A 144,179-nucleotide genomic window follows, 5' to 3' on the forward strand; every position below is an offset into this window, starting at 1 on the left:
ATGTACATGGCAAGACTATTCTTGGTCTTGATAAGAACACCTCTCTTTTCCAGTGGTGTGAGTCACTTGGACTTTACAAGGTCAGTGTGATCTCCCAAAAGATCTCCAGTTCCACTGCAGCAATCAGCTCTCATGCCTGGTCAGAACACGATGCCTCCATCAGTCCAATTTCTTGTCCTCCTCAAGGGCTGACCCCGACCCTGCAAAAAGTAAAAAAGAAGGGGCAAAGTCCCAGCTTCCCAACTGAATGAATGAAATCTGGTTTGAAGTTTCTGATTCAGTCTTTTTAGCAGAATCTGTCATTATTTTGAATTATTTCCAATCTCCCAGCAGTTTCAAAAGGTGTCACAGGCATGCAGTGCAAAGCTACTGCTGTGGAACTCCATGTACAATATAACATATCTGAGAGAAATATAGATTTTTCACAGAACACAAAAAACCCAGAAAAATAGCAAAACATTTCAGCATGACCTTGGCCTTCTGCATGAATAGCCTAATGTTCATATCTTGTCTTATACTTGTCTGGAGGCCTTTGTGGAGCTTTCCTAAAGGCCATAACAGCAGCTGCAATATGGAAGTATTTAGCAGTTCTCTGTAGATTTAGGTTTGTCATTCATTTTTACCCTGTGTGAATTGAGGTGCATTCTGGGGCATTGTGGGATAGTTTAGCCATCTGAAACTAACTTTAACATCACAAAATCAAATGTTTATCTCCCACTTGTGTACTGTTTGTTTTGACATCCTACTTAGGGACTTCTGGGCAAGAAGAGAGAAAAGACTGAAGGAAACAAATCTAATGAGACTGAGTAGTAAAGTGTTTGAGCCTTCACTGGGTTCCTCAGGCTGCATGTTTGTGATGGATTTAAAATAATCTAAGTGGGCACTTGTAGTCCTACCCTGTTCTCAGTTTTAAACCTCATGGAAGCCGTGGCAACAAAATTTGGGTTTGGGCTACAGGGAAGCCTTCCATACAACTTCCTAAAGCTGACATGAGAAACAGAAGGTCTCTGGTCAGTTCAGAGATCTGAATTATGACTGCAGAGAACTGGAGAACTGGCTGCTTAATTTTTTTTTTCTTTGTTAGTATGAAGAATAAGTCCATGTCATATTCTTTATATCTAATGTAGCATCAACACTAGTAAAAAATCTTCAGTTGCATTATTTCCAAACATGGTTTTCATAAATTCGCCTTCTAAACTCATAAATGGAAATGTAATCAAGGGGCTATTGTGCTTTTTGGAACAGCAAGGCAGCCATAAATGCCATTAGAGTTCATGATGCTCATGAGTCCTGAAGACAGTTCATTACCAAATGTCATTTATGTTCATGTCCCCACTGACATAAACAAAAAGTTGTCGTTATGATGGGTGAAATGCGCAATTCAGACCTTTGTGCTGTAGTGCTCCCAGTACCCGGGGTGAGGTGCTGTAGCCAGAGACCAGGACCCCACAAACATCCTCTAATAATGCAGAAAGGGAGGCAGAGGGTCCTGAGAGCAGAACTGCTGTGGGTGCTGAGACAGAGTCTGATCTCTGCCTGATCCAGGCACCACTCAGCATCTGTTCTCCCCATGCCACTGGGACTGCGGCATAAAATACTATTGTGGCATGTAAAGGAATGAAACCTTTTCTAAAATTGGATAAGGTGAACTTTAACACCAAGTTCTGGGACACTTCATTGATCTTTCAACATGGAATTAAAAGGGAATATATTTCTTCTTGTAGGCTTGTCTCTGGAGAGTATGGTTGTGGAAGACTAGTTAAATTAATGGAGGACAGGATATAAATCCAGTGATTAATTCTTTTTAGATGCTAAATCAATAACTCTGGTTGTGCAGATTAAATTCTTTGCTTCACTTAAGGCTTTATTTTATAGCATAAAAGGAACGTAAATAAAGAAATGAAAATTAAAAAATGAAGCTTCTTGCAAAAGTTTCAAAAGGAAATGTGTGTGTTTTCAAAGTTGGTTGTGAAGTACAGGAAATTTATAAATTTATAAAGATGGAAAGATGGATATAATGAAGTTTTAAATCTGTTGATACCATTTTATCAACCAGCATAGGTTCTGCAATTAAACCAATGTCACCGCCTGAACTAAACAGAAACATCAGAAAGAAATGTGAGAGAGTAGAGGATGGAAAAAACACCTGATTTTTTTTTTAATTTAGTGCTGAAACCAGCATTATTAATGGGAGGAAATAACAACCTTCTCCACCCTTTCTGGCTTTCTTGCAAGCGTTTGAGACCACAGCCTCCACCAAAGTTATCAGGCAGCCTTTGGTCAAGGTTTTACTGAAGGTTGGAGAAATAAAGTGTGCCATGAAAAAAAATTAATCTTCCACCTGGAACATTATTTATTTTCCCACTACTTCTATATCTGAATATGTACTCTTTCTCTTCTTGACTCTGTTTCCTTTCTTCCTTCTTTGCATTTTACTAAAGAAAAGGATCTACTGTGAGGAAGGGTGTCTGGCTGTGTTTCTCTGAGCCTGTGACCAGGAAGGCAGCTCTGTCTGAAACAACCTGTAAGAGATGTGTGTTTGTCCAGGCAGCTCTAGGGATGTTTACCAACCCTGGTTTCTCTTACAGAGACACTTCATGCCATGGTCTGCAGAATCAGAAGCAGAACATTTATCTTTTTCTTTCTTCCTCACTCTCTGGTCTTATTTTGTCTCCAAGAAAACATATTCACACTCATAAGAGAAATAACAGAATCTTCTGTTAGCTCATTTTGAGTAACAATGACTTGCAAGAGGGCAATTAAGGCCACCTCCACTGCCAACAGAGAGACACTCCAGGAGGCAGCATCACAAAAAAATTTCTCTGTACCTAAATAGAAAAAAGAGCTAGTGTTAAAGTTAAAACTTTCCTTATTTGTTTAATTTTAAAATGTTTTAACTGTCTGGGGTTTTCTTAGTTTGCCAGGGATGCCTTTTTCTGTTGCTTAAATTCTGTTGTTAGTAAAAAACCATTTCCCACAGACCTAAACTGACCAAGGTTTCAACTCACTGTTCAGCCTTACTTAAAGGAAGAAATATTTTATTCAGTCTGGATTCTCTCAATTTTTGGGTTTTTTTTGTTCTACTAAAAGTAGTGCATTAATTGACTCTGCTGGATCACAGTGGGAGTTTAGGGGTTTAACCTTGATTAAGGTGGTTTTGTAGTTTCAGTAAGATGCCTGTGGTTTGGAGCATTCCCTAACTGTAAAGCAGAATGTTACCTTCAAAAGAGTAAATTTGCTCTGGTAACTACTGGCACTATGTTAAAGTAGCTCTAAAGAAGGAATCTGGATGTCCTCAGCAGTTGAAGGTTGGGGTTTAAGCCAGCTGATAACTGAACACCACACAACTGCTCACTCCACCTCCTCCAGCCTTCCTGGGACAGGGAGGGAACCAGAAAAATAAAAGTAAGAAAGCTCCAGGGTTGAGATAAGAACAGCTTAATAATTGAATAATAATAATAACCAAACTGATAATTAAGAAGAAAAATCAGCAAGAGGGTGAAATAAAATTCAAGAAAAACAAGTGATGCAAATGCAAAACAATTGCTCATTGCCAACCAGCTGATACCCAGTCAGTTCTTGAGCATCCACCCCCAGCCAGCTTTTCCCCATGCTGAGCAGGGTGCCACATGGTCTGGAATATCCCTCAGGCAGTTGCGGCCAGCTGTCCTGAGTGTCCCCCCCAGCCTCCTCACTGGCAGGGCAGAGAATCTGACAAGTCCTGTGAGCGCTGCTCAGCAACAACCAAAACATCCCTGGCTTATCAACATCCTTCTCAAAGCCAGTCCAAAACACAGCCCTGGACCAGCTACCAGGAAGAAAATTAACTCTATCCCAGCTGAATCCAGGACACTGTGTAATTTCTTTTTGCCTAAAATTATCCTCAAGTCAAGAAAATTTAAAGAGCAAAGCAGTCATACTGCTGAGCTATATGGTGCTATTAGCCAAAAACCCTCTTTATCACCAGTCTGATAAAATACCAGCAGAGTCTAAAAGATGTATTGCAAAAGGACATCATCTGGTCCCTGAAATTTGAATAAAACGTTAACAGGCCTAGATTTTTTAAATCTTCCCAATAAATCCCAGGATTAAAAATCTGTTCCAGACATCGTCGCCATCCATGGGAAATTGTCAATGAGCTTCGCCTTGAGGTGCTATAAATAAAAATCATTAACCTTTCGCTAACATAAAAATCACAAGTTTAAGAATTATTGTAACTTCTGAGAGTTGAAGATAAAAGACGTGAAATGAAAAAGCTTTTTTGCTGATTTTTTCCATTAACACATTAACACTGCAGCTTTGACATGCTCTTGATAGTCCCTGAATGCTTTCCTTGCCTGTCTCCTTCCTTTGTATTTTGACTTGTTCTCTCATCAAAAATAACTACCCTGTAATGATTTCAACTCTATTTCTTCTTTCATTGAACATGTCAGGTTGTGACAGATGTGTGTGTTTCTAACCTGAGCCTTGAGGATGTGGAAATAAGGGCAAATGCCCTTAATTACATGCAGCACATTTGAATATCAAACTCCTTGGCAAAGCAATGTTCTCCCAGCCCATTTTTGCCACAGAGGCTTTCAGACTGGGAGAAATCATACCTTTTATCTGTGCCCACCTGTGCTGCAGACACTAAATGGCCACTGGATTCTGAGGTAGCTCTCTTTGTTCTGAAGACAGTTCATTATAACTCTATTTTGGCTGTATGTGTCCCCCTATTCCTTCTGCATAAAATGCACAAGTTTCATGCATGTCTCAGCTTCACAGTGGTTCTGATGGAAATGGTGTCACTCCTTCATGTTAGCAAAACCAGCTTTTTGGTCAGGATGTTGTATGTGGAAAGACCACCCAGCACGCAAGGAGTCAGAGGTTTCATGGCTACCAGATTCTCATGCCTGATTGTATTTTTTCATGCACTAAGCTCAGCCCTGGTGCTTCCTGACAAGTGATTACTTCTTCCATAGAAACGGAGCCATTTTTTCTTATTGTGAATTTTGTCGTGGGTTCTTCTCAAGATTGGGAATGAACATGAGAAAAATACCATATGAGTTAATCCTTTTCATGGTGGTTTGGTCTGCACCTACCAGATGGATCTTGTTTTTCCAGAGCACAGAGCTAAAATTTGGGAATCTGATTGAGTGAATCAGACAAGCTTGGCGCAAAGAGCCAAGAAATGTAGAATCAAAACACCTTAGTATGTTTTGCTTGAAAAAAGAAGTGTTTAAATTTCCACCAATAATTTTTCATTGAAAGCTCAGAATAATATTTTGGAATTTAGGAGATTTTGTTGTTTTGTTGGGGTTTTTTTTCTGGTAAAGTACCATTTTCTAATTGTCTATAATGAATGTCTATAAAGTACTTTCATATTTTAATTATTCAAGTATGATATGTTATTGCCAAGTACTTTCAGACCCATCTATGGTACTATGTCTTCTTGAGGAAGAAGTGTGCTTTTGAAGCAAATTCCACTTATCATGCTTTGGTTCATACAGCAGAGGAATGTTGGGAGATGCAAATGGTTTGGGACCCTGTCTGATGTAAATCTGACATCAAAAAATGACGTAAATGACATAAAAACCCAAACAAGCCCAGTGATATTTGACCCTCAGCACCAGCCATTTTGCTTTACAGATTCATTGCCAGTGGCATGAATACAAGCACAGACACTATTCAGACCAATTAGATTAATATTTTACATCCAAACTACACCAATAATCACCACTGTGAAGTTTTGACCAGGCTGCCCTCATCTTTCAAGTTCACCAAACCTGTCCAGCAGTTTCACAGCACTCTTTCTCATGAGATTTCCCATGCCTGGGTTCTCAGACAGGAATTCCTTCAGAGTTGCAGTGCCTCATCTTTGGTTCTGATTCTGGATGGAGCCCAGAAATTCATAAGGAATATGAAATGAGGAGGAAAGCTCCGTCAGGATGAAACCATTAATGGAGGTTACAGCCATTCACACACAGGACTGTGTCCTTGCAGATTCCTTTAAAATTACTTGAAGGAGAATTAGGCATAGGTCTGGAATGTCTGTCTTTGCTACCTTCTTTGTTAATTAGAGCTGTAAGTTGTGCAGGCTTTTCTTGCTATTAACAGGCACTGCCCATCTCATCTTTGACTCTGCATGTCTGTGCTCTATCCCACAGCTTAGAATAAGCAATGAATGTTTTTGCTGGATTTTTTAATGCTCTTTGTAAACTCTTTGTGTTTTAAAGAACAGAACAATGCAGCAGAACCAGTCCAGGGTACACACATGAAGAATATCACAAAAGGACTGAGAAGTGTTTACAATTGTAGCACCTTGGCTTGTTTTCTCTTGCCTTAGTGTTTCTGTTTCTCCTTTCAATTGCTTATGTTCTCATTTAGTTCAGTCCCAGAGGAGAGTGCTTGTGTGCCATCACATGTTCAGCCTCTCACAGCACAGACAGATGCTTTCAATCCCTGACTGCACCCAGCAGATCACAAAATTTTACACTCAGATCTGACGTATTAAACTGCTATGGTGCAGTTCCTCCAGGACATGATGAGAAACACTCACTGCCACCTCTGCAGCAGATGCTCTGCCCTGCTGTCTGGAGCAGCTCCTCCTGCTATATCAACTAAATTGGGCATCCTGGGACACAAGTCACCCAAGTCCAGTGCTAATATGTGGCTGAATGTCTGCCTCTTATGTATCTTGTTAGTGGTTCTGGGCACAGAGGAAGCATTTTCTGAAGATGTATCATTAGTTCATTGCCCATTAATGGCCTGCCTTATGTGTAAATGTCTCTGGACAGTCCCATGTGTTTAATCTGCTTCCTTTATCATTCAAAGATATTATCTCTGGCCCAGGCTTCACTTTGCTGTGGTTACACTCAAGCATAAGAGTTTTTCCCATGACCCCTGTTTTGGATTTAAGGCATTGGAAAGACCTCAGCATTTCTAAAATGTTGTTACCAAATCAAGTCAGAAAAGCAACCAGAACTATAGATTGGAGGTTGCAGAATAATAGTCCGTGTTAGCCAAGCAAACAGGAAACCCTGAAATACACATACAGTATTATCAAAATCAGATTAGATGTGATGAATTTTCATGTAGGAGACTCATGTTCTCTGTAGATTAAGTAGATTTGCATAGGTGTCATAAAAAATTTGAACTAATGTATTAGTGTGCTGACAAGTTTAATTAATTTTTCAAAAGCCAAGAAATTCCTTGTTAAGGCCTGCAGAGGACTTTAGATCTCTGATGTAGAGAGATGCACGGAAGATGTTTTGTTACAGCTACAGCTGTGAGAACAAATGATCTCTAAAATGAAATTATGGGTGTCATGACTTGTCATGATTTGAATCAGCAAGGAAACCAATGGTCTTGTTCTGCTTTAGTTATGTTTTTGCTAAAGGTACTTATGCTACTTTTATGCTGATTTTATTCAAGTCCATTGATCTTTTAGTGGTGCTGTAGGTCTGACTTCTTTCATGCTGCAGATGCCCTAACAAATATTTACATTATATTTTAAAAGCCAGAATCTTTTAAGACAGAGGGAAGATCAAGAAAATCACATCAGTTCTGTAGTGATAAATTTGGTGCTCTCATGTTGTTGAAGAAAAAACCAGAAATACAAGATTTCTCTTACTGACACTATCAGCTTTTTAAGGCCGAGTCTTTTCAAGTAAAGGACTTCAGCAATGGGCCAGCCATCTGTGCAGACAAATCAGAAGAACCTCCCTGTTGCCAAAAAATGAAGGTGGTTAATATACTTCCAAAATCTAGATAAGCAAATAAAATTATCACTTAAAAAAAAAAATCATGGTCAACTAGGAACAGCAAGATCAACAAGATTAATTCACCTTTTCCTTGTGTATTAGCCGGATAATGGAAGGAATATAGCCAGCTCTTGCCTTTCAGTCGTGTGTTTATAATTCCCAGATGTCAGGTGCTAATTCCCTAAAATGTGTCAGTTTCATCACTTGAAGCTGTCTGGAATTTGCTGACCATCTTCCGCTGCAGCTGAGAACCTGGAAGATTTAGTCCCTTCTTGCTTTTCTGATTGTCACTTGCTGTACCAAATAAATTTTGAAATGTCATGGCAGCTAGGGCTGTCTCCCACAAAACTGCCCATTGAGCTGCAGGAAGAACTTGCTTACCTCTTTAGTTTGGTATTTCTTCCTTTATGACAGAATTTGGCGAGCTGTCCAAACTTGAATTTGTCCCTGGACACTACAAATGCCCCCTGGATGTTTGTGGAAATGTTGAAAGCGTTGTGGCTCCTTGCACATCTCCATCACCATGATCCCTCTGCCCTGCCAGCTGGTGCCTCTGGAGCTCCTCAGAGGAGCCATTCCCCTGGTGCTGTGCATCTCCAATGTTCCTTCTGGCTTTGTTTGCAGAATCGTCCAGTTTTTGCATGTTCAAATATCAATCCAAATGCTTGTTGGCGCAGATGGGCTGTTTACCTCCTCCTTCTGAGGCTCAGTCCCTCCAGGCTGATGGAGAAGCAGCAGAGCCTGGCTGTGTCAGGCCATGAGTGATGCTTGCACAGGGACAGGCTCACATCTCCATGGGCTCTTGGTGTTTTTCCACATCCCAAGGCAAGATCTAAGGCTTCTCCCAGAGCAGGGTCACATTTGTCTTCAGGCTACACTAATGCAAACAAGGAGTCTTTTGAGGAGACAGGAAGGTGCATTCCAGAAGAGCAAAAAAGTCCACTTCAAAATGAAGACAAGCAAAAATCTTCCTGCAAGAACTTTTGAAAAAAAAAAAAAACCAAAACATTTATTCCTACCTGAACTCCTGATCTCAACAGGCAGCAATGCTTTAGAAGCATCTTTGCTACACTGTTTAAAGGAAATAATTCAGCAGGAAAATTTTGGCAAAGTGAGACATTGTCTGAAAGAGAACATTTTCAGTACAAAATATTAATGGAAAAAATCACAACTCCAGCATTTTCAATAGTAAAGTTGCATTATGTTTGTCAGGAAAACTACAGTAGTCTCTTTTTCTGTCTCTATCCATTTTTTGAAGGCACATGAAAATGTCTTTCTAGATCAGATTATTTTCACTCTTTTTGTTTCCTTTCAGACAAAAAAATGTTCTCTCTGATGTTTTCATGTTTCTTCAGAGAACAACACTAATTGGCTTCCATTGCAAGAAAATAACTCTCTAGAAGAAAAAACACTGTCTGTTGTTCCTTTACATCAATTTTATGTTTCTTAGTTGCGTCAGCACAGAGGATGACTGATTCTGTTTCTTGAGAAAGGGTATGGTTCCTGCCAAATTTTTATTTATTCATTACTACTGAAGGTAGATATGAAATAAATAGAGGGACTTAAAAATATTTTAGTTAGGGACTGTACTCCTTTTTATTTGCTTTGCTCTGAAATAAATTGGGTTTATAATCTCTTTTTGTCTCCTTCAGGCTTAGTTTACTACACTAGTCACAAAAAGGGAACAGGAAGGAGACTGAATGGGCCCCACATGTAGACAACAGGAAAATGGAAGTTCAAGTGTCTTCATAGCAAGATACTTTTTTAAACCTTTGCCTTGAACACTTCAGTGCTGTTTGCAGAGCAAATGCCACCTAAAAACAGTAGTTGAGAAGGATAATAACCTACCATTTTGGTTGTGAAACCTCAAATTACTCTTAGAGGAGTTTGTCTTCCCATTTGTGATAGGGGCTTCATCTACCCTACAAAGTGCAGTGTTAAAATGCTGCTACAGACCCAGAGAGCTCCTGAGCTGTGCCAGCTCAGCCCAGACTCCGCCTAGACTGAGTAATTTTAAATAGGTACCAGAGGATACAATTTTGGCATTCCCAAGAACTAGAACTTTTTCTATAACCAGTTTACTAGTTGGATAGCAAGAGAATAATATTTTTTCTACATAGTTCTTGGTATATATTTTCTGTTTAAACCCCAGGTGGCCAAATAATGGTTTATGGGCTTGGATCCCCCAGGTCAGCTGTGGCTCTGTTTTAGGATTATAGCACCCAAAAGGCTGTAAGAGATTCCTTCAGCTATGCAGGGCTGTCACAGTGGTGTGGGGACAGCAAGTGCCAACTCTGTAGCACAGTCTGATCCTTCAGACTTGCATTACTTTAATTGTTTAGGACACACTGAAGTCAATGTGGGTGTATTTCTTACTTAACCTTTTGTGGGTCTCTCTAGGCATTCTCAAAGCTCCATGTTTTAGAGCTGATTCTTATTCTCAGATTTTTGATACCACACTCCAAGGACTTTTGGAGAATATCTCTAAACCCAGGCACTCAAATAGTACCAGCCTTTCAGAAAAATGGGCAAAGAGTACTAACTTTGGATGCTTTTCCAGATGCTATGGATGCTTTTGTGCCTCTCTGCATTCTGCATTAGTCAGCAAATAAATGGGACTCGACATGCAAGCAAGGAAAGGACCTGCTTTATCCATCCATCAGTTCAGGGTCAAAACTTCAGGTGTCATAAACTGGAGTGGTTCTGACAAATTCACCTGCCTTTTCACATTAGTGAATGTCTTTTGCTTTGCATGTGGTGAATATTTGGCCGAACTTCTGTAGAACTGCCAGCTCCAGAGGAACTCAAAGATTCCCCAGTTTTTTGCATTTCCAAGAGCACACCTGAAAGGAGGTGATAAAAGAGATCAAGGTACTTCTAAAATGCCCACATATCTACATCCCACACAAGCTGATGACTTATTTGGCCATGTACTGATGAATTATGAAATTTGGGTCCCATTTTATTTAGCAAACTGATACAGATGTGTCCTTGCAGCCGAGATTTGTCACCAGGCTTTTCTCCATGCAGGACCAACCTGCAATCAGCTCTGCTGGGACACAGGAATGTCAAGTCTGTCAAAACAAGGGAATTTCTAAACCACAAGATAGCACTGGTTCATTTAATGTCTGAGAATGATGAAGGAATTTTCAGCAAAGAAAGATGAAAAATTGCAGCCATGTCACTGACTATTCCAATCAGTCACCATTTGTGCTCTAGGGTAGACGTTCAGAGGAAGGACTTAATCCTGAACTAAACTGGTGTTCACTTCATACCCTACAGCAAAAAATTAGATAAAACTTTTAATTTTATCCCAGGTATTATAACTGCCCCTATCCAATCCTTTTATCTCTGCTATGACATTTTCATATCTCATTTTTCTACCAGTAACCTCAGATTAACACAGATGATTTTTGTGTTCCAGGTGTAAGGTCATACAGAAGCCTTGTGACCAGCTGAATTATTAGACAGCACACCACAAAAAGCTTTTTCATCATCTCTCTAGAGGAAGAAATTTGCTTTATGACAAAGGTAATGATTAGATTTTTTCTTCAGTTCAGTAAAGTACCAGAAATACCATGAAGTGCATTTGTGGCTCTGCTATTCTTAACATTTTATGTAGGGTGAATAAAAGGACAAAGCTCCAAGCAAACCAGAGTTTTGTAATTACATACACACAAATTACCAACATCCTTGAGCATCAGAAGCATTAATGCAGTGAGAAGTTCTCAGCATAATTTCCTTTAAAAACAAAACCTGTATTGAACCTTTGTAATTTTGAGGACAATAGTGAAAATGAAGAGAGATGTAAATCAAATAAGTATCATATGGAACATCCTTGGGAAATCATCTTAATCACTTGGAATAAATCCTCAGGCACACACTGTATGCTGGGTGATTAAGATGGGCAGGAACAATTACTGTTGAAGAAGTGGATCAGAAAATTGTTGTTTCATAGGTCAGTCTGAAAAGACCAAAAAAGTAGCTGAAAAAAGCACCCTGTTTTTGCTTGTTACAGAACAGAAAAATAGTATCACTTGCTTTAGTACAAAGTTTTGGCAAATTCAATTCAGCTTAAATGAACAACAGACTACATGAGAGGGAGTTAAATTGGAGGGAGTTAAAACAAAACCAACTAAGCAAACAAACAAAAACCCAAATACAAAACACAAGCCAAAAAACCCAGGCCAACTCTGTAATTGTTCCTGATACCACAGCATTTAACATCAAAGTATCTTCCTCAGGCTACTGAGAATAGCAGTATCAGCTGGATATTTTATAATGAGCCTAGACAAAGAAGAATAATTAATAGATACTAAAAGGCTAAATGACCTGCATAACTACAAGCAAAATAACCTTTTTATATTCTTTTTTCTCATCTGAATTGACTACTTTATTGAGGGGAAAAACATTGTTCCTGTTTGGGAAAAAATACATTATTTCTCCTGGTTTGCAGAAAGGTTTTGAACACAGTGTTGTAAATTCTTTAAAAGCCCAGTCAAGGCAGTGGAATATCTGGTGGAGAAAGCCATGTGATCTCAGTGATCTCCTTTGTGGTGTCCCTCATCCATCTTCCCCGGTGCTTCTGTTTCTGTGGAGCTCTGCCAAAGCGCACAAACTGGGTTTTTCTCTGTGCAAAGCACTGAGAGTTCCTTGGATAATTCATCTCTATATGCGTAGGGAAGGTCTAAATGATTCAGGAGGTTCAGTCTCACCAGACCTCTCAAGTCCTCTGACACCTTTGCAATATCCTGTTTTCTCTGTGTTCAGTTCCTGCCAGAAGATTTGATTGCTAGCAGAGCTTGCAAGGCTGATTTCTGCTTTGACAGAATATGTTGCCTTTGTTGTCAAGGAGTAGCTGAAGGGCTCAGGCTGCCCAAACTTGCCTGAGGAGCCTTGTGTGGCTGAGCAGACATCATATTATATGGAATATCCCTTTGGTCAGTTTGGATCAGCTGTCCTGGCTGTGTCCCCTCCCACCATGGGGGGAATGCTGGAGAGACAATGATGATGCTGATGCTGTGCCAGCCCTGCTCAGCAGTAGCTAAAGCACTGCTGTGTTATCAACACCTTTCCATCTACTGGTACAAAAGCACAGCTCCAAGGCTGCCTTGGGAAGATCAGCTCATCTCAGTCAGGCCCAATACCCCTGTGATGGGGAGCTGACAGCAAACAGACAAATTGGAAGCATGGAAAAAACCTGAGTGCAGAATTGGGCCAGGATGCCAAGGAAGAAAACTGCAAAAGAAGCACTATTTGCCAGAGAGAGATCCTCAGCAGGAGTAAATGAGAGAAGGGACTGTATTATCAGTGCTTAACAATAACCTGATATATGGCATGGAACTAGCTTATTCAGAGTATTCAGTTTTTGAGACCATTTACATGACATTTCTACAGCCATACCTAAGCTGTTAAGAGGAGTAGAAATACATGTTCTACCTCACAGTGCTACATGAGCTGGATCTGTCAAGTGAACATTTATATTTTTTAACCTTTCTGCCTCCTTCTTTAATGTTCTCTCTGTTCACATAACTTGTTTTTTTTCTGAATTGCAGGAACAGCAAGGTTATCAGCTGAGGTCACTACCCTAATATACAACGTGCTGCACAGGAGAAGAACATTGCTAGAAATCATCTCCTAGCCACACAAAGGTGAACAAAAGACAAAAAGCTTGGCCCTGCTCATAGTCTGGCAAGGTCACCACCAAAATCAAGTTCGACTGAACTCACTTTTACAAAGAAACTTGACACAATCAAAGGTCAGCCTCTGAGATCCCAGAAATCTCACTCCTGAGTATGCCCAAGCTCTATGCACAAGGTTGGAATGGGGAGTATTTTAGGTTCCCCACTGTCAGTGTCACTTTGTGTCATTTTTATTGCACACTGGTAATGTAGATCTTCACTTTATGTGTGAGTCAAGCTTTCCAGCCATTTTTTTATTTCACCAGGCTTCCTTAGGAGGAGGACACATTACCCTTGGAGCAAGAGAAAACATATACTGAAGTGAAAGCATGTCAAAGAAGCCTGTGGCTGAAGAGGGAGTGAGGAGGAGAAGGTGATAAATTGAGCTGGACAGCAGCTGGCCTTTGAGAAGGTAGAAAGTACATAATCTCTGGTATTTTCTTCATTTGCAATGCTGAATATTCTGTTGCATTAATCAGTGGCTACTTGAGCAGCAGTAGCAGCAGAAAAAAAATAGAATTAAAAAAAAAATATCTAGACCACCACTGTGAAGAATTAATCCATCTTTGAAGCATAGTAATGAATTAATTTGCTGCAAAAAATATTAAATAATAGAAAAATGTTCCCTCATCTCTTTACCCCAGAAGGGTTCTAATATGTGAGTTCTCATTAGTATTCATTTTTGTCAAATAGAAGGGTTATGCACCTTTATTGGATAATGTTTAAATGTCAAAAATGTTTGCATTTCTGTCTTAAATTAGTGATTCTTTTTGCAGTCATCTAATCCATTCGTATGTAGTGCACAGATGTAGTTTGAAATTGAGGCTATAACAAAATGGGAAATTCCCAAATTCTAGGCTAACACAGTAATAGTCTCTCTCCAAGCCTTTGGATCATTCTCATTTCTCACTTGAGGAATTAGACATGGACACATGTTAATTAATATCTCTCTTCCCCATTCAAATGCTGGTATGGCAGAGGCTTTAAGGAGAAACTAGGAAGGGTCCACAGAGGGAAATGAGTTTAATCATTAGCATCTGCAGATGTAGCCATATATCCCTGACTGCTGAAAAATGCAGCCTCACATAGATTTGGGGTAGTTGCTTTCCCAGAGGTAATCTTGATACCTGGTTAAATTTCTAAAGGAAATTCAGTTCTGGTTCTGCCGTAAAATATTGGATTGAATGTGGAGGTGATTGCATAATATTCTACAGCCTGTGTTGAGAGGAGGTTAAACAAAATCAGAAGTGTCCCTCTGTCCTTTAAAAATATGCCTTTCTCTCAGCATTTTTATCTGTCTGTTCAATGTCAAGTAGTGTTTTCATTTTTATAATTTATAATGTGGTAGCACACTAAGTTTGTGGAGGACTTGCTCTGTTTTAACCTCCAGGAAAGTAGACAGCAAGATCTCTGCTCCAGTGCTCTTCTATTCTACACCATTACTTGGAAAGAAAAGACAAAGCAATATCTGTATGACAGAGAAGAACAGGCAAAGGGAGAAAAAGTGGGAGGAAGAGAATCAGAGTCAAAAATTGAGTCAAGCAATTGAGTCAAAAACACTTCAGGAGCCAGGAAAATAATCAGATCAGTCAAAGGAGCTTTCAGGAAGGGGTTAAAGTGATAGAGCTTTTTGGTGGTAGATGACAAGAAAAGAATAAGATTAATCATCCGTTCAGAATCTGAGTCAACCTAATGAGACTGGAGTGGATGACTTCTGAAACATCAGTCTTGACTGATTTCTCTGAACTAAAATCAGATGCCCTCTCTGGTGGGGCAGTGTGACAGCCATGAACATGCTACCACAGTTTATGACACTTGCAAAGGTGACACTTATCATGGAAGACCAGCACAAGGTACAGGCAAAAGTCTCTGCCAAGTGTTTTTCCATCCTTGGTGCTGCTAGAAGTGCCAAATGATGTTTCAGCAGATTTGCTTCAGTGTCTCTCACTCCTTTCCTCAAGAAAGACACTGTGTTGGAAATACTCCAGGCATAGGGAAACTGATCAGAAAGGAAATCAGATTTTATCACCAGAGATCAGCTGTAGCTCAGGTTGAGTGTGCTGCTATTGTAAGTGGTTTGAGATTTATGCTGGGCAAGAGTGCAAACAGCCGCTCCTTGCTATTTCAAATGACTGCTACCAGTTTTATTATTCCCAGGCAGGTAAGGAAAATGCTGTGAAAAATACCAACATTTCAAACATGGACTGCTCAGATAATGCATATTACTGCCTCAGAGTCCTCTTATTGTCTATCTTTCAAAAAGCTGGCAACAGGTCTTGGTAAGTAATATCATCTTGGTGAGTGTGAGAGCTGAGGGATCCCCAGAGGGCAGAGGAAGATTTGGTACCCAGCTCCAACACTGGCCCCTCTGGCTTTGCTATTTTCTTGCTCTCTGTCCAGCTCTTTCTTGGTGAATATAGGATAAAAATTATTTCATTCCTTAACGAGTGAATTGTGGCTGACTATAGCTGAATGACCCCTCTCCTGCCCTTTCCAGGCCCCTGTACAGGATGGGCAGCTAAGGACATGCAGTGACACCTCTTTACCTACATTTCCATTCGTTCAGTTTTAGGTTTCATCTCCTGCTGCAGAGCTTTGGTGGCAGACAGCATATGGTGCTGTAGCATCTCAGAACCCACCTGCTGTACTAGCTGCTTGGCACGACCACTGCTGCTACTCCTGTCAGACATAGTATTTTTGCCCTTTAAAGTTAGATTGTTTTAAAAAATCTGACAGCCTGTCACCCAACAGCTGGTCTTTTCTCAGGCGCCAGAAAATTAATCTCCAAAATGATACTTTCTTCCATCAAGGATTTTGTGGTAAACAACTGTTTGAAGCAAAAAGATCTGGAAGGGGAGAGGCTACAGCAGCAGCAGGGTGAGCGTGGCCATGGACAAGTGTTCTGTGCTGCCTCTGCTTTCCATCACTTCACACGTCACCGGTGACCAATGCAAAGCAAACTCATTAATCCTGCTGCTAGAAAATTAAAATCCCTGTGTTGAAATCGCATATTTACTCACATCTCAACTTGAAATAATCGCAGGGCACGACAGAACTACTGCTGATTACTTTGTCTGATCACATCCTTAATTAGTGTTACGCAAATTTAGTGAGTAATGTTGAGACTCCAGGACAAGGAAGCAGCAAACAGAGTGAAGCACAGGGCCAGTCTCCAAGGGGCTTTAGCTCTGTGCAGAAACTCACTGACCCAGGGCAAGTCAGCCACACTGCAGGCGTGTTTAAATACACTGTGGATACTTATTTACTGAGCCACAAGAAGATAATTCTGTGTATGCCCTGCTCTGAACCTTGATGAATGAGAAATCCTAGACAGAGTTATTTCAAACTCTGATAAATATTTATCTGTCAGAAAATAAAATGAGAGACTTAGACCTTCATCTTCTAACTCATAAATGACTAATGAATTTTAATGTCCACAATTTCAAGTCTCTCAGAAGTAGTGGTTAACAGAAAGTCCCAATGATCTCTCTGCTGAAAAACCCAGCCTCCCCTGTAAAAGTGAAAAGTTTCTGCCTTTTAACTTCCAGCTCATTTTCTTTTCATGTTTATGACAAGTTTCCAGGCAGAGTGGCTTTGCCTGGAAAAGCCTATCCTGTGGATAAGGTGACCAGTCAGAGGAAGACAGAAACTCCTCCTTCTCTGTCACACAAGGGCCACCTTCAATTTTACATTTTCATGGTGATGCATGAATGCCTGTGCTTTGGACCAGCTTTATCACTGTCACAGAAGGTGTCATCATCACCTACAGGAGTGACTGCTTCCCTCAGCAATGTGATGACAAAGTGTCTCAGTGATTTCCTTTGAGAATGAACTTTGAATTTTGGAAAGCAAAATCCATTTATGCTCCCATGCGTACTCCCAGATTATGAGAGCATTGTTATGAGATCACCCATAAGAGTTAGGGAACAGATCATTAGAGTCATTCACTCGATACGGTTACGCCAAAGTTAATTCACTTTTCAGCCATGTAATAAGATCCCACAGGGTCATTACTTCTTTGCTACATCATCAAAAAGAATGAGATTCATTTTTCTCAGTTTATGTGGAAATAGACACTGCCTCTTATCATCCCCAGCTGAGTGAAATTGAAAACTGCAGCAGTTCCTTTCTTGAAGTTTTCCAAGGTGAAAAACCGTTATTTAAAATGTAAGATTTAATGCATTAATACCAGAGACTTGGATTGTCTCATCCTGGCAGTGGAACCTTTTATCACTAGCAGGATGCACAGACAGATTAACAGCTATGAAAATAAGATTTTTGTATGTTATTTCTGAAAAGAAAAAAAAAAGGTATTTGTCAGGTTCATCAGTAAAAGAAAAATAGGACAAAACATGTGCTAATACAAAAATTGATTGCTTTCATATGTAGTATAAATCAGAAAGCTTTGCTTATGTGCTTGACAAGCACTGTCTTAAAACATGAAGCAAGGCACAGAGACTGTAAGTTGCTGGAAGGATCCATAACTTTAGGAAGGGCACACGTTGGGCTCTTCATAATGATGCCTGTGCAGGCAAATGTTCCTTCACCCAGGGTAACACTCGCTATTCCAGCAGCCATCCTATCACATAATAGGTGGGGTTTTAATTTTTAGATTCTTTCCAGTAATATGCACTGCTCATCTCTCTGAAGATGCCTAAATTACATTAGACCAGCTACTGCCTGATGATTTTTTAACCAGTATGGATCAGCTGATTCATTGGAAATAGAGGAACTATAAACTACTGACTTTTTCAGTTAAGAAAAATGTCTGTTAGAATTTTTTTTGTATCACAGCATCTCTTTTTATACCATTTCACACTGTGCAGGCCTGTGTTCAGGAGCCTACAATTCATCCCAGCAGTGTATAGTGTCTGACACCAATGTTTACACCCCAAGCATTGTCAGGACAGAGAGAGATGATAATAGTGTAGAAAACATAGAAAACCTTTCAGTCTACATAATCAGACATGAATGGGGAAAGGGATAAAGACAACTGGAAATACACAGAAAATATGTTTTGTTCAGCAAAGTCATAGCAAGCATGAGGACAAAGTCTTGATTTCTTGGTTTTTATTTATACTAAGTGTTGTAAGGTCCAAATATAGAGATGCTGCTGACAAAGAGGTGTCCACTGAAGGAGAATGTTATTTATAACTGAGGAAGTCAGAATTTCCTGAACAAAGAAAAGTGGTTTCACAGCAACCTAGGGGGACTGCTTGTTTCTGTGCAGGGTGCTCTTTGCAGGGACTCCATACAGACCTCATTGCCCCCCTGCCCACACAGGAAACTCAGTTCCTGGTCTGGACAGGTGCTGTGGGTCTTGCATCCACCTACCCAGTTGATGTAGTGCCAGCAGATGCTCAGGAGGCTGTTGAAAGTGTGTCCTGGTGGCTTTTCACAGTGCTGTTGTACAACCCATGGAGGGACCGAAAGTACACAGCTCCTGAGACACTTCTCTGAGCCAGAAACAGATTTATGGAGCCTCCTTCTTATCCCCTAATTCTGAAGAACAGGTGCTAAAGGTTGACTTGCTGTGACAGAAATCCAGGGAACAGCAGCAGACAGGCAGCCCCCTTGGGAAGGAGCCATCACATTTCCAAGCCCTGCCTGTCTCCGCGCAGCGCTTCCCGCACTGACGGCATTCCAGCACCCCATAAGGGCTCCTCTGTGAGCAGCAAGGAGCCCCTATGCAAATTCCACTCTTGTAGGCATCTCTGTGAGAGAGTCACTGTGCAGGAGATGGCACGTCAGGAAATCTGGCTTTGAATGGCAAGTGTCTCCCCTGTGGTAAATTAGCGAAGTCACGCTGAATTTCAGTAGGGTTGCATCAGTTTGCACTGGTTAAGGAGCTGATTGCTTCAGCTGACTTAACCTATCTTAGGCAATAGCTGAGCATAAAAATCACTCCTTGCATGTCAGCTTAATTAGAAGTGACTAATTTAATGAATGAAATGCAATTAATGTTCATTATGCCATGTAAAGATGTTATTTCAACAAGCCAGATAGATTTTTCTTTCTCTTGTAACTGTAGCAGCCTGGTTGCATTTGATCAACATAATAAAAAGTACAGCTGCAGACTGTAGGGTCAGACTATGTACTGAAGGTATGTAACTTGCAGGCCTTCACTGGGAACATGAATTGCCTACTTAGAAGCACTCAGTGCATCAGGCATGGACATTCTGAACCCTAAATTAGCTTTGATTCTATTCTAATGGAAACTAGAGTAAAGAAGGATGAGCTCTTTTCAAGACAAAGAAATTTCATTGACATAAAAATAGTAAAACCAGAAAATATCAGATCTTGTTGTCTCCCAGTATCCTACCTCAATTCAATGGATTCAGGAGCACTTCTATCAGGACTGAAAAATTAAATTACAATAAGGTGTGGAACTCCTTATTTTCAGATGCAAAGACAAATAAATTTAGGCAAAATGAAAATCATAAACCACCTCCAAAGACCAGATCACACAATGAAGTAGTTGACTGTATTAATGAATAATGTGCCTGAGCAGAACACAGTATAAAATGAATATGTAACAAGGTTATAAATATTAAATAATAAAGTCAACATAAGTTATATCTTTTGAACTAAGATGAAAAAGAAAATACTTAAACATGCATACAAATATAAATAATGTGGAAAATAAGGTTCCTCAAGCTGTATATACTATGACAGCTCAGATTCAGATAGCTCAAGTGACACTTTAATTGTATTAATTTTCAACAGTATGAAGATGTCTCCCAGCATTTAAAGACAGCTGCCTTACTGAACTTTAGTAGTGTTCTTGTTCCCACCTCCATCTCTCTAATGCTCATATTAGATATGCTCAATTTAGTCTCTCTTGATATATTACAAAGAATTTATCGTTAATATGCATAAGAAGAACTTTTCATTTTTTTATGGCACCTAATAATAATCTCCAATATCATAGTTCTCCCTGTAGAGTAAAACAAAACCCTCAGATCTTGAGAGCTGTATCAGGATTTTCAGTATTCTTGTTCTCACAATAATTTGAGGCATTTTGGTCCTTATAGTTTTCTCAAAGTAGAATCAGAACCAGAATAGCCTCCAAAAAACGCTGCCAACAGCTGCAATTCAATCATAACCATAATATTTGTTAAATAACATATTTACACTTAGTTGGCAACACTAGCAAAGTAGGCAGCCATCCACAGTGCAAAAAAACAAATTTGGTGGTAAGGAAGCTTCTTATCTCTGCATGAGCATGACATCCATTAAATTGACTTATCAATCTACTTTCCCCTGGAGATAACAGCAGAATGTGAACAGACTACAGCAGAATCAGTTTTGTCCTTTGGGGTGTGCAGACTCTTGTTATTAAAAATTATGCTGGCATGCTGAGGAAAGGACTGTGGATAGGGCACCATTCCACTGCTTGAGTCAAACCTGTTAAAGGATGTTATGAACAAAAGAGGAATCCACTAGAACGTGTACAGTCTTGTCTTAGATGGAGCCATAACTGTATTACTTGTGTTCTGATAGTCATCTTATTTTACATCTTTATTTCTCACCTAAGAGCACATACTTAATGCTACAGCTATAGCTCACTGTGTGGCAGGAATCCCATCAGAATCAAAATCTCAGTGCCAGTCACCTGCTTCATTTATTTCTTGCTGTGAGCCTAATGAGAAAACAGCCAGAGATATCCTGAGAAGCTGAGAGGAGAAATATCACTTTTCCAGAGGTGCCAAGGAATTCCAGCTGTTCTGAACATGGGAGACAGAAAGAGCAGCTGAAATATCAAGAAATTTCATTGTGAAAGGAATAACTATCTCATTCGTAGTGTGATGGATTTAGATTGTACATGTCAGAGCCAGAGGAAGGGAAAAAATGGGAATTGGGCAAAAAACTTACCCAGAGACTGAGAAATTAAAGTTTATCTAATGGCTTCAACAGAAATTCCACTGCACCAGGGTTATTTACACCTTCCCTTGTGAGCAAAGATCTCTCAGAATGCCCAACCAAAGCACATCCCCAAGATTATTTTACTAACTCCTACATGTGCAGCAGAATTGGTATTTCAGAGAATAAAAGTGCTACAGATGATCATTTTGGGAGGAATGTGTGATACGGAATATAATGGTTATGTAGGAAGATGGACATTAAGATAATGGCAAGTTTTCAGTGAGGCAAGAGAGTGAGGCAGCACTTCTCGCAGAAAAGTGGATGCCTATTCCCTTTTCTGATTATTTATTTGGTCTGCAAATCAGAAGAAACCATTGTGGTTTTCTTGAAAGGAAGAACTCCCTTTCAGGAAAGGGAGTGAAATCCTGCTGCTTCAATGAGGATCAATTTGGGCAAGCTTGGGGCCATATTCCTGCACTTCAGGACATCCCATTGGCTTTTCTGGAGTGCATGTTCCATCAGGTTTTTATTGTTTTTTTTTTTTCTTTTGAAGTTTCAGTTCTGTTTCTTTTCTGTATCATTGCTTCCCTTTCTTTCCTGATTTTAGAGATTTCAAAGGGAATAATTTGGGAAAGTTTTGGTCCTTTTATGTGTACCATATTTCATCTCAGTACAATAGGTTATAGCCACTCTATTTCAAATTTCCTGGATTTTCCAGTTTAATTTTGGATTGACCATATCACCTTTCTGGAGTCTTGTTGAATAATGTGACAACTCAAATCAGGACTTTCAGTTCTTCAGAAGAACATTAGCTGTAAGAACTCTCTGACTAGACAGCATGTTGAAGTTCAGGGATGACATTATATTTTTAATGAGCAAATAGCACAGCAAATACAAAAAGTAATTTCACTGTATTTGCCAGAAAAGTGTCTTACAATGAAAAGAGTAAGGATGGCTGTTCAGCTGAAGAAAAGCAGAAGTTTGAGCATGGGAATCCTCATGGAAACAACAGTCATCCTGGCATTGCTCCCAGGAAAAACAAGCTAAGTGGGAACTGATCAGGTGTCTAAAATAAAAAAATTATTATTCTTTGCTGTTACAAGCCTGGTGGGTGGCCAAATTCCTGTATTGCTCCTTCCCTACCTGCAGCTTCATCTCAGCTAATATAAAATATTGCCTTTTCCTGTTGTGCCCTGATCTTATGACTCTGTAACAACAGGCACTGAGCCAGGCTGGCTTCGAGCAGCCCCAGCTCCCAGATATTGTTTGCCTGGCTGTTTTCATGCTCAATTCCACTCACTTTATGGCAGATAAAGATGTCAGATCATTCTGTTCTTGCTGTGTCAGTGATCACGTACTGCAAACCCTTAGGTTTAACACCAGGACTGCAACACACAACAAACATTCCTCTTCTCTACAGAACCAGGATGGAATTAATGCATTTTTACAGACACCAGAGGCTGTGTTGTACAGGTGTGCACTTAGCCACCTATGTCCAAAGGAAAATTTATATCCTTTGCCCTTGGTAGGTTTGAGAGGTAGGAAATCACACAAAGGCTGGGAAAGGAAAAATGGAAAACCTGGCCTTAATTATTTTGACACCATTTATCATTTCTGCTCTCTATATACTGCAACTTCTAACACAGTCTAAGATGAAGAAGTACTGAGAGGCACTTGATTAGGTTAGAATAACCAAATCACAGGGATGGATACGGATTTCTAACTTTGTATCACACAGGGGGAAAAGAAACAACATTTTTATTTCACTTTCACACACGGTAGGATGTCAGACTGTGCTTCTTTTTAGGATATTCAGTGAGAGAATTGAGTGCAGAGGTAATGATACCACAGTGGGAGATGTGCCTTAGTGAAGGAGAAATAAAAACTGACTGCAGACACCAAGGTGTATGTGAGAGAGAGCCCAAATTGTAGGTGTGGATGTGCAAAAATGAGGAGGAGAAGTTTTCTCAGATGCATTTTGTGCAAATTGTCCAAGGATTCAGGCCCAGCTGTTGTCAGCAAAATCCCACTTGCAGGAGAAACAAGGATGGAATACCCAGAAGGGACACAAAGCAGCGCCTCCACTTGCATATGTGTCAAAGCCTTAAAATCTTTTCTAAAAATGAGTTTACTTCCCCCTGTACCTGGGATCATTAGAGGTATTCTGAGCACTTTTCCCAGCTTGTTTTCCTCAGCAACAACTTTTAGCAGCTCTGAACAGTACCATGGTGATTTGTTTCAGAAGAAAAGGGAGAAGTTTAAGAAAAAAAATTCATGTATATTCCAAATAAAAAAGTTTCTTGTGTCACCAGAGGTGCCCACTAGCAATGCTTGGTGTTGATGCAGCTGCCATGTGCCTGTTCCTTTGCCATCTGAAATAAATGAGGAGATTTATAAGCAGTCAAGCCAAAGGTATGCCTAGGATGGAAAATAAGTTTTCTTCTCTACCCTAAAAAGGGAAGAAGGCAGAAAATTTCTTTGTGGGGTTTGCCATGCCTTTTATTAAATATCTGCTGTCATTGGTGTATACTTTGCCCAATTTCCAGAATACCAAACCTGAAAGAATCATCAGAGCAGACCTGGCTACTTTCTTGCTGGGTATCTCAGTGCTTTTGGGATTTTCCCCACAGTCATTTTGATAGAAAGGAGATTGTACATTAGGCATCAGTGTAGCAGATTGTACATTACAAGGCATTAGTGCAGGTTAGCAGGCAGGGCCATGACAGCCAGGCTTGCAGAACAGTGTCTGCCCATTGAGTGTAGAGCCTCTAGAATTCTCCTTTCAGCACATTTCAGTTTAGCTTTGTTTTGCAGCCAGTAATTCTTCACTGCTTCCTACCATGATGACATGAGAGTCACATCCCTAGAGAGATGGTTTGGAACAATTCCTTAAAAAGAGACAGTCTCCAAGTGGACATGATGAAATTTTTGATTTGTTTTTTTTTTTTTGGCAGTCTCCACCCAGGAATATTAATAAATTTGTTAAGTTTTTCCTCAGGTACTGCAGTGCCTAAGGCAGGAGGAACTCGTGGTCCTTGGCTTCATGGTAATTGGCTTCCAGCCCAGATCTGCTGAGCGTTCCTGTGAACCTGGAATCCCACTTGGAGAAGGTCCCAGGAGGAGCAGCCTCCTCCCCACTGCCTGCTGAGAGCTTTGCTTCTTCAGCCACACACGGGAGCCCTTTCCCTGCACACTCAGCACAGTGCAGAAATTTGAGCCCAGAAATTTGATTGCAAAGGCCATCCCAGCTGCCTCTTTGCAAGAGCAATGTCTCACTGCAATTTTGAAGCCTCCAGAAAACATTGTGATAAAAAATATACAAAAAGGACTTGTTATTCCACACCTTTAGATTCATCACTAAGGATGTCTGGTTTTCCACTTTTCCATCATCTTGCTGTAGATAGATTGTAAGGAAAAAGCTTTTTTTTTTCTATAGAGGAAACAAAGAGAAAAAGAAACAGTTTAAAATGCCCTTTAAATTCTCATTTTTCAGCAAAATAGCTCATTTATCCTGCACAAGATAAAGGCATATATAAAACAATAGTATTCTGCCTTTTGAGGCATCTTGTATTTTTTTGACAGCCTTAGCCCACAGCCTTTGATTAGATAAAGGCCTTAATATTGCATTACAGCAGAATTGCCTACATTATGGCAGCTGCTTGTTGCAATTGTGTTGACATGACTGGCTTCTCATGTGAATGTATTCTGCTCTTTCTAATCTCTTTAGCATCAGCAGCAGGACATTTTATTTGCAATTGATTTTTAAATTTAGGAGTAATTGAAGTTTAAGTGCAGCTACCTTCTTGCAACAGGGACAGGTTGATACTGTTTAAATTCTAATTATGCACTGATTAAAAGTGATTGCATTGCCAAAGAAGAAAGGGCTACAATTTGTTTCATTCTTAAAGGCTCAGCATAGAGAATTAATTGTATTTCCAGGAAAACAGATCAACATAAAGAGGAAGCAATTAAGAGTTCATTGTTGAATCATAAATTTCCTAGTAATTTTTGGAAGGTGGACAAGGTAGACTTAACTTTGAAAGCAGATCTTGTTGACAACAAGGATTAGTCATTTAATGATTTTGGTACTTGATGGTAGAAGCTTTACCTACCATCACTCATACTAAGTCTTGCTAAAACAGGTAAGGCAGAAATGGGCTTGTTTTCATGTAATTCAGTCTTGTGGTGATCTGGTGTTTGGTTTGTTTTCATATTTAATAATGAAATGACAGCCTGCAAATTGTTCTCATATTACAAGTAGGATAAATAAAACCACTCACACGTTTCTTATGACCAGGAATCACTTCATAAGCACCATAAAAAAAACAAGAAAGCATGAGGGAAACAGAGCAGCAACATTTATTTAGGCAACACGTTGTGTTTGCATAGTGGGCTCTCCTGTTGCATCTGCTTTCTCATTAATGGACTACCAGCATCCCCAATGGAGTCTAAAGGCAGTACATGCCTGCACCATGGAGGCAGTTTAAAGAGGATTTTTTTTGGTGTTTCTTTCCTCTTTCCTTCTCTATAGAAAACACTGGATTTATTAATTCCTACCAGCCTGTTACTAGCAGGAAAAATTTCACTCATGGCCAAGAGAATCTGCAAACAGAATTTCCACAGTGCCCTGGCTTAACTCAGCATTACTTCAGGTGTGTCCCAGCACTGCTGGTTCCCCAGGAGACGGAACTCCATTCCTTCCATCAGGCTTTGAGAAATCTCCCAGGATTTCACTGCCAGTGCAGGGAACAGTGTCAGTGTTAGGCTTCACTAAGGCAGAATTAGTAGCAAACTGCATCAGTATTACCCAGAACTCCAGAACAGCACTCACACAGTTTATCCATCCCTTCCTCCTTCTGGGATATTGAGCTGCATAAAGTGGGTAGAAGGAGTGGTCACTGGGAGTCCACTGTGGTACAGGAACTGTGAATTCTGCACTGCTCTTCATGTCACTTCACCAAATGATGGATACAGCCAGTTCCCATTTTGGTGATTGTGGAGAAAGTTTCCAGTTCAAGTTTGTTTTTAGCCTGGCTCCTTATGAAAGCTGGGCTCACACATTACTCTGTGTGTCACTGAATTACTTTTGAACCCTTTTAGCCTACGTGTTCCCAGGGTAGCAGGGGAGATGAGTTGCCAAAATAACTTAGCTCCCATACAATTTGCAAGTTCAGTCAAAAACAGCAACCCAAATTCCATCAGCACTGTTTTTTCTGCTATAAGGAAAAAACTCAGAAAAAGAGCAGAGGAGAACTTTGATTACACAAGGATAATGTAGAAAATCTGGGTTTCTTTCATTTGTAATCCATTCACTGGGAGATACACATCCCTAATAAAGAAGACACATAGAAACCTGTACTCTCTTTATCTTAAACTTGTCAATAAGTAGTGAAATCAAACACAAGGGTTCATGTCAAAAGAAAAATTTTGGATTATAGGCTGAGGTAAGTCTTGACTCATAGTAGTAATGTGAAAAGCCACTATCAAAAAGTGTGTAGCTTCAACTGAAATGTTAGACATACCAGGATCAATGCACAGCAATTCTACTGCAATAAAAAACTGATCTAAAAGTTGAATAGTTAAATAGCATTTGACAATAGTCCTTCAGAAATCCACTGTCATTTTGGGTGACTCTGGAAGTCAGTGGATTGTCTTCAGGAATACACTGGTTGTATTGAGGAGAAACCATTGGTAATTCTGAATTCTGGTCATGAGTTTAGGTAGCAATTTCTATCTCCTTAGTGACATTCTATTGTGGTTGAAACATAAACAGTTTCAATGGCTCTACTCAATACTTGCTTACTGTCTGTAGTATGATTTTTCCCAAACCTTTCTTGAACTGTAATGATCACCTAGGGAGCTCTGAGTGCAGTCCATCCTGGGCATTGGTCCAGGATATTACAAAATAAAAACGACTTTGCTATAATTCCTTTTATGTGTATTGGTTTCTCAATTATGTGATTTATAGGAACTTTCAGGCTCAATTGCTGCATTTGAGAAGATGCAGGAAAAGGGCAGGTCTAACACAGGGTGGCGTGTAAGCCTGAATGTCTTTAGGGAATGCTGTTCCAAAGCCCAGTGAAATAAGTAGAAATGGGTAGACTTTTTTTTTTCCCCACTGCCTTCAGTGGGATTTGTGCGGTATCAGAGAACATTTACGGGTTGCAGAGTACTGAATTAGAATCATGGAAGTGTTAATGTGTAACATGTGCATAATAATAGGATGTGGATTAGAAATCAATATTGGCATTTGTCTTATGCAAAAGTCATAGAAATATGCTACTCCTGGGATTTAATGCAGAGTTAATATTAAAAAAACAAAACCCAGGGATAATGTTTTTCTGTGTTCCAAGAATTAAGATGTCTCTAAGACTAATCAAAACCTTTCACACACTCTTTTTTCCCATTGTAAATGGATAAAAAGTCTGAAAATATAATGGAAGTTGTTATGTTTGCATGAATATTTTAAAATCTATAAACAAGACCTTTACTTTGTAAGCAACTTCTGTATGGAAAAAAACCAATTTCCCATAAAGGATTCACAGAAAGAGCTGTATGTTCAAAATGTACTTTCTATTTATTTCACCTCATTTGGTTGTCTGAACAACTTCCTTTTCAGGAAGGAGGATAACTGAAAACATCTGCTTACTTATTCAATATTTTCTTTAACTTCTTGAATTTCAGTAATAAGGAGATACATTTGACTCAACCTAACCTAAGGATGGATGAAGACTTTTGATACAGTTCTTCAACTTTCCACAGCTTCAGAGCCAACAGAATGTAACAGAGATGTTTCCCACATCCCTTTCTGCATCAGATTTTTCTTCTTACTTGTGACTAAAGCTTTATGAAGGCTTCAGCAAACATGACTAAATCTATTAAAGAGAATTATCTGAGGTCATGGTACCAATATCACTTTGTGATGAAGCAGTTTCTCTTTACTGGCAGTTGTGGGCACTGACCTGGTGTCCAGAGGAGGGGTCAGCCTGGTAAACTTTTGCAATCTTCCTTCTTGTTTAACAGCCTTTATTTCTGTTTGGAGAATCTGTTTGCTGTTAAAATGTTTGGATAACCAAGTACAGCCTCCTTCAATATTGCCAGTCACCCACTAAATGCTTGCAGATCGTTTGTGGATTTCCCAAGACATTCCTGAGCTGATGGTGGTCTCCCATGATTTCCAGGAAAATGCAAACAACTGTGACAAGTCAGATACCTTGGACTTACAAGAACAGAGATCCCCAACAGTTTTGAAATATGAATAGATATTGCCAAGCTGCTTGGAAAATAAAGCCAAGCCAGCATTTTTCTTTTGATGGTTGGACGGAGCGCTCTGCTGAGCCTGTTTGATCTTTTTTTGTTATCTGAGTCCATATGGGATTAAATGAGAAAGACAGGGTCCTGTTCTAAATTTTTATCATTACACAATACTATGCCTTTTATACAGATGAATACAAATGCTTATCCCAAATGTTTCCCTGTAAGATCTCTATCTCCTCCTTCAGATTTTTCCTATCACTATACAACCAAGATGAGCATACTGTCCTAACCAATTTTTTTCAATTTTAAACTGCTCCTGACTGCATCATATGTTTTTCTTCTTTCAATTTTATTTTTATTTTTATTTAAAAAAAAAGTTTGATCCAGTCAAAATGCTGCTTAGGAATTGTTAAATCTTATAAAGACTGTTTTTCTGCTACAGGTGAATTTCATCTCCAGTCCTTCAGGTGAATTTAATCCCAAATCCAATCCCTGCTCCCTGCAACCACCTGCACAGAATTGAGCCAGTCTAGAAGTCTTGTAGTTGCTGTAATTTTTTGGTGGGATGAGTTATTTTATTTAGGTGCTGTGATTAGTGGCGAATATTTGGAGATTTATTTCTTGCGGTGGAGTAGTCTGAACAACAATCATCTTTGGTTCAGCAAGCAGAGGTGAGTGCTATGAAAAGGTTCTATAATGCACTATGAAATCAGTTGTTTAATGGAAATTTTTTTGTCAAGACTTTTGGTGGTTTACTGGATGTTCAGGAAAAGGTTTAATCCTGCATTTTTGAATGACAATGATACCAATCTACAACCTAAAGAAGCCTATGGGTGTTTTGTAGGCAGGGTACTGCTGTTTTTAAGCTGGCTTGTGACTGGTTTCTTGAAGTTAAAACTGTGTGTTCAAAGGCTGTAGTAAATAATGAATCCTGCTTTGTGCAACCAAGAGACTCAATCAGTGTCTTTGAATCAATCTTCCTTTCTGCTATATATATGTAAAAAAGAAACCCTAGATTTGGAAGTCTTGCTGTTCTTTAATTCTGGGATTGGTGTCCAGTTATCCATTTATATGCTTTCTTTCTGAAGTCAGCACAAAACCTTCCATAGCTTTTGGTTTTCATACATTCCTGACTGCTGGCATAAAGTCAAAAGAAGGAATCACGGAACAGTGTGTTACATAGCAGAACAGAGCTTGGGAAAGGAAGCTTAGATAGACACTTACTTGCTAAATCTAGCAGCAAATAAAATTTAGAATTCCACCCCTGTAATCTTGTAATTAAAACTTGGCAGACTGTTGTGGGATTTTATTATTATTTTAGCAATGCAAGAAGTAGAACATCTTAATGATCAAAATGACCTAGTACAAAAATGTCATAGGACCTGTTATTTTTAGACCAGTTTTTATTACTATGTCTACAAAAAAAGTAATGCAAATATTTTGATACATCAACCTTTAAATTAATACAGGAATAAAACCACTTGATTTTATTTCAAACCATTTATAAGGTATGGATAAGTTTAGGAATAACAGTAGTTCTGGACTTCAAACTCAGCTTCTGACACCACTCTTTGGAATGAAACTTCAGTTGAAATAGAGGCCAAAACCCTTCCTTCCTTACACCCATAAGGAAATGTGGTGCTTCTACAGAAAAAAGTCAAAGCAGTGAGTGCATGAGCTAAAATGTATTTTTCTAGACAAGATTAATTAGAGAATTAAACTGTTCTCTTTATTACTTTTTAATAGTCACCTGTAGACTCAGAGGCATGTAGTTTGAAAGGTTCTTTTGGTATATACATCTGACTGTAATGAAGCATTTTGGGCGCTGGAGATGGGTGAGATGTTTTTGTTTTTTAAAATAAGAGCAGCAGAGAGCAAGTTTGGTTCTGCAGATCCCTTTGGGGAAAGATTTAGTGTTGAACAGCACAGTCTGGGTGGCAGGAAAGGGTCAGCAACAGTGACAAATCAGTAACAAACAAAAAGAACCCCAATAATTGTTTTCAAAGAAGTTTTGAAACAGCTCTATAGTGGAGGCTTTCTTCCCTCTGCACTGCACCCTCTAAAGTAATAGCATTCCAAATGACAACTTTACAGGCAGATTTACCTTTTTTATTATTAGGACACTCCATTAAAAAAGGTACATTAACATGGGAATTTACAGAACTCTGTCTGAGTGCATCCTATCCTCCATCATAAAAAGAGACAGCTCACCTGTAAAAGTGGCAGTTGTGTTGTAAATTTATTCTGCTCTATCCTGCAAAGGTTATTATTCAGCTTATCCAAACTGTCTTCATTCATAAATCTGTGACTTGTAATATATGAAAAGTTATAACATTGACTGTGATTTTCTGTCTATTTTGTGGATTAAAAGGGCAAGTTCCTTGCTCTAGTGCTGAGTTGAGCATCAAGTGCTATTTGTTACTATTTGTGAAATGAATTAACTCTGGAGATAAAAGAACAAACATCATTCCCACCAAAACTCGCTATTAAAACTAGTGGTTTTGGTGGGGAATATGTGCAAAAGGATCAGTGATTAATTTTGCAGGAATGCCTTTGTGCTATTCTAAGTTTCCTCTCCACATGGGGCATTCTGAGCTGGTGACCTATCTGAATCCTAAAGACCTTTCACACAGCTGAAGTCACAGTGGAGCCAGTCAGTTGACACAAAAGGTCAAGAGATGCCATTAAAGCTGGAAGTGGTTAGGAATGCCTTAGTGTTCCAGGGGTTTTGTAAGAAAATGTTTTGTGTTGGTTTTGGGTTGTTTCCCAGCTTGACCTTGGATGGAGTTTCTCACTCAAACACAAGAGATCACAGAATGATTTGGATTAGAAGGGACCTCAAAGATCATCTTGTTCCAACTCCCCTGCCATGGTCAGGGACACTTCCCACTCCAGCAGGATGCTCAGAGCCCCATCCAGCCTGGCCCTGAACCCTTGCAGGAACGGGGCATCCACAGCTTCTCTGGGCAGCCTGTGCCAGGGCCTCACCACAATCATAGCAAAGAATTTATTCCTAATAGCTGGTCTAAACCTACCCTTTTTCAATGTTAAAGACATTTCTCCTTTTCCTGTCAACCCATATCATTTTAAAAAGCCCTTCTCCATTTCACATAGCCCCTTTATGTACTGAAAGAATTTTAGTTTCTCCTCAAGCTGTCTCTTCAGGCAGAACATCCTCAATTCACTTGGAAAGAAAGAAACTTCAGGATTAGCGTATTTGCTTAAGAAAAGGAATTCTAACTCTATGGTTCAAACCTATAATATGAAGCTGTGTTTTATACATTCATGCATAGCAAATAAACATTTGCAATTTATTACCGGGAAGGATTCCTGTGTCATAATCCCTGGCACTACATAACAGTTAAAAAACATACATCAAGTGCTGAAGGGAAACACTGCTGGAGTCGGACAATATATTGCTTTATAATTTTTCATTTATTATAGGAAAAATTATTATGGTTCCAGGCACCTCGGTGGCAGAATTCAGTGAGGAGACATTACGTGTAAGATGAGTCAGGCAGAGTACAAAACTTAGGATCCAGTTCAGTTTGAATTTTGCACTTAGAAATCAGGTTGTAACTGTTGTTCTTGCCTCTGTCTGAAGATGGAACTTGGTAGGCACTTCCATATGATCATTTAAATTTCTACTAGCTTGACATAAAAAGCAATGCTATCTAGAAATCTCAATTTCTCTCCATTTTCACAAAGTGTCTTCTATTGTCATTAAATCTGGCTGTGGTGTTTAACAGTGTAGCTTTACAACTCTCAGAATTCAGAGGTGCACCAGGTTGAAACAAGATCTGCTGTGACCTATACTAGAATTTATGGAAAGAAAAATTAAAGGATCCAGTTAGGTTAATTCTGGCCACAACTAATCAGAATATTTACCCTTTACCCCTCAATGTTCATCTTAACTTTCATCTTGACCTGCTCATCTGGAAGATTTGTAGCATGGAATACATCTAAGGACATGATAAAACCCTCCAGTGGGTGTAGGTAGGGTTTCTTGATGGCAACAAATCCTTTTCAGAACCTTTCAGTAACTGTTACAGAACCTGTTTATCTGTGTTCTTGCATCCTGGAATGGCCTCTCCTTTGCCTTGGGGAAAATTAATATAATCCCACTGTTTGTATTTTTCACAGCAGTCACAGTAAGTCCATCCTATCACGTGTTCAAGATCTCGTGGGACTTCATTCTATTTGGATGATTTCCATTGAACTCCAGAAAACATTCCTCTTTGGTAGAGGTCTGTAGATAAAATAACAAGACTGTTTCTACTTCAGAACCTCTTAGTTCAAAAGCACTGTTTTTGTGCTTGAAGCTTAGCTCTGTGCAGGTTGTTTTTGTAGTAGAGTGATGGTGAGATGAGAAGAGGGAGAAGCAGAGGTTCAGGAGCTACCCTTTGAAAATCTGGAGTTTAGGTTTTATAGTAACTTTAAAATAGCATCTACAAGCTTCAAAGGGGATAATATTCACGTGTTTTTAAACAGCAAAATTGTTGTGGGTTTATTATTGACAACGTAATACTGGCTGCCTCTTTAGAGCAGTGACCCTAAAAGCCCTATATGACCCATCTTTCACAAAAAACCCATAAAGTTCTCAACCCTTATGTCTGCAGTGAAAAGCTGAAAGATGCCTCAAAGTACAGAAAAAATATGTTCTGAATTTTACATGGTTTGAGTTAAACGCAATGAAGAAAAGAATGCTTGGCTTGGATTTTTAATCAGAGTAGGCAAAATAAATAAAACTGAAATTACTGACCCCCTCTTCCAGATGAGGAAAAGTAAGATAAGACTAAGTTAGTGGCTGGAAATATCAAGGAAATCCTGTTCCAGTGCAGTGAATAGCACTTAACTCCTGAAAAGTTTCTCTTCAACAGGAGAATTATAGCAGGAGGTGTTTGAGGAGTAATGGACTGTTCAAGCGTTCTTCAATCAGTAAGTCTAAGTAATTGAAAATTTTGGTTTCACTCGATATAGGTTTCACCTTCTGGTTTTGGTTTGATTAGTAGAGCAGGACTTCTCTGTTGCTTTGTCTGCATCCCTCTCTTGCTCTGCCTCCTGCCCATTTCTCTTTTGAGCCCTTTACCATTGTCCCATTGCCCTTGGTTCTTCTCTGCTTCTCTTTAGCACAAAGTAAATTAATCCTCATTAGAATCCTATCTTCTGGGTTTTTTGTACCCAGATTCAGACTGTCCCACAAAATATCACCTAAAGTGTTGTTGTCTGGAAAAAACAACTATTTTCTTATTGATATTTTCTGTGATATGCATAGGAATAGTTTCTTGCTTGCTGTATTCACTGGTAACTGAGTGGAAAGAACATTGAGCTAGATTTAAGATATGAGAATATATTGGTTACAATAAAATAGAAGAATCTCAGCATTTTTTTTCTCTCAAGTACTTTCTGATTTATTTCTTCTCACCCCCTCCCACACGGAGCAAAGGGCAAAAGTCTACAATTTGATACAAAGGGAATTTCAGTGAAACTCTTCACCTGCTCCAAGCACTTTTTTGCTGGGTTATTAGTTTTTAATACTTACCCTTTACAAGGCCTCTTTCTGTACTTTGACATTTAGCTTTAATCTTTGTATAGCCATAAACATCACTTCTGTGCTTAGATTGGGGTCTGCCACAGTGCCCTTGAATGAGCTCATAGAGGAGAAGAATATCAGAGCAACATGGCAACCATGTCATAAGAACAGATGATAAAAATCAAACACCATCACGAGTAGTTTTTTTAGATATTAAGATCTAACACAAAATCCCCTGAATATGAATCCAAGAGAGATTTAAACCAGAAAGAAATAAAATTCATACAAATATCTATTCATTGCAGTTAGACAGGGAAAGACCTAAATGTCAAGAGTCTGTTTGGCTTTTCATTTCCAGGGGGTTTGTGATGAACACCAGAGAATTATTTGAGTTTCATACTGATTAGCTAACTTACATCCTGATCTTCTTTACCAGACAAAAACTGGAAAAGTTGAAGTAGAGTAGATCTTGAAAGCTCAGCTATTGCAAGTCACCCTACCATCAAACAGGATCAGATGTGTCTGTGCAGGAAATAGTGCTGGGCTTGAGGGAGTGGGGTTTTTGAGAGGGAAGGAATGTCATTTTTCCATGACCAGAAGCTGTGTTCATGTACAGTGTCAAAGAACATTTTCCCTCAAAATATTATGCACTTTGTCCCAGGTAATGGGATGTTTCACAGGGATGTGGCCATCATGGTGCTTTTAATACTGCCTTCAGAACACTGTCAAACTCCTTGCAGTCTGTCTGTAAAGAGAGCAGGCAAGTCCTCTGTACAGCTGTACTCATTTTTCTCATAATCAAAACTGCTGATGCCCAGGTGATTTTCTGGAGGGTTCCCTCCTGCAGAGATCAACTATGTACTGCCCAAGGAAAGGGAGAGAAAAGATGTACTGTTAGGCTGACAAATGTTTTTGTCATATTTAATTGGGATTATCCATTTAGCCCCCTCCATTTTCTCTGCAGAGGTTAATCACTAACACACACACAAAAAAGGCCTAAACCAGGACCTGAACAGGAAATGCAAAATATTTCAGAATCACAGCAGTTAATGAGCAGCCTGATTTACCATCTACATTCTCTCCACAGTGCTTAAAGGACTTTGCCTTAAAATTATGTTAAACAAAAGCAGCCAGTGAGCATCTTATTCAACATGTATAATTAAGGCTCTATTCAGGGTTTGCTTTGGTTTTTGTTGTTAGCTTTTTCTTCTCTGTTCCTTGGTCTTTTTAATCCATTTTTTCCTTGAAGAATGTTTCCTGCACTGTAAGGCAACTTCTCCTCCACCACAATGCACATGATTAAGATTTATTTCCCTCCAAAATGGGTAGAACTAGGAATAATCTTTTGATGTGTTTTTATTTCCAAGCTATGCAATACCCCTACTGTTTTCCCTCCTACTATTATCTAATACCTCATTTGCATCTTAAGCAGAGATTATTTTCTGTTGTTCAGACCTCAGTGATGGTATACAGGCCTTTAATATTTTGTTGGTTTGGACTTGGATTTTATTTCTAGGACAAAATACATAGATAACAGTATTTCTTTAGAGTATGATTGAGTGTTGGGCTATGGTAAGTTTTGGGCGCCACAATATATGAAAGATATAAAGCTACTAGAAGGCATCCAAAGGAGAGTTAAGATGGTGATGAAGGGTCTAGAGAAGAAATCATGCAAGGAACAGCTGAGGTCACTTGGCTTGTTAAGCCTAAACTAGAGACTGGGGTGAGACCTTGTAGCACCCTGCAGCTTCTTCACAATGGGGAGTGTCAGATACTGATTGCTCTGGTGTCTGGCGACAGGGTGTGAAGCTGTGTCAGGGAGGTTTAGGTTGGATAACAGGGAAAAGTTTTTCCCCCAGAAGGTGTTTGGGCAGTGGAGCAGCTCCCCAGGGCAGTGAGCACAGAAGTGCTGTGATCAGCACAGAGTTTCAGAAGTGTTTGGACAAAGCTCTCAGGCCCTCAGTGTGACTCTGGGGGCTGATCCTGTGCAGGGCTGGCAGTTGAGCTCTATGACCCTTGTGAGTCCCTTCCAACTCAGGATATTCTCTGATTTTAAGAATCTTTTGTGATTTCCCCAGCTGGACCACATTCAGACTCAACAGTCCTGCATAGTAATTTTCATTCTAATCACATCAGATGTAACTGTTCATTTTCTAAATTTTCTTTAACCCCAGGTCACAAAATACACTTGTCCACTAGCAACACCATGTGGTCAACATGTCCACCTGTCTGTATGTCACAAAAGACATGAACATGCCTCTCAGTTAGCCTTTTATGCTTAGGGTGAAACAGGGTATCCTTCCTGTGTTAGAGACCTGGAACTGCTATGTCTGTGCAGATCTTCCAGCCAGTGTTTAAGCCAGCATATATAATATAGAATGCTTCCACTATATTTTTATGGCAAATGTTGGTGTCTTCATATGTTTGGATATCTGTATCTGTGTTTCTGTAGTGATGTTCTTGGGCTAGACTCACTGAAGTCTCTGGCTTTAAGTGTTGTTGTAGCTCAGAGCCAACACATTGAAGGAGTTGTGACTTGTTGTCCTGGACCTGCAGAACCTGTAGTGAGGCTCAGTACGTTGCTTTGGCAACCACGTTCCCTGTGCTTTTGCTTCTTGTGTTTCTGGGGAAACCTCAGAGCATGGTGTCATTTCCACAACCTCTTCCCCAAACCTTACAGCCCCTTCTGAAATACTTGTTCTGTCCATGGTCAACCCAGGTTGATAAGCATTGAAGCCTTTCATCATTCACTTCATGCTGTTCCAGAGCGTCTCCTGAGGAGATGGCATCTGGCAATCTGTCCCTTTGGAGCACAGATGCCATCTCTCTTCAACAATTTTGTTATCCTGTCTGCTGCTGTGATTTATTGCTTACTGCTCTCTGTTCTGATGTAGTCAGATGCTGTTTGTTTGTTGAATAGTAAACAAAAATTTCATAACAAAACAGTATTTTCAAAGTAGCGTGAAAGATATATAACATTCCTGATATGCAGTAAGTTTATTACTAGTGTTCTTTCTGAGTGAAATTACTGAGAATTTCCCCCATGGCTCCCTATTGAGCATTGGTGACCTCATGGATCTTTGTACATAGAGCTTGATCTGGACACCTGCCACACCAGGACTGCATTGCATTGATCACTTCCATAATTCATTTTCTTTTATGGATGAGAGGTCCCTGCTTTGCTGCCAGAGGAACTGAGTGATGTATCTGGAGCTGATGTTTAATATTTTTAAGTTCTGAAGTCTTCCTATCCAACAGATAACTTATTTTCTTTGCTGGCTCTCACAGAACTTTCTAATATTAAAATATTATGTTTCTTCTTTTTGGTATTAAACAGATTTCTTAATCGTTTCATTGTGTTATCAGCTGCATTATGTTATCAGAGAGCTTGTAGTGAATTATCTGAGATGCAAGAGTATTCCGTGTGTAATAAATACTTTCAAAGGTCAAGATGAAGCAAATTAGCTAAAGGAAGCTCTTAATTATGCACAGATCAATTTTTGGTAACGTAGTGTGATGTCAAGAATACAGTGATAAAACTTTTCTAGTTGTATTTCTCATAGTAACTTTTTTATGGGCAGGGCACCTTGTATTATAGATGGCAGGTTTTTTCAGAAAGTTTGTCACCTACTTACTTTGGGGGAAAAGAAGCAAAAAATTTATTACAAGTGCTGATGAATTCAACCTCAAGAGTACAGGTAGTTTTCATTTTAAGTGGGAAACTGATCTTTCCCATCTGCTCCACAGTTCCATCATGTTTCAGTTTTTCAGAAGGGTTCTTAGAGGGCTTGGTGGTTGGTAGTGTGGAGTTTTCTGTACTTTGGGATTTCTGTGGACCTGCAGGCTCTGATCTCATGCACAGCTGCAAGAAATGCAGGGGCTCAACCCTATAACTGACAAAATCCCTTGGAATTTCACATCCCATCTGAGTCAAGTGCTTCAGTACCAACCTTTGGATTATATCTGTGGGTGAGGACTGACCTGTCTTCTAACGAGTAACTAAAGGAAAAGAAGTGTTTCTTCTCAGTCCTGTAGTGAGGCAAGTCCATAATTTGACATATTTTTTTGTCCTTTTTCCTTGGCTTTGTTTGCCTATCACTTCACATCTCAATGCACACAGTACTGGGGTTTGCTAAACAAGTAGGAATTCTGTATTAACTTGCAAAGTTGTAGAAATAATACTGCTATCCAGAATTCAAGCTTTGGGATATTTACCATTGTGCTTGAAGTCATAAGCTACTTATCTCCAGGGGACAGAAAATAACATTTTCTTCTGAGTCATTACACTTAATAATTGAAGATCTACATGCTAAGTAAAACTTCTTTCCCTGGAAGCAAAAGCAATTCCTGCAAGCAATATATAAGGCTAAATAGGCAATGTGTCTCATTCCACTTACTCTAATGGTTCTCTGACTGAATTTTCTTAGATTTTGCCTTATGCTGAGTGGATTATGATTGTGGTTAGAACTGTGAAGTAGAAAATGTTGAGCAAGACCGGCAAGTCAATTTAAAAAAACTTAAATCATTGTTGGGAAATTATGTGTGTTTTTCATATAAAATCTTTTTTTAAATTTACGCTATACAATTTAGAATATCAAATCAGAAAAAAATGAAAAATTCCATCTCAGAGTTTAGAGATTGGTTACACAGTGGAATGTGTAATTGGCGATGATTATTTCTATGAGGCAGGAAGGAAAATATCTTTCATTTTGACTACAGTTCCTCATGGACCATAACAAAACATAAAATAGTCCTGTATCAGTCCTTGCAAGATTAGGACTGATTTTTTTTTTTTTTGTTAAAGTTTAGGAAGCTTCCTGAAAGAATTACTGTAAAGACTTAAAAAATACAAGAACAGAGGAGAGCTCTTTGTAGTGTATGAAGCTTTGTATCCATTTTTTTCAAGGCAGTCCTCAAGTGAAACAAACTCAGGCCAAATCCAGCATTCAGTAACATTTAAATTCAAAAGTCAGTGTTTAAAGATCTACCTTCCCATTAGGCAATAATTCTAAGAGACAAATTAACTGGAACAAGGGGTTAGAGGAAGAGCTATATAATGCCAAGCACAGTTGCCAGTCCAGATATGTGTGAAGGCCCCTCTGTGCTATGGATATAATGTCCACCAAAGCAAATTTTTTTTTCCATAGGGGAAAAAATCACAACCACCAAAAACTATGTGCCTGCCTGGACAGAGATCTTGACCGTATTCTTGTGTAGGAATTGTGACTAAACCTTTCCAAACTTAGTTGTGTGCCTGTCATAAGAATGAGCAGCAATGTACGTTTGTGAGCAAAACCTCTGCTCTACAGGTAGTTTGTTTGGTTTGGTTTTTTTTCCTGTCTTCATAAAAATTGTATTTTCAGAATCTGAATGACATCTTTCTCTCTGAGTGATAGATTCAGACCATATTCATTCTGGTCTTGCCTTGTGCAGTACAAATCAAGGTTCGGACAGTCTTGAAAATACTTCAGACCTCAGAGGGGAAGTGGAACAAAAGCAGGCTGCTTTGCTGAAAATGTTCCTCCTTTGTCTAACACCAAGGTATGCCCAAGCACACAACAGTGAAAAAGTGCAGTTATTCAAACTATGCCTCTCTAAACCTGGCTGGCTCACAGCCACAGGCCTTGATTTTATTTTCAGTGCCATTCCAAGCTGAGCAAGATGCCCCAAGATGCAGAGTCATAATGTTTAGGACTGGATTACAAATCTTGTGCTGAACTCTATTTTGCCTTATCTGAATCCTGTCATTACCCATCTACCTGTATATGAGGATGAGATAGAAATGGCAATGCTTCCTCTCCTCAGCCACCCCTGTGAGGTTTGTTTGAGGAATGTGTAAGCCAAGCCCAGGTCACTGGTCAGTCACTGACCCCTCTCCATGGTCAGCTCAGGCCAGTCCTGAGGACAGGACTGAACATGTCGCTGGTCACTCTGGGTTGTGTGAGGGCTGTCTGGGCAGCAGCCATCAGCTTGGCTCCCCTTGGCAGATAAATAAAATGAGAGGATCTCCCAGCCCAGCATGAGCAGGCACCATTAACAAGCTCAATGCTTTTCTGGAGCAGAGCTTTCCTGCACAGTCTGCCAGCTCCTTCCCAAAGCAAAGGAACATTTTCTCTTTGCCCAGCCACCCTGAATCCTTCTGTGTGCCATGATTCAGCGCAGCAAGAGATTCCCTTGTGCAGAAGAAACTCTGCTCTTGAAGGGTTTGGAGCCCCCACAATGGGTGGGTGGCTGTCCCAGTGCTGTATGCCTTGTTTTCCCTGTGACAGGGAAATCTGGCATGGGATGAAGTACAGCAACTGGAGCCAGCCAGGCAGCTGATGTGACATCAGTCCACCCTTGGGGAAGTGGGATCCCTGGCACTGAAGCCTTGCAGCATGTCATTGTGCAAGAGCATGGGATGGAGATGAGAAAACATCATGGGAACAGAAAAAGCAGCAGAGCTTTAACTGGGAGGAAAAAAAATCTTTTCTGAGAGAAAGAAAAGAAAAGGAAAGCAGCCTTCAGGGTGCTTTTCTATTGATATAAGCACAAATAAAACCATTCCAAATCTGGATTTAGGGTGAAATGTCCACTTTACCATAGACTGACAGTAAATCCCTGAGCATTTAATGCTCAGAAGTAGCCTCATTTCCATCTTGCTTTTGATCCATTTTATTTCTCTTCCCTGTGTCCTGCAAACAATACTGCAACAAGCCAGCAGCCAAATACTTTCTTACATAAACTGTGTGGGTTTGAAGCCAGCATCTACCAGAGTGAGTGGAGAAACTCCCCTCCACTTCCATGGCCATTGGATCCGATATTGATAGAGTGGCATTTAAAAAACAACAAAGGAATTAAAAGCCTCTAAGCTAATTAGACAAGCTGGCACATGCAGTGTTTCCTCCATCTGCCGTCCCTCAGACAGCTATGTGGCTAAGAACAATATTTCTTGACATTCTCATGGCAGATACCATATGGTTGCAGAAAAATTCTCTGGCCATGACTCCACTGGGCTGTGAGTTTAAACTTGTTCCAATCTTGTTGTTACATCTGACTTTGCCTTAACCAGTTTGTCTTAAATGTGATTGTGGTTTCTTTCCAAATTCAGCAGCAGGCAGACTTTCATTAGCTTGTGCATTTCAGAGTAGCCAGACAAAAAGCTGTGAGTCCAATGTCTGAATGAATTCCTCAGGGAAGGGGGAAAGAAGTGGAGGATATGATGGTAGCCTAAGTAATGTAACTTATGGCCCTGGCTACTTCAGATTCTTACCTTCCTTTCCCCTTTAAATACCTAGTTCACTTAGAAACCACTGGATTTGTTTACTTGGTTTCAGTTTGCATAATTTGAATCACCTGTATCATAGGACAGTTCATATTAATTATTTAAATATGCCCATTTGGAAAATAAGAGTAGCAGGGTCTGAACATAGAAATTCATTAATTTGGTCAGGAGTTGCTTTTAAGACCTCTCTTATCAACCTTTTTCTGTAAGCAAGGTTTGTAACATACAAAAATGCAAGCAACTAACAGAAAAACTTGTATTATTACAGTATCAAAACTCTTAGCTAAATCACACTGTGATTAGGTTAATTCATCAGTGCTAAAAAAACAAACTCAGACAGTAGGCTGATTAAATGGGATTCTTACAGTGATTAAAAGCTTTTTTAATTCCTTTTTTGGCTTTGATTAAAAAAAAACACTAAGTCAAGCATCTTCTTGGAAGAAATCCAACTTAAGTGTAAGTTGACTCAAGGGAGGCTTCTTCTCACGGCTCTGCATGAGCCACCTGCAATTACTACAAATTATCTGTGCATCTTTGCTGAGGCACTTTCTCAAGTCTCAGATGCCACATTGAGCTTTGTCTGAGAGTGAGTGATGCTGGGCTCAAGGCTGTTGTTCTAGCCAAATCTAGAAGTACATTGACCTTGATTTTTCAGTAAAGTCAGGCAGGCCAGAGAGTTTCTCACTTCTTGGGGTTTGTTTTTTTGGGGTTTTTTGGTGGGTGGTTTTTTTTTTTTTTTTTGTCAGTAATTAGCCACATTGCAGTTCTACAAAATCATTTATCTTCAGCTGAGCTATGTCATATCAGGTAATATCAAGGCTTATGGGCCTCTTTAAGGAAATGTGCAACTTCCTAGGAATGCAACATCAGCCCTGCCATGGAGCATGACATTTAAGGAGTTTCATTAGGGGTTTGGGGTGGTTGTTTCTGGTTGTTTCTGCATGCTAGTGGGGGTGTAAAAGCCTGTTAGAGGAAGGTCAGATGCTCGGGATGGGGAGGGGAGGCTCTCAGCTGTTGTTGCCCCCATGAAGAGACCAGAAGGAGGGAATGGGGAATGAGAGGCTTTGTGTGAGCTTGTGGAGAGGTGTGGTGAGAACAGAGACACAGGCCTCAAGGCATGAGAGAGACACTTTGGTTCCTTGCCATCAGGATGAGATCTTGCTCTCTCAGCACTGCTGTGTCCACGTGTGACAGATGAGGGCTCTTCCAGAGGGCTAGGAGCTCAGCAGCTCTGTGATACTGATAGCTGGGAGCAGCAATGTGAGCCTGCTGTTGGCAACCCCCTCTGGGGGAGTTTGCTGATGGAGACAACTTCGATGGCCACTGCAACCTTCCCAGGCTTCAGGAACTCTTCTGGTCAGGCTTTATCTGCAGTAGGAGCTCAAAAGGAAAACAAAACTGAACTTTGTTTTATTCTGCTGAATTGCCCAGGCAAGGAAGCTGTCCAGGGGCTTGACCTCTCCTGAACATCATTTAAATATATTTTGCTGTCCATGGAGACTTTTCCATTGACACAATGTGATCCCTCGTCAAGGGGTCTATGCCACATGCACCAAGTAAGAGTCCTAAATGACTGCTGCTCTCTGTGAAGGTGTTGAGGATGCTGGGTGCAGCTGTTGTGGAGGATCATTTTCCAAAGAGAAGGAAAAGTCAGTCCTTGTTTTCTTGTGCAGGGAGCAGACTGCCTTGCAAACAAGCACCCATGCTTGTCTAGCCCATGCTGTATGACTGATCCAGGCAGAAACTCACTTTTATTTTAATGGGTTATTTTAGCTTGGAAGAATTAGTAAAAGGAGGCAAACTAGCACGGTGGTGATCACCAGCTTTCCATGGGGTCCTGCAATGCCTGCTATGACATAGAGCTTTCATAGAGTAAATTGCACTGTCAGGGAAAGTTGCATGGATATGGCCCCAACAAAATAATAGATGTTGTAGTGGAGTGGATCTTGGGTTAAATCTTAATCATGCACTTCCTGACAGACATGCTGCTTGCACTAAAGGATACAATACCCTGATTTTCTCTCTGCCTCAGGTCCAGATCTCTTTATTTTGTTCCTTCCCTATTCCTCCCCCATTTTATGAGCAGGGCTTTCTAGAGAGTAATGTATTTGGGCTGCTGCCTCTCAAAGAGGTAAACAGAAGGAAGAAATTGCCCTTAGGCCAGCTAGCAGAGCTCTTTCTCTCTAAGTCAGAAGGCTTTAGAAGACTTTTCCTACTGAGATGATAGGTTTTTAAATGGAAACCAAGGGTCATTTATGGATAGGCTTCTCTGGTGATTACCCAGGGAGAAAGAGCTGTCGTGTAGAGAGCCTCATTCACTTCACTGTCAGTTTATTGGCTGAAATTTGCTCAGTGGAATAACTTCCACCCTCTCTGCATCATTCAAAAATAGCAGAAAAGAAGGCAAAATTAAATGCTTCCTCTTGAGTCATGGATGCTCACAGGGATTATTAATAGATGCAGAGCCTTTTCCCTTAAAAAATATGCATTTCTTTTAATCAGGGATTAAAATCTTTCAGTTTTGTTTTACTCATCAGTAAATCAAGCTTTCTGAAATTCTCAGTCTCTGGACACTGAAGATGCTGTGTAACAATTATTTCCTGTGACTGGTAATTCACATTTTGGAGGCCAGATAATGAATCATAGCAAATTCTAATGAGAGTTTTCTGTTGTTTTGGGCTTTTCAGTTTTATTTTGTTTGGTAGCTTGTTTTGGTTTTTTACTCAGAATTCCAAGTGCTTGTCAAAAATACACAATATATTTTCTAGTTGTGAGGTGGACAACCAAAGGCAAAAATACATGGTAATAATTTGTTCAAAATGAGTGCAATGGAGAGTAGAAAGGCATGCAAATGCAGTCCAGTGGGCTGCTGGCCTGAACAGCAAAAATAAATTATACCTCCTTGGGAATAGCCAGGGTATTGAAACTTTTACCACCTTGCTTGCTTAGCTTCCAGTAAAGGCAGAGTGGCCAATGTCTGCTGCAGAAGGATGGATTTAGACAAGTGACAAAAGAAAACAGGGGTCTGAGTGAAAGGGTTGCTTTTAAGTAACTCTGCCTGTGAAGAATCTGTGAATATAATTCCATAAATCAAACAACTGTTTGTGGACCCTAATGAAATCCTTAATCCTTGCAGCTTGGAATCTCTTTCTTCCAAAAGGGGAAAATATATCCCCTGAATTCTCTCTTTTTCAGTCCTTCACCTGAACTGGAGGCAACAGCACAAACCAAAGGTCAGAAAGAACCTGCAGAGGTTTGGATGCCAAAAAAACATGGGCCATCAATTTTTGTCTGTTTCTCTTTTATTGAGATAAAGAGATTTAATTTGGCAAAAGCTTGTCATCTTAAATGATATGTAGTCCTCAGAGGAGGATTTCAGAGATAAACAATCAAGACATAGGTTTTCTTTATCAGCGTGTTAATCTGATTTTTAAGAACGTGTTTCAGACTTCATATTACAAATATATTTCAAATTCAAGTATTTCTGATATCTTCTTCTGCATTGCAACTTCCACATTCAAAACACTATTGTTTCAGCTAGTGAGCCAATATAACTTTTCAGGTTTCATATCAATGTGTCTAAGAATATCTGAACCTCTTTTTTTGGCAGACAGTCTTGCAATTATTGTCATTTAATCTCACTGGAAGAGATGCTGAGATTTTTTCTTCCAGGTATGATTTTTACACCTGGTTATGTCCTCAATAAAAAAAAAAAAACCAAAAAACCCAACAAAATAAACAAATAAAAGAAAGGCAAGCCAATTTTGATGACTCAATTAACTTTAAACGACTTACTTATCTTTCTGTCAATCTCTGTATAAAATGATCATGGATAGTACTAAATTTTTTTCTTACAAGTTCCCCTATGACTATAGCAAAAGAAGAATTTTTAATATCTTCCCATCTGAATGTATTATTTTGTTAATTTCTGTTATTGATTTTCTTTTTATTACCAACATAAAAAATAAATCATCAGGTTTTGTCTTTGGCTTCCAGGAGACTAGATGATTGCTCTGTACTTCAGAATAGAAATAACAAATTGAACAAAACAAGGCAGATGTAAATAGTCCTGGCTGGAATTGTCAGGAGAATAATGTAATCTATATATTTCTTAAGCATGGTTTTGTATTAATTTGAGTTCAGCAATACTGTAAGGCTTTGCTGGATGATGGCTGTTTGGAAGTTATATTTTAAAATATGGCACTGATCTCATCCCATTGTTTGGTATATTGTCTATTGGTCTACAGCACAAATCACCCTTAATTGACACATATTACATTGTGAACTTAATATTTATAGGGCAATGCAGAGAGTGTTGTTGCTGCTGTCTTGGCTGTATTTGTTCTACTTGAGCCAATTCTTTTTTAAAAGAGATTTTAAAGCAGTATCACACTTTCTCTGGAGGCTCTCTCAGATATGACCTATGAAAAGAAAAATGTTTGTGCAGCCTCAAGGAGAAGTCAAAAATACTTTTAGTTAATTATGTGTTCTTAGGGAAGACTGATCAGGATGCACAAGGGTCTGGTACACTGTCCATCCAATCTGGTTTTCCCTGGGAATTTATTAGCACTTATGCTATTTGGCAGCATCTGAAACAACAGTGAGACATCAATCAGTAGAAACAACCTTGAAGGCCTGATCTACTGAAACTGATGAATTCTGACACTCTTGTAACTGAGACTAGCTTTAGCTTAGACACTCAATCATTTTTCTTCATCAATCCTCTGTTTCCAGGATTGTGAAAGAAATTTGATAATTTTTATTGATTGTTCTTCCATGGAGGGAAATAGGAGACAGGTCCCTCTGTCCTCTGTGTCCTGGGCTGAGTGTCAGTCTCTAGCTCTGGATGGTCAGCCTGCCAAGAACTCACATTAGTTTTCTGACTGTTCAGCACAGTTAATCCATAGCAGTTTCTTTAGTGTTAATTTATTTTATCCTATTTTCTCTGAAAAAGGACTTCTGTCTGTCCTACAGGCAATATACTCTTACTCTGTGCTCTTCCAGTCTCACACCTGTTCTTAACAGACTTCTGAAAATCAAATTGTTGTGAACATTTTAAAGCAATGATTAAGCAATTCCAAACCTAAATCAGTGCTTTAGATAGGCAGGGTTATCTGTAATTTCAGCAGTCACGTCCTAAACCCAATTAAATGGGAATATAAATAACAAAAACTATTGTGTGAGGAGCTATGATAGAAGTCAGAAAATTCAAGAACCAGGAATTGTTCTTAAACCAGACACCATTTCCTTCTAGTATGTGTGTAAATGTGTGCGTGTGTGTGTATATATATGTGTGTATGTATATATATGTATGTATCTATGTGTGTATATATATGTATATATAAATTTGGCATTTCTGTATTTCACTGCAGATAGAAAGTTCTTCCTGAAAAGGCAGACCAGTTCTTGTCTGTCCCCAGCAGAAGCTGATTGTGTTGGCACTCCTACAGGAGCCTTGGCAAAGCACAGAGGGCAGCTGGAGTTGAGAGCCAAGTTAGAAGTGTTTAACTCCATGAGCTCACAATTGTCAAGTGGTGATAAAAACACTGCTTAGTACTGAGAGCTGTGCTGCTCAGCAGGAAGCTGTGAGGTGTCAGACCTGGGATTGTGCAGAATGAGGAGCAATTTTTCTTAAGCTTAAAACATCCCAGGGACATGAGAAGTTTTTGTTTCTGAGTGTATCTCTACCTCTGTTGCTTTGCTTGTGTGTGTGCCACTTCAGAGCCCAGGAGAGGTGCTGATTTGACAGCCACAGTGCCAGAACACTCTGATTACCTGCTGAACATGCCCAGAGCTGACAGCAACAGGACAAATCTCACTGTGCCTGGAAGGGCCATTCTCTAGCTCAGTCTCTCTGCCCAACAGGAGCCAGACTTTCACAGGTTCGTTGCTCCATTTCAGGCACTAAACAGCTTTGTATCCAATGTGCCAAAAGTTTCTGAGAATCTGGCTACCGACTTTGGCAAACTGAAACCTGCCCATGACATCTGGGAGTCCTGCTACTGACATGGTCAACTAATGCCAGTCTTGGTTTGTGGTTTCACTGATGAGAGCATTTGCTCACTGAAAGCAAAACTGAGAGGAGTGTTTAATTAAAGCTACAGTGCAGCCAAAGTAGCCTCCTGAGTGTGGTTGTGTTAAGGCAGAGATGACTGAAAACTGGATCTCAACAGCTCTTGTCAGAAGAATATCAATTTCAGTTTCCTTTTCATTATCCAGTTTCAACTGGAGGGCGAAAGCTGCTGCTCTTTCATAGACAGTGTGCACTGGATACCTTCTCACAGACAAAATTAATTCCAGCACACACTACCCCTACTCCCAAGTGATTTCTATGCTCTATTTCCATAGCTTGTTAGTAGAAGAGGACTGAACCAATAAAAAACCAAGCATATAGTGGAAAACATTTCTGGAACTTTTGCTTCTTGTAGATTGTGTCAGTAACTCGTAGAATGTCTTTAACACTTGTTTATAAGAGAAAGCAAGATTTTTCAGAGAACTGTGAAGGGCAGTGAAATCTGGTAAATGCATGGTTTTCCTCTCTATGGGTGTGAAAAGCAAAGTTTATTGCATCAATGCAGATTCATTCTCTGAAGTCAGTGGTACATTTTTTTTTCATAAGATCAATTCTGGATTGGTTTCTTTTCACATACTCTAATCACAGACTGAAAAATCTACCTCCTAAGAAAATACCAATAATTTCATTTAAACAACTTGAAAAATGTCGGATGCTGAAGAATGACATATTCCAAAATCTGCATAGAGGAGGCTGTAAGAGGGCTGACCCTAAATCTTGAAGGATCCAACTTGCCTCAGTGCTTATAAGCATTCAAGAAAAGCCCTGCTGACAGAAATATATTTAAAAGATTAATTCATATTTCCTGGGTATTATTTTACTTTCCTAGCCTGCATTTGTTATGGGACAGACAGAACCTTGTTATCTTGATGATACAACCACTGCCAAGGTTGTGGCATTACAGTGAGCAATGGATGTGAAGTATATGAAGAAGGGTTAGATTTGAGAGAAATCCAGACAGATTGCAATCTCTAACCCATTTTGAAGAATAGGATCTCATGAAAGTAAAAATTAAGATGAAAATGAAACATAAGTGGATGAGCTTGTGCTTTATAAATAAGTTCTTCCTTTAAATAAAGGCAGGTAATAATATAATTACCTTTATATATAGTCCATGAAAACACAAATTTTACAAATTATGCAATTAAAATATTTGTAACGCGAATCACAAATAACAACATAAATTTTCATAGGTTAGACTCTTAGTTAGAGGGCTGCAGGTTTTTGACACCCCACAGTCTTGTGATGATCTGCTGAGTTCCTCAGGGTGGTGGAAAGAATCCCATTGTCCTGACAGAAGCTTTCTGTGGCATGCAGGCTGGACCAGGAAAGTCACAGGAAAACTTGGTTTGGTACAGAAATGTGCAAAGAAAGCCTCTTACAGAACACAGAGCTGGCTTTTGCTGACCATGTTCTGTCTGGTGGAATCCTTCCCTAATACAATGTACTTGTGCCTGGTAATGGTTGGTCCAGAGATTTATGGGTTGCCATTTTCCTACTTGGAGAAAAGTGGCTTTGATTTATTATTTGATAAATCTGGCAGCTACTTGTGGATATGAAAGGAACTTTTCAGATGTGGAGATATTTCAACAATATTTGCATTTCTCCTCTATAGTTAAATGTCACTAGTTTCAGCAGGAGAAACAAATGTTATTTTTGGCATGGCTTAGGTGACTGTTAATACTTTCCAAGTTACTCATGGGAAATTACAATGTGCTGGGGGCAAGGGAAGCCACTCACCCTGCAGTCACTCCAGCTGCTTCATCCTTACCACCCATGTCACGCTGTCTGCCAGGCTTCTGGCACTCAGGATTAAGCACAGATTTTCCATGGAAAGGTTATCCTGGCAGACAGTTTGTTGTCAAGACTAATAGCACCTGCTGACCTTGCAGGAGTGCTATACAGGTAATTGCATTAGGATAGCCAGATATGCAAAGGAAAGGGAATTTTTTATTTTGAAGTTCAACCTAAGGTGATGGCTGCAATACCCATTCCCTCTCATACTGAATCTTGTTGCTCTGTCTCCAGTGGTATCAGCAGCTCAAAAGTAGCTCAGCTGCAGCTTCCCAAGCTGCAATCATGCCAGCATAGCCTTTCCCCATCTATTTGACTTTATTTTTGAGATTCAGGACAATAAAAGGAGCCCATAAATGTTTGGACGGAAATCCAGCTCCTAATTCCTCTCATTCTGAGTGATGTCTTCCTTGAAACAAACAGGAGAGAGACATTATTTATTGACATACACAGCCTACAAATTAAATTCTTGAAGTCACATGTTCAAAGAGTCTCATGGAATTCCAAATATGATGCAAAAGCTTCTGAACACAATTTAGTTCTTCTGAGAGTACTAGTATATGAATGATTCAAGCCACAGCTCAGGCTGAAAATTCAGACATGAAAATAAAGCCTAATCATAGTGACAGATGTTTTAGGAAATACGAGAGCTAGGTTCTCCAGCATTTTCATACTGCATTTGTTCAGAAAATCCTCCAAGAAATACTTCTAATATTATGAGATGGGGAAAAAAGTAGGAACACCTTTAAAGAGGAGGACCACAACCTCTTTGGACTCCTCACAGCACAACATCACCTGTCCAGAATGCCTGAAGTTTAGTAGGATTTATCAGTCGCCTAACCACAACTATATAGTGAGAAGGTTATACTCTGCTGATCACAGAAATTTGGGGGTTTTTTGTAGGGACACAAAGCTCACTGAGGAGCCTGGTGAATCTCAAATTTTTTTCCAAAAACTCATTAATATATTAAGTTACTCAGATGTGTTATGTGAGAATAAATATCCATGTAGACTGTCTCCAGCAGTGCCCAAACCCAGCTGCCAAAGGAATAGTAAGCCTAGGGGAAGAACGAAGATTACAGAAGAGATTGGAAGAATATTTGAGGGAAACTTGAACTCTGAGCCTTCCTGAGTCAGATGTGGCTTTGCTGTTTTCAGTAATCCTCCATGGATTTCTTCTTCTGTGAACTTGTCCACTCCCCTCCAATCCACTATCTGCAACTTTTTTATTTTGGAATAGGTATGAACAAATTGGTTGGAGCTCCCTAGGTCTTGTGTACTTTACCTGAGGATTGAGCTTATCTGGAGAAACACACAAAAAGAGAGGAGTCTGACTGATCGGAGGCTCTGTTGATTCCCAGCACATCAATTTAATGTTTATAAGCAGTGGTGGTATGTAAATCTATTAAGATAACAACATCTGATAGATTTGTGAGGAGCAAACCGTGATCCCTCAAACACTTGCACAACAAGGGGAGGTAAAATAGTTTGTCAGGACTGTACTGCATGGTACCTGCCTGGTTGTTAATGATCAACTCCTTTTGGCCTTCCTCTGTCACCTGTAAGATAAAAAAAATCTCACTTGACAGAGAATTATAACAATACATTATAGATATTTAATATTAATTTACTCAGCTGCTGTGTGAGTGCATGCATGAACAGCAAATGTTGATTTTGTTCTGAAGGAAATCAGTGGCCATGAAGTTTTCAGCAGCCACATGGAAGTCCATCTTTGTCTGCCTTGGAGACAGAAGAGCAGAGGGGCAGTAAAAAGTGTTATCTGCAGTTGAAATACTTTTTCTGTCTCTCATGACAGCTGTGACTCTTAATTAATAAAATATTCCTTAGAAATTTCTGCAGAGGCTTGTCTGGGAGGTGTCATGTTTGTGGAATTTGCAACATGTTTCTGGGCTCAGCAGGTTCTTACAACCCTGAAAAGTCCTATTAACTTAACTGTAGTGTGAATTACTGGCTGGAAATTATGGTTGCTGAATTAGTAGCAGTATTACTATTGCTATTATTTTAATAATTAGTATAATTTTATAGAGCTATGAAAAATTTCTCTGGTTTCCTTATTCACTTCATACCACTTCAATTTTTTTCTGAAAGAAGCCTTGTCTGTATAACTGAGAAACAGAGAAAAAAGGCTGATTATCTCCTATACATTTAATGACAGCATTTTACAGTAGAAAAGAGAAAAAATCTGAAGAAATCTTCTCAATAAAATGATTTTTATTGTTACAGAAGGGTGCAAATTCCACCCTCTCAAAGATGAGTATTGGACTGGCCCATAAATGTGATGCATGCCCAAACCACAAATGCACCAAGTACTCACAAATTACCATCCCACAGTAATTCTGGGTGTTTCTCAAAATTGCACTTCCATCTTGGAGATAGCCTCCAGAGTATATCAAATATACAGTATCAGCCTTTTTATGCCTTTTATGATGATTTCCAAGAGTAATTGGTGCTCATTAACATTAAATTTGCTATAAAAATGTACTTAGAGTGCATCATGAACTGGTAGAAGAGTTTGCTGAGTTTTTATTCTTTTATGATTCCTACATGGCACAAAAAGATAGTGGAAGAGAAAATAATAGAAGGGTCAAGAGGCCTGAGTATTGTTTTATTTCACAGGCTTGCAGAGCACTTCCAAAGAGGAGCTATTGATGGCAGCAGTATAGAATTAAAAAGAAAAAAAGCAAAAACTTTTTATGACTCCTTGCACTGTCTCAGGCAAGAAGCCATAAATCAGCAGCAAGGTCATGGCAGTAGATCACAAAACAGGTCACCCAACACAGGCTGGATGGAATTCTGGTGTGGCCAGGGGCAGCTTTTGATGCTGCTGCTTTTCCTCAGTGTGAAGTACTCAGGGTATCAATGGCACAGAGGGAGAACAACAACAGCAGCACCCCTGTACCCCTTGAAGGTACAGTTTCTCCATCTTTCCCTTCTTGTTTCCTTGCTTCTGGCTGGTTCATGATCATCCAGTACTTACAGAAAAAAAAGAAAGGAAGGCATAGGTCTGGTGAGGATGAATCTCTTATGCTTTGCTTGTTTCTCTTTTCTCTTTCTTCATTATTTCCTTATATATTTTCTTCTTTCTCCCTTCTCCCTCCTTCCTTCTTTTGTCTCAAATCAAAGGATAAAATTGCAAGTGCAACTGCATTTAGCACAACTGGACCTAACATCTAAATAACACCCACCATTTCTCAGCTGAACTTCATCTGAGTCCCCCAGTACCACCTGAGACCTCTGATCTATATTTGAGGTCTCTTTATAGCCTCTGAACTGCATAGTTTCCTAACTCTCACCAGAAAAAAATGCCACCCCCTCCTTTCCCTTTTGCAGTAAGTTAACATGACCTGTGTTATTCTATCTCCTTCCTAATGCAGTTTTTATGGGGTACTACTATTATTTTGCTTTCATAATGTTAATTAATGTCATGTATTTTGACAAGAGTTCTAAGTCTCCTTAACCTGTCTAGCTTGTGTGCAACTTATTATTGATTCAAGCCCTCTGCTTGACCTTGAGAAAATACTAAACAATTATTGAGGGGAGTGTAGCCTTTCTAAAAGCTTCAAAGACATTAAAGGGTCTTACTTGCTTTTCTGCATTTCTCAATCTGTATCTGCCAAAGAAAAAAAAATGTGTATTAAAATACAAATTCCCATTTTTACCACTGAGAAGAAATATAGTGTTGTCATAGGACAAACTGCACAGGGTACCCAGCAGGAGTCTGTGGGAGAGACATCAGGAGCGCTCCACCTGATGGCAAACATTGCTCCCCCAAACTCCTCAGGAAGTGTCATGCAGAGTGATGAAGCAGAGCTGTCCTTGCTTTTGACTTCTCCTTGGATCCCCACCAGTGAGAAGCACAAAGTTCACACTGGGCTTGGTTTTATGTCTAGGGCTTTTTCTATATCTTGCAGGTGAGGTTTATTTAAACAAATTCCTCTATTTCCCCACTGAGCAACATCTTCCCCAAGGACACTGCATGGAAACAACCTCCAGTTGTCTTTAAAAGTGACAAAATACATCCACCAAATTATGTTGGTACCATCCTGAGCCCATACAAGTGTCATTCCCTGATGTGGCCGTGTCTGAGCAGTTTTCATACCTGTAACAAATTTCTAGATGTAGAACAGGTAGAACTTCATGCCATCTTTCCATAATGCCCAATGCTCAGCAAATGGCCTTTTGCATCTTGGCAGGCTGCAGAGAGAAAATACGGTTGATTTAAACCATAGTGAAATCCATTTATTTTAACTTGTTTTACTCTTCTCCAAGCCATAATAGAAGTGTTCACATACTCAATAAGACCCACAGGTGCCTGGAAAATAATGAACAAACAAATAAAATAAAAAAAAAAACAACACAAAACCCAACAGACTGAAACTAGCTGCTCATCTGCTAGTTGGCATTCCAGACTGAGCATTGGTTAATTTGATCTCAGATCTTTCTGCCTTATCTGGGGTAATCAGCCCAGCCTAAAACATCCTTAGCATGAAGTGAAATTATTTTGTTTGACTTTTCGGTGGTAGCACTTGTGCAGTCAGCCACATCTGAGAAACTGGTGAGGAAGTTTTCCCCTGCTGTTCAGGACAGGCTTCTGCCTGGGTCCCCAGGAGTGTCTGTGCATCCTTCACTGTGCTCAGAGTTCAACAAAGCCTTGCTGAAAAGGGTTTTAACTTTAACTCACTGTTTGACTTTGTGGTGGAGGGGTCAGGACCTTCACACTCCAGGCTGAGGTGCGAGGGGGTTTGACAGCTGTTGTTTCTCTGCTGCAATGTTTTATCTGCCCTAAACCAAAGCTCTGCCTCGAGAGCAAAGATAGGCTTCCCACACGTTGATGTCTCAGTTGAGACAGATTGTACATTTGTGGTGGCAGGGATGCCATGCAAGAGCCCAGCCAGCCTGGGGTGCCTGAGCAGCTGGCATGGCAGTGTGGAATGGTTCCCAGCAGGAATGAGGGACAGAGGGAGACTGGACTGCTGGGAAAGCACACAAAGGGTAAGATGAGAGTATCTGCATGAAAGAGACTACAATATGAGAGAAAAATGAGGCTGTCACAATAAATTGTTATCCCTGGGTATCTGAGTTAACACATCATTGGAACAAATGATACAGTTCGTTCATGGAGCTCCTGCCCAGCCCTTTGCAGACACACAAGAAACATTTCAACTTTTATCTCCAGCTCCCACTGAGAGGCTTGTCTTCACCATGGTTACCCTCTAGCCAGTTTTGTTGGGGGTTTTTTTTAAGAAAAGAGAGAGTAAATAATAGTTTCAAAAAAGAGTTGTATCAGCACAGCATTGAAGGTTCCTCAACAGCCCTGCCTTGCTTACACATGTCAGGGGACAGCAGAGAACAGAGTTTTTCCTGATAGATGAGAAATCAGGTAAATGCCTGCACTAGATGTCAGAGTACAATTCCTCATGACTGCCTAGAACGTCAATAAAAATTTTCACATCCATCCCCAGGGATAGGGATACAGAGCAATGCAATCATGAATGATTGATATTCAGCCTGCTACAATACTCTGGCTCAGAGTATCAGCCTTTGAAATAGGTTAAATAAAATAACCACATTTCAAGAGCAGTCAGGCCAGGGAATTTTTTTTTTTCTTGTTGTGGTGTTGTCATTGGTTTTCGATAAAGCAGGTGGAGCACATGGTAAAAGCCAGTGCATGTCAGGCTCACACCTAAAACTCTGTGTGCTTCAGATTTCAATTTGTCTTGATGATCATGAAGTATAATAAGTTGTTCTTAAGAAATGGATCCATTTGATCATACGCACTTACATGCATACTTAACATGGAATCAACAATGCCCTCACCACTTTCCTGTGCTGTGGCTATGTCAAAAAAAAAAAAGGACACGTTTGTTGTGATTGTTGAGTTGTTGTGATGGGAGATTTGTTTCATTATCTATTTATTTACATACAGAGAGTATAAATAGATATGATAATATATCTATATAGATAGATATATAGATATATAAATGACCTGGTCTTTTTTGCTGAGAAAGTCAGAGGTGGTGTAGGTTATGTTTCCTGTGGCAGAAACTCTTCCAAAGAGGATGAAGAGAGACTGACCTACACGTGATCAGATCCCTTGCAAACCACATTCAAATGCAAGGCAGCACAAGACCCAGTTACTGGGGTTCAGAAAGATGAATCCAGGGTAAAAGAGGCAGAGAGAGCTATTTCTGAAAATAGGAAAACAGAGACTGTCTTGGGGATCTGCAAAAGTTTGGCTTGTTTGGTTGAGCAAATGGAGATGGGGGACAGTTATGTGGTTACTGCAGTAAGTGCATTAGAGGTTGAAGAGAATACCAAGGACAGGAGCCGCTAAAATTTAGAAAAACTGCAATGCAAGATGAGTGTGTGGGAAGTGATGAGTGGGAGGAATAAGTTGTCCATGAATGTATATTGGAAGTCACTAAACTGTGTTCCATTGACCAAAGATGTGCTTTTCTGGAGACACCTTCCAACTAGGTCACACAACTGCTCTTCATTCTTGAATTTTTGACTGAGATCCCATGGAACTGTTTCTTGGCATTAGAAATAGACTGGATTCTTGACAATTCTAGGCAGATGAAAAAAAATAAAGTCACAAATTATCATCAGTCTAGATATTAAGCTCTTTTAATGAACCAAGCACTATGCTGCAGTCATTTCAGAATTTGCCATCCAAACCCGCCGTGTTCTGACCTTTCTGCTAAGGCACCATGTAAAAGGCACATAAACTTGGGTGCAGACACTTATGTTTGTTGCAGATACTGGGCTTGTACTAGACAAGTATAAAGGAAAGTAATGGTATCTGCAGCTTTTTGGCTGGACTCAGATGTGGTGGAAAGTTTGATTGTAGTCAGTGGTGTTTTGATTTGGAAAACTGGTTGAAAAATTACTTTTTCTTCTGAAAAATATTCTATAATCAGTTTCTGTGGTAGTTTTGCATGTCTCTTTGTCTTTTTCCTTCTAACTTCTCGTAAAAAACAAGAGCCAACTAGGTAACATTTGAAATTTAAAATAAAACCAAACCACATTCCATTAAGCAGAGATTTTATTAATTTTTATGAAAATGTCTGTGGTATTTAAAGTCAAATTTTAATAAAATGGCAGGTTCAAAAGACTTTTTTTATCCCTCCTAATCAAGTCATATTTGGGAGAAAGTTGTTGCCAGAGCTTGGCTGTCTGTGTCCTGTGAGTTTTCATTATTTAATGTATAGTGTCAGAGGGACATCTGACCAGTTCAGAAGACACAGATGCACAGTGCCCAGGCTGAAATATATGAAAAGAAACAGTGAACATATAGACTATACTCAGATTCTGCTCCATTCATTCATCATTTTACTTATAAGCTCCAGTGCCTGGAATTGCTTTTAAACAAAATACTGTGCTTATTCCTTTCCTTGAATCAGTTGGTTACAAAAGCTTCCTCATTTTTTCTGTCCTTTTTTTTTTTCTGCCTGACTCTGTCCAAATAATTTTTTCTTGAAATTAACAGTCTGACACATTTCTTGCCTCATAAGAGATATGCCAAACAATGGATTGCCATGAGGGCACCTAACACAGCAGAGTATATCTGACAGCACCCTTCATTTGCAGAGTGCAACCCTTTAGGGATTGTTTGGTACAGTGTTGTTTTAAGAACAGTTTCGGATTCAAGCAATAATTGAATATGAAGCCATCCTGAATTCCCTGAATGTACCAAAGGACAAGGTTCAGGGAAATCTGAGATAGGACGGGGAAACAAAGATGAGCAATTGCAAGGACAGAGGAATTATCTTTCCTGCTCACTGCTTTACTAAGCAAATCTTTTTAAACCTCTTTTGAATGAATGAAACCACAGGGTCACTTGACTTGTGATTGTAAGGATGATTTATGAAAAGTGTTGTGGTAGATGAGTGTTTTGTGTGAATCATTGCAGTCTTTTTAGGAAAGGAAATAAGTCACAGAAAAGGATATTCCTGAAATACTGGTTTGTTTTCCTTTTCTTTCCGTGGAACCAGGAAGGGTCTCAGACACAGCTGGACCTTTGCGCTGCTGTAGAAAATTGGAAAATATATTATCTATCAATTGCGTGTTTTAAGTCATTCCTGCCTCTGCTTCAGCCATCACTGAGAATTCAATTGATAGCCAAAAGGCAGAAGTTCTGCTAACTTTCAGGAGTGAACTTTATACACTTAATAAAATTTTTTTCCTCCCTATGACATTGCTGCATACCTATTTACATGAAGAAAACTTTGGATGTCTGTAAAAGGAACTCCAGAGTCTTGCATCTAGGAATAATTTAATCTCATGTACTGGGGTAATGTTTTTGGAAACAGTGTCAAATATTATGGGGTATTTACTTATGGAAAGAAAGCCAGGAAAGAGGTCAAATGGTACTTTGTCAGGGCATCCTGACTGTTCCAGAAATAGGTGAGAAAGTATCCTGTATTATAAATGCGTAACTATGCTCTTTGGAAAGAAAAAACAAAAAATCCAAGAAAGGTTATTTAATCATACCTTCCATTTTTTATAAAAGTCCTACACTGTCTGGCTCTAATACACAAATTATTTGGCATCAAATCTCTTGGGGATTTATCCAACAACATATTCTCTGAGTAAAACAGCTGGTTTTGAACACTGGGTTTGAAAAGTGTCAGGAAAACCCAGACAGGTGACTTGTAAGTCTCATTTTAATGAATCCAATCCAAAGAGCTTGGCCAGTTTGTGTCATATATATTTCCTATCTGATGCCAGAAAATGCATATTTCTGTGTTTTCAAATTAACAAAGACAGTATTTACCTTATTTTTGATTTGGAGGCAATAACTACAACATTAAAGTGGTGACTTTCTGCAGTATAGGGCTGATGAGAAGAAATATATCTGATTTTAGCCACTGCCTTTGTCCTCCCTACAAAGCTGCTGATTCTCCCATCCCAGTGCCCAAGTTCTGCCAGAAGAATTGCCATCAGCAGAAGCATGTAGCTATCAGCAGCAGCAAACTTAGTGCAGTCAAGCACAAAACCAATCTGATCACCTGTCTTTGTGTCATTTGTTAGCTCTGGGCAGTTCACTGCAGTGTGTTGACAGAGCCACAATTTGTACAAATCACACATGTGAGAAAAGCATCCTGTAGACCACTTTGCAAAAGTGATGAGCTGCCATAATTAGCTTGAGGCAGCAGACAAACCAGGCAACAGTTCTGCCTGTGCTGGCAGATCCAGCTGTTTCAATAAAAGGGGGGAGCCAGAAAGAGGCAATGATCAGTCCCAGGACAAAGAGAAACCTCTTCCCTTCCTCTCCCACATCTGTTCTCTAACAAAACCTTATGGCTCCTCACAGTTTTTCTCAAGTCTTTGAAATGCCTAGAGCTTGCTTTGAGGGCTCCTTTTGACAGATAATTATATAAGAACAAAGTGGGCATTTATTCTTAAGCTACAGTGGACTTGGAAATGCATCTTTGCCAAGTGTTTCCTCCTGGGACTGATTGCATTAAAGCAATGAATTATTTCTACTTCTTTTTAGGTAACACTTTCGAATGATTTTGATGTCTCTTTCTTGCATCAGTAACAGTCATTAAATTGGACAGCACCTTTTAGTTGTTGAATAGTCTGCTTTCAGCTCAGTCATGTTTTAGGACATCTGCCAGGAGCATTCACAGACAAAGTTAAGCAGGTGCTTAAGTGCTTTTCCTGATGAGAACCAGTGATTAGACTTTCATAGGATTGATGCATTAGGATCCTAACACATCATTGGAGAGAAAGACTTAATAGAGCAAGTGCTTTTTAGATAAGATTCCTTGCCATTCATAGTTATTCCCCCCCTTCATATTTTAAATCTGTGTCAAATAAGCTTTGTTAGATTTTGTTTTCTCTATTTCTGCCTCCCTCACCATCAGGGGAAGTGAAGAAATAAAAATTAGGGGCTGAATCTGAAGATATCAGATCTAATCTAAACAACTCTGAATTTGATGGAAAATGTCTCTTGACTTCAAGGATGATTATATTGGGCTGTACTATATAAATTATCTGTGATGGATCTGGGTAATTAACCAACTTTCACATGAAACTCCATTCCATTTCTGAAGTACTGTTGTAAAATAGTTAAAACAATACCACTATTACACGTCTTCATTTAAATGATTGAGATAAGCAACTATTATGGTCATAACAAAGTAAAAGATTTCCTGTCTAAAAATGAAATTCTTTATAAGACAGATCCTGGGTGCTTGCAGTTTTGACTTCCTTGCCTTCAGTCCTTAGGCACTGATTAGCCAAGATTCTCTTTTTCTATGAAGTCACTTAACTCAGTGTCAGTTTTTTGTAAAAAGAAAATGCCTTTCATTAATCCTGCAGTAACAGCTACTATGCTGCCCTGGGTTCTTCAGAAACACACAAATATTTGACAAAAGACTGACTATGACAATTAAAACACATCCTTCACTGAAAGGGAAATGGCTGCAAAAAGCTGTTTCACTGTAGTGTTGGTATCAATCAGGCACAGCTGAATGTGAGCTAATAAATGTGTCACTTTCTTTATGCTCCTGCGTGGAGGAACAATAACAGCTGAGAAGGCAGGAATGGAACACCTGGAGCAGATGATTGTGTGCTGCTTTCTGGTCTCTCTGGCTCTACTTTGAAGCTTGGTACAATAATAAGGAATAATTCAGTGAATGTACAGTCTAGGGGAAAGGAAGATTAGCAGGACAGGTTATTTTTCCTTCTTCCAAGTCCATCTGCTAAATCTTCATGTTTTGAACTGCACTGAAACATCCCAAGAACCAGAGAAGAAGCAGAAAGCTCAATCAGAACTGTGACTTGTCTTACCCTTTGTGTCCTTGAGTCAAAGATTTTTGTAGGAAAATGACTCTAAGATCAAGTCCAGTCATTAACCCACCACTGCTGTGTTCATCACTGAACCATGTCCACCACTAAAACACATCCATGCATTTTCTGAAAACTTCCAGAGAAGATGATTTCATTTCAATCCCACCAGTTCAATGCCATGGCATACCTGCAATGCCTGACATGACACAGAGCCAGCACAGGGACTGGCACACGATCAGCAGCAGCTCAAGATGCAAGTGTGAAGAAATAAGGGAGCAGAAGGCTGCTGGAGTTGGCAGGAAAGCTCACTTCAGGGCAGTATATATGGCAGTAGCCCACACACAGGGCAAGGACATAAAACCTTGATGGCTTCCCATCACTCAAGCTTTATCTCCCATCCCTCTAGCCAGCTTTACTGCACCTCTGAGTCCCAGCAGCCCAGAGAGAGGTGCAGTTTCTTTCAAGTTCTCCCAATACAGACTCAATTGTACCCTTCTGACTTGTTCCTGGGGAGGGGGCAGGACCTCAAATATTCCACACCCCCATCATACCCACACTTCTTACTTCTTCCCTGACACAAAATGCCCAAGGACTTTTCAGTCAATTAATGTCTGTACTTGCTACCCATTTCTAGCTTTTCTCTGATGGACATTAATGCTGTGATGTGTAATATACACCTTGGTGTGTCAGGCTGAAACCTGTATGACTCTAAAAACACTGGAATTTTTTTTTAAATAAGCTGATAGAAACATTACCTTCATTGCAGTAATTGAGATTAAAATGAGATTGTGACAAATTGATCATCTCTCTAGTAGGTGAGGCAATCATAGATGAGAAAACTAGGAAAAAAGAAAAAAAAAGCCAAAAAGCCCAACAAAAAAGCAGATTCACCAGCCTTTCATGAGAGCAAATAGCAAGGTATTTGGCATGCTGATTGACTCTCTATCAATCTGTTTTCTGTGTGCCTTCCAAATCACTACAAATATTTGCCTCCTGCTAACAGGCAAACAGCAGGTCAATACTGAAAAACAGATTATGTTTGTTTTGAAGTCAAAATTTAATTTTTTTTTTTTTCTGGATGCAAAAACTAGCAAAATGGTAACAGAGGTCAAACAGCAATTATCACAGTACCTTTGGCAACTGAGATTGGAGGAAAGGTGTGGGGGAGGTAGTTGATACTGATGCAAAGCTGGGTTGGTTCTGAATGCTAACACCATAAACAAGCACACCTTGATGTTGAGGAAATTTGAGTTATGCCAGACAGGCAGTTTCTGCATCCAGAGCAACTCAACACAGTCTCTCCAGCCATCTCATTTATAAGCTAAATGGGAGGAAGGAGCGGTGGTACAGTGGTTTGTTGAAAAATAAAAAATGGGAAGACCTTCACTCACATGGGAAGGAAGGTTGCCAGCTCCTTCTTTCTCTCCCTCCTTCCTTGAGCATATTCATATTTTATCATTTCACTTTTACTGGGTCACCTGGCTCATATGTTCTTGGCACTCTAGGAATGAAACTTCGCTCAGTGCAAGGGGAAGAGTTTTAGAGGAGTTTGCTAATGCCAGGAGAGGAGCTTTAGTCTGTGATGGGGGAGGAATGACAGGGGTGAACAAAAACAGTGTGAATAATTCATGCAGCACATTCAGATGCCATGTGGATCCTGAACCAGCCTGAACACACTATTTGCTTTGCATTCATAATGTTTCATTAGCTGCTGTAGAAATGAACAAGGCAAAGTCATTAAATTTAGTGTAATGTTGTTGTAGTACCACTTGTTGGTTGTATTACTGTGCAAAGACAGTGACTACAAAGGACTTTGGTTTCTTCCCTGAGAGTTTTGTCTCAAAATCACTCCTGACCTGGAGAGCAGCTTCAGCCTCCCATCCCACAGCTCATAAAATATGAAAAAGCCAACTGAGACTTCAGTGCAGGTGAGTGTGTTAAATCCCTGCAGAAGACAGCTCAAGACAAAGAAATCTTTTCAGTTAATGTTAAATAATGCTCTCTCAGTGCATGCCACAACAGTTACATTCTTTAGTCGAGTTAGAGAGTTCTACTCACCATAACTGATGCCTGAAAAACGAGTTTTTACTGAACAATGCAATTCAGCCAAGTCCAAGTAGCCAGGACCCCATTGTGCAAGGGTACCTAGCCTGGCCATGAGGAGTCGAACCTTCTCAGGCCCTAGGCGTTCCTGCTACCCAAAATAAAAACTTAGAAGACAAATTTTGGACTAATAAAATTCAGTTGAATTTTGAACAAAAATCTCCCCCACAGCATTGACTCACTCATAGTAGCTGAGACTACTTTTAATGGTGAACAATTTCATCTGGAGTGTTTTGCAAGGAATGTATTTGTAAGTAACTGTGGGGTTTTCGCATTCCTGCAGAGCTTACCCCACATCTGCTTAGATGCTAGCAGACCTCTCCAGTTTTATGTGACTTTTAATATTCAGCTGACACAACACCCTTATCACAGGATCCTTTAGTCCCTGTTCTGTCTCTCGCTGTCTGTGAGATGAAAAACATTGTTTAGTCTTGATTTAAAGAGATAAATCACACGGGTTTGCACAAGCTGTAGACTGAGGTGAAGGAATCTTCAAGAAATCAGGTGCACTTTTTGAAAAGATTCTCTGATTTTCTGATGCTGACTGTACAGTAAAATGGACAAGTTAGGCCTCCACATTTGGCAAAACAGATCCAGGGCTTTTTCTGCCCTGGGTTACACTTGTTTTTTTCTTCCTTCCCATTGGCTGGAGTGCAGAGGAGATTGGTAAGGTTCCTGCTGTCTCTGAGGCAATGAACCTGGTAGTTTAGCTCCAGTCATAGAAAATTATAACTGCAGTCACAGAGGTTGCGAGTTGAGGCGCTGTGGATGATTCAGCCCAGAGCAAGTTGTCATGTGAGCCAACCTTGTAACCTGAGTGGGTTGTAAAAGGGACTGGAAGGGGGCCTGGTTATTTGCTCTGTGCACAGTGTGCCGTTAAATAGGAAAGTTTCCTGAAATGTCATGCCAGTTCCTGTGACTATTTTAGATTAACTGTGTAAAATTCATGGCAATTGTGCTCAAAAGATACAAACAGAAAAAATCCATGTTTTTCAAGAGGAGAAATAAACAATTTGTCCAGATCCATGCTCAACTCTGATTCAACACTAAACAGCACAGCTCAGAGGTAGACCAAGGGTTTGGAGGTCTCTGACCTGATTCAGACTTGTGGTTGCAAGAGAGGAATTCGCTGCCCTGAGCACAGAAAGGGCAAACAGTTGTATAGAGAGAAGGGAAGAATGGGCGAGACACACACAAAGGAAAGGTCTGTTAGACTTGTTAGGAAGAAAGAAAAATCAAACCAATATAGGAGGAGAAAGTCATGTTGAATTTAAAGCAATTTTTCTGTGTTTTAATGTGCTTGAGTGGCTCATGTGCTGAAGCAAGAGGCAGTGAGATCTTTTGGAAAGAGTAGGTTTGTTTTCCCAATTTTGCATTTGCGATCAGAATAGGAATCTTAATGGAAACCATGGACCAGGAGTAACCATACTTTATTTACATTTAGAAATTAAAAACAGTGATGCATGTCACGTGCCCCTTCAAACGATGATGCTGTCCAAAATGTGGAGTTTGTTTTATGTGTGGTAGAAGTTCACTGGAAGGGTTTCTGTGGCATGTGAGAAGATAGAACAGTGGGTGAATGGAAAAAATGCAAAACACGAACAGCGTAGAAATTTTATGGGCAAAGAATGTTGTCTGCTCCTCGTTATCTGAGGCTTTTTCCAAGATTATTTGACTGTTTGAACATTCTTAAATGTCTGAATTTTTATTTGCTGTTATTGTCATGAGCACTGCTAAAGGAACAACTCCATTTCATCCCAGATAGCTTGGCTGATATTGGATTTGTAGGTTTAAAATTTGATCAGGGACTGTGGACTCCATGAAAATTGCAGGAGGGCAGGAGGGGTCAAATGCAATCATATATATATATATAAATTCATGCATATGTATGTTTATGCTGTTCTCAATGTCCTGTAATTCCATATCCACCTTCCTTCTAGCACCCTATGTGGGTAAAATAAATAAAACTAGTTTCAAAATCTGGTCTCTGAAAACACCTGTGATTATCCATACAGAAACAGATCTTAAATGTCTTGTCCATGGACAAATTGTTCAGCCATTCTCCTGAGAGATGTCTTCCTGCCCTGTGGATCTTTCCAACTGTTCCACATCTCTTGGAAAACTCTTTCTTTCTGGTGTCAGAGACTAAAAGCCACAGAAGTCTCCTTTCCCTTCCCAAAGTGACAGGTTCTGCTTCCTTAGCACAGGTGAGCACTGTCTGCAGCAATGACTACAGAAAAAAGCTGAACTGGCTCTTGCTCTAAACCATAGGGATGGTTTATCTAACGCTACAGATCCAACAAAATCAGAAAATCTGAGATTGTGTTTCCCATAATTGAGCAATCCAGGGAAGGCTTCTAGTAGCAGGAGTGGTTTAACAGAAAACCCCAATTTAGTGAGAAGATAGCCAAACCCAGGTGTGTATGAATGAGCTGAGTGCTAGAATAATTCTAATCTCTAATGCTGATACTTGCCAAGTGTATTTAGAAGTTCAGCAATCATACTTTGCCCTTGTGAAAGCTGAGAGAGAAGACTTTTCCCAACAAGGTGCTCAGTAAGGGTCTCATCAGCTTCACTAATTGAGATCAGTGGTTCTGATTTCCACGATGCATCCACCTAGTGCAGCCCTTCCTGCAAGGGGGGGTCAAGTCATGGCCAAAGCAGATGCCTCCTGCAAAACATAAAACAAAATGACTGTATGATGATCCTTTTCCCAAAATGCTCTCATAACCCTCAGGAAATTGTGGTTGAGAGATTTCCTGTGCCAGAGGTATATTTCTGCACTTAATAGCTCTCCATGGGCTTGTCAGCATTGCCAGAGTTTACTTACTGACTCCCAAGAAGACTTAAAATATATTCTCACGTGGGTATTTTGAGACATAACCACTCAGTACACTCAATTGACTGTAATAATAAGTTAGTGCCCTTCAGGGACTGTACTTTCTACTACCACCAAAACAAGACAAGGAAGGAAATCTTGCCTGAATTTGCTGACATCCATCATCCATGTGTTGTTCTCGGCAGCAGGGATGGCAATCAGGTTGTTGTCTGGCTGGTTTCCGAAAGGCCTGGCTGGTTCTGCTGTGTTGTCACCTGTCCCTGTCAGGGCTGTGACAAATCCCACTGCACGAGCATCACGGTGTTTGGCCAAAAAATGTATTTCTTGGGTGGGGGCTGTGAGACAGATACAGGGTCAGCCTCCCCCAGAGGAGAGCAATGCAAATGTCCTGGCTTTGTTCTGGAGCCAGCAAGGCTGGAATGAGGTGAGAGTAACTGAGCACCATTCTGCAAAGAACACTGTAATCTCTCTGAATATGTAGCTAACTAATTTAGTGACTGAGAAGGGCTGGAATTTTAAACAAATCATACATAAAGTCGACCACAAGGTCTGAAAGAAAGTTGTATGTTCATGAGGCAGCACAAAATCAGCATTAGCAAATAAGTAATGTCAGTTGGGAAATGTAGGGGGTAAGTCATGCAAAAGTGAGTTCAAGAAAAATAAAGTATTGATGATTCTCTGTTGACATTTACCAGCACTTCATTTTCCCTCTAACATCTGTTTCCAAGTGAGACATCATTTCAAAGCCATTCATTCAGAGTAGATGAAATATTTAGCTATTATAGGACTTGTTTTTCTTACTCTTCAGTGATAGCTTTCATCCATGGAGATCTGCCCATCTATACTCTTTTTATTCATTACTGAGAGATAGCTGAATTACTGCAAGGATATTCACTGAAGATATAACAAGATAATTTATTTGTGCTGTATATTGACTTGACAGTTATTCAAAGAGTCAGACAAGCTTTCTCTGGGCTAAGAGAAGCACAGTTTGTCCAATCTTTCTATGTCTGTCTCACAACACTCCTTTCAGAAAGCCACTCATGCCACCAAAGATGCAGATCCTTAGATAATCCTGGTTTTGCAGCTAAAGAGATGAAAGAGAGAAGACTCTTGAACAAAGACCAATACAGCCAGAGGAAGCCCTGTAATTGACCCAGAGCAGCTTCCTTCTTCTTTCATTCCAAGTTAGTTCTGTTATTTTAGGAAGTTGGGGGTGTAAGTCTTCTTTTCTCTGGTATTTTGATATAGTTCTGTGATACTTCTTCAACATAATTATTCCATATGCATCTGCTACACGATTTTCATCCACTTAACTTTCTGTAATTCACATACTTTTTTTTCATATTTGAATGACATGCAATATAGTTGTATTCATTATAACTTTCATAATAGTAATGAGCATGTTTTGAATGAAAGAAGGATTGCAAGCTTTTTAAAAAAACAGAAGTAGTCATATGCTTTAGGAAAAACTTGATTTCTTTAGTCCGATTCAAAATTAGAAACAAAAAACCCAGAATATTTTATCTTTTTTTTTTTGAGCTTTTGAAATGGAAAATTCAGAGTGAAGCACAAAGAACAGGATGAACAGTTCAATAGCAATCTGCAATTTAAATTTTACTTGTGTCTAAATAATATAAAACTATTTTAATTAGTTTTTTATAGAAATGTTCCTCTATAAGAATAATTTTTGCCTTGCAGAGAGGTCTATCCATGATTCCTATCTTTATTTAGTAAATATGTCTTCTTTGTTATGCTTGCAGTTTAGACTATGCAAAAAAACCTCAAGGGCTGAGGGCTAACCATAAGCACAACCAAAATATGCACATCTGCAGGTCAGCAGTTTATCAGGAGGGTGTTGGAACCATGGGCTCTGCTTTGTGGTTTGCAGTGTGGTGGCAGAGCTGTCTGCAGCTCAGGAGGGATTTGGGGACACAGGTGACAGTGTGAACCCAAATCCCTGCTCGCTGCTGCTGCTCACTCTGGCTGGCACAAGGGCAGCAGGTGCAGCTTTGCTCCTTGCAGCCAGGCCCCAGTGCCTCCATCTGTTCTGCTCCCTCTGCATGGCAGCCCTGTCCCAGCCAGGATTTGCATCCTCAGGGCAGCAAATTTCAGCTCTAGAGCCTTGAGCTGCTGGTGGTGACTCCTGCCCACTGCAGGAATTGCTCTGCAGATGCTGTGTGTGAATTGTGCTTTTGACAAACATTTAGATGCTGACTTTCATCAGGCTACCAGATGAAATGTTTTCCCTTCCATTTAGCAGCCTAAACAAGTGCATTTGCCACGAGTATCCACACATGCAACTGCAAATCACCTTCCTGTTAATTGTGAAATGCACACAGCAGGGACTGCTGCACACCCAGCTCCCAAGGCAGAGCTTCAAGGGTCCTTGTCCTGTGACACAAAGAGAGTCACACCCTCAAATGAGAACCCCAGCTAAGCAAATACCAATTTCCCAAGTAGAAAACACTGCAATTACCAAGCCTACACTCCTCCCAGCCAGCTGAAAAAGCTCTGTTAGAAAAATTACATTGATTGCTTCACAGCCTAAAGTTGTAAGGAGCTATGGATTCAGTAATAAACTTGTAGCAATTTTGGCAATTGCTTTTATTCCTTCATCCTCACTGCCCCATAGGCTGACTTATGCCACCTAATCATACCAAACCAAGGTTAGACAGATTCATTTTCAAATAGCAAAGGAAAACATGAAACAAAAATCAAGAAGAGTATAAAAGGAGCTACCAAAAAGTTGTTTCTCAAAAAACCCATGCTTTTTTCCCTTCAAATAAGCTTATTTTACTTGCTGCTCTTTTATGGCATATGAAACATTGATCTTCAAATCCCCATATGAAAGATGAAAATGGGCAATAATACTTTAGATGTTAGTCACTTTAGGGGCTTGGAGGCTAATTTTCTTTTAAACTGCTCAGAAAAAGCTGCCCTGATCAAATAGATGAATTTTAGAAGCAAGCAAATACACAAAACATTAGTAAAGGTCTTTACTTTGCAATGTGGCATGTTTACAACACGGGTAATAAACAGCGAGGACTAAAAAAATAATATTGGGGGGGTGTTTGGCCTTTCACACAAGGATGTTTTCAGAAGGTTTATTCTGAAGTAATACAAGAAAAGTTCTGAGGCTGTCCAGTGTCCTTAGGATATATATATATCTCTAAGAAACAGAACTTCCACCATGAAAGCAAGATCTGAGGTGTACAGTTGTCTCTTAGATCCTTTTTATCTGATGCTTTTTAGTCTGAGCCTTTGGTCTTCTTACCAGCAAACTTTGCTTTCTGCTCATGTCTGTCTCTACAGCAGCCAAGGGTGTTTTGTAGGCTGTTACTCTAAGGGGGAATCTAATTCTCCAATTTTGTCTTGGCATTTGAATATGAAGAGATAACTGTTGTCAGCTTTTCCAGGTCTTATTTTGTCCCAGTAGAATGACATTCACCCATTTGGAACTTCTCTTCAGGTTAAGCAGCTGGCAATTGTTTCAACATTTTAAAACGTAGGGAAGACCTGGCTTATTAAATAATTGCAAATATTCCTGCTGGCTTTAATGATCTTTGAATCAAGCTGTAATTATGGCTAAAGATTAAAAGCCTGATCATATCTAGTTGGAAGTAGATGAAATTTCTTGCAATTTCTTGCAGTGCAGAGTGAAGATTCTTCATTTCTACTTTTGAAAAGAGGTTCAAACATGAACATTTCAAATGACAAGATATTTTTTAAAATGTAATGGGTAAGGAAGAAAAATATTTGCTGTCAATCAATATTGCTCTGTGGAAAAGGGGTCTTGTAACACAAAACCTCATTTGTTCTTTGACAAGAATGCACAAGTGGAGGATGAAGGTACCTCTCAAGATGTAACATTCTTAGAATGAGGTGTTGGTGATCCTGCCTGGGGGGGGTGGGAAGGAATTCATCATGCCTTTACTTCCCCCAGTTGTACTTTCTGTTAATCCATGATGTTACTCTTTTTTAAGTGTTTGAAATTGAGTTGTCTCTGATTAAATATCAGAACTTATGGAGAATACAATATATGGCAAAAAAAGTGACTGGAAAACCCTAAAAGAGATCTATCAAGTGGAAATCATTAGCAAAAAGGGGTGGTTCCTTGATTGGGAGTGATTCTGCCTGAGGGTTATGCTGTTCTATATGTTTCATCAAAGGTTATCAGGGAAGTAAAAAGTAATTTTTAAGTATGGACAAAATCTGGTATTCTCTCAAGCAAAGATAAGGGCAAGACTATGATGCACAGGGATCTAACATCATTTAGTTATCCTCTCTCCTACTCAAGTCACACCCAAAACCTCTTCTGCAAAATGGTGTGTTATGATACCTTGGGGAACAAGGATCCCAAAGAAGGATTTAGGAGTTATATTCAGGAAACAAATTAGTGTAACTGCTTAATAACATGGGAAGTATCTTAAAGAATATTACAAATGCCTTTTCAACAATATAGGTTGTAGCTGAAGGTGATATAGAAAGAAGTAAAAAAACCTTCACTTCTTGAAATCCAGCTCTCACTTTCTATCATTCTTGGCTTACCTAAACAGCAGAAAGCAGTGAAAGAATTTAGGACATAAAAGCTCAGTTTTTGTAGTATGGTGACTTAAATCCTGCAATAAAATTCACACAAAGAGCAGATCTATGTTGTGCAAAGGACCTCCAAATTAAAGTCATCCTGACCTGCAGATCCAGATCACATAGAAAAACATTTCACAGAGATATAACCTTGATTCTCAGAAGCAACCAGAAATTCCTGCCTAGAGGGACTGTCTCAGAGCAGTATTTTCTGTTGCCACAGTGTAGAAAACAGTGTGCAGTGCAAGTCTGCCTAATCTGGAAAAGGTATCAAACCAGGGATAGTCTAGTGGTAAATAAATAAAATTATTTACTTTATAGTGGTGGAGGTCACTAATCACCTAATTAACTGTATAGAGCCACGGTGTCCTCTTTACCTCCTGAGGACTCCAGGTCTAATTATGAGCGAAACAGTAATTTCTTGGGCAATGCTAAAATCTCTGACATGCCTCTGAGAATGAGGACTTGGCTAGAACACCCCTATGTCTGTAAAAATATGGAACTCATAGAATTCTTTTGAGCATCAGTTCCCAGCATGGACTCAGTGATATTTCACAAGATGACCCATTCGGGTCAGGAGGATCAGGGCACGGTGAGCTCAGGGCACACCACCCCAGGTGGGTGATAAAGGTTTCCAGTTGTCAGCTCATGAAGAATTTGATCTCCCTGTAAATTGCTGAGAGTTGTGCAAAGCACTGGGATACACATGCAGCTCTAGAGATGGATGAAAAATGTTGGGGTTTTTTGTAGCTGTCATCCAAAAATTTCAAAATTTTGCAAAACCAAGAAATTCCAAGTATGGATTTAAGTGAGGGAAAAGTGACTATCTTTTCCTCCCTCCCATAAAAGAAAAGTAGCTAAATTTAAGATAAAGAAACCAAATACCCCACACAAAAAATTGCCAAGCAACCTGTTTATCAGTTCTGGACTTGTTTTTTAAGGAAAAGATGTAATAACTTTCTCATTAATTTAGAGGAACTATGAACAGAACTTATCAACCATCAGAAAAAAATAGCAATAAAGGCAAACAGATATAAGAGTAGGGGGTTTTTTTCTCTCCACCTCTGCTTATGTATGTCCAAAGGAAGGCATGCATCCAGTTTTTATGCAAGCAATGTGTTTATATTCAGACAGCTCTTCTCAGGGCCTGCCTGGGCATTGCTGTGAAGTTCCAGAGGCTTTAGGATGTGTTCAGGAGAAGCTCTTCTTCACACATAAAAATTCAGGTGCTGTCACTCCCGTGCTTGAGAGCAGTGCAGCCTTTTAGTAGCAATGTTAAACACAATACAGGCAGATATGTTACCTCTGCTGTGAAAGAGAGCTTCATTTGATCTGCAGGCTTTTGGCTGATGGCCACACTCACTGACACTGAACCATCCTTTCACCTCTGTGAGATGTTACAGCAGGCAGAAGCCCTCAGGCAGAAGGCATCTCAAGCAAAGTTTGCATGTATTTGTCATCATCCAATGGCCTTAAATGTCTGTGAGGCTTTTTCATTTCATCTGCAAATGCGTGGCAAGATAATTCCAGCTATGTTCCTTCCCTTAATGGGAATGGTATTTTACCATGCTGTGGTACCCCCTCTCATGCTTCCTCACATGTGCTGAGAAATCCAACAGATTCCACAGCAGTTTTGCAATTTGTCTCCTGCAAATGTTATCTAGAACTGGTGGGATCAGTCGTGCTTAAAATGAAAAGCACCCTCAACATCATGGAAATAGCTAGAAGCTAAAATTTCTTTTTTATGGCTTGACCCTAAAAAATCCTGACCCCCTGCATCTGTCCATTTTTGACTGAAAAATAAGTGGCCAATTGGGAAAAAGCCCAAAGTTCTGAATGAACAAGTGTGTTGGCAGGAACATCCATGGAAAATAGTTTATTTCAGTATTAAAAAAAGAAAAAGAAACAATTGTCAGGAGGGAATCTTAGATATATTGTCCTCATAATCTGGATTTTATTCAATCAAATAATGAGTAGATACATACTGTATAACTTAGTACCAGTCAGAGGAATGAAATCTCCTTTCCACAATATTCTAGCAGTTTTTATAAAGGGATACGTTGAGCAGAAATTATTTACATGGATAAATCTGAGAAAGCAAACATCTTAAGTATTTTTTTTTAAATTACTATGAAAAGCACAGATACTTTAGTCATTATTAGAGCATTGTTCAGCCTCCAAAGGTGTATTTATTCTTATTGCTCTGGATGATGGTACAAATATACTTCTGGCAAATTAATTTGTTTCTTAGTCCTCATTTGGTAGACTCGGGTAGTGATGGAAGATACCTGGGATCCTGCAGGTCTGCAGAGAGCTTTTACTATCACAGTCACAAAATTTTATCTCTTTTGAGTAGGAGAATTAATTCCTCAATTTAGAAACTGCACAGTTAAGGAGGGCTCAAACATAACAGTTGTGGCTATAACATGGACAGCCAGATTTGTTATTAACCGTCAACTCAAATATTAATTGAAAAATGTCCCCTGTTTTGGCTTAGAAAATTAATGGAACTTGAGGTGTAACAAACAAACTGCTTAATATGTTTGCCACGGTTTCCCATTGGTAATTCTCATATGGCTCAACAGAAGGCAGGAAAATTGGCTGAACCAGGACAAAGACACAACAGGCTCATTTCTGCTGATTTATGCACTGAAAGTGGGGGGAAAACCCAGTTCACCCACATTGTTGCAGAGCTCTCGTGGGTGTCAGCACTGCCTTACACAGCAGCAGGCTGTGCAGGAGGAATTTTCTTCAAACCTACACTCCCCCTGAGCCCCATGTATTCTGGGGCTATGTCAAGAGAGTCTTGGTGGGAGCAGTTCTGATTTTTCATCCTGGAAGGGAGAGAGAGGGATAAATTAGCCTGGGTGGGATGCTCACGCTTTTGAGAAGCCTGACATGTCTACTGGTCAGAGAAGGGAGCCTGACAAAACCTCATGGTTCCAAAATGGTTCTGGCAGGGATTTGTGATGAATTAGGGCAAAATTGAGAGCAGTCATCACTTGGTCTCCTGCGTAAGAAACCACCAGCTTCTTCAGCTAACTGTGCCTTGGCATCTGGGCTGCTTGTTCTCAGGTTGTTATTGTAACTCTGGGCATTGTCCCAGGTGAAGGCCTGGGCATAAATTAACTTCAGCTGCAAAATTGAAAGGTGCAGAAATAGTTCTTTGTGCCTCACAGACCTCTTGTACCTTGTTCTTCCTTTATTCCCACTGCCTCTGACCCTGGTTTGCTTTCCTGTGATGGACAGAAAGAATTGGCAGCTTTTTCCTCCAGCTCTTCATGAAGGTCATGTTGGGGCTGTCTAAAAGCCCTGACTTCATTTTGTTTATTTTTCCAGTCTTTTCATATATTGCCTGTAGATTCTTGCACACACAGAGATGTGGCATCCTCTGCAAGGGGTTCTGCACCACAGCACTGTGGAATGAATTGCTCCACACCTGCAAACTTCCCTCCAATTTCCACCTTCTCTTCCCACACGTCCTTAGTGGGCCATGACCAACAAATGGTGCTGCTTGCCTTGCTGTGACTGCAGCCATCCTTCAGGCTGTGCTGGGTGCTGGGGTGCTGTTCTAATTAACAAAGACAAACAAGGAGTATGTTGCAGTGTGAAGATGTGCAAGACAAAGTTAGATCCAAGAAAACAACCTTTTTTTTTTTTTTTTTGCCAAAAGACCTTATAGGAACTGCCAAAAACTGTGCAGCATTGAAATTTTACTGCCTTTCTCTCTCCCTGTAAGGAACATTGGCTTTGACCTGTTTTTTTCAATATGAACAGAGTTGTGTATGAGATTAAAATGCACAACCATAAGAATTGCTTCACTGCCCATTGTCCCTTGCTGGGGAGGAACAAATTGAATAATCCAATGGCATATGTTAGTCACACTGCTTCACACACTGCTGGAATGTTTTCAAATGCTCTGGTGCCTTCAATTAGGAACTCCGTAGAAATGATTTTTTTGGACAGAACTGTGACATGTAAAATTAAGTATGAATTACATCAAGCCAAGCAAATGTGACAGCAATTAGAATAAACGTGTGCCAGCCTTCCCCAAATGTATGTGTTCTGTGGAATGCTTTCATCCAGCTAAACTGCAGATGACTGGCTAAGGTGTGCTTTGATTTTTGAGAGAAGTGCTGTTCATATTATCTGAGTGCCATAATTTTGAAGTGGCTTTTTTAGGGATAATGCACACTCTCCCTTCACACAAATGGCCCATGTAATACTCTTAAATGGTCTTGCTGAAATTGGGCTGAGTGCTGACAACTGACAAGATGAATAGGAGTGTCTGAGACTGGTCAAAATCTGCAAGCAGCTTTGTGAGAAAAAAAAATTCCAATTTCAAAGTTCTTTCCCTTTTGAAGGATTTGTACCTATTTCACTTTAAAAAAATTAACTGACCATTCTTCTTGCTTTCATGAATGCTTTACATAATGGTTAAAGGGCATTCTCCAACAATGCCTATAGTATCAAATTAGGTACTTAATTTAAAAGATTTCTTTTATTTCTTTCTTGTCAGATGTAATTTCTACATTCTGACTAAAAAAAAAAGAAAAAATAAAAAAAGAAAAATACCCAAACCCATCCTTTCACTTCAAAACTCTCCAACCAGCATTATGACATCTTGAAAATCTCTCATCTGCTGCAGGGGAATTAGGATCAGGACCGGCATTTTTACACTTGATTTCCTCAATATGCCACAGTAAAGCACTTGTTATCCTTACCAAAACCGGAAGGTGGCAAGCACTCTTAAAGTATGAGCTGGACTGAAACAAGACAGGCTCCCTTCCCAGAAACCTCAGCCACCATTGTCCTCTTCTCAGCCATGGCTTTCCCAGCCAGAAATTTGTGGTTTACAGCACCCAGTAAATCACAGCAGGACAGGACTAAAAAAGAAAGTGTGGAAGAGTTTTAAATGTGTCTTCTTTGTTTTAATTTAGGCAAAGAACACTGAGACTGAAGTAGAAAATAATTGCCTAGAAAATAAAGCTGACTGGAAAAAGAATGAAATTTCCACCCCATAGCAGCCCTGGCCAAGTCAGGGTTCAGAGAGGTTGGGCTGGCTGCCAAGTGTGGCCACAGAGGAGCCACAGAGCACCTGGAGCTAAACCTGCCCCCCAGCCTGTACACAAAGGCAGATTAATGTTACAAAATACTAAATAATGCTTTGCATGGATTTTCCCAGAAAGGAACTAACCCCAAATCTTACTTAATGATTTCCACTGTTTCTCAGCAAAAGCTTCATGCTTTGTCTGCTAATCTGTCAGACTTGGAAAATGGAGCAATTTGTGTGTGAAAACAACAATAGTGGGATGCTAATGTGTTCTGGGGTGCTGAGTTGGAGGCATTGGTAGGAAATTGCCTCCCCTGCATGTTCTTTTCAAGCATTTTAGTTAAATGCAACTTAGCTGGGGGAAGAGGTCAGCCAGGGCATACTAGAGAGGAGTGTCTGAATGGGGAATTAATACACCTAGATAAGTCTGTTATGCAAGGAATCCAATACACTCTCCAGTTCAGAATTGCTCACGTCATTACTTAATTTTAGCACTTGGCCTGAAGACTTCATGTCGGTGGGATTACTTTCCTGACAGCCTTTTTAAAAAAACATAATATTTAATGTATTGGTGGATAAGAAGGATTTTGAATAAAGGACGTAATTTCTGAGCTTCTTCCTCAAATCCTGAAGGTCTTAAAGCATGAGGAAGCAACAAAGCCTCAAGATGCCCATGAGAGCTGACAGGAGCTGATGGCTTGAAAGCAGTGAGGATACAATCCTCACTGACATTAATCCTGAGCTGGGAGCAAGAGACAGCTGCTGACAATGTTCCTGTCTTTAATTAAACATTGCCACAGCACAGGTGGCTGCAGTGCTGAGGAATCAAATCCATCCATAGCAGCCCATGACAGGTACTTGGTAAAGGTGATCTTTGCTTCTCCCACTTCCCCATGAAAACATGAGCCAAAAGAAGGTGCCAGAGAGCAGGGGAGACAGCACCACCATCCTCATGGTAGTTCTTCTATCCTAAGCTTTCTCTTTCTCTTGACCACATTAAATACTGGGGGAAAGGTGTTGTTTGGGGTTTTTCAAAGGTAGTACAATAAAGATACAAATTCCATCACAGCAGACTGAATGGATTTAAGAAAGGCCAGTGATTCCTTATGCATTCAAGCTGTACTCAGAACTCACACAGAACCCCATGTGGTATTTGCCATGCCTGGGGAAGGCCCATCTTGTACCTGTAACCACCAAACATGTCCAGAAATAAATTCTGCCCCATCTCACCTGCATGTTTCACATGAAAGTGCCTCACTGCAAGTGGCTGCATAACCCTGGGCACCTTCTGCTCACAGCTCTGCCCTGGAGCAGAATAATGACAGAATATTTCACCCCTCATCCTCAGTCACCTTGCCCCAAACTGCAAGCCCAGGGCTGTTTGCACTGGAGACCCCAGGATCCCCAGGGAAAACCCCTGTGTCCCTCAGACAAGTCCCTGGTCCTGCTGCTCCCTGCAAAATTCACAGTGACCTACTGAGCTGGTAACAAATCCTCCAGCAGCAGAGGGAATGGGGAGGGAAAACATCTGAGATAAAGCCAGGCATAAAGAGCAGGCACAGAGGAAAGCTGGTGCACAGAGGACTTTGAGGCAAATAGGTTGTAATTAGAGTAGCATTCAGCCCTTTGGATATTTGCTGAATACTGAGTCAGATATAACAAGGCATTTCCTTGCCAGCCATCACATACATTAAACATTGCACAGAATGGAGAAAGATCCTGTGGAAATCCTGAGCAGAAGAGATCTAAATCAGAGTTTAAAAGGTCAGCTGTATCTTTCACCCTCCTTACAAGTATCCAGCAGGGCAGAAGAATGTTATTGTCCAGTCACTGTAGTTTCTGCACACTTCTGCCAGCTCATCTTGTTATTCCGTTTTTAAGAGGGGTCACTGCAAAATAGCACATGTGAGTAAGTGCTGCCTTCTGAGTTGGACTAAAAGTAAGGACCAGAAATACAAGAAACAGCAAGGAGCTATTTAAATTAGACCTGTAAGTGACAGGTCCTGCAAACATGAAGCTGAAAAGTGAAATCTGCAATGGCTTCCTGATGGCTTTAGGGAACAATATCCTACTTTTTCTTCTGGCAGTGATATCCATTGTGGTCCTACAAAAATGGACTAATACTCACTTGCTGGTCCCTTTATTTTAGAAGTGTGTGTCACACAGCTCAGTGCTCTGGGGGTACCAGACAAAGCAACCCTGGCCAAGCAAAGGACACTAACTTTTCCTTTGGAGGGGTGATAAGGCACTGGCAATGCACTGGAGAACTTGTCCATGTTATTGGGGAGCTTGCTGTTTAGAAGAATGAAGCAGAACTGTACATCCAATACCAGACTTGGGTGACCTAGGCAAACCCTCTCAGATGAATAGAAATTTTTGCCTAAAAATGGATCTCTAGAGCAGCTGAAGGTGTTTGACTGAATGTGTCATATGGCATAATTTGGGGGCGAGGAAGAGGCAGGAAAGAACTGGCAGGGACATGATAACATCTTATGTCAGCTTTCTCAAACTGGAGCTTTTCTGGGTTATTTCTTTGCCATCTAAATGGTAATTTTACCCTATGAAAAATGAAGCTAGATTTTGATATTAAAATAACTGTTAAAAATGTGAAAAGATAGTAAGTTCACCCACATTAAAAATACATATATGCACGTTTTCTCTCCTTTACTCCATTTCTCTAAATTCTTCCAGATCAGCACAAACAAAATTCCTCCCCACACCCTGCAGTTCATTCTTTACAAGAGCTCTACTTATGTAGCCAATGTTTATGCTTAAACATTAAAGATACATCTGTCTCTTTTTCCAACTGTTAGTATTGTGTAATATTCATACTTTCAGGCATCTTGCACTTTTGATTTTTCAAAGAATAAAGAGATATCTGTTATTAGGTTATGAAGTCAAACCCAGTCCATCTAGACCTCTGTGAAAGCTGACTGTATTCCACCCTGGACTATTGTGTTCTATTGAAAACCATAAACTTTGTTTGATACTTTCAAATAAGAGATTGCAAAGTAAAAGAAAGAGGAGAGGAATATAAACCTTAATGTGCATAAAAATGTGACAGGGAAGAAATAAAATGGAAATTCACACCCAGGTGGCCTCTCCTTCTCTGTATCCCAGTCTGGAACCACCCCTGACTTTGGCAGCTGTTCAGTGGATTGCAGCTGAAGATGCTCCTGTGAACCTGTGGGAATCAAACCTGCCAAGTTTCTCATAGCTCTGCTTGATCCACTCTCATCTTTATTTAATGCTCTTTCCCCCATCTGTGGCTTGGTGCAGCTCTCCTCTGTAATTGTCATTAAGATTCTGTCATTAAGAAGTGTTGTGTAGGCAGGAGAAGAGCAAACCTCCCCAGCTCCCTGTCACCCTGGTGAGATGTGAGATCTGGGCTGGAGAGGAGTCACAAGCAGACAGTCAGAGTGGCCTGAGATCCTGCTGAGAAGGGAAGGACTGCAGCAGAGGAGGCAGTCGCTTCTCATTTCTAGTTCTTGCCCCGAGAGAAGGCACAATTCAAACACTGCACTGAGAAGTCAATGGGAGCTATTGAGTTTCCAAGTCCCAATGAAATCCTGAGGTACAATAGAGCAGCCTTTCTGTCAGGGAGCTTTCCAGATCAAAGGTGCCCAAAGCCATGGTCTCTCCAGGCTCTGGGCCCAAGCTTCCCCACACCAGCCCATCTCACTTTGGAAAATCTGTGCAATCTCTCATTGTAATACCAGCTTACTGCTGGAACTGGTGCTCAGGCAGAATCAATATTGCATTGAGTACTCATTAACTTTTGGGTGAAATGCGCATGCTTCTGGCTCCAGTGAGAAAATGGCAGCTATTTCCCTGTTCTACAGCTGTCCCCATTTGTCCCTACATTATCAAGCCTGACCCTGGAAGTTGGACTTCATTACAGCAACAATCCCCAGTCCAGGGGGAAATGAACTAAAAAAAGGATTTATTTCCTTTTTCAACAGTAAACAAGCAAACAACAATAAAATGCATGTTGGCAACATAATTGAAAGAAACTCATCACTTTTAATGAAACTTAAAATGATTGTATTCTAAGCAAGTTAATTATATCACTGTATTATTGTTGCCTGACAGATTAATTTCATTTGTAGTCAGTGGGGAGGTAACCCACACTAGAAGCCTATTCCAAAGCTTTTCATTGATTTTTAATGGTATTTGAGTTGGATCGTTGGCCAGTTTTGACTTTATGCCTCTGTAGTGCTGAGCTATGAAAGAAACACAGGGGTTAGTCTAATGTCTGGTGTATTTTTTCCAGAAGAAAAATGATTTGCAGTGGGGGGTAATAATATTGCAAACTGAACTAATTCCTCTCCTGACAAGTCCAAAATGTAATTTTACTAATAAGAGGTGTAATAATGACTTGATGAAATAAGTTTCCATAGGAAAAAGTGGTTTTCCTTCTTGCTTTTAATGCTCTCATTTGCCAAAGGTCATTTCTACCCTATTTTTTCCACTTAAAAATCATTATAAAATCTTTGACAGAATAGTTAAGAGTAGGACCTTCTAAGATAAGTGCTGCTTTTCACTTTTAAAGTAGCATTCCCTGCACTGGTGTTACGTAAAAGTGATGATGTTACTTTCAAAAGAAAGTTTTTGTCCATTAATTTCTGATGATTTTTCAGCTTTTTTACCTGTTCGGGAATTGTTCTACAATTTAAAAATGTAGAAAAATTTCAACTTTTTCATTTTTTTCCCCCAAGGAAAAAAATCAGCCCTGCTTTCTACAGAAAAAGTTGGAATGGAGATCTTTTTTTCTCAAATATTTTTTGGGAAACTTTTTCTTCTTTGCTGGGTATTAGATGCAAACTTTCTCAGCTTCTTCTAATGGAACAATTTTTTCATGGTCCTCATGATGTCTGTAATCCAGAGTGTAGTCTTGAGTCAGCCAGCTGCATCTGCATCTTCCTGGATATATTTTCAGTTCTTCAGTTGCTCAGCAAGACCTGAGATGTTTTCAGAGTAAATCAGTGCTGTTTAACTCACAGGGGTTTACACAAAATTTGCTTTGAGTCATAGCTGAGACCTGTACATCCAGAACCACCTCCTATGAAAGTATGTGAAGTAGGAATGAACACCAGAGAGAAAATTGTCCATATACTGAGGTGGGATTTGCAGAAGAGCTGATCTCAGATAGCCAAAACAGTAAAAGTGTTTTTCAAATTCCATTGAGGATTTCTTTCAGGCATGGGAATTTTTCTGACCAACTTTCCTTTTCATGGCAAGTGTAAAAAGCAGAAAGTTTCCTGTTTGTGTTCATGTAGTTGTTGAAAGTGTAAAAAAGTAAAATTCTGCAGTTCCTGTAACAATGGGCGATGGCTTATGGAGCTGATCCTCTGGTGTAAACCCTTGGAATTTTAGGCTGCAGCCTCAAAATCATCTGTTTGACTCAGTGGGTGTTTAGAAAAAGTAATGCCAAATATCACACAGCTTAAATGTTCACTGACTCAATATGTTCACTGATGCACAGGCTAAATAAGGTTTAAAGTTCTCTGTGCTGCCATAAAAAGTTCTGTCTTATTGTTTCCATTCAAACTTTCTATTCCACCTCTATCCTGCCCTGTCCCAGAAGTGGCTGCAACTCAGGAACAGGTATTTAAGTGCAAAATACACAGCTACAAGGGATATCTTCTTACTGGGATTTCAAATCCATCCATTTCACACTTTGGTCTGATATTTTTATCTTATGCTGAAGAGAGTCAGAGTTGAATCCACTTATTGTTGCAAGGTGTAGCTCAGAGAGAGAGGAGTATCTGCTTTCTGGTGCTGGATCTGCTGGAAGAGAAGTGAATGGGTACTTCAGGAGGGTGAGAAATTCAGAGGCAGACTCGTCTGTAGATTGACAGGCACAAAAACACCCTGGAGGTGTTAAGAGACATCTGACTCTGGTGCTTTGTGATGGGCTTTGGGGGTTACAGTGGCAGTGCTGGACTTGATGACCTTAAAAGATCTCTTCCAAGCTTGATGTTTCTCTGATTCTGTGGAGAGGTGAAATGGAATAATCCATTTAAAGGAATTCTGTTCAGCTTCTGATGGGGCCAGGAAGGTTCTGCAGGCTCTGTGAGATAAGGGCCTGGGAGCACCTCAACCCAAGCCAGCTCCCACAGCCCGTGGGCTCTGGAGAAGCAGAAAAGTCACCAGTGTTGACTGAGAGCCACCGGGCTGTGTGTCGTGCACGAGCTGTGAGCAGAGTCCTCCCTGTGGCTAAAACCCCCAATTCCCATGGGATCACCATGCTGCCCATGGTTTAATCCCCCAGCCTGGCAGCCACAGGAGCTCTGAGGCAGTCAGATAGCAGGGGAGAGTCACAGTGAACTGTGCAGCAGCTCCTCTAGAACATATTCATTCTCTTATCCATCTTGCTCATAAGACGTGGCTAATTGTTCACATGGGAGCAGAGAAAATGTGTTAGTTTATAGCATTTATCAGGTTCTCTCATGTGTTCCATATTCAACACTTTTTATGTTTGAACTCGCCCTCACCTGGGTAATTTCACAGGATTTCAATGCTTTTATGATGGTGTAGAGCAGTTTGACATAAAAAGGATTACACCAGTTTGGTGCCTAGTCTGGAAATGAGATGGATGTGGGGAAGGAGGTGCTGCAGGAGAGAGGTCTGTTAAATCTTGTGTGGCACATGAAAGGTTTGCCTCCAGCAAAACACAGACTATGAGGTGTTTATAGTTTTTTAACAGGAAGTTGGTTTAAAACAAAGCAAAAATATACTTCACACAATGCAGAGTTATGGATGGCTGTGCTGCAGGATAAGCTTTAGTGGGTGTTAAAATTTTATTACTTCAAACTGGAGAAAAGCATGGAAGAAATATAACATCCCTGTTAGGTTATGGTCATTCCCTCCCACCCCACAAATATGCATTAAAGACTTCTGAAAGTTGGAAAAGCAGCCTTTCCAAAGGTGTGGAAATACACATTTGCCTTTCTATTATACATTTCCACAAAACAGGTTCCTGGGTGGAGGAAAGTTGCCTTTACCTTGCAGGAGTTTATGTTCTATATTTATTGAGCATTGCAAGCTTGAAATTTTTAGAGAAATTTACTTCTATAAATCAAGTTGTAAAACTAGATTCTCGGCAAACATATGGCATTCATTGTTAATGTTAATTTGCCAAAATCCAATAGCTCTCTCTCCAATGTCAACCATTATTTTCAGTTAACAAATGTGATATCAGCAAATTTGATGGCATTTTAGTGTGTTTTCTTTTAAGACAAAGCTAAGTGGAAAATTGCTTAATGATTCAAATTGTAACAAATTTTAACTAAAAAAATTATTTTATAGTGCTTCTTAAAGTATTTGATGCATTATCACTTGCCAGGACCATGCCATACAGGCAGAAAAAGCAAGACACCATATTTTATTACTCTTTTAATCCAAGGCAAAAGAGAGCACTACTTGAAAATCTATCTTTCTTGTTCCTTCCAGTACCTGCTTCATTATGGGCACAGGTTAACTTTTGTTTATTGGATCTTTTTGGAAAGTCTCTTGCCCCATTATTTTAAAGTGCCCAGAAGGAAGACTAACTTGACTTTCCATACATTACAGTCCTTCTCCCTCCTTACCTTGAATCAAATGGATGAACTAATGAGTTCATCCTATGCTGCAGTATTCTGAGAGAAAGCAGGTAGTTGACCAAAACCACCAAAAAGTGCACTGCAAAGTATGAAAATGGCTGTGATGCCCCAAGTAATCTGCAGTCAAAATGGGGCATAGATTTCACTTAGACACTCAGAAGTAAGGTGACTCTCTAGCCAGCTGTCTGCAGGTTGGATATCTAGCCTGGTTTTGTCCCTGACTACCTCTATTGTCCACAGAAAGAGAAACCTCTGAAAAGTCAAGAAAATTGTCCTCTGGGAGTTTTTTTCCATTTGATTATGATATATGTGTATAATATCTTGCCCACCATTCCATGTTGGAGCAGATGTCCAGGTTGTAGGTAACCCGCAAGAAGCAAGTACCCAAAGGGAGCATTAGAAACAAAGAACTCTAAGGATAACCAGTGAAAAATCCCTGACTTTCAGGGACTTCGCCTTTGTCAGCCACTGTCACTTACCACTGTGCTGTGGTGGTGGTGCTTGAAAACTGTGGCAACCCAGGGCTGATCAGGAAGGGATTTCTGTCCCCAGGAAATATTAGCAACATCTCTGCTGTGCTGAGCAGCACAGGACCAGTGGCACAAACACAGAGATCTCTGGTTCAGAACAGAGGAAGGAAGTGGAACACACTGATATCAGCACAGCCACTACATGCTGCATTTTCTAAGGCAGAATCAGTGCTGGATGAAGCAGCAATTGTTGAACTCAACAATTTCTGAGAATGCTTAATCCATATACTTATTAAAAAGACTTAAACTCTTAAAGTCAGCCTTTTACTATGTTTTGAGAACTCTCCCTTTTTAGATTGTAAAGTCACTGCTGCAGTAACTTTATTTGATTCTGTTATCTACAACTGTTTGAATATTTAGATGCCTGATGTCCAGCATTCTGAGGCCGAGTACCCATGTGACCTGCTTCTAATAGTCATGTAATCAAATGAATTTTTTAGCCCTGTTTGTGATTTCAAAACTTGGCAGAGTGGCCTCAGCCTACAAGAGAAATGAGCTGCTTGTTTGCAAGGCACTTATCTTTTTGCTGCATTCACTTGGAAAATCCTGTGTCACTCAAAATTGTCAATCCCTGTGGACAAGCTCTCCACAGTCATTCACACTCACTAACCTTTCCCTGCTCGTGGGAATGGTTCCAGCTATGCTTTATGAGCAGTAGTTTTTCATCCTTGATCTGAGTTGTCCAAGGAGATTTCTGTTTTCATAATCTTCCTCCTGCATTGTGTTTTTGAGGCAGAAGGGGAGGCAAGGAGGGAACAATGACTGTTGAGTAACGGGTGGAGAGGCAACAAAACCTCTGGGAGCCACTGTACCCAAGGAGGAGATACCACTCTTTATGTTCAGGAAAAGATAAGGAATTTTATCACATACTTTCTCTAGTAGTGTTTGCATTTTGGGACAGATCCTTCTCTACTGTGACTTGACCTGTTTAAAACACAGACAGTTGTGGTCTGAAAAGAGTGGGATGTGCTTGTCTCCTTTACTACTTTCCTAAAGGAAAATTGCTTCCCTTTTCAGAATCAAACCCTAAGAAAGAGCCTGGGAAAATGAACCTGGGATAGAAAAACAGAGCAGCAGGCTAGAAAGATATAAATCCATTGTAAAAAGTCATTTCTAGTTAGGAAAAAGTGACTTACAAGACCAATTTGAGAATATATCTGTCATGAGCCAGATAAGATGAGCCAAGAGTCCTAAATCTGTCTATCCCTCCTTCCTTTGGCTGTTAGCAAAGGAAAAGAAATTTTGTGCACAGCAGGAGAATATGCTGCTGAGCTGATCAATGTGTGTGCAGAGGGAGCAGCAGATGACAAGGATGGGGTTGGCAGGATGTCACCAGATTGTTTGATTAGCAATGGGGTGGCTCAAAACTCCCCATCCTACCAGGGACTTGGCACAGGACTCAGTCCCCAAGTTGTTGTTCTCAGCAATACTGTTTGGGAAATGGCTCTGCTTCTCTGAAAACAGGAAGGGAATTAACAAAAACAAAAACAAGGATGAGAAGGAAAGGCTACAAGACTTTATCTAGAAATATTACACTCTGGCCCTTCCTTCTTGTAATACCATACAAACTTCAGATGAAATGAGATATTTGAGATGGGGTAAACATTGGATTGTTTGAAATTAAATCTAGAAGGAGTAATATGAGGGAGCATTGATGAGTGGGTACTTTCTTTCCCCTACCATCAATATCCATCTTATTGCTTTTCTCTCTGTGTTAGTTTAGAACAAACAGCCACAGAAATGAAAAAAAAATATATGTGATGGTTATTTAAGGTTTTGGGTTAGAGTTTTTTTTCTGTGGAAGAAATGTTAATGAAAGCAACAGCACTATCTTCTGATGCACCAAATTTGCATCTGCTCTGGTGAAGCTAAGGAAAAAAAACTGATTTTAGCCATGTGTATACAGGGCTGTAGAGAAAGTTCCAAACACCAAAGCTACCCAGAGAACAATCTTGAATTACAAAATAACCACCTAGATATCTTATAAACAAGATACACATTGATCTTAATTTTATATATTTAGTATAACACATAATCAGCTGACATAAATTTGGATATCTCTGTTAAAGTCAACAGTATAAAACAAGTTTTTATCACGTGGCATCTAATCTAGAGCATACACAAGACATATATAAAAATCCTCTGGGTATATGGAGAAATATTCTGATACAGCCAGAAGTCTATAATGGGATTTCCTATGCCTGGATACTTCTTTCCAAACTCCACATGTAACTATGCTCCTGTCAGCTTTCCAGCATGTTCAGATGGAGAGAGCATTTCTTTCTAACATGTCAGTTCTCTGACTAACCTGTCACAACAACCCATGATACCATTCTCTGACAGCTCACCACTGCTTCACACAAGATATGAGGGCTTTCCTTCAGTCACAAGTTGGATTCATATTCCATAACAAGAGTGGGTGGGAGGTACGTGTAGGTATAGATAGAAGTGTACATGTATTTAAATAGACACACAAATCCAAAAGCATCTGCCTGTGGATAGTTAGAATTACAAATAGAAAAAAGTAAATATTGGCAAGTTGCACATTTCTCCTAAGCTGAGCATCCATTGTTTTCTAACTTTGTGGAAGACTTTGTAGTCCATGACTACCTAAGTGTGTGCACCACCAGTGGAGTAACACCATTGCTGAGAAATCAACTCCTTGCCTGAAGAAACTTTGCACTTGTTCTAGAGAGAGCTGTCTCCAGTTTCAGTCACACTCATTAATTTACTTTATGATTTTCAAATGACTCATATTCCTTTCAGTAAAACGGGCTAAAGAACATAACACCAAATCCCCAAATAGGTACTTTTTTTTTTTTTTTTTTCTCCAAGTCCCTCTGGAAAGTCTGGATGGAAATACAAGAACTGTTCAAAATATTGTCATCTTTTCATAGAAATGAGGGTTCTCTGTTCTGCACCACACACTCAGACCTGTCAAGCGATTGCTGGATTTTCCTGATGATCGAACTCATTTCTATCATATTTGCATAGTTTAAATTCACAAGACCATGACCTTAGCCTGCAGATACCTACTGACAGTGATGCCCACTCTCAGTTGTTTCCACTAGAAACAGTTTCCATCTAGTTATTTCCACTAGAGGAGTGTGACTGATTTGTCAGAATGGTGGAGCTGTGAAAACTCATGGGGGAAAAAAAAGACAAATTAAAATCCAAAATATAACTTTTAAAGTTAACTTTTGTTAAAAAGGAAAAGTTGCCTGCTTCTTGCAAAGCACAGCTGTTAACTCTCCTGCTGTTGGTTTTCTCAAAGGGCTGGCAATGAATTCAGCACAATCTAAACTAAACTCTCTGGGGTTTAGCCACCCTCTGGAGCTAGGGACAGTCACAGTGCTGTGGTGCCTTAGTCTATTAAATGATAAATTAAACTCTCCAATATATCAATTGGCGCATTCACAGTTACACAGCTCCCTCCGCTGTGAACACAGAGCCACAGAGACTGAGCCCCCAGCCCTTTCCCTGGAACATGAGAAGCACTTTTGCTGTTTCCCTGCAGTGCTCCACAGACCCACAAAATCAAATCTTATGTTCTCCGTGGTTAAAAAATACCCAATGCTCCCCATCAGCCTGCAGAGAGTGCAATATCTTCCTTTTGGGTGCTCATGGACAACAAAGCTACATCTCCCTGCCTGCAGAAGGAACAGACAGCACTGTGCTTGCAAACAGCAGGGAAAATTTTAGTGACTTGGGAGAGACCACATCCCCCATACAAAGAAAAACAAACAATCCACATTTCCCATGGTCCTATTTCTTTCCCCTTCTTACATTTCCAAATGAAAACAGTCCCTCCTGCTCTCTGTGGAGGAATCTTTCCTCACTGGCAGATAAACCTTGAGTTGGAAGTGAAAGCAAGCAGGTCCCTGAAAAGCTTTTCTGTATGACTGAGAACATCAGGGTCCCCAACTCGTGTCTTACTAGCTGAAGCTAATCTTGGGTCTTCCAGGTGTAGAAAAGCAGCTGAGAAACTAAGTTGTGTACAAAAAGGGTTTAAAATGTATTTCTGACTTTTCCATTTATTTAAGGTACAGTCTCAAAATCTTTCCTGTGTTTCTGGGCAACCTCTTCAATCCTTGTAATCCCAGGGAGTGCCTCTTAGGCAACCTCCCCCCTCCCTGGCCTATTTCTATCAGTGATTGCACTGAAGACTTCACTGTATTTGTGGCTGTTGAATCATTCATCACCCAGCAGCCTGGGAAATGCCACTGCTCTCTAGCTCTGGCCACTACTGACTAAAGTCTGCCTGAAATGAGGAATGGGTCACTGTGAACTGCCTGAGATTCCTGCATTTACAGGCACATCAAATTCAGAAACCTCTTTTACTTTGTGACCCATTGACATCAGTTGAGAGATCTGATCTCAGTGGGTTTTAAATCACACTCTGTAGTTGGGACTTCCAGAGCAGCCTGTGGGATTCAGGCACATATCTCCCATTTCAATCAGAGTGTGTTAAAGCAAATGGAAGATCCATGTCTGAAATCTCCCAGAGTGGTTTGAAAACCAAACTACTGTGCAAGATGTACAGCTTTCTCCATAAAAAATAGCTTCCAGCTCTTGCTTTGATAAGAGTAATGGAATTGTGTGAAAAGATCCACACTGAGGCCTGGACCTCTCATCCTTCAGTAAAATAGGGAGAAATATGCTGGAGTGCTTTCTTCACACTGTTAAACCCTCCCCAGTTCAAAGCCATTTAGAAGAGCAATTGGATTGCTCTGGATCTGCAGGACAGTCCTGACAGATGGGGGTTCAGCCCTGCACAGATAAAGTTTCCATTCCAATTGTAGGAATTCCTGCTTGTCCCAGGCTCTCTGGGAGGTTAAATCACAGCAGGTTTGTCAGGGGAAGGATGATATGGAGCAAGGAGCAGACATGGCCAAATGCATTTTCTGTCATTTAAGACCCAGCAACAAGGAACTCTGGTTTTCTTAAGGAAAATAAAAGAAAATTAAAAGACAGCTAAGACACAGGGCTTGGCAAGGACATGGTTCTGTACAGCTCAGAAAAGCTGTCTTCATTTTCTGAAAGATGGTAAGAAACACCTTCCTATAGCCCACAACAACAGTGTGCTTATTATTCAGCCAGCCTTTCCTAATTGCATTATTACCTTGCAGCAGGGCAGGACAAGGCAACATCATTAAGTGAAGCTCCTCCATTTTAGCAGCCCACTGCCTTCACACCTGAGAAGAGCACATTCATTTACACACTACCCATGCAGCTTAGATCACCATCCACTCACACACCACAGTCATTTCCCTTCATTTCTTGCATTTTAGGAGTTCTGATAATAGGTGATGTTCTGTGACAATGCCAAAGAGTAATTGCATTTTAATTGCTATTTCATGATGGCAGAGATAGTTCAAACCTCAGGTTAATTCCAGGTGTCAGGTGGAGAAAGCTGGAGATTGTCAGCTCAGCATTTCCAAACTTACTGCAAGACTCAGACTGGGCAAATGTTAAGCAGAGTCCAGAGATCTGCCCATAATTAATTTTTTTAATGCATGATAAATCAACTCAAATGGAAAACCACTGTAAAGTAAAATTCAATCAAGATGATGTCAGAGTAACTTTTGCTCTGCTGAGATGTTACAAACTGTGCAAGGCAATTTCTGAAACAGATAATGAGCATTTGAAGAAGAGTGGTTAATCACACTTAAGATAACAACCTCAAGGAGCCAGCTGTCAGCAAAATGATGGATTCAGCTTCTATCCTATGTTTACCTGTAGAAAACTCTGCTGAGAATAAGTAGGATGCTCACAGCTCTCTCTAGACAGAAAACTCATGATAACAGAGAATTTGAATAGACTTGAATATTGATTTTCATGAAAAGCGAACTAGTCATACTTCTTTTTATTTTTATCACATAGCTGAAAAGTTTAACTCATAAAGAAAGTAAATAAATTAATGTAAAATGTTGAATAATTTTATTTATTTTTATCAACTCTTTTTATCAATTTCTTTTTCTTTCTCTTTTTAATAAATTTAGTTTGCATTGAGAAAATGTTCATAAAGGCATTTCAAGCAGGAGTCACAGAGAAAACAGATGCTGTAACCTTTGAACAGAAGTGCAGAAACAGAAAAGGAATGCAAAGGGAGTTTGGAAACCAAAATTAGATTAGCCTGAGGGACTTAAGGGGTAAAAGTACCTCACATGGGACTCGTGTCTCCCTCCATATTTATGGTAGAGCTGGCACAGAGGAATGCATACAGCCACAGTGGCATTACCAATAAATCACTGGCAAAAAAATGTTCCGGAGTGACCTCTGAGGGCTCACATGCAGCACTGTAAGGCAAAACCCAAAATGAGAGCTGCATGCCCAGTGCCTGCAATGGCATAGAGGCCAAAATTTGGCCTGTTTTTTTCCATCCAAAAGATAAAGAAATTATTAGTATGTTTATTATTCAGTATACTGCTTATCTTCTTTGGATTTATAAAAGCAGCACTAAGCTACTATTCAGAGATCCATTAAAGAAAAAAATAAAACTACACCCACATTTTTACTGTCTTGTACCAAAGAAACAGAACATTTTTGAGACTTGGCACCAATCTCCATTTTGAAACAGCAAGTGGGATGCAGAATCGTACACAGCTGATCTGGATCTGCTCAGTGGTGTCAGCCATCAGCTGGTTTCTGTATACCCCTCCTATATTGTCCTCCTCATGCCTTCAAAGCTTCTTCAGTGCCTCACACGTGGATCACAGAATCATCAAATGCCTGGGTTGGAAGGGACCCTAAAGATCATCTCATTCCAGCCCCCTGCAGTGGGCAGGGACACCTTCCATGAAACCAGAGCCCCATCCAGCTCATGGATGATGGCACCACCATCCTTCCTCTTGCGCTTGAGGATGGTTATGGCACTGCTATGCCAAAAATAATCCACATGTGTTTTTCTTCTCCTCACCCAGCAGAATCCCAGTGGCAGAGGGAGGAAGCCAGCCCAGCCCTGTCACCAGGCCATCATGCATCAGTGCCATGCATCATCAAGTGGCAGTGTCACCCACACACGGAACAATGACAGCCCACAGAGGTGAGAGTCACTGTGCTCCTCTAGTGCTCTTGGAAGACACACTAACAATACAGGGGAGCAGATTTGTATGGAAATAGTTCTGGGAAAGTTTCTTCAGAGAACTAGATGTGGACCAAAAAGGATTGTGTGGCTTTTTTGTTTGGTATCATTTTGTTTGGCTTTTTAAACACTTGTTTTTCTGGTTTTGGGAGTGTTTGTGACAAAATTTATGATTTGCATTTCAGCTACTATCAATAAATCTGTGCTGGGCTCAGAAGTACTTCTAAAAACATCACAGATTTCTCATTAAACTCTTCCCCTTCTATGGAAGGCAGTGCACTTGCCTCTTCCAGACAGTCCCTCTGCTTTGTTGTTATGATAGCTTTGTGCCAGGCAACTTTCTTCAGCTAAAAGAAAAATATTCTCTACATCTTTTTCACTCACAAGGACAGGTCCACAGTCAGGAGCAAATCCATGGATGCCAAAACACAATGGAGAGACGTTGACACAAGCTGTGACTAATAATAAGAGACATTCACTGTTGGCTTAAGGCTGTGCTTTATTCAATGTTCCCTAAAACACTTTAAGACTGCCCTGGTTACTTCTAATTAGGAAAGTAAGCCTCATAAAAAATGTTCTTTATAGCAACCTATTCAGAGATTTTTATTTCTTAGAATATTGACATTTTGGGATGACATTTGTCTTTATAGGAGATGTTGGACATTATAAGAGGCATTTTAATCACGAAACAAAAAGTTAAATTCACAGTCACACAGTGCCAATACAGTCCATGGTGAGCTCCAGAGCTGTACTTTGAACATCTGTGATCCCAAGAAATTCACTTACTGTCTGTGCCTCATTTGTCTCCTACAGGGAAAAAATATTGATTGAGTAATTCTTGCCCACACAATTTGTTGTCTGATTTAAGAATAAGAGCATCTATTTTTAAGGTATGTATGCCAATCTATATTTACATATGTTTTTATCCAAAGTTTTTGTTCCTTTCCTGAGCTCTGCTCGTGCTCTGCTTTGACTGACTCATGCTGCTCACTCCCACGCCACATTTTGTCCATGCCTCACATCAGGACAGCACCTAAGAGATAACATTTCACTTAGTGATGGGGTAATGAAGCATGTGCTGATATCTGTGTGTCTGTATACATGTACACAAGTCAGGGTATGGTTCTCCTGAACCTGTGGCAGCTCTAGGCCAGATTGCTCAAAGCTGCAGTGCAAAGCAGTGGCAGATTGAAACAAAACCCCCAACGCTCCAGTCTGCCAGACCACTGCTCATTCTCCTGGGCTGTATTTTAGCCAAGTAAAATTAATTCTGCGGAACACAAGTAAAATTTATTATGAAACAAGGCACAGGAGTATAAAGATGCACTCTCCAAGTGACAGCAGGCTCCCTGGACCCTCTCTGTTTGGGTTGTCTTTGCTGTCACAGTGACAAGAAGTTACTTGTAGCCCTTGCACAAGGTATCGGAAACACCAAAACCTTCTGTCTCCTGCATTAACAGGGACAAATTAACACTCTCTCAGCTGTTCATAGTTCCCCTGGGTGAAGGGAGTGTGCCAGCAGTGATTCACTCACCCTGCCCGTCCAGCAGGGCTCTAAAACTTAACCTGGGTGTGTGATCAAACCTAACCTGGGTGAGCAATCAAACCTAACCCTGGGTGTGCAATCAAAGCTGCTGCTCCTCACCCCCTGCAACCATCACATTCCCCTGGGCCCTGTGCAATGCTCTTTCTAATGAGGTGGGGTACTCCAGCCTTTGGTTGGGGGGAGTCTGCCTAAAAAAACAAAATAAAATAGCACCTCAGGGTTAACAGGCAGAAGCAGTGCAGCCCCTTGAGTTCAACTGATGGCACCTGTGACATCTGTCCTGAGAGGCAGAGCACAGACATTGCCTTCTGCAGAATTCTGTGTATCCTTGTGGCCACGGCAATGAGTGGGGGAAAAGTCATAAACAGGGCTGCAGGACCTGATCAAGTTAGGTAAATGGTGAGTGCTGCTAATGTGTGTGGTTCTGCCCAACATCTCTAGAGACAATCAGGAGCTGTCCACTGAAACACAGTCCTGGTGCCTCCTGAAAAAATCCCAGGAGGTGCTCTGGGATATTAGGAAGCCTTTATTGCCAAAGGTTTGCAAGGTAGGTCATGGTGTATCACATAAAATAGTATCTCTAATAAACCCCTGGCAACTTTAATTTTGTCTCCATCTTACAGAATAAGCACCAGCATCTATCATCACTTTCAGAGGAGTTTACAGGCACTCTGTGAGCTGGAAACCAGCCAGCAGGGCTATTCTGAGATTGGTGATGCCAGAAGGGAAATAACTCAGCTGGGCCTTTCTGAGGAGAGTTTCAGTGTATATTGTGGCCTGGCTCAGATCCAGGGGCCACAGTGCTGCACCAAGGCTGAGCAGTGAGACAATTCATCCGTTTGACACTCCAGAGAGATGTGTTTGAGGGTGGAAAACTTCATTTATATTTTATAGTGAAAGAGTTTCTACTTTCCATTACTCAACTATGCAGCAGCAGAGACTTCTTAAACTCTATGTTAGAGAGATTACTCTACAGTTATGCATTGTTTTTCCCCATAATAGCTGCCAAATTAAGTTTCTTCAGGGATGAAATCACTTTAGGCATCATGGCTTTCTCTGGGCACATTTGTTCATACAGACTTCCATGTTGCCATGACCCAACAACCATGGCATGTGTGGTACCACAGAGGTGACAACAGGTGAATTCCTTGAAATTCAGACAGTGTGTTAGGCTCTGAGGCTGGGGAACACATTCTGTGCTGCCAGATGCCAAGCAGATCTCAGTCTGCAGCACATCCCATCATTGTCATGCATGGAATTTCTGCCTAGGCATGTCTGGTGTCACCTGCCCCACTGAGCCCTGACAGTCAACTAAAAACACTGAAGAAATTCAGAATTAAATCTCAAAAGTATCCTTACTTCATAATACTTGTGTAAGCCCCCAGGGATGTCATCTTCTCTGAGGAGATCACAGTCTATTTTCACCCCCAGGGAAGAGCAGTAAAGACAGAATATTGCTCACAAATCTCCACTTCTGTAGCACCAAAGCATTCATGAACTCTGAAGTTACCTCTTTATCATCTACATCCAGTTCTCATAAATAGTTCTCTGCAATATCCCATCTTGCTCCATTAGCTCCATGGAAGCCTATTACTGCTAAAATCTTCATTTAGGTTCCTCATTTACAAGCGAATAGTAGATAGTATGAATAGACTCCTTGACTATTCCTTATCACAGCAAGTGACAGTATCCTTTTTCAGGTTAGTCAAAATACATCCAATTTTCCAGTGGAAATCTGCTTTGAAAGCTCTCAGTACATAAAAATTTTAATAGAAAAAATTATTTTCAAGACATAATTTTATGAAAAGTGAAACAATTCTTTATAATTTATTAAGGACAAGAAAGATAAATTTTAAAGCTCAGAAAGGGCCCAGATTGCTAAAAGCAAGCCTGGAGAATAAGTTCTATATGTTTTCTTAAAAAAATCCAGATAAAAGAACTGACATCCTTCAAGACTGGAAGGGTTTCCACTCTGTCTATCTGTACTTTGAGCGAAATGGAATGCTGAAGGTAGGGCACAAAAAGAAAAAAATTATGCAATCCTCAGCAGAAAACATTACCTTCAAGAGACATATTTTTCTTTCACTACATATTTTCTTAACCCACATTATATAGAAATCCTTTTTCATGTTACTTCTTTGCAATATTTCAGACAAGGATGGAGATTTTAGGCAGTTTTGCCAGAGCATCAAAATCAAATGTGTCACTGGATAAACACACACTTAAAAGTGAACATTCTGTAAATACATACCAAAAAAAAATACACCCATATATATGTACATGCAAAAACCAGAGAAATACAGATAAAAAATATGAGATTAAAACCTGCAGTTCTGTACTCTGCTCTTATGGTTTAAGTTAAATAAATTTTATTAAATTGGTTGGACCTAAAGAACACTACTTTCTAAGAGTGATTTTTTTCAATGCTAATGCAATTACTCCTTTTCCTCTAAGCAAAGTCTTCTGCAGTATTGGAAAAGAAGAAAGATGAAACCCATAAAATCAGTCCCAGCTGCCCAATCTAACCCATAATTGCAATGTGTAGATTCCTTTGGCAGAGGAGGAAAAAGGAAAACTCCATCAAAAGGAAGCATCTATAGGAAGCATCAACCTCTACTGACTCATTTCCAGAGTCCTTCTCTTAGCAGAGGTGCTATTTATAGATTAATGACACGTCCCCATCATTCAGCTCAATGCTTCCCCACCCAGAGCCCTGCCTGCTTCTCAGCCTGACAGTCGGGATGAGAATTAGCATTTCTTTGGGATGTGAATTAGCATTTCTTGCACTTGGAACTTGTTTCTTCCCACCTGTTTAAAAGATGTGATGTGGAGTCAGCAGAAGGTGGATTCAGGTTCTTCCTCAGCTGTTGATTTACACTCTGTGACTCAGTTTATCACATTTCCTCAATGGTATTTGAGATACTCATTTCAGAGTCAGAACCCACGGCTGCACGGTCCTTTTGGCTACCTCTTCACCAACAGATGGTAAAAAAAGCAACCCCCAAACCCTCAGGGAAGTCATGAATTACTTTTTGTGAGCAGTGCCATTTGGAAAATGTCACTTTAACAGAGGATAAAGTTCTGCTCTTACATAGCTTGTGCTTCTGCATGAGCTTCAGAGCCAACAGCAACATCAAATGTCTACTTTTGAAAGAGCAATTTATTTCCCTAAACACATTTTTCCATAAGCCTAGACTTTTAATCCATTTTAGGACTAAAAAAGCAGTATTCAATAGATGCAGAGTCACTTTTTGTTATGCAAATGACAGTGTTGTCTTTGTCAGTATTAAAATCTCAGCCAAAAATAATGCCACAGGTCAATGCTTAAACCATGGGAAATGATCGATTTTTTAATTACAACAGCATTGCAATTATACACTTATCAAAGACTCTTATTACTAGATACATTCTTGTAAAGGAGACAACTGCCTACAGGCTGGAATTCACAGCTGAACTCCAGCTACATCCCTTTCCATCAGATTTCCAAAAGTCTCTGACCTTCACTGACCAGACAGAGCAGGAATCTCTTCTGAAAATTTTGCTGCTAACAGATCTCTTTCCCTAAAGAAGGAATAGTGTAGGGTTTTAGAAGAACCTTCTAATAATGTTTCCTTAAACAGCATTTGGAAACAATAATAGGAAATACACTAAACTTGCTGCCAAAGATCTTTAATGGAGAGTGTTGACATATGCAGAGGGAAGATGAGACAGGACACCTGTGAATCTTTACAGCTGATGCTGCTAACGAGCAGCTGATTTATATAAAGGGTAAGGCAAGAGTTGTGCTAGAATGGTAGTTGGGAATAGGAATGTGGAAGAGGCTACTGCTTTTCCTCTGGTTTGTTTTTTTTTTTTTTTTTTCCAGTGATTTAGCTATAGTATGAGGATACATTTTGAGGCAGGAACTCATTTCTGAAATTGTAGTAGCTGTCTTCTGAAAGGGATCTTTGTTTCTATTTTGAGCTTTTCTCTTACTGGGAGTAAGAAGCTCAAAGGCAGGAAAGGGAAAGATGCTTTAAAAGCAGAAGTGATGCAAGTGATGCTGTCTCAAGATTTCTCACTGCAAGAGGGAAAGGAATCCTGGAGACCCAGCAAAGGTAATGTCTACATCTGTCTCTCAGTGTTTTGGGTTTCTTATTAGAAGTGAATGAATTGAGATTCTTTCTTGCATCTAAAAGAGGTAACTGGCACATATTTTGGTTTGACTCTTCATTGCTATCTTTGTCCCATGCCTCTCTTGAACCTCCTGCTGGCTTTTGCCAAGGCAGCTCAAAGGAGTTGATGCTTCTTCTGAGGGCAGCTACAAACCCTGCTGGTTCCCCCAGCTCCCAGTCTCATCACTGCACATGTATCTGAGGGGTTCAGATTCTATACTGCAAAATTCTGTGTAGATTCTGCGTAGCATTGTTTTCACATATGGATACCTTCCTGAGGGTTTGGCTGAAGTCCCTGATTTGGCTCTCTTGGATTGGTTTTTGTAGGGAAGTGCTGATGCTGCTTAGGCACACGTGGGTGCAGCAAGCATTGGGATCAGGAGCTGGTTAGATGGAATGTTTGGAATGGTTAGCTTGGAATGTTTGCTGTGTCATCTGCCAGTTGCCTTCTGCAGCAGCCCCTTGGTTTCTGTTGTGCTTGGTGTGATCTTTGTGGTCATAGAGGGGCTTGAGGCTGCTATGGCTCTAAAATAGCAGGAAGCCCTCAAAACCCCTGGGGAAGTTGTGAGAAAATACAGATAGCACCCAGTTGCTAGGGGTCCTCAAATTTTACCTGTTTAGGATAGGAAAAAAGGCTGTTCTAGGCTGGCCATTTTAGCCTTCAAACCCAAATTTACTGAATTATTACTTAATTGCCTTCACAACAGTGCCACCATGGTGTTGATTTTATCCTGATTTATGCTGACCTTCCCTTCTGTCCAGAGCCTCAGGAGCACAGCCAAAGTGCCATGCACTCTCTAGTTGCCCTCACATCCACTGCATTGACCTGGAGGCTTTTAATCTGTGGTACAAAACCTCTCCACAGTCAGGTTCAACTTCTTCTCAAACACTAGTTTTCTCTTCCCCTGTCGTTATGCCTTCCCCTGATATATCCAATGTGTGCTACTTGTGATCTATTTGAGGTCACACATGATTTTCTCCTTTATGAAAAGACTGTTTTTCACCCAGGAAGAGACTGATTATTTTACTGTGGGTATGAAAGGTGACGTAGCCAGGAGGACACTTTTTTACCCCCCCATGTTCAGAACACAGTGATCTCAGTTTCATGAGTCCCAAGGGAAAAACAAGTGTCCTCCTGGCTATGTCACCTTTCATGCTCATGGTAAAATAATCAGTCTATTTCTAGGCATATTGCACAGTGTACAAGAGGCATTTATTATAAAGATAAGGGGGTTGATTTATGTCTTGCAGCTTTTGGAAGATATAGTGCAAACAGGACAGGGATTAGCCTATTTAAGTGCTTGCATATATATATATATATATATATATATAAAAAATTTAATAAGGCACACTTGCCAGTAGATGTTCTTGGAGTTAGCATTCATTCTCTGTGATGTCCTGAGCAATAGCTGGCAGTTAATTTGAGGCTACTGAAAAATTTGCATGTTTGGGCAGGGGCTGTTTGCTACATAATGCAAATGGCTGAGATTTACTTTTTTTTTCCCCTCCCCACTGCTCACCTGTCACAATTTCTAGTAGCCTTAAAGCTAAAACTTAGAGAGTGTTATCTAGATGCCACTGTTCTCGTGCATTGCTAAGCTTAGCTGTCGGCCACATCCAACTCTGACTGGTGGCTCACTAATTCTGGAGTTTTATTTTAACCTTAATGTGTTTTATTTCATTCATTTCTCCAAGTTGTCTTGCATGTTGCAGTATGTAAAACTAACATTGCTAGCAAGGTTACCATCCTTAGTCCTCTCAATCAGGGTAGCAACCAGCCCCTCAAGAAGAGAGTCTGGAAACTTCTGTAGTTCATGCCCTCCCACAACAAAGCAAATGTTTCTCTTCAATTTCTCTTTGTCTCTTTCCCTTGTGCTTATTTCTACAAAACTTTTGTGCCTGTCCTTGTCTGCTGTGCTTGGCATGGGTACTGTGTCACAAGGTTCCCAGTGTTTGAAGATTTTTAGCTAATGGTTTTCAAAGTTGAATGCCTAAGGCTTAGTTCCTGAATTCAGCAGAGGCAGGTAAATAATTGAGTTGCCTGAGGTTTTCTTGCTGTTAGTCATTGTCCTCCCTAATGGAGGTGAGAAAATCGGATTCCTCTGAACGAACCAGACTTACCAAAATCTGACTTCTTCAACAGCACTTTAAATCCTAGAGAGATGTGGTGCCTGGAAACATGTCACAGCCTTCAGCACACTCTATCCAGGGCTTCAATAGTTACATTTAGACAGAAGAACTTGCTTGTTAGAGTGTTTTCAAGTGATACAAAAGCACTCTCAAAATCAGCTGCAATCAGTGGGAGCTGCAGGTTGTGCAGCACATGTGGATTTTCAGTCTGCTTGAATATTTCAGAGTGGTGGGGATCTCAAATCTTAGCTTCAGTCACTAAAAAAAAGCATATTAAACTACTTGCATGAGTGAGGTTCTCAACTTCATGGGTCCCTTGTCCCTGTGATCTGGTGGGACACAGAGGGGCAGGCATGATGTACATGTGATTTACTTACATCTGGCTCATCATGAGATGTATAGATAAATTCCTGTGAACTTGAGTAGTGAATTTGTTCTGAGTACTGGAAACTGAAGCAGGAAATATAACATTAAATGGCTGTTCATAGGGAAAAAGGAGGAGGAGTAGATTTGGGCATAATGGCATCAGATAAGAACTGCAAATGAGACATTATCTATGGAAATTGTTTGAGCTGACAAAGCAAAGAGCATTTTGCCAGGTTAGTGAGGAAACATCCAAGCTAATGAAGTAGGACTGTGAGAGTACAAACATGCTACAGAAAAGCTGCTAATCATGGCTAAGAAATGGGAACCAGCCTGGTTTTACACTCAATGAACAGAACCTCAACAGTCTCACTGGTAAACAAAGAGAGTGCAAGTGAGGTTTCAGGTCACCAGGGGCTCTTCAAAATAAACAGAACTCACCAAATTCCTCTTAAAGTAAAATGAGAAGAGAGCATTTTCACCTGAAACCACCTTTTTTGGCAACAATCCAAACTCAAGGTCATTTTGTAGCCATTTTATTGCTAGAGACTGATTTTCCCCTTTCAAAGGAAAGCATGAGTTTTTTATTATTTATCATTTCAACAAATGCATTAGGAGGCTAGCCAAGCAAAGTTCACTCTACCTCAGATGCAGCACCTGGAGTTGGCTTGTCATGTCCTGTCTGAGTCCTCCAGAAATTCTGCAGTTTCCATAGCAATTGAGGTATTGTAGGTGAATGACAGTGTGATGTTATTCCTGGCTTACAGAAACACTGAGTAGCAACCACTGTGCCTCTAACATTGACTCCCCTGTGGAGGTCTACAGAGTCCCTGAAAGCTTGTGTCAAAGTGCTTCATAAATTTCATTATCCTTTTTACAGGTACTCTTTGCAATTCCATCCACTTCTCCTATTGCTGTGTACATAAAGCACCGCCGTCTTTTTCCTAACCCAGACCACCTTAGCACAGTTGACTTGCATTTAAGGCTTGCAAAAAATTGTTGAACAGCCATTAATTCACTTGCTTTCATCATCAGTCCACCTCTTTCCTCTTTTCTGTGGGTAGCAAAACCCAAGGTTGAACTCAGTTGCCTTTATCCAGTGTTTTGGTATCCAGCTTTATTTATTTATACATTTTATTTATGTATAATTACTGTATTTCATCCTGCATGGCCTTTCCTGGAAGCTCCATGTGCAGGAACCAGCCAGGCCTGACCTTGCTCTGCCTGAGACATCTGATGAGATCACAGCTGGAGGTGATATAGCTATGAACATTGTAGTTATGGGAAAGTCTGGGGAGATATTTTTACCAAATAAAAATGGAAAGCTTGCAAAAAACATGACGTGAGCAATGTTTTCAGTACTTTGAGTTCCCTTCTCATAAACATGTGGAAACTCTTTAGGTGTCTGGTATCAAGAGCTTAGTTAATTTATTTTTCCAGACTGCTCATTCAAAGATTTGTTCTATATGAGAAGCTAAATGCTGCAGTCCAAGGTCACGGAAAGCAATGGCGAAAGAGTTTTGTGAATATACTTAAGTGTTTCATTTTTAGATTTTGTTTTCGTCTCCTGTAGCCAGTATTGAGTATCAGAGAAGAAGAAAGCTGCTACAGGAATTGTGTTGAGTAACAAGCTTTCAGGCTTTTCTCTGTAGAAACTTCTGAAATGATTGTAAGCACATGTTAATGTGTGGTGATCAGTAGAGGGGAAAGAAAAGTTATGGGGGTACATCCAGCTGACTCAGTGTATCCCTTTGAAAGAATGAAGCCATCCTGCAATTTCCAGAAAAGTGGGAGAAAATTAGAGTGCAACCATAAAGACAGCACATGGACCTTATTAATATCTGCTAGGAGGGGGAGCATAAAAAAAAGGGACTACAGGTATCTCCCTGTCACAGGGGATCCATGGCCTGATGTCCTTCACACTGCAGAAAGGAACTTAGTATGCCCTAAACCTGATGGAGGTTTAGGGCTTTCCACAGAAATTGAAAATTTTACATTTGCTAGTCAGAACAAGGTACTTCTTTCAATTGCTAAAAACACCCAGAAAAAGCCCTCTGGGAAACCAACTGATGCTTGGAATGAAAAGTTTACAATGTGCAGAGTGCCTGTAAGTGCAGTGGTGCTGAGGGGCTGTGGACTCGCTCTCTCCTCAGCATTTGGCAGAGCTGCCATGTTACCCAGAGCCAAGTCCAGAACTGGAACATTGCACAAGACAAATTAATTCTCAAAAGAAAGGAAAGTATCCAGTTTTAGATGAAATATTGGCTGAAGTTGCCAGAACAACTTCTCAGATTGAGAAACTACAGAAAGTGATTGTTCAGCTCACCCTGTTCTTGTGTCCTCATTGTCCTCACACACAGCTTCAGCCCTTGCCATCGACTTGCAAGGGAGATCTCAGTCCTGGGTGGTGTCTTGTGTCAAGATTTTTTTTAAGGAGTGCATGATGGTTAATAAAACTCTCAGGAAACAATTTCATGTACTAGAATTTACATAGTGAAAATTGTTAAAATCAGAGATGCAGAAATATGAGGTAATTATCATACTGTCAGTCAGTGAACTTCAATAACTTCTGTACCTGCCAAAAGTGTCAGAACTTCTGAGATTTTTTTCACAAAAACTTGGAGGCTAATATAGTTTTGTGTGACTGTGCACATTAAGTTTATTTTTCTTCTGATAAAAAGTAGCTATTGTATTATATTTTTCCATTTTATCTACATGAACTGTGAATAATTTTCAGATAAAAAACATCCTTAACTTTTAGCTAAGTCACAATCAGAAAACCAGAAAGCATTGCCCTTTTTTTATGTTATTCCTGAGAAGAAAATAAAAAACCCAGTTTTGTGTTACAAAATAGAACCAAAAAGTGGGGATCTCCTGATTCTTGAAATATGTATTCTGTACCAGGCGCTGGTAAATTTAGTCAAAACCAGTGTAGGTCAGACAGAGGCAGTCCATGATTCAGAAAGGCATTAGAGTTGTTGGAAGTATCCTGCTTGCATGTTGTTCCTGGGTGAAGTTTAAATAGCCACCACAAATATAATTTATTTAGGGGTGTGTTTCTGCTTCCTTTCTTAAATAAGTTAATTAGCCCATATGTCAGCTTTCAGTCTGTGTCATGTATTCATGGGAGCTGCTCAACGTTCTTAGTAGAGCTGCAGTTAGTATGCAATGCCTACAGATTAACAGAATGGATATTTAAATGTCCAGCTGTCTGACTAAAATCATTATCTCTGAAGGATGGGGGGAAGCTCAACATTCACATTAAAATTATGAAGTTATATCTTGTTATTACCCATCACTTGTAAAGCCAGCTGTCTCACAGGTCCTTACTGCGAGCACATTATCCTGTCTCAGTTTGGAGACATCTTCTTTACAACCTGGAGAGGAGGAAGGAAATTTGTGGTTCTTCACATCTGTTGTTAGATCTTGTCTGCAATTTCATCTTTAGATGTTCCATCCTAGAGGCTGAACTGGGAGCTGATGATGAGGAACATTTGACATCAATGGCCTTTCAAATATTACTTTTAACTAACCATTGGAATAAAGCAAGGATTTAAGGAAAACCCAGCAATGTTTCATTGTGGTTCTGACTGCACTTTACAAGTGAAATTAGAGTAGCTTTCTTCATAAGCTGCAAAAATAAAACCAGATTTTGTGTTTTTAGGAACCCTAGTCCTACTGTTTCAGGAATCTTTTTGGTGTGTGGGGAGCCAGAGTGGGAGAGAAACAGTTTTTATTTGTTTATTTGTTTAAACCCAGTTACCATATGGCTCATAGTATGGAAGGAGAATCTTCCTCTCCTCTCGGGAGGGTTTGTTTTTGTTGGCCATGGCTCTAGGGGAATGCATCTCTGTCTGCTGCAGTGCTGAGCAGATAATTCCCTTCAGGAGATAAATCCCTTGCAGTTCTGCCTCCTAAGAGTGTGCTGAAACCACCAGTGGGTTTATTTATGGCCCACAAAGTCAATAATGTTACCCAGCCTGCTTCCTCTTTTCACACTGTTTGAGAATAATTTGTTTTAATAAATTAGATGTGGATTTTTTTCCTCGTATATTGTGCTTTTCATTGGGGAATATCTATAGAATTAAAGGTTTCCAAGTGCAACTAACCCACAGCACAGAATTTGGTTTATTATTTGGTTGATAAACTGATGCTGATTACTTTAGTGACAGCAGAATTAAGTATTATTCTTGCAATGGGCTGCATATTATAAAAAATGGCTCTGGATCTTTCTATCTGATGCCAAACTTGTACTTTCAGTCCTTCCCCTTGGGTACCATGGAGACATAGCATGAGAAAGAAATGGGAACAGTTTGATGCTTCTGGTAATGTTTCTTTAGCAAAATTTTGTCAGGTTATTCTTCTCTTTGGAATATCAAATCACATGTTATCAAGTAACTTGATATTCCCTGAGGCTACACAAGATTCATAGCATCTGGCTGTTGCAGACATATATAAAACAGTTGTTATTTTTCTGAATGTCAGGTGGAGTTTTGACTTTTACATTCAAGAGTTGGAGCACCGGTTGTTACTTTCCTGCTGAATCTCAGCAGAAATCACTATTTCTGTGAGACCTCAAAGCAGTTGTTTTATCACTGACTGTCACAGTCATATATTTTCACAGTTAGAGGGACCTTCTCAACCTTTTCTTGAAAGAATGAACGTCAGTAGTTGTGTGTGAGACTGTTGTTGTCAGACAGACATGAAAACTAGAAGAGCTGGTCCCCAGGCTGTGATTCAAACCATCTCAGTTAGGGATTTTCAGTTTTGCCACTGATTCAAGACCTTGCCTCAAGGCAAAAATCAAAGTTTATTTTCCAGGGCTCTGTTTTATTAAGATCCTGTCTCATGCTTAGAGAGATCTTTTGTCTTTGCTCACATTGAGTTTGAGCCTGACAAAACCATCCCCTATGCAGGAAGGGACTTTACTCATGCCATAGAGTTACCACAGATTTAAACAAAGAATTGTTCCTTTGTACGTGGTTGGGTTTGTTGGGTTTTTTGGCCTCACCTGTTTCCTCAGGTGGTGGCTGGTGTCTTCCCCTGTGTCTGAGGACCAGCAGAGGTGGGGCTGATTAGGGCTTCCAACAGCCTGGTCCTCGTGTCCTCATGGTTTTACACTGCCAAGGGTCACAGCCTGACCAGCACAAGTACAGACAGGTATTTAACTCCAACAAAAATGCCAGCCCACAGTGACCTGGTGTCTCATTCTTGGCTGACACAGAGCCAAGAACACCTCCAGACAGGCAATTAAGAGAGGAAGAGAACTTGGGTAGTTTTATCTGTGCCCTCAAACCCTGATGATTCTGTGCTTGCTGTTACATTTTGTTACCCAAAGCCATCTTGGAAAGTGTTACAATAAAGCAGCTGTAATGCCATAGAGTTCATATTTTTATATTACAGGGCTATGATGTGGTTCTACCAGCAGTTCTCTTGGGAACTCTTTGGCTGCTTTCCCAATTTAGCTGTTACATGGATGATTCATTTAAAGAGACATGAACACCCTGTTCTCAGGAGTGCCTGTGGAGAGGCTCCCCTGAAGACATGTCCAATGGCTTCACCAACCTGTGGGTGCACTGGACTTATTACAGAAAATGAAAAGAGAGGAACAGTGGTGTTTGTTCTGCTGTGAGAACTCTGAGTACACCAATGCTGCAGAGAAAAGGAAAATGTAAAGGACATTTCAAGTGTGTGTCAGATGTATTTGTGGCTGAAATATAATGGCAAAAAAAAGGTTGAGATAGCTCAGGTTTAACCAAAGAAACAATTCTAAGTCGCCAAATTTCTAAATAATCTTTTCTTTGGAGGATCTTTGGGGGGTTTTATGGGGTTTTGTTTGGGCTCTTTTTCTCCATATGAAACCACCTGTGTCAGTTATAGCCACTCTCTCTCTTTAGACAAACAGATATCTAACATCACTGATCTGAAATCTTTGACAGAGAGTTTTTATTGGGCTTTTTCTTCTTTGGACCATGGTGCTTAAAAAGATGTAGATTCAGGACCTTCAAATCCTCTGCCTGACTGTCAGTCAAATTTTCTTTATCAGCTAATGAGGGAACCAGCAACATAAATCAGTTCTGCATTTAGGCTGAACCCTGAAATAGTAACATCTGTGATTTATTATTTGCATAGTGGTCAGTCTGGACTGGAGTGATAAACATTCTTCACTACAGACCACAGGCAAAAATCCAGGTAATGACAGAGCTCTCCTCAGGTTACATGATTAAAAGCTCTTCACTCACCTGGGAAAGGAAAAGACAGTTATGTATGAACAGATTGTTACACTCAGGCTTCACACACACAAAAAGAGATTATTGCCCCACTACTGGCATTTGCAATTGGTGAAAAACACTTTCTAAAAATCTGTATGATCATTTTGTTCCCTCTCAAAGACATTGCAAACCCACTTTGTCAGATTATGCTCTTAAGAGAGTGCAGACAGGGCAGGACTCTCTCCTGACCAAATGACTTCTGCTCAGCAAGATTGTCCCAGGGAGTGTCTGCACAAAGAGCTTGTCTGCTCAGTGAGGGCTGCAGCCTGTACCCTCCACTCTCATCTCAGAGGCAATCACAGCATAGGAGGAGCAAGCAGCTGGTTCTGCATTGTCATCCAAGCAATGTGGTGCAAGTAGTACTGTGCCAGTCTTGCACAAAATCCCAAAACAGAATGTTAATAAGTGGAGCAGCAGACTATGGACACAACTAGAAAATCAGCATGATGTGGGGAAAAGTGCTTTTGGTAAGAAAAAGCATGCTACGCACCTTTTCTATTTTTTTCTTACTCTCTGAAAACTGTAAAAGCCTCCCAAAACACAAGTATTTTATTTTCGTGGCCTTGAGATGGTGTGTGCATAAACATAACAACAATCAAGTTGCCACAGCACTCCTCAGAGGTGTGCTTCCCAGCTTCCTGCTCCACAGGATCCCTGAATAGCTGAGGTGGAACCTCATTTACTAAAGTTTGGGCTGATGTTGTCATATTATGACAGTGTCCAGAGGATCCAACAGGAGGCCAGAGTCACAATGTCCTGAGAGCAGTGTAGGTTCTGGTTTGAGAGTGATGAAATTGTTCAGCAGGGGTTGCCTTCAACAGGACCCATAGGCCAAAAACCAACAGTAAACGCACCTCCTGGACTTAGCCAAGGGAGAAAAAAAGCAAGCAAAAAGTGCTTATGTTTATCTATTTCTTCAATGGAGCTTGGGTAGGGAGAGACAAGTCTGTAAAGTGATGAGTGGAACACTTCAGTGGGGGGACTTAGAAGCAATATAAGAAGCAGTAATTAACTCAGGACATGGAGTCTCTTTCATGCAGTAATTGTTGCCAAGATTTTTCTCACTGTAGTTTGTTTAGTGTCAAGAAGCTGTTTGAAATCTACTGGCTCTTGTAGGTGTTTGTTGTCAGACATAAGTATAAAAGTGTAAACCCATTACTGTTCAAGTTCTGGAAGCACTTGCACTCATCTCTTTTGCAAGGAGACATTGCAAGATGCAGTCTGTTATGCTGGGAAAGCATTAAGGGGTTTTGGTTTGTCCCAGTGCCCCCATTCCATATGAAGGGATTGTAAAGTACAGAACATTTGGGAATTGAATGACCAAAGTGTAGAACTCAGAATTGTAGATAATTTATGATTCTGAGAAGGAAATTAAATGGTAGAAGTGACTCATTAATATCAAGTCTTTTTAATGAGAGTTTAATGAAAATGGGCATGTCCTCAATGTAGCATAGAGAGGAAAGCCCTTCAGGCTGTACCTTAATGACTTTCTTAGACTGCATGCCTTTAAAGCTTAAGGTTTCAAATAATTGTGTGCCATGAACAGGATTTACTCTTTCTTTGACACCTTCCTAAATGTTTGTGGAGGCAAGATCTAAAAAATGCTTTAAGCTTAAACAGAGCATCATCAAATGTCCTCTGCTGCTTATGTGTTGTGCCGTGTTTGTTTCCTCTGTTACATCCCAAATTTTACACAACTTTACATTGTGATTTTTCTTGTTGTGCCAAAAAAACCCCCAAAACCCCCTGGCAATGCCAGAAATGAGAATCCTTTCTGTAATTCATTGCCTTTGCACAAAGAGCTTGTCTTTAATCCTCCCTGTTGAAAAGGAGTTGACCTGAGTGAATGTAAACCATTTAAGTTGAGGGAAATTTTCTTTTAATCCTTTTCCAGCTCTTGGCTTGACTATTTAAAATGTCCTTGTGGTTCTGCTACAAAATTCTTTATTCTGCCCTAAAGAATTGGTTATTCTCTAACAGACAAATACTTTTAATAAAATAAAGACATTTAAGACAGATTGTTCTATAGCACTAAGTCATATCAGAAAATCTTAACAATAAATGATATGTCATATTTTTTCACAGATACAGAGATGTTTTTCAGGCTCTATAGCAGGAAAGAAAATAAAAAACTCTTTTCCCTTTACAGCTAAAGCAGTAGTCCAATTTGGATCAGATGAAGAAATTAGTCTAGAATCAAATATCCCTGCAGCCATCTGTCTTGTCAAAGAAAGAACAAATTTCTGCTTTCATGATCACCACAGAACAATCAAAGAGGCTTTTTCCTCCAAACTAAACCCATTTTCAAGTGACACTTAAGCTCTAAATTTTTGTGACATGGTTTTTACAGGTTAAAATACCAAAATTTCTCAGCTGTTACTGATTTTGTCACATTCCTTTGTCAGCATCTTTCAGTTTTTCCCCCAATCTCTCAGTCCGTCTGACACACAGATGATAAGGAACCAGCTTCACTGTGGCAAGTGGGATCGTCTTTTGACAGATGATTTCACATGGCCAACAAGGGCCATCATCCATTAACAAGATAAAAATGTCATTTTCGGAGTTACTTTGTAAAAACCATCGGGACATGCCGGCATCCATCAAATACAATTTACAAAATATTCTCCTTGCAGATTAATTAATTGCTTCGTAGCCTGTCAACAATGCTAGCTAACAAAATAACATCAAGTGAGAATTCTGTACAATAAATAAAGCTATTTACAAGCATCAATAGCATTGCAAAAAATAATAAGCTGGATTTCTTCTTTTGCATGTCTTGGACAGCAAGGTCTCCTGCTGCTCCTTGAATCAGTCAACATCTGGGCTCTCCAGAGAGCCCTATACATGAAGTTCAGCAACATCAACTTGCAAACTGGCAAGTCTTTTCACTACACTGCATCCACTACTATATTTTCCTTCTGGTTTCTTTTGGGATTTTTTTATTATCAAACCTTTGATCACACTATCCAAGGCTATTTTATTCTACATCTTATATTGTTATTTATGATAATTTAAACCAAATCTAAAATGCTGTCACTCTTGATTGATGTATTTGCTGTTTGGCAAAGAAATTGATGCAGCTTTTAACATTACTGGAAATGTTTGTTCTGGGTTTCCAATGGGAAAGTTTATGTCCTTTAGAATGGAATATTTCCTTGTAATATTGATCTGTCAAAACTATCAAAGAGCTTTCAAGTTGTAAACAGATCTGACCTTGAGTGTCTGTAAAGTACATATATGCAACTCTAGCAGAGTCTCTTGAGAGACAGTGAAATCTCTATCCTTCAAAATTCCCAGCATTCAGCATTAAAAAGCCTGAACCACCTGGTCTAACTTTGAAGTTAGCTCTGCTTTGGGCAGGAGGTTGGACTAGTGATCTCCCAAGGTTTCTTTCAGCCTCTATTTTTCCATCATTTTATAATACCTACTCTTCTTCAGCCTCTCAGATCAGTTCATGTTTGTTTCTATCCCCTTTGAACAGCGAGTGTCCTTTAGTCATAACTGTTTTTCCATACTCTTTCTCTTTACCACATATAGCTCTTTTCATGTCCTACTTTAATCAGTGTATTTCCTTCTGGTTTGCCATCCCGTTTCATGGCAATAAGATTCTTAAATTGGTTTATCTTAACTCATTCCATTTCTCTATCAGAACAAGTCCTTCTTTAGACTTTAGAGTTGTCCAGAACTGTTTTCCTCCATGTTAGCATCTGTTTCCTTAATATCTGGTTTTCTATATGCTGATATTCTTCTGTTGTTACATTCTTCACTTTTTTCTAAGTTCTGAAGAAAATCCTGAAAGTTTTCCCCTCCAGAGGAAGTGAGTGGGAGCATCTCCTGAACACCAGTGGAGTCCACCTACCAGCAGTTCTTTCCCTATGCATATCTTCCACTGATCAGAAGTCTTAAGACTTCAGAACACAAAATATGGAGCTACATGCTGATATTCATGACCCTTCCATGCCTTTTCTAGAGATCAGGAAAACATCCAGGAACATTCTGTTAGGACTACAGGTTTGTGGTGAATCAGTACTCCTTCCTATTTGCAGGTTACGCTTCCTTTTCTACCATGACTGTTCAATATACTCCTCTGCCATCTATTATTCTTCCGGCTCAGCATTATTGTTCATCTCTCACACCATTGTTTGGGGCATTTTTTGCCCTGGTCTCTGTTTCTCAATACCAATTTCTTGCTTTTTTCTGTTGTCTCTTTCCACCAAATGAAAATTCTGTTTGTGGCAGCAGCATTTACTTAAATGCAGCAATTTTATTACCAGAAAAAGGAGTGGGAAAAATCACTGAAACCCAAGCCCACAATACTAATAATTTCTGTTTCTTTAATAAAAACATATGCAGTGGTGGTGTAGTACACAAAAAACACCACAAAACTTAAACCGATTTGAAAACATCGATCTGTACTCCTGACATAACTGGAGCAGAATCTCCTCAGGGATAGCTGTATATATTGATGCTTTTACTGTCTGTGCCCTGCAAAACTCTAGATACTTTTAGTATTTGTAGTTTTCATGGTATGCCCTGACTCCTGTTAGTAAAACAAATCGAACTTTTCTTATGTCCTGTCAAAGTGTTGCAAGAAGTAGCCAAACAAACTGAACCACAATTCCAGCTTTTGGAGTAGTTACATTTTTGGGTTGGATTTCATACTGAAAGTTGTAGTCTAGTTCTAGGGGGGTTGTTCTTTCCTAAACAGTTACAGGATTTATTCTCAGCAGTGAAGCCAAAGCAATCCTTGCCAGGAAATAGAGTTGTTGATAAGCAGTCAGGCAGGATGATACAAACTAGGATGGCCACAGAGAGTAGTCTGTGTGATTTCCTGAAAAGGTAAGGGGCATCACAATTTTAATTTTGATATCAGGGGAAAATTCCAGATTGAGTGATGAGTGTTGTGTTTATCCAACCCCCTAACACAGTCAAAAGCCTTCCTCTCCAGTGCTGGTCTCATTGTACATCCATCACCAGCTGCTTAGTCTCTATCTCCCTCCTGCACCAGAGAACCCAGCTGCACTTTGATCTTCAATAAAGTAACTCCAGAGTTTTTAAACACATAGGATTAACATAAACAGCATTTATAACCATACATTGTGGATGACATGTGATATCTCTCAGCCCTCCAGGACCTAAAGGGGCTGGCTACAAGAGAGCTGGAGAGGGGCTTTTCACAAAGGCCCATAGTGATAGGAAGGGAGAGAATGACTTTAAGCTGATAGAGAGTAAATTGAGATAAGATATTAGGGGAAAATTCTTTACTATGAGGGTGTTGGGGCACTGGAATATATTTTCCAGAGAAGCTGTGGATGCCCCAGCCCTGGAATTGCCCAAGGACAGGTTGGATGAGGCTTTCAGCAATCTGGTCTAGTAGAAGATATCCCTGCCCCACTGAGATATTCTTTCATGTCCTTTCCAGCTCCAAAAAATGTAACATTGTGGGTCATTGACAGGACATCCCCAGTAGATGATTTAGGTGGTTATGGGCAGCCTGTTAATTTTTTGAATTCTTTGATTAAAAACTCTTAAAAAACCTTTACCCTTTAGGAATATTCTCAAATATCTTGCTGTATAATTGTTAATTTAAAAGACTATGGTTTGTGTTGATAGGTGTGTTAGTACTGCAAGAAATTCACAGGAAATCATTGAGTTATATTTTTGATCATGCTGGAATTTCCCTCAGGAAATACAACAAAAAATTCCCTGGCTGCTGCTTAGGGAAACTAGGACAAAAGTGAGAGAGGTGGCCAAACTGTGGTCATCAAGCCAAATGCAGAAGATGAATGAATTGCATGAGTCTTAAACTGGATATAGGGCTGTGCTGCCACAGGAATTGCTGGCTAATTCAAGTGACTGTTGTGAGGGTGAAATAAAGCAGCAGATAATACTGAAGCTGACATCACTGTACTCCTCTGGGCCAAGCTGCCCATCCAACCTCTGCAGCTCTTGGAGCAGTAGGGCAGCAGTGGAGCTGCTGCTCTCCAGCTCCCTGATTCTTGGATCTCAGTGTTTAGTTCTTCTTGGCTCCAAGCAGCCTGCTTGCTTTTGCCTCTATGAGGTGGTCAAGGAGCCATGTCTCCCAACACATACAGCCCAATGTATCCTGTGCTGTGGCCTCTCTGAGGCATTTCTCCTTTCTGTGCTGTGTGTGGCCTGTAGTGACTGCTGGTGGTTCAGACTAAACAAGCACTTGCAGCCCATCCATCCTCATTTAGGGGTTGGCTCTTCTGTGCAGCTCATCAGAGCAGGCTATCAAACAAGGCTGTGTTTGAGAGAGGCTGGGAGCCTGTGTGTGCCTGCCAACCACCTTCCAGCTGGCAGGAGACCTGACAATTCCACAGACTAAATCAGATGGGTTTAGAATATATTTCCTGCTGCTGTGCCTCTGAAAGGGGAAGGCGCTGTTCTGTTTTTCCAGTGCTGCATGCTATTTCAGGGGTGAAGGATGGCATGAATGTCCAGGTGGAATTGTCTGGGGTAAAGGCTTTTACATGCTTGTGTAGCCATGTGCCCTCATGCAGGCAACCCAACTGCAGCAAATTAAAGCCAGATAAACAAGTTGTAGCCTAACAGTAACTTGTGGTCCTAGCTGATCTCTCAGGCTTTTTACCAACATGTGCTGTCAATTTCTGAAGTCCCAAAAGTACAAGATCTATGATATCTGGGTTAAAGGCTCGTTCACATTCCTTTCCTTCCCTTAGATTCATGCTGCTCAAAGACAATGCCAAGTGCTGCTCGGCCAGGAGTTGATTTTCAAGTGGAGCCTAGGAACTTGGTGAAATTCCTCCATCAGCATTTGCAATCTCTTTTCCCATCTCAGTTTCCCATCATGCTTCCAAAAGCAGCTTAATGAAATGCAGAAGCCTTTCTTCCTGTGTTTGAAATGCTCCATATTTTGAACTGTCAAAGAATTAGCATGCTGTCCCAACCAACACCTTCAATCAGAAGCCAGAACTAGAACATTGCCAAGTTAATGGCTGTGACAAGCACACCAATAGTGCAGGATGAAGGTCAATATATTTGCCCTAGGTTTTATTTTCTCTTTTGGAAAAATCACATTTTGACCAAGAAGGGAAGGCCTTCCCATATCTCAGCTTTCCTTCCACTGTCTTAGAAAACTCACTAGTTTTTTTCCTATGTTTTGGATACATTCACAGTATTTAGAAAAAATGTACTTAAGCCTCATCACCACAAATTTCTTTCTCTTCTCTTCCCTTCTCTCTAAAGTTTTCAGCACTCAGAATAAAAAGAATTTAATGCTATAAGCCTCAGAAAATAGCTTATTCTGCATAAACTCCACTTTTGGGACACTTGCAAATAAAATGCAAACTCCTTGAGTTTCAGGTCACCAACAGAGGCCGGAGAATGATTCACCTCTTTAATTCTTTAAATCTAGAATATCTTTTTGGAAAACTCTTAAAACACAAGTTACAGGAGACCCAGGATGCTGTTCGTATTGAAAACAAGCGAGGTGGTGGAAGGCTTCCTTCTGGCCTTTAAAATCTGCTTATCTGCAAGAATCATTGAACATCTTTATAGATCACTGTCAGTGAGCTATAATGGACCTTTCTGCTATAGTTTCTGTGAATTTTCCATGTGCCCAGGTCTTATGATGTAGGGTTACTAAACCAGCTGTTTTCTTGGATAGATCAGTACTTTGAGAGTGTCTTCCTAACTCCCCTAACAGATGGTTTTCTTGATGTTTTTTTCATCCCTTTGCCCCAGCTGCAGTCTGTATACAACATTTTGTTGGAATGTTTTTCCTTTAATGAACACAAAAAATAACTCTATATGAACATGATGGGATTCCTGTGATAATATAAGCAAAAACAGTAGGCGCCATTGCTATTTTGAATTGCATGCAATCCAACCCACTCTGTTTGGAATGGTGTGAAAATATAAGTGGACTTTGTTTTTTCAACAGAGCACATTGTGCATGAGAGCTGCCATGAATTAGGAAAAATATGTACTTAAACTTCAATAAACATCACAAAGTTCCTACTATAGAAGTTTCCTCTTAGGAGCTGCTTTGTAATACTAGGGCATCCATCCTACCATGAAGTTCAAACCCCACTCCTGTAATTGTGTGAGTCTATCTTCATTTGTGAAAACATCTTCACTTATGAAAACCGCTGCTGCAGAAAGCTCAGAAATGCTGTTGTAAAATTCACATGCTCAGCTGAAACCACTGAACATTTTTTTCTTCTGTTTTGTGGGAAGCCATGCCTTAGAATGGTTTTTCATATTGTCATACAAGCAGAACCCCTTTTATTTCCAATCAGATGGCAATATCCTTAGAGTGTTCTTTTTCATTTGAGAGCAGCACTGTGTATTTACAGAAGTATCAGCCATACCCACAGCCTGCAGAAAGAAACAACAAAGATGGGTTTATTATTATTTCTGTCACAATAGGGCACAACTGTGATGCTGGTACTCTAATACTTGTAGATGCTGGACAAATACTGACAAAGCTTGAGAAAAGAGAATTGATAATGACCAATACCAACAGTGTGGGAGATAATGACAAAAACAGAGAAATGGTTAAAAGGAAGCTAAAGAAAAGCTTTTAAAATAGTGTTAGACATATGAAATACAGTCAGGACCTCATAGTGGTGATAGTGATGAGGAGTACTGAGCACTCCCTGAAATCTGAAATCTGCTTTTTTTTTTTTTTTTTAATTTTACAGGTAGACTGTATTAATGTCATAGGAAGGTCTGTGGTGGGTCAGATGTCTTCTAGGCACATGACAGAAATATTAAGGTAAAAACTATAGCCTCAGTGAAGAATGAAATTTGATAAAGTACACATTTCAGGAAATTGTTTTACTTCATAATATTGCTTAAGTGGAAAACCAAGTTAAATTTATTGCATTCTGTGGGTAATGACTCATCTTCTTCTGAAAGAATGCAAGCAGACTTGTAATGCACTCAAACATGACACAGAAAATATCCCATTACCATCCATAGTTTGTCATACTGAAGTATTTCTTGAGAGGTTTTCAAAACCAGGACTTACATATTCCAGTTCAGTTCATCAAATAAGCTGGCCCTGACTACTTTCCAAACAGCTGCATTGAGATCTTTAGAATTAATTCTTAAATCCTTAAGCAACCAAAATTCCTGCTAATTGGGTTTTAATTGTTTTCTGTGCAATGTATTTAACCTGATGCTTTTGATTGTCTATAGAAAAACTGCATGGCGATGGAGCATATTAATTTAGATGTACAGCTGTAGAAGCAAAACATCCATGCTTCCTGTAGTGGTAAATGCCTGTATTGCAGAATTTGTACCCAAACCATTTTGATGCAGTGATGTGCTTTTTGTTTCTCTACCCCATTCTGGTCATCTTTTCCCAGTAACTCTGGAATGATGTAGCTGTCTATGGGGTTTGAGGAAATACAGTTTTCTCAAAATTACAGAATTCCTGCTGGATTTGTGGAAAGAACAGAGGGTGAGAAAAGAAAGGTTTCAAGTCCACCGAGGTGGTCATTTGGGACACAAATCAATAAAAAGCCAGACACTCTTAATTCTACTGCTCATGGTGTTCTTTTAGACTGTGACAGACACAGGTTCCTTAAAGCCTTGTCTTATGAAAACCTTTTCCATTCTGGTTTTTGTCAAAGAAATGCCCAGGTAATGAAAACTAAAACATTTTGCTAAAGCCTTCACAGCCCATCTCTCTAAATGTTAGATGACCCATGGCATTTTCTCTTATCCAGGTTGGTACACTTCTGCTAAGAAAGCCTGTATAGTTAAAATCCAGGTTTGTTCTGTTATATGGATTGCTTTGTGTCTGAGCAGTTCAGGTCCTTTAAAATCTCTTCTCTGAGCTAGGATCATGAGGGAGAAGAAGCCTAAAAGCCTGAACCTAAAAGGAATCAGATGACCCAGACATTTTGGGCCTGGGTTTAAGAAATAATTCTGATCGGGACGCTGGAAAACAAGATGTTTGGATTAAGCTCATTTAAAAGACTGACAATTAATTGGTATTTCAAAGGATCAGAATTTTTTTGTTTACATTCCAGCACTATTTTTCCCTTCAAAATATTCACCACCATTGCTCTACAGGGGTTATAATAAACCAGATCTTTCAGGGAAGTATAAAATATTATTTTTTGATTACTGCTGGGAAAAGTCTAAATGTGTCCTTAAACTAGATTCTATTTGCACAAAAACATTAATTTCTTCTCATGGTGTTTTGCAAACAGGAAGTACAGGGCCTGTTTATGGTTTTGTTGTGTATTTTAAAGTCAATATTACCATTATAGAAGAAGCCAAAGACCTGATAGGGACCTCTTTATGCTACCATGTTTGGTCAGATGATAGTTCTATGTATACTACGTGTGAACATTACAAACTTATTTTTAGATGACCAGTGAGACCTGTGTAGTTTAAAATTAGCCAGGCATCAGGACTATACTGTAATTTTAAAGGACAAAGCACAGCTGCTGCATGAGTAAACACAAACCAGAAAAACAAAATTTTGTAAATATGTCATCAAGGTCATAAAAAAAAATGTACTGGATAAAAAACATTATTCTGATTTAAGTATGGGTGTCAACAAGTTCACTGCCTGCTCTGTATTGAGATTGGTACTGGTAGGAAAAGAAAGAGATTTGGCAGCAATGTTAGCTGGTTGCCATTTTGTTTGGCAGAATGAGAATGGGAAAGCAGGAATACAGAAAGGAACAGTGGCAAGGACAGGTCCAGAACAGAGCCAGACACTTGTAGGAGAGTTGTGCAGTGCTGGAAGGTCTAGCAGAGGAGACTGGCCTGGTTCTGTGTCTCTGATGAATGCACAACTGGTAACATATCATAGAACCACAGAATCAATTAGGCTGGAAAAACCTTTAAGATGGAGTCCAACCTATGACCAATCGATCAGAGCATGGCACTGAGTGCCATATCCAGTCTTTCCTTAAATACTTCCAAGCATGATGACCACTGTCTCCTTGGGCAGCCCATTCCAATGCCTGGTTATCTGCTCTGAAGAATTTCTTACCTATGTCAAATTTATACCTTCACTGACTTAAAACTGTCTCCTTTCCTCCTGTCACTGGCTGTCCAGGAGAAGAGCCTGACCCCCACCTTGCTACAACCTTCTTCCAGAGAATTGCAGAGAGCAGTAATAACCCCTGAGCCTCCTTTTCTCCAGGCTAACAAACCACAGCTCCCTCAGTTGCTCCTCACAGGACTTTTGCTCCAGACTTTTCACCAGCTTCTTTGCCCTGTCTGGTTTTGCTCCAGCACCTTGATGTCCTTCTTAAATTGCGGGCCCCAGAATTGGACCCAGGATTTGAGACACATCACCTGAGTCACAGAGTCATGAAGTAGTAAACAAGAAATTACATGAATTTTAATTATCTCTTCTTGGATATGGAAAGAACAAAAAGAAATAGGCTTTTTAAAGACATTCCACAAGAGGCCATCTTCATTCTTGTTCTTCCTGAAATTTAAGGGTTGTTAGTTGTGAGAGAATTTGTTTCTTGTTGGAAATTACTTCTTGAATTTCAGCCCTTATATTAGTGAAGTTATTAGGGGGGAAAGGGGGGCACATGCAGAGGCACAACTCTAGAGTAATTCAGTTTGGAGCTTTTTAGAAGAACAAATGAAATCTTGTTGAAACATTCATCAGAAACTTAGCCAAGCTACTAAAAGGAATGAAACAGGTGATAATCTGAAAAGCAGTATAGGAAAAATGTCAAAAGTAATGGGATGCTGAGTAGAATTGAGAAAAGCAGAACTGCTTTTCTGACATGAAGTTATCACTCTCAAAGGTAATTTTCATTATAAACCTACATCCAGCCAAAGGAAATCCATCCCAAAGCAGACCATAAACTGCCAGAAGAATGCTGATGCTCAAAAAAAAGGACTTATTTTCTCAGAAACACTGGATGCTGAGGTATTTCTATACACATTTTTCCTTATATTAAAACCATGAGTACTGTTTTTTAGGTTGTGAGAAGAAATGAAGTGCTCTTTAAAAAAATAAGTAAACCATTTTTCACTTCCAAACTGCAAATTCTTATGTAGCCCATGAAGCTGGCATTGAACAAGTGTCTTCTGACTGATGGCCACTCATGGCCAAGTTCATTGTGCTTCTCAACTACAGAAATTACTACTGAGATCTACAGACAGTTTTAGTGAGTGAATCTAGGCCAAACCAAATTGGAGGAAGGAAACCACAGGCAGGCCTGAATTCTTTGGAAATGGCTCAGACAGAGGAGAAAAGCTCATATGTACAGCATAAGCGAGAGTATGTTGCACTTAAGGTCTAACAGGGTGGTTTTTTTCATAGCTTCTAATTCATCGTTGCTATGAAAGAGTTTTCAATACTAAGTGATTCTTCTGGTGTTGCCTGAGTGTCTCAGTGTCTTTTATCTGTCTCTTGGGAATAATATATTTTTAATAAACATACTTTCCTGGAAGCAACATCAGTAGTTGCACTTGTAATGCAAAGCAAATACCAGCTTTAATTAAGAGCCCAATTCCTCCACGTCTTTATTTGACAGTCCACAGTAGTGGTTGCACTTGCAGTTGTCATGTTCATTACTAATCTGCAAAATGAGCACTCACAAGATAAATGAGAGTAAAATACTCATAGGGTACATGTAATTAGCACATGACTTATTATAAATTGTGATGATCTACTTGATAATTAATCTGACTTGCATTTGATGTTTGGAGGCAATCTGGATAGAAGATACTTCAATAAGTAAGAATAAATTCCTCTGGGGCATGGGAAAACAGTGAGAAAAATTCATAGGTCTAAAAGAAATGTTATTTCATAGTTGCAAACTAAGTCTCTAGCGAAGGCTAGAATTTTTTCTAAGAGCTGGAATTCTTTATCTCAGGCTTACACAGAAAGAACAGTAATGAGCATCTTGGCTCATTAAGGATCCAAAAGATGTGCAAAAGAACAGTTCTGGTGGATTGATTTGCCTTCAGAAGAAAATGGTTGCACAGGGACAGGGGGCACTTGCTATGAGAAGGAATGAGAGTGCCGTGCCGCAGTAAGGGTTTGGGTCTTGCTTCCAAGGCCCACAGTAGGAACAGGACCTAGACCCAGGTGTGTGTGGATTTAGTGATGCTATGGAAAGGAATCTCAGGGAGCCAGAGCAGTGGGAGGCCTGGGATCACCTGTTTGTACACCGGCAAAGGAAAGCATTGAGAGCAAAGCTCATTATTAACATACCTCCTTGGCCCTAAGCCTGAACTTTTATGACAGCCCTGAGCTTCTCCCAAGTAGAGAGAAAGTCTCCTTTTTTTTTAATTCCAAATTCCTACCAAGTGTCACTAGCAAATATCCAAACCTTATCCAATATGCATTAAAGATCTCAGCATCTCTGTTTTGTGATTATTCATCAGTTATTCCTATTCCATTTACTCTGTACAATATATTTTTAACATGTAGTTTGCAGTGCAATGCTGAGACAGGAGAAGCCAGCCTACATTTTTCTTTTTCCTGAGGGAATAGATTAATATTTCTCTCTGTAATGGCTTATTTCCTGTAATTGCTATGTAAACGTGTGGCCAGTAATGAAGGGCTTATCTCAGGCTTGATAGAAAAGTAGACTTCTACTGACCTATTTCTCCCCTTTTACAGTCATGGAGACAAAATGTCATCTTCTTCAATGTTTCACTGGTAAATTTGCAGTCTGCCTCAGTTTGTTACTTTTCAGTGTGCCGACAACACACTGTAATTTCCATTGACGCTGCACAGAAAAATGGATGCAAGAGGTTGCACATTGTTGCACTAATGAAGCTTTTACATCTCGGTAGAGATAAATGGTCAAATTTGATTAAAATTCTATTGGCTGCTATTGCCACATCAAACTGTTGAGCGCTTCAGACATATTCAGAGCACATTAATTTGCCAAAGCTTGGTACAGCCACACTGCTGAAAAAATGCTAATGCTTTGTGTGCACCTCATGTGGTGTAAGTCAGGGTGACAGAGCACCTCTGCTTACTTGAAATGTCTTGTTTTACCTCTTTGTAAAGCAGCAGGGAGAACCTATTGGCTTGATGTCAGACTTGAGGTCATGTCCCTGTATCTGACTGCTGCAAAAGCACCTGATGGATCTGTTGGTCAGCCAATAGATGAATACAATAAAGCACAAATGAGCTCACCCAACAAAATATTACTCTGCCTCTTGTCAGAGTTGTTCACGTGTTTAACGTACTCATATTGGAGAGATTTCTCTTCAGTACTGCTGGGGAAAAAGCAACTTTTCAGGGCAGCAGAGGCTTGGCAGCAAGTACAATATTTAAATTATTATGCTCCAGGCCTGAGAGGACAACAGCTTACCACACGGGCTGGTAACCTGACACCTAATAGTAGAAGTATAGATTTATTTTTCTTTAAGTTTACACCAATTATTTCACTCCACAAGGAAAAATCCATTAGAACTGTTGGCATTAGTGAAGATCAAAAAAAATGAGCGGTAGATTTGGCTTTTTACCAATTAGTTAACAATTTTTTTCTTTAAAATTTATTATTTATACTCCACCTTTGGTTGCAACTGGACATTTCAGTGTTTTGCCTTATTGCTTTCGTTGTTACTTTCCCCAAGCAGTAAAAAAAGAGCAGAATGCATGGTTGAGAGCGAATTGCTGTTCCTTGGAACCATTTGGAATTTCAAAAATTTAAGCTAACTTTGAAAATCCTGGCTTATGGTGCAAGTTAGTAGTTCTGATGTTTGAAATAGTACAAAGGCTTTTCAAATGTACAGAGAAACAGAAGGGTTAGAAAACCTGAAGGGGGAGAACATGAGCAACAGAAAAATCACATGAAAAGTAATTTATTCAATTTCATAATCTAAAATGATTTTCTTTTTAATATTTTAAACAAAGTGAGTGTTTCTTCCATCACTTCCACCCTGACTCATTGTGTAATTTGGAGTGGAGGAAAGTAAAAAAAAACCACATGAGTATTACAAACAGTCTGACTGCCCCCAGTAAGTGCCATGCCATGTTCCCAGCTCCCACACTGGTGCTTTTCCATGGATTTGGTCACACTTTTTCACACCAGTGGAGTAATTGGCACAGTAATCACTTGTATCCTCTTTTCTGCTGAGTCCACTTTTGTTTTTTTAAAGTTGGTTATAGATTATGGATTGTGCTCAACATTACTTCTCAGTATTAAAAACTTCCTTTGTTACAAGCTGATAATCCAGAAACAATTCTACTACCAGCATCAAATATTGTACTGAAGAAATTGTCCTTCTGTTCCTCTGGGGATAACTGATGGGGCTGTGTTCTCACACATTTCTCTTTACAGATGAAAGGGACATGAAAAGCCATGTTTGATAAAGAGCTTTATTGTATACTCCATAGCAGTTCATCTTGGTAGCTGAAAATGCCAGGGCACTGTATAAATCATTTTATGGTATCAGTTTCTTTATCCTTCAAACGGTATTCACATCAAATTCTGTCTTGGCTTGTGTCTAGCACTGCAGAAAACACTTCTCCCCAGGTGATAGGAGAGCAGATCAGGGCCATGGCAACGCCGCACATGCAGCAAAACAACGTTAATTCATTGTAGCACACACAGGGCATGAGCCTGAGCAGTGAGAGGTGCTGCCTCAGGGAAAGCTTGGTAAAAACAGAAGGCTCAGGGTTCAGCAGTCAAAGCAGGACAGGAGTGGAAGTTTGGGATAGACAGCAAGTGGATGGTATTTCTCCATATGCTCCTCTCCTGCATCTGATCTGCTCTGGACCCTCCCACCCTGTTACACAGGCCATGGCCAATCCATGAGACTTCTCTGGGAGCTCAAGTCCTCATACAGCAAACTAGAAACCATCTGCTACAAATTTGTTCTTAATACTATCAATTACCATTACCAGTTACCATAAGGTTAAGACAATATTATATTAATGATGAGGTAACAAAATAGGGAAAATATTTTGTAAGAGTCCTTCCTCTGGCATTCAACCTGCACTCATTCACAGTTGCCTCTGTTGCTCTATAATTTTTGTGAAATTTATTCTCTGAATTTTGTTAAGTTAGGCAGATTCCCTCCTTACTAAAGTGTCCCCTTGATAGGGATCTTTCAGGAGATTTAAATTCTGAGTCAGAAATTGAATCATAGGAAAATATTTTTCTCATTCTTTGCATGTGATCATCACGTTCATCAGCTTCATATTGTCACATAGAAAGTCATCATGTCTCATCTGTCTTTATTTACTCATTTTCACTAGGCTTATAAATGTGATATTTTTAATCCATAATTTCAGGTGCCTACACTCTCTGGCATAAGTACCTCAACTTCTCATGATTCCCAAATAGTGTTTGGATATCTCAATACAGCAGGTAACTGCAAAACCAAACGCCTTTATTTCCTGTGCAAGAATATGTAAAATCCTTTGCCTTCCCTACACTTCAATTCTTAGCATGGAAATTGGCACCAGGAAATCCCTTTTCTTTCTAGTGGTAGGGAAGCTAGCTCACTTCAAAAAAGCTCCTGTAGTATATTCTATGACCTGTCAGATTCTTTTCATTACAACACTTCTCACTTAAGAAAAAAATTATGTTTGTTCATTTCAAGTGGCAAAGCAGATCATGCCTAGTGGCTGTGGAAAACAGTCATGATGGACTAGGACAGTGTGTGAGGACTGTGTTCTGTCTTTCAGAGCAAATGTTCTCTCTCCATTCCTGTCCTGCTCCTCAGCCAGCCCATTCACCTCCCTGCTATCAATGGTTGCTCAAGCCAGAGCCTCTCATTTACTGCAGCAAATGAGCCAATAAATCTAACATGTCATAATCCCAAAGCCAAGCAAAAACCATGCAGCTGAATTTTCCACTAGAGTACATCTGCATGGCCAGGGTAAACCCTTTGTTCAGTTTTAATTAGGATCAACTGAGGACACGACCAGCTTATTCTACCCTGTAACACCAAATTAGTATTGTGGAATTTCCATGGATTTAATTCATGCACGTTGATAGTTTAGAAGAGTTGGCCATAAAGTATGTTGAAACTGGGATCTCTTTACAATGACACCCTCTTTTCTATCTATGAATACCAAATGGGAGCTCTTGTGTCTCCTGTTTTGATGTATCCTGGAGACAAATCTAAGCATCATTTCCAGGCCTGGGACAATGCACTCTTCAGCCAGGACTGAATTTAAGTTAACTGAGGGGAGGAGGGGAAATAAGAGAGTACCTGTCTTGATAATTAACTTTCTTGCTTTGGGTAAGCAGGGAAATACAGTTTTTTAGATAAGGGCAGATCTAACCACCATTCCCTTGGCCAATGTGTTGTCCCAGTGATTTGGAAATAGTGTCCCAAGACATTCATCACCCTGTGCTTGCATCTCTGCCTGGGGGCAAGAGAAGCACAGCACCAGACATCACAGCTGGACAAAGGACTCCACAGCCTCTTTCTGCCTGTTTATAATCAAACTCTAATTGATACAGCCAGGAGATTCTTGGACTGAATATGATAAAGATTGTAATGCTTACCCAGAGCGGGGTGAAATAATTTCCTTCAAAGACTTCCTCCTCTGTTTAAGATTGCAGAATCATGATCCTGTCCTTCTTCCTATGATTCAGATACTGAAAGTTTTTTTCTATCCTGCAGCTACATTGTCAGCATTTCCAAATAAGCTGGCAATTTCTTCCCAAGACTTTGCTATAGCTGTTTTTTGCCTTCATGCCAGCTACTATATGCAATCAAGCTGCATTGAGAATAAAAGGTATTTTTAAAGATGGAGAACCTAAAAATCTATTGAAAGTCTCTACTAATCTTCTCCGCACTTGTGCTACAGCTGTGCAATAATTTTCTGGACTCATGCTTGGGGAAGCATTTTGTGTAATAATTTCCTGGACAATGCTTGTGGAAGCATTTTGTGGCCATATTTTGCAGTCCCGTAGTTACAAGTTTTGAGTTGTCATTTACTTGTAAATGACAGATTATTTTCTCAGGCCTAAGTGATTCCATTAACACCATTACACTTTTGATGTTTCTGAAGCAAGGCTGCCTGTCACAGCATCTGCACATCCCACATAAAGAAAAATAAACCACTGTATGCTTTTCCTTCTTTTTTCACTGATGTAATTGTTTTAAGTTGATTGATTATTTTGTGCAGAGGAGGAATGAGATGATGAGACCTGTAGAAGGTCCAGCACCTCACCAGAGTCACTCCACTCAGCGTCCCGCAGATGAGTTTGGTAGCAGAAACATAGAGCAGGAGCAGAAAAGATATCCACGGGGATTCTTTTCCTCTCTTAAACTATTTCAGCTTCTGATGGAGACTTGGAGATGTTGTTTTGGAAGATGCATTCGTCTGGTTGGGTTTGCTAGCTGTAGTTAGACTGTTCTTTCTCTGAGCCTGTTCAATCCCCTTTTGAAGCAGTCTCTCCATCATGGTGCTAATGGTTTGCTTTTTCCATAAACTCTCACTCATTAGCGTTGAATTCAGCTTCTTTCTCAGACCATTTGGAAACACGTTGACAAGCACAGATGTAGCACGACTCCCCTGATGGCCTCTCCATGAGAAAGCAGTCCATTTATTCCTTCATTTGGTCTCTTATCTTTTGACAGTTAATTCAGAAGAGGACATCCACATTCATTCCATGACAGCTTAGTTACTTAGAAGTCCTTGGAGATGTCTCATCAAAAAGTTTTCTTAACTGAACTGCACTATTTCACCTGGGTCACAGTTAAAGCTGTACTCGTTTACTCCTCTGTGAGACTTCATTTCTCTCAGAGAAAGCTGTTCATGTACCTAATTTACCCATGTCTCTATAATTCTATTATTTTTGTAATACTTCATGCAATTTTCCTGCTACAAACTGTGAATACCCTAGGACAAAAGCACAGTTCTAGATTATTTTTTGTAACTTAAAAATACTTTTTTAAAAATAAATTGTCTGAGAAAATAACATGCAGAAATTATAAGTTTGAAATTTTTTTAACATTTAAATATCTAATTCAGTAATGGGAAAGAAGTGGCACACTTACCACACTTGGAGAATGGATATAGGGTAAGATTTTGAAAATTTACTGTATCGATACCTTTTGGTATGACTTAACAGTGAGAACCCTTCCTCTCCAGCATTCAGTTTCATCAATATTTACTGAGGGGAAAGTCAAATAGCTTAGAGAAGGGAAACAAGGAAGAGAAGGAAATATCAGCTCTTTGGGTTTTTCTCCTTAAGAGCTTCACTCCTAGCATATCTTCTGTTCCAAAGCTTTATAGAATAGGGGTGGCTACTAGAAACAGGAAAGACATACTGAGGGTTGTAGAAAGTGAAACAGGATGTTGTGATGTCCTTGAAATATCAAATATTCCAAACTTTGGAAACTGTTCAGAAACCATCTCTAATGGAAAAGCCAACAGAAACTTGATTCCTTTTTCTTAATTCTGTGCTCTGAGCAAGTGGACGAGGAGAGCAAGCGGAGTCCCAGGAGGGTCCCACAGTGACACTGAGGCACGGGGCTGTGTGAGATCCGGACTCCTGAGCCTTGCACACAACAATGGTTTGCAGGGTCACTGCTCTCCAGGCATGGGGTGGCTCCAAGGCAAACACTTCATTTTCACTATTTGTCTTGTAAACTATAAAAGAGCAAAACAGGTATAGGTGAGGGCAATTCAAACTTCAATATTGCTCTGCTTCAGAACTGCTTTTATTCTTTTTTGTCCCTCTCATTCTCCTCTCTCCAACTGCTGCTGTTTTTTCCCTCAGCCACAGCCTGAGTATCTCATTTTGACCATTCCCTGAAGCTAAAATGCAAGCCCTGCTATCCTGTTCCTGTTCAACTCCCTCCCTGAGGTTTTTTTCCCCTCCAACCTATACAAATAATTGATGTTCCATCCATGTATCCCTTCAAGTCAATCTCAGGGCCCTGCAATCGTTCCACTCGTAAATGCCACAAATGGCTCCTCTTCATTTACTGTCTTTTTGCTGCTTTTAACCCTCAAGGACTTTCTGGTCTTGTCTTCCCTCTTACTCACTGTTGTAATTATATTTTTCTAGTCTATCAATTATGCCACTTTCAATTGTTAGTTTGCTATGCTAACAAACACCAACTGCTTCTTCCCTGTGTCCTTTATAAAACCACTCAGAAGAGACACACAGCAATCCCTGAAAACTGCATAAATCATAAAGTAGGAAGCTTGGAATAGTCACTAATAGTTGAAGTTTAAAAATACTCATTGAATTATTCATTATAATGATAGAGTCAGGGAAAATGTGGGTGGCAAAAGACAAACAGTTGAGAATAAAGACAGAGACTGATTTAACAGGGTGTGAATGAGGTAATGAATGTCAGATTTGACCTCCTTTCCCTAGCAGTCATTCTGTCAGATAACAGCTTTCTGAATCCACGTAACTCTGGTCTGTGCTCTGTTCATTCCTGTCTCCATATTCCCTGCAGTTCACACAGGATGCAGACCTTAGTGATCCATGCACAAAAAAAGAGGTTTGGAGCTATCAGGAAAACCTTTCCTGTGGTTGGAAGCTGTAGTTTGAAAATTCTTTGTACAAACATATGTTGTTCATGATGGCCAAAATCCCCCTAAACTCTATTCTGTAAGTTTAATTTCTGACCAGCTGAAAGTCCTGTGGAGATGAGAAAAACACAGACTTGCAAGAGGTTTTCATCTACAATTGTAACTATGAGAAAGGAAATCAGGATGGAGACTGGGCCAAGAGTTGTTATGTCTAATGGGGTCTGGGGCAAGCCTTCAGATGTTCACTGTGGTTACACTGGTTCCTTTCTTAGAGCTTAAATTGTTAAGATATTGAATCATGCTGATCATCATTTAGGACTCCATTCAGTCTTGAGGGACTTGGACCTTCAGAGACTTTAAACACAGGCAGCACAACTCCCAAAAGATTGCCACACAAAAAGAACATTCTTTCAAATCTGCAAGGACTTTTTTCCTTAGAGGAGGCAACAGTGATAAAATCAATATTAATTTTGCATTGCTCAATTCCATTCTCAGGAGAAATGTCCCAGTGCATTCCAGCGTGAAGCCATTTTCGTTTTATCATGTTTTAATACCTGTCAGAAAGTTGTTAAAAAAAAAGAAGCCCTATATTTCTTTTCTAGTTAGGAAAAGAGAGTTAATAACTCACAGAAACTTAATAGAGACTATTCCAACTAGCATATTAAATGAAATAAGGTGAGGCATTCTAAGCATCTCAGTATTATCCTGGATTTACTGGTTTCTATGAGAAGATGCTTAAACAATTCCTAAAAATAGTGGAAGAGGAACATTTCTGAATCTATGTATAGAAATTCAAATAATTGCATCGCAGTAAGATGAGCTCTATCCTGCCCCTCTTCTCCCTCTGAGCTCTGCAAAAAGACACTTGGCTACATGGGCCAAACAGCAGCACTGCTCTCAAGCCATTTGACCAGCGCAGAGCAGCTTTGGTTGAGTCTTCCCCTCCTCCCCAGGGCTGCTCAGTGAGAGGAGCATCTGCTCTGATTCTCTCCTGGCTGCTGACAAACACACCCTGGAGCACTGCAGCATCTGCTCTACACTCCTCCACTGAGGAAACAGGGCTGACTCAGCAGCAAACTTTATTATTAGGGTTATTATGGCTGGGAGTTACCAAGTCTGGCAAAGCCCTAGTAAAAGAGCACACAGCTGTGCTGCTTCTGTGTATCTGGTATTAAATGAAAATGGGTTGGTTTGCCCTTTTTAATTGAATGCCAGCCTTCTACAGTAGGTATCGTAAACACCTGTATTAATTATTTTCTCTTCTATAAACTGGCAACAGAACTTTGAGGGATTCTGGACAGGCCAGAGATGAATACAGTCCAAGCCTGGAAGTAAAATGAGTTTTCAAGGTGATTTTTCAAAGATCACTGGTTTTATTTCACTCCCACACCCTGCCATACCAGAATAAAGTTACTGAAGACACCCAGAGCCAAGAAAGAGATATTATTTTATTTAAAGAAAAAAGTACCTATAGTTGTCCTCTTGCAACATCATCCCTAGTCTTCAGTACAGCTGCTAATAATAAATCAGGGTTTGAAAGAGAAATTAAAAGAAAAGGAATGAAAGGAATGGAGCCTTCAATGATTGCTTTCTCCCCAAGTGATTTGCATTTGTTTTCAGTGCAGGGAACAGTCAGTAAAATCCAGTAAAGTCACCAAATACATTGTAACCCCTGTGTCTAGTTTCCATGGAGAATATTAAAGTTTAGCTTTGGGGCTTTTTCAGCTTCCTAGTACTAGATGTTTTCATCACTGTCTTCTCTTTTTGAGGCTGGATTTTATTTTGTTTTTTGTTTTTCTAGATGACCTTTAATTTCTAAGCAATTCCCTGAATAACAGTCATAATTATTGCAAAACCCTGGTTTCTCATTTGACAGGTAGTACAAAACAAAGCTGGACACGTGCAGATCAGCACATTGACCAGCACACTGAACACTATTGAAACTTTAATTTCAGCAACTCTCAAAAGCTTTAGTTAATATACAGTTGCTATGTGACCACAGTTTTTCAGACTCCCTGCAGCAAATCCACAGCCTATAGACAAGGAAACACACATCTGTTAAACAAAATGCAGCCACCTACTTTCACAGCTAAAGCATGCCTGCAAATGTCCAATTTCTTTTAAAGGGATTTTAGAAGAGGTGGAAGCATGTATTTTAGGATAAAAATCTAGTTTGGCTGAAAGGGAATAAAGAACAAAATTTCCCTTGGGCAAGGTACTCTGTAATGTGCCAGCATCTTGCAAGTTTGCATGGTTATGGTCCAGTTCTGGATGCTTTGGGGAGAAAGATTGATCCTGCTGCTCTGGCTGCTCTAACCTCAGGGTAGGGAGGAAGGGAAGGAATTATTGACAACAGTGGGGGAGAAAAGAAACCCTACAGCTCTTGCTGAAGGCACCTTGAAGAGAGTGGGATGAGAAGGATTCTCTGTCCCTTGTGTTCTCCAAGAGCAGCCTCCTGACATTCTCCAGATCACTGCAGACTTTTCACATGTGAAAGTGGGGCAGCCTTTTTTACCTCCCCATCTGTCAAAGTCTGTTGTGGAAGCTGAAACAGAAAGCTTTTCCCTTTAGCTCCACGGAGGAATCCCCAGGGAGTCTGCCACATCCTCCATGCCTCAGCCCTGGGCCCTGTGGTGGCACTCAGAAGGGGCTTTCAGAGTCACAGGACACTGCTATGGTATCTACTCCCTCACAGATAAACACAGTCTTACTTAAAGTGATAATATTCATGTTTCTAATCCCCAAGGCTCCTAGCATCCACAGGAACACTCTTTGTGGGAAAGTCTCTGACTTCAGTAGGGTAAAACCCTACAGTTTCCACCCCAGCTGTGCCAGGGACCTCTGTGCCAATCTGTGCTGGGTGCCAGGAAACACCACAGCCAAGAGCACCTACACTTCAGAGGTATTTGATCCAGGCAGGGAAAACACACTGAACAAGAGAGAGGGAGGGAGGGGAAACCAGAATGCAAACACTGTCATTCTGTCTCCTCTCACTCTTCTTCCATTCTAGCCTGATCATCTTTCAGGATGTTGCATTATAGAAGCAAAATACCTGGAAACTCATCATGAAACCCATCTCCTCTCTGGTGTACGTGATCATTAGCACAGCCCCAGAGCGTGTTGCTGAAATGGAAATTTTCTCTCATAGACCTCCTGGTCTGTTTTACACACATCTTTTTTTGACCTAAAAAACCATACTCCCATGTTTTAGGTTTTAATTGTCCCCCACAAGAACACCACTGTTTTCTGCTCCAAACTTGGTCTTTCTTCGCTCAGGGTTTTACCACTCTTTGAAATATGTTCCACTGAGCACTGAGAAGAGAAGTATAATGGACTACTCTTAGGCTTCATCTAGAGATTAACAAAAAAAAAAAAAAAAAACCAAAAAACAAAAAAACAAAAAAGGAATGTACCAAAGAGAACAACCTTGAATTGTCTGAATTTGCCACAATACCAAAAGGACATTTTTAGGAAAGTCTGTCATCCAAGGTCCAGCTGAGTTCACACACTGCAATTCACAGAACTACAGTCATTAAGGGAAAGAAATCCTGCTCTTCTCTTGCTCTAGTGTGAAGTGACACATTGCCATCCTTATAAGTTCCCAAGGGACTCATTGCAGGCAACCACTCTGGGGGCTTTATTAGACTTCTGATCTGAAATAGAATGACAGTGATAAATAATTTGCAGCTATTTGGTGTTGGATTTTTTTTTATCATTCAAACAATTTCTCTGCTTGTAGCTTACACAGGATGAAATGCTGTTTCCAATTCCTGTTGTAATTCTTACCAAGTGTTGACATCAAATTTGAACTATTTAAAACAGAACCACCATTATGTGACACCCCCCCCAAAAAAATACTACATTAAGATTTGTCTTCTAACTTTAATGGTTTCTGTTTGACTTAAATTTCAGTGTGTTCATTTGTAATGCATAAATCTCTCTACATGATTAGTTTAGCTCCACCAAGGGAAACTGCAATTTAGGAGGACACAGACAAATGCAGAGAAGGAATTTTAAAAATCTTTTATTCTCTATCAAAACACATATTTCTAAGATGTTGGATGGTTTTGCTTTTTGTCTTTTTCTTTTTTTTTAATGGGATTGAGTCATGATTTTTTAAAACTCCAAATTCAAGTGGAAATTCAGGTTAGCTCTTGGAAAAGGCATGACAAGATTGAAAACAACTGCTCGCTGAAGCTCACTGTGCTGCCAAAATGCTGTCTTATGATAAATGTATCGTCTTCTAAAACCATTAATCTGCCTTATATAAAAATACTCTCCAACACTTCTTTACCGGCTCAGAAATGAACTTCACTGCTTTTTGCAGGGAGGGAATTTAGGAACCTACAAGGAAGCCATAAAATAAGGCAATCAAGCCCAAATTTCTTAAAGTTAGAAAAATGACTAAATTGTTTTCAGGAGTTGAAAGCTTCTGAGGTAATGGAGGGAATGCAGTAAAAAATGCTCACAGGGCAAAAAGGCAAAGGACTAGAGAATAAAGGCTTCTTTGACAGCCCCTAATCACCTGTCCTTCCTTGAGGGCTGTCACGTGTGTGGAGCCAAGAGACACATTTTTATCCATTCCTGACACAGAGCAGAGCAGAGGTGTGCTGTCCCAGAAAACCCAATTTACAATCCATGCTGTTGCTGGGCCTAAGAGAGGTGGCCATAGCTGTGTCCCTGCACGTCCAAAAACCACCTCAGCCAAAATGGAAACATCCTGTGGGAAGAGGGTACACTGAACAGTTTGTCACTGCCTCTGACAGCTCCCAGATTTTCTCAGCATGGGAATGCACACACTCCAGCACTTCTATTTGGTTTCTCCCATCCAAGCAAAAAGACATGCTGCAACTTCCCTCTCTCACATTTCCACTCCATGTGAAGCCAGCAGCAACTTCCTGACACACATTTCCCTTCCCAAACTGACAACAGCTTCCCCCAGTGATGGGAGCATGCTGCTCCTATGTGCACTGCTACAATGAAAGATGGTCTTATTCACATTCCATCCTTTTCCTAAAAAATCTCTTAACAAAACTCCAGCAGACTTTTCCCATTTCCCTTCTTCAGGAGTGGCATACCCTTCTTTGCTCTGAGGTTGTTTATGGTGAAAGCGAAGACTCCTGCTTTCCTCTGAATTTGCTCAATGAGCTCCTTCCCCTGGGACCCTGGAAGAAATTTTGCAGTCATCGTGATTCCCTGGGGTACAGTATGATCCTAGAAAATTCTTTCAGGTGCCTCTGTGAGATCCAGCATTGAGGCTTCACAGCTTAATAAATTACTGCCTTAAAATCTGAGATATAATAACCATTCTACCTTTCCAAGGACTTTACAAGCAAGGAGTAAATCACAGTATTGAGGAAAGAGGGTTAAACTAATATATTTTATTTCATATTTGCTGTGGAAATTTCTTATCTCAGAACTGCTAAAGACAGTAACTCACCAAACCACAGGCTCAGTCACGCATTTAAGTCTGATGTGTGGTGGGATTTGATCTTCTCAGTCCATACGAGAAAACAACACCCACTGAAAAACCCATCATCAACACCCTGGAACAGGTCCTGCACAGCATCTTGCCTCTCATGTGTGGAAGCAATCCCTAGCACCTAACACATGCTTTGAGGCACATCTGAGGTGGAACTTACTGTTTCATAGAATCATAGAATTATTAAGGTTGGAAAAGACCTCTAAGATTATTGAGTCTAACACAGCACCACCATTTTACCATTAAGCCATGTCTCCAAGGGCCACATCCACACATTATTTGAACACTTCCAGGAATTGTGATTCCACCACTTTGCCTGTTCCTGTGTACAACTACTTTTTCACAGAGGAAATTTTTCTCAGTATCCAATCTAAGTTTCCCATGTTGAAACTTGAGATCATTTTCTCTAGTTCTGTTACTTGTTACCTGAAGGAAGAGACCAAACACACTCACTCATGCTGCACCTCAAGGCACCTGACCATGAACTGCACCTGCCAGGTAAAACATTGGTGTCTGCTCTGAATCAGACCTCTCCTGTACATCAGTGCCAACAGGGGATTGTTCATTTCATCCTCTGATTTCATCATCACTGATAGCAACAGATCTCAGAAAATTATGTGTGATCTAGACAGCCAGTCCTAAAAACTGTACCTCTTTAAGTTTTCTGCTACTGAGCCTTTTGGAACAACTCGAGCTGTAATTAAGTGTTCAATGCTTTTGCATTTTTTATTATATGTTGATCTGGTTTTTCATGTCCTCATTAATTTGCCAATGAAACATAGCACACAGAATTCATGTGTTTTGCTGGGGACAAACTAGTTAGAAGATATGTCAGGAAGTAACACATTAAAATGTTTCCCACTCAAAAAGCCTAAGAATTTAATGTAAAGAGACACTATGATCTGTTGTTCTCAGAGGTACTGCTGATAAAACAGGTTTGACTTTATTTGTGCTGAAGCCAGGTAAAGGAGAAATGTTTGATATTGTAGAATCTTGTGATTAAGGGAAATTTGCATCTCTGAAAAGGCAACTTTACTCCTGTAAGTTCAGGTTCTTGGAGTAGGCCTTCAACAATATAGAATAGCAAATTGGTTATTTCTTCAGATACATAACCATCTGTTAGTACAGTGGTTTTTCCTAAGAATGGAGTTTTTCTTTTTTTTTTTTAATTTCAACCTCCATCTGCTCTTCTTTGGAATGGCACCTTCAATCTAAGGGCTTCAAGGCACTGAATAAAAACTGCCTTATTTGCAAAGTCCATGGAGGGATGTAACCACATGGCAATAGCTGTCAAATCCACCTAGGTCTACTCTGCCTGATGTTTCTACTAGCTCATTTTTGTTAGTCTTTTCTAAAGGTTCATATTTTCTTTTTTATCAAATTAAAAAACCTAATTCTTGCTTCAAAATTTTATTTTTTTTTAATTTTCCAAACACAGTGATGCTTTTGGTGAAGAAATCTTACTTGGTGGAGATTTTTCGCCAACACAGTATTTAAAATGTGACCCTGCACTCAATCAGCTGCCATTGATTCTCCTTAGATATTTCCCAGCAGTCCCATGCCAGACCCCAAAATGGCTCAGGGCTGGAGTTAATATTCTCCCACTTGTTTGACAAAGAGCAGAGGCATTGAATGAATATTCCAAAACAGTTGGCCTAACTGAGGAAACAAAACAACCCATTCCTCATCCCCAGAGTCAAGTGTTTTTCCCAGGAGGGTTTTAATTTTGGCTTTAAAAAAATAACAAGACATTTTTTGGGTTAGTTTTTTCAGGACAAGGATATTCACTCCAACAAAAATAGATAAGGAACTAGAATGCTGTCTACCTCCTTAAGAAGTCTACAATCCCATGAAAATGTATGGCTTACTCAGCTCTTGGTTAATGCCAAGTGAAGCTCGTGGGTCCATAACTGAGAGCCCTGGGAAAAAGCAGGAACCACCTTGCCAGGAGTGCTGTAAATGCTAGGAAAAATGCCATTTTCCCAGAGGAGGCTGCTGCACGTTTTCTGGTCATGTGAGTGCTTACAGTTCAGATCTGTCTATTTATGTTGCCCTGTGACTAATTGCATTATACACACCTTGGGGGGACCAGCCAGAAGCCCCACAGCCTGTCATCTCTCTAGTAAATCACACTAATCAAAACTGAAATGCCCTTTTCTTTCTCTTTCTTTTCTTAAATGCTCTTTTTTGAAGAACAAAATACCAAGAGAGAGAGAGAGAGAACTGTAGTAAAGAAGAAATGGTCTTGAGTCACACACCCAGCCAGTTGATAGCAGCAGAGGGCTGCTGCACACAGATCAGAAAATGCCAGTTTGCACAGGCAAAAGAACCTGGTTCTCCAAGGTCACACAATTCAGGAGATGTTCCAGTACTGTCAAAAAGCTAATGGCTTTTGGATCAAAGTTCACATTCAAAGATGAGGTTTGGGATGGCTGTTCTGGGACTCTTCCCATTACAACTGATTGACTCGTTGAGGTTTTAGTCTCTCTACCTTTACAAAATACTCCAGTTTTGCAAAAGGTTCAGAGAGACAATGAGCAAAAATGCAAATGAGGAAAAAAAGGTAGCTTCTCTTTTTTTTATCAGGCTATTATTTACTTAGCCATTTTCAGCACTGTCTCAGGGCTATGGGAATAAACAGGGTTCTGGGTTGATGACTTTTTTGGGCTTTGTCCTAGAAGCCTCTTCTTTTCTGAAAACAAGCCAGTGGGCCTTTTTGTGTTCAACACTGCTTAGTAAGGATTATCCTCAATTCCAACTCTCTCTTTATGCCCCTGGTGCCATGTTCTTTCACCATGTGGGAGGCAAAGTCTGGGCCATCCCCTGCCTGGGTGTGATAGGAAGGCAGCGGATAAAGAGAGAAACACAACAAGGGACATACAAACTCTAAGTTCACCATTTCACTCAAAACTAGAGCAGGACAGCTCCCAGAGCCACCAGCAATAGCAGTGTCCAATTATTTCTGCTCATTCAGAGCCTGATGCCTCTGACCCTGTCTTGTAGACAGCAGGAATGTTCCAGGTTAGACATGAAAAAATACCTCAGAGTATTGGGAGAAGCTTCTGTGTTATTTCCCATAGTGAAAACCAGCAGCCAGCTTTGAAGTAAAGTTGGCTACTTTCTGCTTGTGAGCTGTCTCCCAGTTGTCTTCACCTTTTTTATCATCTCTGTGGTCATTTTTCCCCCATGGATAAAAAGGACATTATTTCTTTGCACAAAACATTAATGATTCATATCTGTAAGGGCTGAACTGGAAAATTTCTGAGATTATACACCTGCCTCCTGTAGAAGGACTAAATGTACCAGCAGTAGGTGGACTTACTCAGGCTCCTATTAAGCAACATCTGTGGGTGGCTTTTCAGTCCAGCTGTCAACATGTGACTTATTCTGCACTTAGATCAACTATGTCAATGGAAAGAGTAGGCTTAGAGCCTGCTACTGAATGGAAGGATTATAATAATTACTGTCACTATTAAATATCTTGGAAATGCCAGTGGATAGGCCTAGAGCCCCACATTTCAGCTGAATAAATAAGAGCTTGCTACTCACAGGAAGAAAGGTCAAATGCTGCAAAGTGTTTTAGGGCAGTCATTCATGGACAGGAAATGCCTACTGAGATATCAGCCACTATCACAACTACCTCCTGGTTCTTTTGTGGATTTCCACCTCTAAAGGAGAGCAGGAGCTGCAACTTGTCACACAAGGAACTAGGAAAGTCAAGTTGTAGAGCTGGCAGGTGGACTCTCCCCCAGAACAGAGTACAAAACATCTTTGCACCTTGTCATACTAATATAATGCATCTATTTAAAGAGTCAAGGGTTAATTTCTCCCTAAAAGAAACAGGTTGAGGGGATACTCTTGCAAAAGATGCCCTTGCAAAAGATAACAGGTCAGCAGCCCAGCCCTCAGTGCTGAGCTGCTGATTTCACTCTGGCTGCTGATTCAAGCCCCCTGAGAGAGAAGGGACAGGCAAACCTCTCTTGGTACCCTCTTACACCTTGGCAGTTGGGGTGCGCAAGGCCCAGCTGACAGTGCCATCCTGTCCACCCAAAACACACACTCCTCTCTAAAGGGACATGAGAACTAACTGCCTAAATGTGGTCAGTAACTATTTTAAGCTAAAATTGAGGAAGATTTGCAGTTATCAGGCAAAAAAAATTAGTGACAGCAAACTCAGTAGGGACTTGAAATTTTCCTACATTTTAATAAATAGATGTTACTTCTAATTTATTAATTAATCTAATTATAACAGTATATGTTGTGTATATGTAACTAATTATCAATCAGTTAATCTTCCATTAACTTGGTTTTACTTACCTCCTGTTTAATTAATAGATTTTTACTTTGTTTACCTATGACAATAGTGTACTCCATGACCCAGGACATCACTCCTTATCCCCATCCCCCAATCTCATTTTTCCTGCTCTGCTTTTCATAGATTTGACATTAAACTTGACTTCTTTCCCTCCTGTTCACCAACTCCTCTTCTGCTGCACCCAGCAGCCAAGGGTTTCATACCACAGGCAGTGGCAGAGTCCTCCCTCAACCACAGAAGTGTGGCAGGTGGAACAGCAGCAGGGAGCAAATGCACCAGCTCAAGCAGAAGGGTGAGGGACTTTCCCTGTTATCCAGGAGCACAGAGCAGGGACAAGTAGCTGGGATTGACTGTGGGGCTGGGATCTCTGTCTCTCACCCCTCCCACCCCAGCTGCATGGGAGGATGATCACCTTCCCTGTTGGAGCACCAAAAAGCTCCCTTGGGGAGGCCCAGAAGAGGAGCACAGCCAAAGGGCTCCCACCAAGGAGCAGCACTGGGCCCTGTTGTGGGGTGTGATGGACAAGGAGGGGAGGGAAACAGGGAGCCAGGGCTGTAGGATTCTCATTTTCCCTGCAGGCTGGGGAGACACTGGGTGTGATGACACGCCAGTCTGGATTAGTGGGCAGGTAGTCAGGGTCATATTTGGAGCAGAAGCAGAAATGCTCTTCAGAAGTGTACTCAGGATTGCTGATTCTCCCTCTCACATCTCTTACACACGGAATATATGAAGCCCAGAGTCAAACCACCCACAAAAAACTCTTCTTACCTCTTTGCTTTGTTTAATTTCCCCTAGTGAAGATCCTCTTGTTCCCATGCTGCCCAGGGTTGATGCCATGTTAACTGATCTCCTTCTGCTCTTCTCACCAGGCAAAGTGCTTAACTGCTGCTTAGGGGGCAGATTCAGGTTTGCAGATGTTTCTTTGTTATGCTCACTTATTTTCTGCTTATTCAAAACAAAGTACTGCATTTGCCCATCAAATCTTTGCTCTGACCAGGTATTTCCTTCACTTCCCAGATCTCTGTGGGCTCACAGAGTGCAACAGACACTAGAAATTTGGTAACAGGCTGTTCACAGTTTTCGCATTTCTGATGCTGTGTTAAGTCATCTCAGCAAATATAATGATACCAACACTGTGAACACAAAAGTGCCCTCTCAAGAGCCTTGTATTAATCATTTCTGCTGTCAGGAATACCATTTTAATTCTTTCGATCCCTACTGAGATGCCAGACTTGCAAGTCCCTTAAAAAAAGAGATAATATCACAGTTTAAACATCTTATTAAAGTCAATGAAGGGTGATGAGTATAAACAACCCATTTAGTGAAAAGACCAGCATAAAAAGTTGACAAGCTGAAAAAGGAATTGAAAAGATTAATTTGTCAGGATGCAAGTCTGGTGATAAGTCCTTGAGATGCAGCATCTTGTATTCAAGGATGGCTCAAAAATGGTTTGACTCTAGGAATATTAAATGTTACTCAAATTGTACAGGAAACAACTATACTGTTTAAATTAAGACCATAACACTCTAAGAATCTCTATCCACTTGTTAGTTCTTCTGTCAATGCTCATACTTCTGCATTCAGTAGAGGACATTGAAATGTAGGGACAACCAGGAGAATCAATTTGAATAAATATTTAAAGTGAAGTTATTGAGCTGTAATAAAATCCTGAGTGGACACTCTTGGAAGCAGAATGTCTGAATTTCACTTTAGCTTGTTCTTTTTGTAAAAAGTTAAGTTGTTCCTGAGAGTTTTTTATTGAGGGGTTTGGATATTTAAGGGTTAAGGGTCAATCAGAAAATGTCCAAAGGAAACTTACTAGAGGAAATCTCTATTTCTCATTCCTAATTTTGGGTTTTTTTAATCAAACTTTATGCTTTGGTCTCAGGTTATCTGTCAAAGTTCTGGAGTTTGTTCAGAACAAGATCACAAACAGAGTTTGTTATTAGTAATATACTTTTGCATAATTCATAAATATTTTGAAATTCCAGTTTCCAGATGGATGGTCAGCACCATCCTGTTCTGAACAAATTGTGCTATTCCATTCCAAGCACTCCTCTGCTGCATTGATTCTAGTTTGATTTGGATTGAGAATTTCCTAATGGAAACTAAACATGTAATAACACAATCTTGCTATAGTAATTTTTCTGATAAAAATCTCTCCTTCCAGAAGCAGAAAAGATAACTAAGTACTGCAGCAAATGAACCATGCAAAATTATTTCTCCTCCACAGTGATGACAGGAAGCATTTAAAACAGTTTTAAATTGTTTATTGTATGGGCATAATGGCCCATGGGGCAATTACTCCAGTCTGAGATGTCCTTTGAGGCTGTATTATTTATTATTATTTAAGGATTTGGGGGGCAACTCTTTCTGTGGTGGTTAGGTGCTTACTTGCTCATTAAAGTTAATAAATTACATTCACTTAGAAGAAACTGCCTGCAATGCTTGCAATTATAGACACAGACATTTCATCAGACTGAGCAGAAAAACACATCAAGCCAATAATCAGGCTAAACCTTAAACTCAGCATCCTATCTACAGCCCAAGGTGTTGATAGACTCAAATGTTGTCAGAGAACTTGAGAACACAGAGCTGCAGCTCACTGGCTGCTGAACTCAGCATTTCATGCTGGCTGGGATAGCAAGCCTAGAGCTGAACTAGCAGGGACAGTGTTATGCCTTAAAGAACAAGCCTAGGCCCAGTCTAAAAGGCTTTTTTCTTACAGAACAACTAGGCAGGGACCCCCACTGGGTCTAGCATGGTTTTGTGCAGGAAACCAGATATCCTCCAATATGAAGCTCTTTGCACGTTACAGACTTTGCTTTATATAAATGGATCAAACCATAGAACACCCTTAACTTCTGCTGCCTACAGCCCTAAAGGCCTTGGCAGAGATGTTGAGGCCCTTCTGAGAATCTGAAGCAATGTTCTCACCCACCAAAAATGTGGATTTAACAGAAATGGGATGCCAGATCAAGCACAGAAGCCCTGAGGCGCTTCTGTGAGGCAGGTAAAGGGTCCTTTGAGAACATTGTAAGGAATAAGCTAAAATCAAAGTCTTCCTCCTTGGAAATCCAGTTGAGCAGTCCCAGAACCAACCCAGAAGGCCAAGCAGCAGACAAGTGATGGATTTGGCCTCAGGCCACACAACCACTCTTGCATGACAGGCTGTGCCGAGATGTTATCTCCTCCTCTGGTTTTGAGAAGAAAAGCTCTTAAAAATTCATTAAACTATAAAGTGAGCTATAAGGAAGAGACAGGCTAGTGATCAGGAAACTCACCTGGGAGTGGAAAATCCTGGGTAGCACACCATGCTTTAAGGTCCTTGGAAGGAAAATTGTTTAAGGGAAATCCTTAGACAACTGCATCTAAGGCAATCCTGGGTCTTCAGGTCTATGAAAGATTTATTAATGCAAAAGCTGTCAAACCATCACGATGAAAATGAACGCTAGCTAAATAATTCACCATATATATTTTCCTGCTAATTAAAGATTATAATCAAAAGTGGTAATGATTTTTGCAATCATGAGTTAAGTGTGTGGAAGGAAAAAGAACTCTCAAAGGATTTTTATTCGAATCAGTTCTGGAGTGTTGAAATAAGGTTGAAAGAAACAGAACATAAACAAGTGTTAATTAATCAGGCATGCTGATAGCTCAGTATCTGCATTTTCATAAAATTCCAGGCAGCTCTGTCATTCCCTGTGCAAAAGCTCCTTCATACACCATATGACCCCAAGCAAATTTTGTCTTATTTTATGAGTTTCCGAAGCCGGGAAAGGATCTGATCATAAATCAAGACATTCAAGGCTAGTAATACTTTTTAATAGCAATCCAGTTTAAAATGAAAATAAATAAAAGATTTCTTTGATTGTCTGAAGTGGTATCTAGCTACCAAAAAAAAGAGCTCCTCTTTTGATTTAATTAGACATACTATCACCCTACAAAATAGCCTTGTAGGAGAAATGCAAGGTCAGAGGAAGCCTGAAAAGAAAAGGTATGTCTCTCCTGATCTTTGGCAGAGTCTGTTGGGGTAATTGTGTCCAATGGCCATGAAGAAAACAATGGGGCTGTTAATAATTGCAGTGATTCAGCCTTGAATTCCTCCTAAGATATAACCTGGCAATAGCACAAAGAAGTATCTGTAGGTACCAGGTGTAACCCATGATGAAATCCTGCATGCTCCACAGAAGGAGGTACAACATTCTCTCTCCTTTCAATCTGTAAGCAAGGCCATTGTGAAAGGCAGCACTGCAATTCAATTCACTGAAGAATGTGTCAAATGGATCCTGATGCACTTGATATGTTATGAGTTCATGATTTTAGCCTTCAAAAAATGAGTGAAATGTACTTTATCTGTCTATATCTATATGCTTGATGCAAGGTAAAGATTTCCATGCAGGAGAGAGAGATAACATCAGTTCACATTTATAGGGGAAATCAGAAGTCCCCTGAGGGATCCATACTCATATCCCCTTGTGATCCCTTAGTCCACCCCATGTCCCTGGGGTCCTGCCTGGCAATGCGCACAGCTCTTTGTATGTGGAGACCCTGACTCTGAAGGACAGCCACACTCTGCACAAGACAGAGTTTTCTAAAACTTTCGTACCTACAGCTGAGAGGGAATTGTGTCCAGAGCAGTTACCCAAATGGTCCTTGGAACATAAACCCAAACTGGTTTCTGCTTCCTATGCTTGCAAACATCTTCTGGCCTCTCCAGACCCAAGGGTATAAGTCCCTGTAAAGAAGGGAAGTGTCATACAGAGAAAAACAAAAAGAAGCTAGATAACTTGATTTGTTGTGATGTTTTCTATACTATTTTTGTCTTACTGTTAACAAATAGAGATACTTAAAGAGTACCTGAGGTTAGTTTGTATGTGATTATAAGATTACAAAGAACTCGTATACAACAAGTTATGTAAAGTCCTAATGAAAGTAAATTAAAAAATTCATCACGTTAGAAAGAATATGGAAAAAAAAATCAGTTATCTTCTCTGGCTTTTTGCTTGGTTCGTGTTTGATTAAGAAAAGAAAATTGGCTTTACATGAAGGAAATGATAATTTACACTTCTGACAAAGTATTTCCTTCTAAGTCATTCAAGATGAACTGCAACTGAAATGCTAAATAAAGTGGAAGAAGAAAGAATTAAAATAAGCAGAATGAAAAAATGTTGAACTACAGGAAAAATATTTTACTGTATGTTTTAAGCTTACTTATCAATTAGTACTTTAGAACCAGAATATATCAAATAGGAAATTTTTCTTGCTAAAAATCAACAAAATGGCATACGTCAAAGTGAGATATTTTTCAGGTGTTTGAATATCTCAATGTCTAAAAGTTAAAAATGGACCTGATCTGAATGTGTTAGAGATTGACTTCCCTATTTCAAGAAGCTAGTGTCCTCATCTCTACCCATGTGAAATGAATACAAATCACTGCTGAGAAAACAGATTTTCAAAATGCTTTGGGAGAAAAACTGTTCTGGAAAGGATCTCAAGATGTCACTAGGTCATTAAGGCAAGATCAACTCTACTTGAATTATGCCTTACTGATAGTTGTCCTACTGAAAAATGTTCTCAGTAAAGTTTCAGTGATGGAATTAATCAATAATAATGGCAGAAGGATTGGGAAAGTTTACTCATTTTCATTATGGCTTAATTGTTTTGGAACATTAATAATTTTATTGCCTATAATCTTGATGGAAAGATGCACCCAGGGAATTTCTAGAAGATATTAATTGTGTTTTCATCGCACCATTGCACTGATTTGCAGAGGTGAAACAATCTCTTAGTTATAATGATGAAAACCTGATTTATTTCCTGATTAGTCCTGATTCCTCTCACTGTGATATTAAAGGCACAGTGTGGTGGTTGGCAGGCCCTTCCTTCCCAAGGCACAATCTCCTTGCATCAGCCTCGAGTCAAAGGAGTAGGAAAGGACTCTGCCGACCCACAAAGGTCTGAGTCATGGAACTGCAACAGGAACTTCCCACAAATGCCACAAAAGAGAGTAACAGCAATTCCTCCCTGCAAAGCCTGCCTCATCTCTGCATCCCTTGTACACACTGGAAGTCCTATTCACACTGACTGGGCTGCAGCATCAATGCCACAACAAAAAAAAAGCTTTTTAAGGCATTTTGTGAGCAAGGAAGAAATGCCTAACCCTTCACTCATTCCACAGGAAAAGGCAGCAAGTATTTTCCTTCATGTGATTCATTTGGGGTGTTCAAGGTGAGACATTTCCAGGATCAGATTATTTTATCTTAACTAAGGATCAGTATTTGCAGGTTAAAAGCGATTTACTGTCACCTTGTAAAAATAGAAGGTTGAAGGAAAAAATCTCAATGTGGAGGCTGATTGCACTGATGCAGTTGGTAGTTAGGGTGTGCTCAAACCCACTACAGAGATGCAGTTACACATTTCCATTTAATAGTATTTAAAAATACTACCTGGTGTGTGTGGAGCACTGATGCCTGCACAGACATTGTTCTGCTGCTATTCACCTTCACATAGGTAAATTTATTTAAAGGGGGTCTTTTGTATTTTTAATGATTGGGTGAGGGGTTTTTTTATCCTAGGCTTTTAGGAAGTTGGAAATCACCCAGTTCCTTGACTGAATAGTAAATGTTTTCCCTCTTCAGAGAACAATTTTCTGCCTGCTCTGCTGCTTGCCATTGGAGCATTGTCCTTGACATGGCTGGGACTTACTCTCTCCCTGACACCAGCAGTATTTTTTGCTTTCTAAAAAGGAAGGTGCTGATCAAATTCCATTGTCCAAGACTTCGCCTGGATTACCTCTTTTCACCCTCAGTGCATCCTCCCAGCATCCCTCAGATCTTTAACTCAAAGGAATCCACCTCTTTCAGGGAAGAGGGATTCTTTTGTTCCACTGCTGTACCAGAAGAAAGTTGAGGGCAGGTCTTTGAGGATGATATAGGGGGAGTAAAGTTGTTGGAGAGGAGTGAGTAAAGGAAATTCCTAACATTTCATGAATGTTTCTACATGTTCTAACATAAGTGTCTCTCCTCCTTTTCAAACAGAAGCAGGATGTGGTGGGACCTTCAGAAAGGAGGTGTCATGCCCCCATCTGCAACTGGGGCACTGTAGTGATGCACAGAAAGACAAAGAGCTGGCTTTCATGGCCTGGAAACAGTTTATCTGAAATGCTTTCACTCTCATGCATAATGTTTTACTTAAAGCAGTTGTCCAGTCTTTTAATTACCTCTTTCATTACTTCCTAGGGAACTAACTGCAAGCCAAATCACATTCATTGAATTTAAATTGCTTGGATCTGAGAGGCATTCTCTTCTGGGCTTTTCAGAGGTCTGGTACTGGCTGTGGAAGTTATCTGGTAAGAACAAATTGGGTGTGTTTCCCAAGAGCCATACCTTCAGATTGCTGTGGCTCTTTTCCACTTGATTATTAGAGGCAGCAGTATCAAATGCAGAATTCAGCTTGACACTTGTCTGTAAGCAAGGTCTTCAATACTGAGTCTGTCCATTGTAAATGGACATTTCCTTTTGTTTTCACGTCTCCTGTACCTTCATTCTCTCCCTAGCTCCAGTCTCCACTCCAAATTGCGGCTGATCTCAAATCTCATCAGTGTGCATGGTTCCTCCCCCTGAATGGCAAATGGTTGAACAGTTTATTATGGATGCTGAGTTTGAATTCAGTGACTGCAAAAAGTAGAGAGAGATCTCCTGTCTGAAGACAAAGTTTGGAGGGCACTTCAGTCTCTTGTTGCTGAAGTGATGGAATCTGGAGTGTCTAGAAACCCATCAGCTTTTCAGACATTCTACCACTCCAGATGCCCACACATAACACTTGTGTTAAATACAGCAACTGTTCAAGGGGACACCTTGTCTCAGGAAGGAGGAACAGCTTCTAATTTCCTTCATTCTCCTGATTTCCTTTTTGGCTTCATGCAAGGGAGCAGCAAAAAGAGTTTATAATCTGATTGAGGTATGACCAGTGTCTCTTGCTTGACTTACAGAACAGTTCAGTCTGACCCCAGAGCTGGTCAGTTCAAACTCTACATTCAGAGCATTATTGACAGAAAAGCATGTTTCTCATATAGGCAGCTATTACTACCCAGTGCTATTACTACAGGAAATGCTTAATCCAGCAAAAATCCCAGTGAGAAGATGGTTTAAAATGGCCGATTCCTTTGGTATAAATCTCCAGCAATCAGTGGAAACATAAATTCATAAGCATACACACAGACAAATAAAAAATAAAATTTTAAAAAAGGCAAAGAGACTTCACTATTTACCTGCACAAATAGTGAAAAAGCTGCCTGAAGGAAAGGACTTGTACTCATGTGATGTGATTGCAGAGAAGGAGCAGGAGGGTCAGAGGAGGCAGCAGGAGGTATCAACTCCTCCACCTCCTCATAAAAGAAGGCAAAGCTGAAGTTCTCAGGAACAGTGAAAAGATTCTGGATGATTTTATAAGAAAAGTGGAAGAATAAATAAATAAAAGTGCCGGTGTCTTGAAAGGTTCTCAGGCAGCAGCCCCTGCTGCTTAGCCTCATGCTATGCCATTAATATGGAGAGCTTGCAACACATCCTGTGGCACTCCACTGGCAGAAGGCAACCTCCCAGCAGCCAGCCTCGTGCAGCCAAGGATCAGCTCTGTGATTCTGGGGAGCTGACAAACATCCCCAGCCCAGCAGGAGTCCCTTTCTGAAGGAAGGGAGAGCAGCAGGGAGTGCAGGCTGCAGCAAGGCTGCCATCAGGAAGCACATGCCATCAGCTGCTGGCACGTGATGGCTGTAAGTGAGCTGGGATGCTCACTGGCAATGGGTGTTTCTGTATCTCACAGCCAGCAAAATAAGTGGGGTTTGGAGTAGAGCTGAACCTCCTTGCATGAGGCACAGTGATTTAGGCAATTTTATTAAATTTTTGAGCAAAAATATGTGCCTTGAGTCCAGTTTGTTTCTCAGCCACACGCAGTTCTTGCAGATTTCAAGACTGCAATTCTGAGTGCTGGTGAAAAAGAAAAACATGGCTTACAGAACAATAACACCATCACTATTCAGTGGTAAATCATTACAAGAGGCTGACATGACCCTCCACTGGGTCATGGGTCATTTCTCACTGTTCACTCAAATTAACAAAAGAAAGGGAGAATGTAGAGGCTGAAGTTAAAACCAGCTGAAATCATTCTTAGTTGTGCAGACCCAGATCCACAGTAATGCAGGCACTTGGCTCTGATGAAATCATCTCTGTGATGAGAGTGTGACGGACCAATCTGTAGAGTTATGCTATCATGTCTGACATGAATTCTTACACCTCTCCATGTGCAAACTGGAAGCCATGCTAGGGAAATAAAAAGTTCCCCTGGGGACTATAATGATAACAAAGAAAATAGATTGGCCCTGAGGCACCTGCCCCTCCAAATGATTGCTCATTTGAAGTACTGTATTGACAGAGTTCCCTCATTCCCCACTTAGAAACCTCAGGTCAGACCTTATTTTAGAAGGTGAATTGGAGGTTGCTTTAAAAGGTGAGCTCTGACATGACTTTATTTTCTGAAGCCTGAGAAAAGACAGGTTTGCATACACTGTGCTTTCTTAAGCAGAGACAGCTCTTTTGTTTCCCAAAAGCATAATGTGGTTGGTCTCCCT

The 144,179-nt window shown here is 40.1% G+C and overlaps 1 long non-coding RNA gene across 2 annotated transcripts; it reads left to right on the forward strand.

The window, feature by feature from the left end:
* The first annotated feature begins 29,081 nt into the window (after nt 1–29,081).
* On the forward strand, nt 29,082–90,721 carry LOC135449778 (uncharacterized). Of its 2 annotated transcripts, none has more exons than XR_010440834.1 (3): nt 29,082–29,217; nt 89,671–89,792; nt 90,645–90,721. It is a non-coding gene; the product is annotated as an uncharacterized LOC135449778 (long non-coding RNA). The 2 variants fall into 2 exon arrangements; XR_010440835.1 differs by having other exon boundaries at nt 29,124–29,217; nt 89,674–89,792.
* Nucleotides 90,722–144,179: the final 53,458 nt, after the last annotated feature.

This window comes from Zonotrichia leucophrys, chromosome 6, assembly GCF_028769735.1.
Source record: "Zonotrichia leucophrys gambelii isolate GWCS_2022_RI chromosome 6, RI_Zleu_2.0, whole genome shotgun sequence".
Classification (NCBI taxonomy): Eukaryota; Metazoa; Chordata; class Aves; order Passeriformes; family Passerellidae; genus Zonotrichia; species Zonotrichia leucophrys.